The sequence below is a fragment of the Chiloscyllium plagiosum genome, unplaced genomic scaffold (assembly GCF_037043375.1).
Source record: "Chiloscyllium plagiosum isolate Xiang-an unplaced genomic scaffold, Cpla_swu_hap1 HiC_scaffold_20, whole genome shotgun sequence".
In the NCBI taxonomy this organism is placed as follows: Eukaryota; Metazoa; Chordata; class Chondrichthyes; order Orectolobiformes; family Hemiscylliidae; genus Chiloscyllium; species Chiloscyllium plagiosum.
In genome coordinates this window covers 45286271-45408166 of record NW_028270158.1, presented here as the reverse complement: position 1 = coordinate 45408166, position 121896 = coordinate 45286271, and the positions used below count along the sequence as shown (strand labels likewise).

Sequence of the window (121896 nt, the reverse complement as noted above, 5' to 3'; positions counted from 1 at the left end):
CAAGGGATAATGGGACTAACTGGATAGTTCTTCCACAATGGAAGAAGTGGCTCCCATTCATGCAAGACTTTCTCACCTGTTGATAGGTGTGTGCAAACAAAATGACATTTAAACTCTGGCTCGCAATTCACATCTTATCCAAGTTGCCAAAGGCATTCCTGATCCATTATAGACACTTCTGTTTAACAACCAGACAAAAGTGGCTAGTTAAAAATAGTAATACAAGAATGCAGATTTAATTGTAGCATTTTCAAGGGCAATGTAAGGAAACAGTAAAATGGAGAATCAAATTTTGCCTGTACATTTGAACTATTTATAATGGAGAAATTATAGTCATTTGCAGGCATTCAATTGTCATGCTTTTGTTTTTAAAGATCAAATCTCAATTTCTATCAAACTAAATCACAGAATGAAGGCAAGTCATCTGTAGTTTATACACAATGGCAGAGAATTTACAGTAAAAAATTTAAATTTGGCCACAGATAGGCTGGTCACTTTGATCCAGTTAACCGAAGCTGGCTCCACAGTTTGGGCATCTCCGTTGTCGCAGTGCCAAACAAAATAGGATCCCAATTGGAAAGAATAATATTGCACACAGCACACCCAAGCAAGTGAAGTCATCTTCCAGAACACCAACCCTGTTTAAAAGAAAACAATTAAATTAAAAATTGTCAACTCACTCCACATTCCCCATTTTTATTGCAGCCAAAATTATGCACATGCAGTTTCAGAGCAATACTGGTGATAATAGAACTAAATTCCAAGTACCAATTGGACACAGGTTGGCTTGTATTTCCTAAATTGAGATTAAAACAATTTAATGCCTTAGAGTGAACTATTTCCATCGGAAAGAAATCCAGAACAAATATGATCTTTAAAATTTGAACTGGACTATTTTATCTAATGCTATTAAAGGGAGGTGATGACCTAGTGGTTTTATCACTAAACTGTTAATCCAAAGACTCTGGTCTGAATCCTGCCATGTCAGATAATGGAATTTGAGTTCAATAAAAATCTGGAATCGAGTGTTCAATAATAACCACAAATCTGTCGTCGATCGTCTGATTCACTAATGTCCCTTGAGGAAGGAAACTGCCATCCTTACCTGGTCTGGCCTATATGCGACTCCAGACCCACAGCAATGTGACAGACTCTTAACTGCCCTCTGGGCAATAAATGCTGGCCTAGCCAATGATGCCGCCCTCCCATGAATGAATAAAAGAATGATAACAGGAAGCATTTACATATAGGGTAAGAAATCTGGAGATATTCACACAAGAAAATGAGAGGCTGGAGGCACAACTGAAAATGCCATAACAGATTTTTATTGCGAAAGGACATTGAGACATATGAAATCAAGATAACTAAATGCAGGAGACATCAATCAGATCCAACTGAAGAATTTCACAGCAGCTTTGGGTGCCTCACCCAAGTGAGGATCCTGTGCAAACGGAATAGATGTGTATGACTTCAGAAGGGATTGTAGCCAAACTGAATCATGTTCCTATCCTTTAACCACACAGTGTGGACCTGGCATGTGTCCCCAAATCCTGGAACTGGACTTGAAATCAACCTTCTGGCTCAGAAGAATGCACTTTCCAACTGAGCCAAGCAAATACCACAAGACTAATCATTGTACAAGACCAGATCTGTACTGCTCCAATTGTACAGAACTCATTTATGAGCCAGAAGAATTTGTACTTCATTTTCCTTAGTTGGCTGTTCACTAGAGTTTCAGGACAGCAGAAAATTGAAATTATTCAATTTCAAAATCAGGTTGGTAGATACTGTAAGTAGTTTAGTCTTAAAACTGATTCTATCCCATCCCTTTCGGCTCTCAGAAAAAGAAGAGAAGGCTGCAACCAAAGCAACCATCTCTGCAGTTTTGTGATGTACACAAAATTCCAAATCATTAAATTATAGGAGCAAGGGCAAAAAATGGTGATATGGTCAGTGTATGCTGCCATTGCAACCAGGAAAACTAGCACTAGCTTCTGGAGTCCACTTATGTGCAGTTAAAAATTAGGAAAAGCAAAGCCGCCGTCTAACTTTCTGCTCCTCCTTGGGAGCTGTCTGTATCCCATGTTATCTAACTGTACTAGTTAGTGCACCATGCAGAATCTTGTCAAACACTTCACTAAAGTCCACAAACAATATCTACTGCTCTGGTCGCAATAATTTTGGTTACTTCCTCAGAAAACTCAAGTTTGAGACATGATTTCCCCTCACGCAAAACCATGCTGACTATCCAGAAACATTCCTCGCCTCTCCAAATGCATGTAAATCCTATGTTTCAGAATCACCAACAAATTACTCACCAATGTCAAGCTCATAGATCTATAGTTCCCAAGCTTCTCCTTACAGCCTCTAAAGACATAAGGTTAGCCATCCTCCAATCCTCCAGCACCTCACCTGTAGTTGTAGGTGATATAACTATTTCTATTAGGGGTACCACAATTTCTTCCCCAACTTCCCACAGCGTCCTGGGATAGGCTTGATCAGGTCCAACATTTATCCTCCTCTTTGTATTCTAAGGCTCCCCAAACATTTCCTCTTCTGTAATGCAAACGGTTTACAAAACATCAATTTTCCCAAGTTCTCTAGCCTCTATTTCTTTCTCCACAGTAAATACTGAAAAATATTTAGTATCTCTTCCACTCCGGAGGTTCAACACTGATGATCCTCACGGATCCAAGAAGCCGTATTCTTTCTCTAGTTGCTCTTAATGTATTTGGAAAATCTAGGTTGGCTGGAAGGCCGACTTTCAATTCGGAGTGATGCCAACAGCATAGATGCAATTTCCACATGGGTTGAGGTCTCCGCAAAAAGACTATTTCTCAACCTCTTCTCACTTTAGAGATGGTGAATCTCAGATTAAACTATCACCAGTCATCTCCAATGAGAAGACATCCCAAGTCTAGTCATAATATGACAACTTCACCTTTATCTTGACCAGAAACTGAACTGGATCACTACATGAACATTGCCAGTAGCTGGAAATTATATAAATAACTTCTCCTGACTCAAGTACTTCCACTACATACAAGCCACAAATTCATGTGATGGAATACTCCCAACTTGCCTAATTCAGTGCAGCTTTGAGAATGAGTATTAACAACAGGGAGGACAAAACAGTCTGTTTGAACAGCCCATCCACCAGATTCAATATTCACTCCTACAGTGCAGCAACTGATCAAGGTTTCTTTGATAGAGGTATTGGGTTTAGAAGGTACTAAGGACAAGGACATCATGTATAGGAACACCACTTACAGATTCCTTACATATATTTCCAAGTCAGGATGGCAGATGTAATTTCTTGACTGTCACCTGGTCAAAATCCTGAAACTCCCTCCCCGAGATATTGGCTGTCCATAATATAGACTGCACTTGCAGAAAATGGCTTACCACTTTCTCAAGGGCAACAACAGAGTCAAGTCAGTCCTGGTTTGGCTTGTGACATCCCACCCTCCCAACCAAAAGCAGAAATTGCACTTTTACACTTGACCAAAAATGCAGTTTTTTAAAAAACATTATATGCCCTATGAACTTTTTTTTAAAAACATTTATATGCAGATCAACAAGTTTCCAATTAATAAGTTTCAAAAGTACAATTTTAAAAGTTTATTTAACTTTTAGTTCCCATTTGTTATATCTCAACCTTTGTTTACTTGAAATTTGAGTGAAATAATCTGTGCACTTCGCTTACTAAGATTGTTCACAAAGAACAAACCAATGTGATTGGTTGCTGAGTCTGAGTCTATTTGGTAGTTATCACTGCAATTGGATGACCGGGGATCCCTAACAACATTTGGAAAGGGAAAAATCTATTGCAATGATAGCGAGATCTCTACAGTTAACATGTCACTTTACCATTGGCTTGGACTATGTAGTCAATATACAAAATGAAAACAGGATCTCACATTAAACATAAAACTTTGATTGCTTGAATGCATTAAGTTCAGTTGTAACCCAGCATCAGCTACAGGCAGAATTTAAGCAACATTTTCTTCACTTTAGAGCAAAAAAGGTTAGAGTGAATAAAAATTGAATTACAAAATTATAAAGTTTAGCCAGATCAAGGGTCAGAGTACTTGACTGCAAAAATCAAACCTGGTGGTTTAGGAAGTTTCCTATCCTGGATGGGAGTCAAATGAAAAGGATTGGTTCAGTGGCAGATTAAAAATAATCCCTTTAGCCAAAGCATTAGAGAGAAGAGATAATTCATATTGGAACACTGGCATGGGCGACACAGCAAGAAAGAGAGCACAACAAAATTTGAAATTATTTCTAATATGAGGAAAGGGTAAATTATTTTAGATTTGTTTAAATCAAGAATAGTAGACAACTTCCCATTTTCCTCAGCCATAAAACTCAAAGCAAACAAACATTCAAATGCAGCTACAAAATGCTACACAAAGTGCTGATTAAACTTGACATGTTGATTTTAAGAGGTCCAGTAAAAGTAGCACTTGGAATATCATTCACAACCAGAGTGAATCATTGTAAAATGCCAGCAAACTAATTCCCTCCGTGACTTTAGGTTTCAATTTGAAGCACCATTTCCAAGAAGTCAGGTGACCAACAGGAAATTTTCTCTGTCTCCGTTTGAGATAGAGATAAAACAGTCATAGCACACGCTACGGCAGAGGGGGCACAAGGGAATGATGGGGGGGTGGGGGAGGGGGAGGATATGAAGGTAAAGAATGCACAATAATGCAAAAAAGAGAATGGGTTGGAACTACAGGAGGACAAAATGCAAGGGGTGGGGGAAGGCAAAGGCATAAGAAAGCTAGAATGAAAGGTTAGGCAAGGGAGAGTGCACAAGAAAGGGAAGGTCTGAGAGGAGGAATCAGGGAAAGCAGGGGAGGGTAACTGCACAAGTGCAATCTTTGGAAGAAACAGAAGGAAAGCAGGAACCAGTAAGAGCTAATGTTGAGACAAGAGAAAAGAGTGTAGAAGTGGTGGAGCACAGGAAGGACGCAGTGCAAGAGAGAGTGGAATCTGTCACATCCTTTTTGTCAGACGAGAGCGCAATTGAGACACCAAAAGAGATGGTGTTTGAGAGCAGCTGCACCGTGCAACAGCCAAAACAAAAGTGTGATGGAACAGAGTTTGGGAGGGTGTAGAGAGAAGCAGTGGCAGGGAACAAGTCAAAACAGGGAAGGAGTGGGGACCAGTTAAGGAGAGCAGGAGACAAGTGGGCAACAGAGGTCAAGGGACTATAGATAGCACCTGGGTGACAGAGGGTGTAAGAGAAAGAAAAATGCAAGAGAACAGGAGCCATGAGGAACGCAGATGCAGAAGCCCAGGAGAAGAGGAGGAATGCAAAACAGGAGTGAGAAACAAGGAAGGGAATTAGGGAACAAAGGGCAAGAAAGGATCCAAAGTAAAGGAAATGGAATGAGCAAACAAATAAAAAAGGGAAGACCATAGGGTCTGGGGAAAATAAAAGTCTCTGAACTGGAATCAGATTGTGCAGAAATTGAAAATAGACATTGTATAAACCTCTCCTAACAATTCATGATGACAGGAAAGCAGATCAATACAGGATAGAGGGAGAAAAACTAAACTGACATTTTCCAACATTCCTTTCCATCAGACCCTTTTCCTCAGGATACTAAGGTTCAGAAATAGACCCCGAATTCTGAAGGATATGCAGTCGTAGTTGGAACTTGACTACTCACTTTACAGAAGTGAGATTCCACGTGTGTAAAATATATTCTCAAAATTTACATGGAAGTCGACCATTACAGAAGCTTTAGAACGCCAGCTGTGTTTCAGTTCCCTACATGCCAAGTTTCACCAGATTGGATTCCAACAGGAAAATAATTTTAATTGCCAAAACTTGTTTTCCCACTTGAGAACAGTCACAACACACTAACCATGGCTCAGTGGATAACATGTGCCTTGGAATCAGAAGGTTGTAGGTTCACGTTGCACTCCATGAGATCTAGATAGAAGATCCAGTTTCAGACTTCAGTGTTATACTAATGGAGTGGTATGTTGCCAGAGGTAGAGACTTTGGGTGAGATTTTAAAAATCAAGGACACATTAGCTGTAAAAGATCCTGTGTAAAACAGCTGATATTTATCACTCAAAATCAATAAGTCACCAGACCCATAGGGCTGCTCACTGGTGGTGTGTAAAACTGAAATTAACCACACATCAAGCAAGGGGAAGGCCTTTATGGTCACCTCAGCCAATGTGAGAATTGAACTGCTGGCACTCACCACAGGAAACCCACTATTCAGCCAACTGACCTTCCAATCAATACTTCATTATCAATCATTATCTCACTACTGTTTGCAGGAGTTTGTGGTCTATAAATTGGCTACCATGTTTCTTACATTACAACTCCCTGCAGCTCAAAAGTTTTATTGGCTGTAAAGAATGTTGGATGCCATGCATTGTGAATGGCATGGAGTAAATGCAAGTGTTTATTCCATTGTACAGCAAGTGGACATATCAGGGAGCAAAGCATTACTAGATTTGGTAATTTAAAACTTGTTATTTGGTTAGCAGCTGAGGTCAGGAATCAAACCAGGAGCCTTCTGGCAGGCCTGTTTGTCTTCACACTTTTGTGGATTTAACCAAGATGCACAGCAACCAATTCACATTATCCCCAAACTGATCACAACTGAGGACCTACTCTGGGCCTTTCCTCATCTATGCAGCTCACCAGGTAAAAACTTGTTGAGGGTACCAGAGGAGTCTGGCCACTAATAGTTATGAATACAGAAACAATTGAAACTGGGACACCAGAGTTTTAGCAGTTGGAGGATTCCACCCAACTGCACCATGATCAATTAGGTAGAAAACAAAATTACAGGGCAACCTATCTTCAAAAGAACTGTGGATTAGAAGATGGTCATGATAATTGCATTTATGAAGAGTGAAGCCAAGAACAAGTTAACAAAAAAGCCAAATTGACAAAGCTGGAATCTGTACATGATGCCAGCTCAACAGGACCATCACTTAACTGCATTTCTATCCAAAAAAGAATGGGAAACTTCATTCTACCCAATGGAAATGTTTTATTTGTAAATAAAGTCCAAATGACTTGGACCAAGGGTTTTATTATAAGCAGTCAGTGGCCTCAAAAATGAATATTGTGTGTTAAATTAATAATATCATAGTTTTGATACAGTTGGGAAGAAATAATCAAAGCCTGCTCTGCTGCAGAGAGACTTTGCACTTCTATTAGCTTAATATGGTTTGAGGGAAGAGGACCTAAACTAAATTTCCCAGAATAATTGGAGTTTTCAGAGTCTATATAAATCAAGTTTCATGAAGAAATATTGCTATATCAAGCTGGCTTAGCACAACAGAACTTGAAGAGTCATTTTAGAAAAGAGCAACAAAACATATCAAACTGCCGGTCATTAAATTTAAATCTCAAACCAGGATTGCAAGCAAGTGTTCAAGTTGCCTTTCTTAAAAGAATGGAGGAAATAGTCCAAGCCAAAGGCTCCTACACCAGTCTGGAAAACACACCAACAAAACCACCCACTACTTCAGTTTTACATACAAGTGGAAACAAATTCAATGCAGGGTTTCTTTTAAAGACTAGCCAACGGTTCATTCCACTGAGTTTTTCTTCATAATGGGGTCAAATGGCATCATTGTACTGTGAAATTGTATGACGTACAATTAACAAAATAATATTTTGTTTGGTATAAAGTGAACAAGCTACATATCAATAGTAAAATTTCAAACTGAAGTTAGAGGACCAACCTAGAGGCAAGAAAAAAATTCTAATCCATTTTTACTGAAACACTAGTGGAGATGAGTTACAGGCCACTATTTTGTGCATCCGCTGAATAATCTCTAGATTTAAAAAAAAAACACAATATTAAGCATAAATTCTGATATTCCTCAGTGCATTGTGGATGTAATATTTAAATGTATCACTGGACTAGCCAGTGGCTGCTAGGTTTTTTACCTGACAACAGGTCACATAGAACAACTTCATGTGGCTGTACAGGCTGTTCTGCTATAACACGGTTTGTTAACACTTGACGAATTGGGGACACTTTCAAAAGCACAGTTTTAAAGCATGTATTGGTTTTAATGAGATTTCAGCCCCATTAGTTTAAAATGGTGCTGCTATATGATTTTCTTATAACATGTGATTGCACGAGAACAGAACTACCATTACAGTAGAACTGACTGTACAGCAGTTTAGTAAATTTGTGGTTGAGGACAATGAACAGTAAAGTTTTGATCCATATAACCCATAAGGGCCACTTGTGGTATAATCCTGACCCAGGATGCAGATTCAAATCCCACCTATTCCAGACATCTCTGAACAGCTTGCTTTCAAAACATGCAAACAATGTTACCCAAATATGAACAGTAAGAACAACTGTTGATAGAATACAGGACAATACATCACCAGTTAAGATCTGAAATTCACACAGGCCTCCACAAATCCCTGAAAGTTTGAGGTCAGGAGGTGATTCTGTAATGGACATGGCCACAGGTTTGTGGCACATCTGAATACTGCCAACATACAGCCTGGGGGTACAGTGGGGTGACATTTGAGGGGGTGGGGAATAGAGTTGAGTGGTGTTCAGCTCCACCACAACACCCAGCTTCCCCTCGCCCCTATTCCTGAGATAAATTCAAGGGGAATTGTGATATTCAAGGGTCCAGAATATGATCCCAGACTTGACATCCAGATAAGTGGGCCCATCTCCGTGGTAGATATGAAAAATGTTCAGGAACCATTGGACATAACCTGCTTTCATTGGGGATGCCCTGAGTCAATATGAAGTCCAAGGACAATGAAACACCTTAATTCACTTGTTTGAAGATGCCTGTAGTGCAGTGGTAGTGTCCCTACCTCAGATCCAGGTTCAAGCTCCATTTGCTTCAGAAGTGGTTGGTAACATTTTTGAACAGGTGGAGTAGAAAATAAAATTGCAGTCCAGAGCCTTTGCACAATGTACTGGGCAGTTTAGCCCAGGTTGGAGGATCTTCCATGACAAGGATGGGTAGGAAGCTGTTAATTTAAACTGTAGCAGGGGATTGGAGTGTGCAAGGTCGCAATTTTGCTACTTTGGAGTTTGCACAATTCTCCGTATCGGAGGGTTTCTGCCAGGTGCTCCAATTTCCTCCCATGGTCCAAAAAAGTGGTTAGGTGGACTGGCTAACTTAATTGCCTGTACTGTCTACAGGCACGTAATTTAGGTGGTTTAGCCAAGAGAAATGCAGGGTTACAAGGTTCAGGTGGAGAGCTGGGTCTAGGCAGCATGGTGTTTGGAGGGTCAGTGCACACTCAATGGGTCAAATAGCCTCTTTCCACACTGTAAGGAAACTATTCAATGATATTTGTTAACTCAAATGAAGCATACATGTTGTCATAAAACATTCCTAACCTTACCATGGCACTTCAAAATTGACAGCTTTCTGGAGGACACATTCTTCAAAATTGTAAGTTCATTCAGAAGCATAGCATTTTTTTAATAAAGTGCATCATTGTTACCTGCAAGCTGGACAGCCACCCACCACTACAACTGAAGCTGCAGCTGGCTGCTGAATAATGGTGTAAGTGTTTGAGTAGTTTGATCCTGGGCACACAGGGGGCTGGATACCTGCAGGGGCTGGAGGTACATAACCTGCAAAACAAAAAAAAAGTCAAAATCTGATTAAATTCCATAAAGTAATTACATCCCCTCTTCTCCCCACCCAAAAAACCCTTATCTTCATTTAAATAATCCCATATCAAAGCAATATCAATGTCAATAACAATATCAAAATAACTGACATTTAAGTTATAAAACAGACCTTAAAGAAAATGAATCCATACAGCAAGTTTAAGAACAGACCAGTTTCATCAATTAACTTAACAGTCAACCTTGTGACGCCCCCAGAATATTTAAAGTAATGTTGGCGCGTTTAAAACTCAAAATTAATTTCTGATTATTTGCGATTTTAAAGAATCAACTGATCACGACAAAACTAACAGTCTTGCCTACCCAGCCTCTCCAAACAATTACTGTTAAACTCTCAGCACTGAGGGGAAACGTGAAGAATATTTCTGGTCAGGTGATTTCGAAGTTTCAATGCAATTACATACACCCTGCCATTACTTTGCTGCGGCTCCAGTGGAGGATTAGATTGGCTATGCCTGTGTACACGATATAAATAAGAAATGGGTGGGCGCACCTGAAGCCGGGTAAGAGTATGGAGGGGGCTGGTATCCAGGCGGTGGGATGGTCCCGTAGGTCTGGCCGTAGTCGTAGCCCCTCTCCGGCACCGCAGCGTACGCGGGTGGCCTCTCCTGCAAGAGGGGCTTGTTATCCATGGGTGGAGAAGGAAAGCAAGAGCCGAGAGAAAGCGACAGTGGCGGCGGAACTCCAGTGGCAGCAGGCGTCGCTCAGCCCTGGAGCGAGGTTGTGGGCCAGGACAGAACGGGAACCCTCTCTGTACGGGAGGGTTTCCCAAGAGCTGGGGAGTGGGCAACAGCGAACCTCTACCACGGCCCGGGGAATCACCGCCCTGTCTCCCGGGGATTGTTACACCAGGTTCGGCATGCGCACTCCGGGGATTCCCCCCACCCCCAACTCGATACAAAATCACAAGATACCTGTCACGTGACGGCAGGCAATGTGACTTCCGCAACAGTCCTTAAAGGGACCCTGCTCTCTATTTTAGATTTTATTGAGTTAAACATTAAAACAGATCCTTTGGTCTAACCAGTCAGTGCCGACCATAACCCCAAACTAAACTTGTCCCCATTGCCTGTGGTTGGCCCATATCCCTCCAAACCATCCTTCTTCATGTACTTATCCAAATGTCTTTTAAATGTTGTAACTGTGCCTGCTTCCACCACTTCCTCTGGCAATTCATTCCACACACAAACACCCTAATTTAAAAAAGATATCCCTCATGTCCTTTTAAATCTCTTTCTCCACTCCCCTTAAAATAGCTCCCCAGTTTTGAATTTACCCACCTGAGGGAAAAGACCTTTGTCATTCACTTTATCTATGCTCCTCATGATTTTATAAACTTCAATAGGGTCACCCTCAACCACCTCCACTCCAGTGAAAAAAGTCCCAGCCTATTTTAATATCTCAAACTGAGCATTCCCAGCCACATTCTGTTTTAGATAAACAGCTCCCTTCCATCTCCCATCATTTCTTTGAGGGAGCCTACTGTGTCCAAGTTTGCAATATTTGGACCACATTAAATGTTAGACAACTATCATCTTCAAGAAAAAGGAACCCAACCATCTTCTCTTGACTTTTACCATCACTGACCACCCCACTAGCAACATCCTGGGAGTCAGATCATTGATCAGAAACTTATCTGAACCAGCCATGTAAGTGCTGTGGCTACAAAAGCAAGAGCAGGGGTAGGATAAACCATGGGAGAGTGGCAGCGTACTATATGAGTGGAGGACAGGGCAAAAACTTTCCATTTTAAACATACAGATCAATGAGTAGCCCAGATCCAGATAACTCAAGAGCTGTCCAGGACCCAATTTTGAAAGGTGACACACTACAAGGTACAAGACTACATGCTGGGGGATTCACAAAATTTGGGGTAGCCACTGCCAAGGCTTAATGAACGAAGGACACTGTTTAAGGCTCCCACTCTACTGTGTAAGGTGGGACTGGAATCTGAGGAAAACTCTTCATTGTATGTAGCAGAGTCATAGGGATGTACAGCATGGAAACAGACCCGTCGGTCCAACCCGTCCATGCTGACCAGATATCCCAACCCAATCTAGTCCCACCTGCCAGCACCCGGTCTATATCCCTCCAAACCCTTCCTATTCATATACCCATCCAAATGCCTCTTAAATGTTGCAATTGTACCAGCCTCCACCACATCGTCTGGCAGCTCACCCTCTGCATGAAAAAGTTGCCCCTTAGGTCTCTTTTATATCTTTCCCCTCTCACCCTAAACCTATGCCCTCTAGTTCTGGACTCCCTGACCCCAGAGAAAAGACTTTGTCTATTTATCCTATCCATGCCCCTCATGATTTTATAAATCTCTATAAGATCACCCCTCAGCCTCCGACACTCCAGGGAAAACAGCCCCAGCTTGTTCAGCCTCTCCCTGTAGCTCAGATCCTCCAACCCTGGCAACATCCTTGTAAATCTTTTCTGAACCCTTTCAAGTTTCACAACATCTTTCCGATAGAAAGGAGACTAGAATTGCACGTAATATTCCAACAGTGGTCTAACCAATGTCCTGTACAGCCGCAACATGACCTCCCAACGCCTGTACTCAATACTCTGATCAATAAAGGAAAGCATACCAAATGCCTACTTTACTATCCTATCTACCTGCGCCTCCACTTTCAAGGAGCTATGAACCCGCACTCCAAAGTCTCTTTGTTCAGCAACACTCCCTAGGACCTTACCATTAAGCATATAAGTCCTGCTAAGATTTGCTTTCCCAAAATGCAGAACCTCGCATTTATCTGAATTAAACTCCATCTGCCACTTCTCAGCCCATTTGCCCATCTGGTCCAGATCCTGTTGGAATCTGAGGTAACCCTCTTCCCTGTCCACTACACCTCCAATTTTGGTGTCATTTGTAAACTTACTAACTGTACCTCTTATGCTCACATCCAAATCATTTATGTAAATGACAAAAAGTAGAGGGCCCAGCACCGATCCTTGTGGCACTCCACTGGTCAAAGGCCTCCAGTCTGAAAAACAACCCTCCACCACCACCCTCTGTCTTCTACTTTTGAGCCAGTTCTGTATCCAAATGGCTAGTTCTCCCTGTATTCCATGAGATCTAAGCTTGCTAATCAGTCTCCCCTGGGAAACCTTGTCGAACGCCTTACTGAAGTCGATATAGATCACATCTACTGCTCTGCCCTCATCAATCTTCTTTGTTACTTCTTCAAAAAACTCAATCAAGTTTGTGAGACATGATTTCCCATGCACAAAGCCACGTTGACTATTCTGAATCAGTCCTTGCCTTTCCAAATACATTCTGGATTAACGGTGCTGGAAGAGCACAGCAGTTCAAGCAGCATCCAAGGAGCTTCGAAATTGAGGTTTCGGGCCAAAGCCCTTCATCAGGAAAAATGGCAGTGAGCCTGAAGCGTGGAGAGATAAGCTAGAGGAGGGTGGGGGTGGGGAGAAAGTAGCATAGAGTACAATGGGTGAGTGGGGGAGGGGATGAAGGTGATAGGTCAGGGAGGAGAGGGTGGAGTGGATAGGTGGAAAAGGAGATAGGCAGGTAGGACAAGTCCGGACAAGTCATGGGGACAGTGCTGAGCTGGAAGTTTGGAACTAGGGTGAGGTGGGGGAAGGGGAAATGAGGAAACTGATGAAGTCCATATTGATGCCCTGGGGTTGAACTGTTCCAAGGCGGAAGATGAGGCGTCCTTCCTCCAGGCGTCTGGTGGTGAGGGAGCGGCGGTGAAGGAGGCCCAGGACCATGTCCTGGACATGGAGGTCCTGGGCCTCCTTCACCACCGCTCCCTCACCACCAGACGCCTGGAGGAAGGACACCTCATCTTCCACCTTGGAACACTTCAACCCCAGGGCATCAACGTGGACTTCAACAGTTTCCTCATTTCCCCTTCCCCCACCTCACCCTAGTTCCAAACTTCCAGCTCATCACTGTCCCCATGACTTGTCCGGACTTGTCCTACCTGCCTATCTCCTTTTCCACCTATTCACTCCACCCTCTCCTCCCTGACCTATCACCTTCATCCCCTCCCCCACTCACCCATTGTACTCTATGCTACTTTCTCCCCACCCCCACCTTCCTCTAGCTTATCTCTCCACGCTTCAGGCTCACTGCCATTTTTCATGATGAAGGGCTTTGGCCCGAAACCTCAATTTCGAAGCTCCTTGGATGCTGCCTGAACTGCTGTGCTCTTCCAGCACTACTAATCCAGAATCTGGTTTCCAGCATCTGCAGTCATTGTTTTTACCTTTCCAAATACATGTACATCCTGTCCCTCAGGATTCCCTCCAACAACTTGCCCACCACCAAGGTCGGGCTCACCAGTCTATAGTTCCCTGGCTTGTCTTTACCGCCCTTCTTAAACAGTGGCACCACGTTTTCCAACCTTCAGTCTTCTGGCACCTCACCTGTGACTATCGATGATACAAATATCTCCGCAAAAGGCCCAGCAATCATTTCTCTAGCTTCTCACAGAGTTCTCAGGTACACCTGATCAGATCCTGGGGATTTATCCACTTTTAACCATTTCAAGACAGCCAATACTTCCTCCTCTGTAATCTGGACATTTTGCAAGATGTCGCCATTTATTTCCCTACAGTCTATATCTTCCATATCCTTTTCCACAGTAAATACTGATGCAAAATATTCATTTAGTATCTCCCCCATTTTCTGTGGCTCCACACAAAGGCCGCCTTGCTGATCTTTGAGGGGCCCTATTCTCTCTCCCTAGTTACCCTTTTGTCCTTAATATATTTGTAAAAACCCTTCAGATTCTCTTTATTCTATTTGCCAAAGCTATCTCATGTCCCCGTTTTGCCCTCCTGATTTCCCTCTTAAGTATACTCCTACTTTCTTTATACTCTAAGGATTCACTTGATCTATCCTGTCTATACCTGACATATGCTTCCTTCTTTTTCTTAACCAAACCCTCGATTTCTTTAGTCATCAGCATTCCCTATACCTACCAGCCTTCCCTTTCACCCCGACAGGAATATACTTTCTCTGGACTCTTGTTATCTCATTTCTGAAGGCTTTCCATTTTCCAGCTGTCCCTTTACCTGTGAACATCTGCCTCCAATCAGCTTTCGAAGGTTCTTGCCTAATACCGTCAAAATTGGCCTTTCTCCAATTTAGAACTACAACTTTTAGATCTGGTCTATCCTTTCCCATCACTATTTTAAATAGAATTATGGTCGCTGGCCCCAAAGTACTCCCCCACTGACACCCTCAGTCACCTGCCCTGCCTTATTTCCCAAGAGTAGGTCAAGTTTTGCACCTTCTCTAGTAGGTACATCCACATACTGAATCAGAAAATTGTCTTGTACACACTTAAGAAATCCTCTCCATCTAAACCTTTAACATTATGGCAGTCCTAGACAATGTTTGGAAAGTTAAAATCCCCTACCATAACTACCTTATTATTCTTACAGATAGCTGGAATGCTTTGATATGAAACATAAAAATACCATAAATATAATCTATAACTGTTAGAAAAGTAAGGCATGCTGTGTTGAAATAAAATTATACTGCACTATCAAATTTAAACTCTTTCATATTGAATCTGCAAATGTATTGAATGTGATGTGGAGGTGCCAGTGTCGGACTGGGATGAACAAAGTTAAAAATCTTACCAGATTATAGTTCAACTGGTTTATTTGAATTCACAAGCTTTTGGAGCAACGCTCCTTCGTCAGGTGTGTCTCTGAACGCTTGGGATTTCAAATAAATCTGTTGGACTATAACTTGGGTTCATGTGATTTTTGACTTTGTACATGAATATAGTACATCTAAAAGTCTCCAGCTTCCAGCACTTGATTTTGAATGTAACAAATGTAATTTACAGCAAATACATTTTTTAAAGTCTTAATTCTGCTGACAATTCCAAACCTGTTTTTAAGATCTAGGTTTTAAAATCTGAGACAAAAGCTCCATGTGTTTTTCTTTCACAGTAAGAAGAGTGTCTGTTATCAACCTACATAGCTAAGGATTAATTACAGCTTTAGTGTATCATGTGACCACAAAGCAGACTAGCAGCCTATCTCAGGTTCTTATTTACTAACAGACGAGCTCTGGAAACAAGAGACACAGTAACTGCAATTCCACATTTACATTGTGGCTAATGATGCGTGTCAACATAGTTAAAAAAATAAGGTTGCCCCGCAAAATTCACATGATTATCAAAAGGAAACCACAGCTTTTTCTGCAGCAAATACACTAGCATAGTCAAACTTCCATTAATATTTTAATATATCAGTTTTATTTCTATGTCTAAGGTACAGGAGAAACTGTTCAGTGGATAATAAGTAGCCCAAAGGAAGAGAGTTGTGGTTGAGACCAAGCAAATAAAATCAGCCCCCCAACATTGCAGGAGTCATGCCTGATGTTATTGTAACCTCAAATTAACATTCCCACCTACACCTCATAACCTTTCAACCCCTTACTTAATAAGAATTGTTCTCCCAAAATATAATTTAAAACCAAGTATTGTTGCCAGAGTTGAAGGGTTTAAGCTATTGGGAGAGGCTGAATAGGCTGAGGCAGTTTTCCCTAGAGCATTAGAGGCTGAGGGGTGATCTTATGGAGGTTTATAAAATCATGAGGGTCATGGATAGGGTAAAGAGACAAGGTATTTTCCCTGGGGTGGGTGAGTCCAGAACTAGAGGGCATAGGTTTAAGGTGGGAGGGGAAAGATTTAAAAGGGACCTAAGTGGCAATTTTTTCAAACAGAGGGTGGTACATGTATGGAATGAGCTGCCAGAGGAAGTGGTGGAGGTTGGTACAATTACAACATTTAAAAAGGCATCTGGATGGGTATATGAATAGAAAGGGTTTAGAAGGACATGGGACTAGATTGGGTTGGGATATCTGATCGGCATGGATGAGTTGGACCAAAGCATCTGTTTCCGTGCTGTACACCTCTAAACTGACTTTAATTGACAGGACTTATACAATGTTGAAAGTGTGTTGCTGGAAAAGCACAGCAGGTCAGGCAGCATCCAAGGAGCAGGAAAATCAACATTTCGGGCCAGAGCCCTTCATCAGGATTTACACAATCACATGTAGGACCCTGGGTAGTGTTGCAGAACAGGGAGACTAGGGGTTCAGGCACAATTCTTTGAAGTTTGCATCACATATAGACAGGGTGGTTAAGAAGGCATTTAGCATGCTTGCCTTCATTGCTCAGATCTTTTGAGTATAGGAGTTGGAATGTTATATTGAGGTTGTTCAGGATGTACGTGAGGCCTCTTCTGGAGTACGGTATCCAGTTCTGGTCACCTTGTTTTTGGAAGGATATTATTAAGCTGAAGAGGGTTCAGAAGAGATTTACCAGGACGTTCACAGGAATGGAGGGTTTGAGTTATAAGGAGAGGCTGACACGTTTTTACTGGAACGTAGGAGGTTGAGAAGTGACCTTTTCAATGTTTATAAAATCACGAGGGTTATAGATAAAATGCATTTCTGTCGCTTTTCCCTAGGATGGGAGATTTCAAGTCTAGTGGGGCAAATTTTCAAGGTGAGAGAGGAAAAATTAAAAAAAAGTCATGGAGGCATTTTTTTTTAAACCACAGTGGTTTCTGCGTGGAATGAACTTTTAGAGGGAGTGGTGGTTGTGGATACAGTTACAACATTTAAAAATCATTTAGATAAGTACATGAATAAAAAATATTTGATGGGATATGGACCAAGCACAGACAGGTGGAACTAGTTTAGTTTGGAGTTATGATTGGCATGGACTGCTTGGACCGAAGGATCTGTTTCCATGCTGCATGACCCTGACACATTCAACAGGGTATTAGATGATTTTTTAGATAGTGGTAATAATCCTACCTCTAAGACAGTAGACCTGGATTTAACTCCCACTTGCTCTAAAAGATGTGTAATAACATCTGTGCAAAGATATGTTAATTGGTAGTAGATAATGATGCTTAAAGAGCAGTTCAGTCACAATTGGCTCAATGGTCTTCTTCTGCACTTTATCAAATCCGTGAAGAATCAATCTACATCTGCCTTAAAAATATTCATGGACCTTGCTTCCACCACTTTTTCAGAAGAGTTCCAAATACTTACAACCCTCAGAAAAAAAAGCTGAATTTTTTGTCCCATATAGGCAACCTGTGATTTTAGGTTTATTCTGAATGCTGGATTCACATATATGAGGAAATGTCCACTCCACATCTACCTTTACATGATCCCTCAGGATTTTAAGTTCTTTTTATATTGTTAAGGTTTTCAATCTCTCTTTCAGAATATTTCTGTACCAAACTTTCACCCATCTTTCTTCAGTGCTCTAAGGTCCTTTTCCTTTAAGCTGAATGAGAAAGTATCTCAAAAATACCAAAGAATTGTGGACACTGTAAATTATGAACAAAAACAGAAATAGCTGGTAAACTCAGCAGTTCTGACAGCATCTGTGGAGAGAAAGCAGAGTACTGCATCTCCTTCACCACCAGCTGCTTAGGGGGCGGGCACGTCAAGTACGTAACAGCCACACCTGATTGACTTGTGGGTGCCCAATCGCAATCTTAGGGTCAAGGGAGCCGACCAATCAAGCGTATTGAGGGGTGGGATCTCAACGGCTCAACAGCGGTCGTCAAGGAAGAAGGTTCCGGAAGCCGAGTCCGGTTTGAATGGTGAGAATTTACCTTCGTCTGTCTGTTTGTTTATCAGGGTGCCGTTCAGAGTCGGCAGCGAGCGCCTGTTTTCCCTGGAGATTGGAGGGGCGAGGTGGAGTCATGTGCAAAGATGAGATCCGATTTATGGAAGATCCATTCACAAATGCGGGCTCTGACCCATTTAAAGGTGGTCCCCTCGAGAGTGGAGTGTGACCTATTTACAGGTGGCCCCCTCAAGGGTGGGGTGTGACCCATTTAAAGGAAGTTTTCCTCAAGAGTGGGTTCTGATCCATTTAAAGGTGGTCCCCTTGCGAGTGTGATTTGACCAATTTAAAGGTGGTCCCCTTGAGTGTGGACTATGAGCCATTTAACATTGGCTACCTCAAGAAGGATTTGATCTAATTAAAGGTGGTCCTTCGAAAGTGAACTTTGATCTATTTAAAGTTGGTCCCCTCAAGAGTGGGCTCTGATCCATTTAAAGGAGATCCCCTTAATTGAACTCTGATTCATCTTGAGAAAGTGGGTTCGGACCTGTTTAGGGACCCAACCCCAGAGAAATGGGTTACTCGGTCGGACTGTGACCTATTTGTTGATGAAGACATTTTTAAAAAATTATTCATGCAATGAGGGCATCGTTGGCTAGGCCAGTATTTATCTCCTGGTGATAGTTAAGAGTCAACCACATTGTCGTGAGTCTGGAGTGACATATAGGCCAGATCAGGATAGCAGTTTCTTTCCCTAAAGGCTGTTTGTGAATTAGAGTCGTAGTCATAGAGATGTACAGCACGGAAACAGCAATGGTTTCACAGTCTTCTCTGGATTCTTAATTCCTGATTTTAATTGACATGCCATAGCAAGGTTCAAATCAAAGTCCCAGAACACAATCTGGATCACTGGAATAACAGTCCTGCAATAATGCTACCAGGCCATTGCCTCCCCTATTATTTGTCCAGTGATTCATTTGTCTTCAGAAATCAGCCTTAAGTTGTCAAAGGTCTAAGGTCTGGAATTATTTCCTTAAACCTAATCATTTTTTTAAGATGGTCCTTAAAACTTAAATCTTTGACCTAGCTTTTGGTAAAAGCACAGCAGGTCAGGCAGCATCTGAGGAGCAGGAGAGCCCTTCATCAGGAAGTTTCTGGTAGCTCTAATATATCCTTAGGTGATTTAATGGTCATGTTTGATCAAAGATATCTCCGTGTGCCTTGGGGCCTTAAACTACATTAAATATTGATGTAAATTGTTTATATTAACAGCCAGCTGACTTCTGGGAAATTCTTTATAACTGTATGTTTTGTGTCATTCACACCTCATCTGACTGACAAATGCATATGAGCATATCTTGCTACCTTCAGGGATCTGTGGACATTCATTCCAAGGAAAACTGAAAAAACTGCAGATGTTGTAAATCAGAAACAAAAACAGAAATTGCTGGAAAAGTTCAGCATGTCTGGCAACATCTGTGGAGAAAAATGTTAATGTTTTGGGTCCAGTTATCCTTCCTGATGGTAGCAGGAAGAATTTGTTTTTTGTGGAGAAGATGGGTGGATGGGGAGGGGAGAGAGGGGGTAAGGGGTCGATGATAGGTGGATAGAGCCCAAAGAGAGAGACAGGAGTGGACAACGATCAGCCTGGGAGAATATATAGCTACTAATGGGGACAATTAGCAGCTAACAATGGCATAACATGTGATAACCAGGTGTGCAGAGTTTGGGGTATGGTTATGCCAAGGAACAAGGTGGTGTATTGAAGTGGCAGGCAACTGGAAGCTTAGGGTGTTTATTACAGGCAAAACATGGGTGCTCTGTGAAGCAGTCACCCAGTCTGCACTTTGTTTCTCCAATGTAGAAGAGACCACATTGTGAGCAGCAAATGCAGTAGACTGGAGGAATGGTGTATAGCTTCAGGTTTAATTTTAATTTTTATATTGTATATTTTAAGACATGGTTTTATTTTCATTTTTGAGTTTGAGAACTTTGATGCTAACATGTTTCAGGTTTGTTTGTATAATAATAATGAGGGCATTTGCAGACTTGGAGTAGAGCTGGGAGTTCCTAGTTTAAAATATTTTTAAAAAGTAAAGAAAATTAGGTTGTTGACTAAGGTATTCAGTGACATAGGGAGACAGACAAGCATCATTGAGTAAATCTGTGTCTGTGGGTACTAAAAAAATGGCAGCTGAAATAATAAGCTAGTAAGAAACTGGCCAGAATACTGCTGGGAGCTGAATATTTGGAAAACCCATGTGCTTGCTCTGAATGGACATTAAAAGTCAGTAAAATGAAAGCTCCAGAAATCAATTGCAAGAAGTTTTAGCTTGGAAATAAGGTTGACTTTAAGTTTTGGGTCCTTGTTGATGAAGGGCTTTTGTCTGAAACGTCGATTTTTTTTCTTTTCCTACTCCTTGGATGATGCCTGACCTGCTGAGCTTTTCCAGCACCACTCTAATCTTTACTTTAAGTTTTGAGTGCCTATATGTTTGTTGTTACGGACAAAACAGTTGAATTTTTCCTTCTGCTATTTGTAATGAACCCATTTCAAATTGTTCTTGTATGATGCAACATAGTTTATGTTTCTTTTTTTGTATAATAAAATTTGTTCTTTTGCTAAAAGTACATTGGCACTTTCATGAGAAACTGGTCAGTGAGTGACCTCTGCAATAAACAGAAAAAAGCAATTTATGGTCTATCAAGCCAGGTTTAATCTTGAGGTCTAATTTGTCCAGTTGAGATCAGCTGGGATCAAAACAAAGTCTGTGGGATCATAAATTTTTGAGTTTCAGCAGGGTCTATGAATTTTAAAAACACAAATGTGGAGGTACTGAGCATAAAAATAGGGATAGTTGTGAAGTATGTTACACATTGGAATTTCAAATTGGTTTTGACTGTTGCTAAGACTACTAGAATTAAAAGATGTAACAGTGGATTATTTCAATCTTTGACTAAGGCTAAACTGAGAAGGTTAGCAGATAAATTACAGCTGGAAGTAGGATCTCATAAGGATAAAATGCTTAAAGTAATTACCCAGTATTTAGAATTTTAAATGAGGAAATAATGTATCACTGCTCAAATTAACTAAAATAAATTAAGTTAAAAATTTAATAAAGTGTGAATTAGCCAATAAAGAAAGAGTAAGTTAAGAAGACAAGAAATAAAGGGAAATAGAAAGGAAACTAACGTTAAAATGTTTGAACTCCAAAGAGGCAGGGAAATAAGACATCGTGTAGGTGCAAATACTGCAGATGTTGGAATCTGTACTAAAAATTGCTGCAGATCACAGGATGAAGGGTCATCTAGACTGGAAACGTTAGCTTGCTTTCTCTCCATTTAAGCTGCCTGACCCGTTGTGATCGCCAGCACTTTTCAGTACACGTAAGACATCGTGTTTGGCCAGAGGAAAGCTTAAAGGAAAGGAAAAATGAAGAGGTAGTAGTTCAGAGAACAATTCTGTTTCTAATGAGTGATTTGATTTAATTACAAATCTGTATTTAGTACCTACATTTACAGATTATGGAATTGAAAGATCTGTCAGCTAATTTAAAAAGCTAGAGCTGTGAAGTTGAAGTTGCCAAAAGATGCTTGGACCTTAATGTTACAGAGTATCCTGATGGGTATACCAGTTTGTCAGAAGAGCAATCTGCAGACTATGGCGCTGTTATAAGGATGGTGGTTGGTTAGCTTAGTTGTCTGCACTTGCAAAGCATAGTGATGCCAACAGCATGTGTTCAATACTGGCTTAGGTCATTATTGAAGAACTTTCCTTATCAACCTGTTCCCTCATCTGAGATGTGGTGACCCTCAGGTTGTACCACCACTCGTCTCTCTCTCTCTCTCTCTCTCTAATGAGAGAGCTGCCCTATGTTCTCTGGGACAATGGTGACCTTACCTGACCTTATAAGGGCAATGCACTTCCCTGAACCTTCCCACTTAAAATTTAGAGGAATAAGAAAGAAACCTAGTCATAACTTTGTAGAATTTGCAAGAGAAGAAAAATGCTGTTGGATCAGTGGTTTTGTTTACTGACGTAAGTGAAACAAATTGAGAATAGAAAATAAATCATATTACTGAAGCGTATGTCAGCAATCTATAAGACTTATTTAGATGAGTGCCTCGCACCAAAGATCCAAGAAGCAGCAGTTGTATGGATACCTATGATATCTCAATTAAAAATCACACAACATTAGGTTATAGTCCAACAGGTTTATTTGGAAGCACTAGCTTTTGGAGCGCTGCTCCTTCATCAGGTGGTTGTGGGGTGTAAGATCGTAAGACACAGAATTTATAGCAAAAGTTTATAGTGTGATGTAACTGAAATTATGTACATGTATTGAAAACAAACTTGGATTGTTTCTTAAGTCTCTCATCTCTTAGAATGAACATGTTGGTTTCAGTTCTTTCACATGTAAATCGCAGAACATTTAAAAGTTCTTGAGAATGTAACTTTTAAATGTTCTGCAATTTACACACGAAAGAACTGAAATTAGTTCCATAGATTCACCACACTCTGGCTGAAGAAATTACTCTTCAGTTCTAAAGAGTCATCCCTTCAGTCTGAGGCTCTGTCCACGCATCCTAGTATTGCCTACTAGTATTCACATTTTCTCCACATCTGCTCTATCCAAGTCTCTCCTTATTCTGAAAGGAAAACTGAATGAATAGAAAATCTTGGAAAGGAAAATGTATGTTTTTTTTCTAGAGCAATAAAGGGAAAAAGACTAGGACCTAAAGATGATATTGAGAAAGTAACATGCTTCTATTGTGATAAGACTCGACACACTAAACGTAATTGCTGGGAGTTCCATCTGAGAATCATCATGAAATTTTACAAATAGCTCATGAAATTCCAATGATAAGGCACTAGGATTTCAGGAAACTGCAGGCTAAAATACTAAAATATACTGTATAAATTTGTAGTTAAATTTGCCAGGCATGCCATGCACATCAAGTAATTGGGGAAACCCCAACCATAAATTAAACCTGTGTCTTTATTCCAATATTAGCTCTAGAAGAACTATTTAACAGTGTCCTAATAAGATGTGTGGGACCTGTACCTAAAGCAAGAAGAGGGAATCAATATCTTTTAACAACTATGGATGCTTTGACAAGAATTCTTGAGGCAATGACTTTAGAGAAAATTATGGTGGAACAGTAGTACAAGGTCAGTTCAATTTTTTAAGGTATGCATAACCCAAAGAAATATAATCAGATCAAACTTCAAGTTTTATATCACAAATATTCAAAGAAATAATGAATAGTCTGGGAATGAAACAATTTGTGTCTTTAGCTTATCATTCATAATCGTAAGGAGCATATGAAAGATGGCACCAAATTTAAAGATCATGATTAGAACATATTGTCAAGAATGTGCTAAGGATTGGGACAAAGGAATTCCCTTGTCACTGCTGCCAATAAGAATGCTCATACTGGGTCCCTTTTGAACTGATATATAAGCATGTCTTAAGAGATTCCCTTAAATCAATAAAACCAAAAGTCATAACCTAAAGGTGAGAGTACCTTACTGACATATGCATCAAGTTTTAAGAAAAGCGAAGCAAAATATACACGGTTTGTGAAAAAAATTGAAAAGTGCTCACAAACAATGAAAACTAGAGCAACCAAAAAGGCCAAAGCTGGTGACAAAGTTTTAGTACAGTTACCTATCTCCAGGATCCATTAAAAGCTAAGCAAATTATTTAAAAGGTTAATCGTTAGAAGTTCACTTGATCTTAGCAATTCAAACAGGAACTCAATAATGTGAGTTTTCTGGTGAGTATCCCTGATGAGAGGCAAAAACATCAGTAAGTGTCATATTAATATGTTAAAATGATACTAAGACAAGGAGGATAGTCAGAACAAAAGTATATTTACAGTGGTGAACAAAGTAGAGAGTGAAATGAAAATATCAGTGATTTGAAAATCACTCTGGTATTGAAAATTCTAAAGCCAACCATCCAATAACCAAATTGGATAATACGAATAATGCAAGAGATGTTTAAAAAAAGGTGGAATAATATACTATCTTCCAGAAAATTATTGAGGCAACTTATAAAAGCTATTATAGACTCATAGGTCAGGGAAAATTCCTTTGGTCATATATGATGTTGATGTAGTTAGCGCATTACCAAGAAGGTAATATCCTTACGTACTGATACTCATGAGAAGTTAGCCCAAGTGAGGGAAGAGATCAAGATCATGATGGGAGTGACATTGTTGAACCTAATTGGAGCTCACCTATTATGATGATGCTGAAACCAGACAGAATTTTACAAAGCCAATTCATTAACAAAGGAGGTTCAATCCAATTCCATGATGTTAGGAATGTAAAGAGAGGACTGAATAAGCACAGTGCATTATACACATTGATTTTTTAAAGAGATATTTTTAAGTTTCGTTGACATCCAAAGAAATATCAGCTTTGTAACCCCCAATGGACTTTATCAAAATCATGACATTCAGAATGAAAATGCAACAGCAATTTTTTATATTAACCAACAAGGTCATTGAAAGATTGTGTTGTATATATAGACAGTTTGGTTTTGTTCAGCCAAACGCAAATATTTGCAACATTTGAACAAATTGATTTGTTACAAAGAACCAATTTAGTTAAAAAAAATTAGGTAAAATGAATTTGTCATAGTAAAAATAATTTATTTAAGCTACACTGTCAAACAAGGCCAAATAGCACCTTGAGAAGCAAAATTAAGGACTGTTTTTTAAAGTTTCCCATGCTTAAGAAATAACAAGAAATTTTGCAGTATATTGAATTTAATTGGAAGTTTGTTCTAAATTTCAGCACTCTGATAGCTCTTCCGTAAAATTTCTTCAAAAAAGACAAGAATTTGAACAGGCAAAGGAATGTCTGAGTACCTTTCACAGCTTGAAAGCTGTGTTGAATACCGTACTTCCTTGCTGCTTTTTTCAAAATATTGAATCAAGTTAGTTAAGCATCATCTTACTAAATTTGTTACTATCCTAAAATTAATTTGTGCCTTTCTAAGTGACAGTTTATTCTGACCCTCAGAATTGATTTCATTAATTTGCCCACCACTGAGGTGAGAGCAACTGGCCTGTAGCCATTGGTCTATCCCTTACTGTCTGATTAACCAAAGATAAAACATTATCGATCCTCACCAGTAAGGATTAAAAATGGTGAGATTAGATTAGGTTACCTACAGTGTGGAAACAGGCCCTTTGGCAAAAGTCCACACCAACCCTCCGAACGGTAACCCACCCAGATCCACTTCCTTCTGACTAATGCATCTAACGCTATGGGCAATTTAGCATGGCCAATTCACCTGACCTGCACATCTTTGGACTGTGGGAGGAAACCGGAGCACCCGGAGGAAACCCACTCTTCTGCTAATTTATCCCGGTTTCTTTTAATGGATTGGGGTACATTACATCTGCCTGTGGTTATTTATCCACTTTGAAGGATGCTAACCCCATTAGAACAGCCTCTTTTCCTACGTTTATAACTTTCAAAAATTCTCATTTCTTCTCTTTAACTGCAAAATCTCTGCCATCCCCATCTTTTGTGAAGAAAATACAAAGTATTCATTAAGAGCCATATCAACATCTGCTTTTACACTTAGGGTATCTTTCTGGTATTTTATGAGTCCTACTCTTTCCTTAGTTATCCTGTTATTCCTGATGTGTTGATAAAACATCCGTGGGTTAATGTTGATTTTGCTTGCCAATATTCTTTGCTTTATCAATTACCTTTTTGATTACATTCTCCACTTTCTATACTCTTGGTCTTCTGCAGTATTGAGTTCTTGGATTGCTTATCTTATCCTCTAAGCTCCTTGACATCAAGGAGGCTGTAGATTTGGCCATTCCCCCTTTACCACTGTTGAAACACTCTTCCTTTGAATTCTTGAATCTCCACTTTGAGTATTCCCCTTTGCCCTGACATTGATTTACAATCATTTAGCTGTTTCCACTCCAATTCTACTGAAACAAATCTTCAGCTTAGTACAATGGGCCATGCTTTAATTTAGAACTCTTAACTAATTGCTACCACTAAAATGCTCTACCACGGACACCTACCGGGCCAGCTTCTTTTCCTAAAATTAGGTACAGAGTTGTGCCCTCTCTTTTAGACTTGCTATGTATCGGTCATAAGTGAGCTACTGAACGCACCTCAAGAATTCTATTTCCTCAATTCCTTTCACACTAAAACTATTCCAGTTAATATGGGTGTGGTTTAAATTCCCTCCTATTTCTAATCTATTGTTTTGCAATTCTCAGAGATTTGCTTATGTGCTTGCTTTCCTAACATTTTTAGATTAGATTGCTTCCAGTGTGGAAACAGGCCCTTCAGCCCAACAAATCCACACCAACCCTCCGAAGAGCAACCCACCCAGACCCATTCCCCTACATTTACCCCTTCACCTAACACTACGGGCAATTTAGTATGGCCGATTCACCTAACCTGCACATTTTTGGATTGTGGGAGGAAACCGGAGCACCCAGAGGAAACCCAGGCAGACACAGGCAGAATGTGCAAATTCCACACAGACAGTTGCCGGAGGTGGGAATTGAACCTGGGTCTTTAGCACTGTGAGGCAGCAGTGTTAACCACTGTGCCACCGTGCAGCCAACTCTGTTTGGGGGTCTGCAGTACACTCCCAGCAATGAGATTAACCTCTTTTCTTGTTCTTTAACTCAATTCATATAACTTAATTTGATGATCCTTGTAATATATCTTTTTCATGAGGTTCTTACACACTTGATGCAACTGCAGATGCCAACTTCTGTGAACAAGCAAAATTTTATTTGACAAGTACAGCTCATGTTTTCTAGAGGAACCCTTTAACACACTTCACAATGCTTGCAAGGCCAAGTCAAGGGATCTCTCCCTGAACAAAGAAAACAGTCCGTTCTTTATACAAGATCTTTACATCACAGTCAGTAATGCCCACAAGACACCCCCAACCATTCCCCCGCCCCATAGTCACATGCCACTCAAGACACAATGCAGTGACCTGATCATCTCCAGAAACAGTGTAATGTAAATCATCCCTTAATGGTCAAATCTGTTGTGAATAGTTTTTTTTTTAACTGCAGGGAATAGTCAGAATTTTAATGGCAATGTTCTTATTGATTTCTGAATAGGAGATGATAATGTAATTCTTTTACTTTGAATAACTAGGAAATGGCCATGCAATTGATTCTGAATGGCAAGGGATGGGAATGTAAATTCCCTACATTCTACCTGTAAGACAGAGACATCTCACCCTAGCCTCAGGACATCCAATTTCTTTCAGGTCAACAAAGCAAATTAACCCTTTAATATCTCATTTTATATCATTCCTCCTTGCAGCTATAATTGTTTCTTTGACCAAAATGATTAGCCCCCTCCCCACTCCTTTTTATGTCCCTCTTATCCGAAAACACTGCAACCTGGAATGTTGTACTGCCATTTCTGTCTCTCCTTAAGCCATCTTTATTTGCTGCCACATTTCTATCTGTGCTGTCAGCTGCCTCCTGATTAATTTAACTTATAAAAATTGGACTAGTATAGAGAAAAGTTATAGAACTAACAGGGATAGCTGTGGATCAGATTGAAAATAGGAGCAGTGACTAAATGTGCTTTATTGTTTATAAGCAGTTCCTAAGTGAAAGCCATCAAATAAACCTACTAACAAGATTCCCTGTGATAAAAACTTTGTACCATGAACTCACATTAATCCTCTACTAACTACTAATAAAGCCCAATGTTAGCAGGATTTTTTTCTGGATTTCTCCAAATGCATCAGAAGATTATTCAATAGCAGACATTTCAAAATCAAAGCTGCATTGGCAACCACAGAAATTTCAGAATCACTTCAAGTACTGTTCTAGTTGAGAATTGTTCCCAGTTTGTTCCTACTTAGTATGGCTTCAACAGATTATTATCAATTCTGCCAGATTACAGAAGATTGTTCAGGGTTACTCAATGTTTCTGGCCTGTGCTTTCATAAGTTATTGCTTGGGAAATTGTTTGGGGAGAAACATGACGATTGATTGATAGGAGGTGATCAGTAGCAGACCGTCAAATTTACTAATGGAATTCACTCCTCCTTAATAGAAGCTGGCATGCCTAGTTCCCTTCTATGGGCTGTGGATGTACATGGAAGAGTTTATAGCCTCTCTACAGCTGGACAGTACTGGGAGTTGTGCAAAGATGAAAGCTTACAATTTAAGAGATTGGCAGCTGTTAAGCAGTGCTGCTGGGGAATTGCATGCGACCATCAGATCTATGTCTACGTCCATTCAAGTGAAGTCCCAATCCATTACCAAGAAGAGACCTATGAAAATCAGGTATGGACACTTAAAATTAGATAGCCTTTTGTTCATGCTGATAATTTATATTGTTATTTGTTTTACCCTTTTACGACACAGGGCACTTGTCTTGCCTCCTGAATGCCCTCAGTGCTACTCATTGGCTGAGATGAAGCCAAATGCACAACATTGTACCAAGACACACATTTAGAGTCATAGAGATGTACAGCATGGAAACAGACCCTTCAGTCCAACTCGTCCATGCCGAGCAGATATCCCAACCCAATCTAGTCCCATCTGCTAGCACCTGGCCTATATTCCTCCAGACCCTTCCTATTCATCTCTCCATCCAGATGCCTTTTAAATATTGCAATTGTACTAGCCTCCACCATTTCCTCTGGCAGCTCATTCCATGCACATACCACCCTCTGTGTGAAAAAGTTGCCCCTTAGGTCTCTTTTATATCTTTCCCCTCTCACACTTAACCTATGCCCTCTAGTTCTGGATTCCCCACCCCTGGGAAAAGATTTTGTCTATTTATCCTATCCATGCCCCTCATGATAAACCTCTATAAGGTCACCCCTCAGCCTGTGATGCTCCAGGGAAAAATATTTCTGAAATGTCACAAACCTTTTCAAATGTAATAACTTGTTTTGAAGTACATTTACAGTTATAGTTGTTTCTTTTTCACACAGCAAAATCCCATAACAGCAATGAGTTTTGAGATTAGTTCATCAGTTTTATATTTGATAATGTCAGTGGCAGAAGGAAAATTGGTCAGGACTTTGTGGAGTTCATTTAAAGTTCTATTCTCATTTTAAAATCCAAATCTGATATTTGATAGTGCTATTGACTGCATGAGTTCTAGTCATTTAGAGTTGACTGTTCTGTAACAATATAACAGTGCCTTCACATTTAAATACCAACTGAGACCAAATTCAATATTGTGCCCTCTGAACAGAATAAATTTCTTATGTAGATACTTATAGCCATAGCTACCAATAACTACAAAAGTAGATATGATCAAGCGAGAAGGTGAAATATGAATAAAATAGCATTTATTGTCATGTGATTTTACAAAAGAAATATAGTGAAACGTTTTATCTGTCATCTGTGGCTGTGCTGTGTAACAATTGAAGTAAAATTCTATGACTAGACTTGCTAAAAGTGTGTCGTGTCTATGCATATTATGCCTGTGAGCTATGTTTTGTTAATCTCAATGTAGCGATGGAATCCTGTGGATGGTTTCAGTGACCGCCTTCTACCCAGTGACCGCTGGCAATGGAGTGATGTTACAGGTTTGATCCATCAACCACTAAATGAGTTTAAACTTGCTTCACCGCAATGGGAGTGGGAATCTGACTGGTACGTGGATGAAAATATTGGAGGAGAGCCAACAGAAAAAGGGGTAAGAAGGTACAAGTGTTTGTGGTTATGATAAACATGAGTGAATGGTATTCCAAGCAAGCAGACAGCGGTGTGTTGAGGTTGCCTATATCCTCTTTTGATTTTCCATCTTTCCAAATCAGAATTTTACATAGCAAGGTTACAAAGATTTAAGATCTGTTCTGGAAGGACAAATTGTAAGTTTTTTTTTCATGAATTGGTTAAGAATTTATAAAAAGGAAAATATAGTTTCAGTTAATAATGTAGAGTCATGGCAGATCAGATGTGCAAGAGCTGAAAATGTGTTGCTTGTAAAGCGCAACAGGTCAGGCAGCATCCAAGGAACAGGAGAATCGACGTTTCGGGCATAAGCCCTTCTTCAGGAATGAGGAAAGTGTGTCCAGCAGGCTAAGATAAAAGGTAGGGAGGAGGGACTTGGGGGAGGGGCGTTGGAAATGCGATAGGTGGAAGGAGGTCAAGGTGAGGGTGATAGGCCGGAATGGGGTGGGGGCGGAGAGGTCAGGATGAAGATTGCAGGTTAGGAAGGCGGTGCTGAGTTCGAGGGATTTGACTGAGACAGATGTGCAAGATGATTTCCTGCTGTGGTGTAATTCTGTGTGATTCTATGTGCTCCTCTCGAGTTCACCTCTAGATTGTCTGTTTAATTAATACTTTGTATCTTTTCTCATGAACCCCAGCATTTGTTTATTTTTCACACTACCTGGAAGCACTGGACTAGTGACGTTTCACCTGTACTATCTTACAATGGCTTAACGCTGTATCATAAAGGCATTGAAAAATGTTGGGAATTAGCACTAGAAAAATTCCGTTATGTTTTTCTGTTTAGCGTATTGTCTTTGGATGATTGATAATGTCACACGCTGTAGCACAATGTAGTTAAAGCTTTTCTGTAGTTTTCTGTTGCAGTGAAAATATGCTACAGCATCTCCTATGGTCTTTGTGATTTCAGCTAGGAAAGCTTTTAGGTGAATAGGTAGGCATTCGTTAGACCCCTCAGTGTTATTGGACTCTTTGGTTGAAGAATGTTCTGATCTGTGATTGCCTTATCTGTTCATTTCATTGTACAGTGTATGAGATTATCCCGTCTCATCAAAGGTTTCCATTCTTATCTGTACTGGAGACAGAGGATGGTGGCGGAGGGTTGTTTTTCAGACTGTAGACCTGTGAGCAATGGTGTTCCACAGAGATTGGTGTGGGAACACTTTTGTTTATCATTTGTATAAGCAATTTGGATAAAAATTTAGAAAGCATGGTTAGTAAATTTGTGGATGACACCAAAATTGGTGGTATAGTTGACAGTGAAGAAGGTTATCTAAGATTACAAAGGGATCTTGATCAATTGGACCAATAGGATGAGGAGTTGGAGATGGAGTTTAATTTGGATAAATGCGAGGTTTTGCAATTTGCTAACAAACAAGGCCAGGACTTATACAGTTAATGGTAGAGCCCTGAGGAGTGTTGTCAATCAGGAATACGTAGGGGTTCAGGTACATATTTCTTTGAAAGTTGCATCACAAGTAGACAGTGTGGTAAAGAAGGCGTTTGACTTTTTAGATTAGATTAGATTCCCTACAGTGTGGAAACAGGTCCTTCGGCCCAACCAGTCCACACCGACCCTCCGAAGAGTAACCCACCCAGACCCATTTCCCTCTTGCTTGCCTTCATTGTTCAAACCATTGAGTATAGGAGTTGGGATGTCATGTTGCGGTTGTACAGGACGTTGGTGAGGTCACTTTTGGAGTAGTGTATACAGTTCTGATCACCCTGCTATAGGAAGGATATTATTAAACTGGAGAGGGGGCAGAAAAGATGTTACCAGGACTAGAGGTTTGAGTTATAAAGAGAAGCTGAATAGGCTGGGACTTTTCTCACTGCAGTATAGGAGGCTTTATAGATAACCTTTATAGAGGCTTATAAAATCATGAGGGGTATAGATAAGGTAAATAACAAAGGTCTTTTCCCTAAGGTGGGGGAGTTCAAAACTAGAGGGCATTTTTTTAAGATGAGAGAAGAAAGCTTTAAAAAGGACCTGAAGGGCAACTTTTTAAAACAGAGAGTGATCCATAGGCGGAATGAACTGCCAGAGGAAGAAGTAGATGCTGGTACAGTTACAACATTTAAAAGACGTCTGGACAGGTAAATGAATAGGAGAAAGTGAGGACAACACATGCTGGAGATCAGAGTCTAAAAGTGTGGTGCTGGAAAAGCACAGTTGGTCAGGCAGCATCCGAGGAGTGGGAGAGCCGAAGTTTCAAGCATAAGCTCTTCATCAGAAATGAGGGGGTGGCCCAAGGGGCCTGAGAGATAAATGGGAGGTTGGTGGGGCTCAGGGGAAGGTAGTTGGGAATGCAATAGGTAGATAGAGGTGGGGGGTGCTGGTGATAGGTCAGAAAGGAGGGTGGAGTGGATGGGTGGGAAGGAAGATGAACAGGTAAACATTTCAAGAGGGCAGTGCTGAGTTGAAAAGTTGTTTTTGAGATAAGGTTGGGGGGGTGGGGGCAGGGAGGACGGGGAGTGAGCGAGGAAATGAAGAAACTGGTGAAATCTACATTGATCCCATGTGGTTGGAGGGTCCCAAGGCGGAAGATGAGGCATTCTTCCTCCAGGCATTGGGTGGCTAGAGTTTGGTGGTGGAAGCGGCCTAGGACTTGTATGTCCTTGGTGGAGTGGGAGGGAGAGTTGAAGTATTCAGCCACAGGGCAGTGGGGTTTTGAAGTGCATGTATCCCAGACTTTCTCTGAAATGTTCCGCAAGTTGGCATCTTGTCTCCCCAATGTAGAGGAGATCATACTGAGAGCAACAGACACAGTAGATGATGTGCGTGGAAGTACAGGTAAATCTCTGTCGAATGTGGAAGGATCCTTTGGGGCCTTGGATGGTGGTGAGTAGGGAGGTGTGGGCACAGGTTTTGCACTTCTTGCAGTGGCAAGGAAAGGTACTGGGAATGGAGTGTGGGTTGGTGGGGCCGTGGACCTCACGAGAGTTGAAGAGGGAATGGTCTCTGTGGAAGGTAGATAGGGGTTGGGAGGGAAATATATCCCAGGTGGTGGGGTCTGTTTGTAGGAGGCGGAAATGGCAGAGGATGATGTATGGTATCCAGAGGTTAGTGGGGTGGAAGGTGTGGACAGGGCGTTCTGGCCTTGTTGTGATTGGAGGGGTGGGGTTCAAGGATGGAGATGCTCTGGAAGGCGTTGTCGACCATGTGGGAGGGGAAATTGCGGTCGTTGAAGAAGGAGGCCATCTGCGATGTTCTATAGTGGAATTGGTCCTCTTGGGAGCAGATGAGACGGAGGCGGAGGAATTGTGAGTAGGGGATAGCGATTTTACAGGAGGCAGAGTGGGAGGAGGTGTAGTCTAGGTAGCTGTGGGAGTCAGTGGGTTTGAAGTAGAAGTCTGTGTTGAGTCTGTCGCAGGAAATAGAGATGGAGAGGTCCAGGAAGGGGAGGGAGATGTCCGAGATGGTCCAGTTGAATTTGAGGTCAGGGTGGAAGATATTGGTGAAGTTTATGAACTGTTCAACCTCCTCGCGGGAGCACAAGGTGGCACCGATACCATCATCGATATAGCGGAGGAAAAGGTGGGGAATGGTGCCAGTGTAGCTGTGGAAGATGGACTGTTCCAGGTACCCGACGAAGAGGTAAGCATAGCTGGGGCCCATGCAGGTGCCCATGGCTACCCGTTTTGTTTGGAGCAAGTGAGAGGATTCGAAGGAAACATTGTTGAGGGTAGGAAGGGTTTAGAGGGATTCGGACTGAAAGCAGGCAAATGGGACTAGTTTAGTTTGGGAAATTTGATCGATATGGACGAGTTGGATCGAAGGGTCTGTTTCTGTGCTCTATGACTCCACTGGAATATCCATGCTGGCCTCCTGTAGGCGAGTGAAAAGAGCCTTGTCATTGGACTGGTTGGCCTTACACTGCTCCTCCTCTTTCTCAGTGTCTTGTGTGTATTTGTGTCACTATTTTCCAGGTCTTCTTCATTAACTTGATTTTTAGAGCATTTGAGTTGGGCTTCTGCTTCTTATCAATGATCATGACAACATGAAAAATCAGTTACCTTTGGAATGAGTTTTTAGGTTCCTAATCAGCCCTAAATCATTGGCTCGTGCTTGGTCACCGTAAGACCAAGCTTGCTTTGTTTGATACATTTTGACCAGTTTTCTGATCCATGCCTCAAAAATGCTGGAATTCAACCAAGCAGTTTTGTTAACTTGAGCTGCAAAGTAATATAGCTTCTTTGATTTGCTTATCATCAGTAGCAGCAACCTTTCAGTGCCATGGTCTGCATCAGCATAATGGCAGTGATTTGTCTTGATTTCACCTTCCACAGTTGCACATTTCATCATTAAGTATTAAAGAGCAATCTGGTTAATGATGTTGAAATTATATGGTTTCATCCACATTAAAAATGTCTCTTGGCATATACCCTTTCAGAATGTGGGCATGACCATTTTGCAATCATGTCATTGATTGTATAACTGTTGCACCATCACTGTTTTTTAAGCAGAAGACTAGGTCATGCATTATCTTGAATTAGTCTAACCATCCATTACTGCACGCTTGTGACCCAGCCCCTTTGCCAGAGTGAGCTTCCTTTCCTGTAGAATTGGACCAGAGATGGGAATGTTCTGTTCTCGAGCCTTCTGGATCCACATTTGCATAGCTTCTTCAGCAACAGGAAAAGCAGCAATTCTCATTCTCTCCCTTGCTTGGTCAAACTGACTTTCATCTTGTGCTTCAGAATTGTTTACCGAATCTTGATAATGGAAAATCCCAATCATTAATGATATCTGATTTTTGTTTTGTACTAATTTTCCTCTTGTTTTATCAACTTTGCTTCCAATTGATAGCATTTTAATGTTCTCATAGGTTTAGCCATACTTGCATGGTTTAAGGATTCCATAGGCTTTAGAGCAAAGAAAGAGGCTACTTAGTCCAATGGTCTTTGCATTACCCAAAGCTGTTTGTGTTTCCTATTTTAGGGTTGGACATATGCCATTGATTTTCCTGCCACTTACACAAAAGACAAGCGGTGGAATTCTTGTGTGCGTAGACGGCGATGGATCCGATACAGAAGATACAATGCATGTGACATGTGGGCAAAGGTTTGTAGACTAGCCTATCGTCCAGAATGGATTTTTCTTTGAATTTTCAGAGTTAGCCTTTTAAATGAAAGACTCATGATAGGAATATGTGGACTAATTCGTGAATAAATTACTCTGTTGTACATTGAATGAATTTTCCCTGTTTTTGCATTCAGTATCCTGCAAATGCCCATTCTTGCTGCTTTTTGTAGGATTATAAACCTACAATGTGGTTGGACCTAGTTAGAAAATACTATACAGACAGTATTGCAAGAGTTACCTTTGGTGTGTCTAGTGGGTAATGTGTGCTGATTTCTTTGTCAATTAAGCAATGTTAATTTAATTTTAGCAAAACATATTATTAACCTTTCTTCAAGGTGGAAAACCAACAGGTAAGGTGGAAAAGAATGAATCTGATTTTATGTGAATTTTGTTCTGCTATGGAGCATAGTAAGCACAAAAAGTTTAAAATTGACTACTTGATCTCTCATGTAGTTAATTACACAACATAACTAACCAGGACAGGTATGATATGTCACATGGGCTACTTCCATGCTGTATTATTTTTTGATTCAGCCGAAAGAAAAGTGTTACGCGTTTTGGGTATTTTTACATCAACTAAGTTGTGTACAAGCAAAACCACTTCCAATAGTTTAGAGCGTTTCTACCTTCTTCTCACATCATGTTGTAGACTATCCTATAAGCACTATAGTCTCTCATATGGCTTAACATCAAACTTTCCATGACCGTCACCCCTCTAAAATGCCTTAAGAGGGACACTTATGAAAATTAATATAGTAGATGATCAATTGCAAGAGTACAGGGAATGATGACTACACAATGGCATTCTGGGCAGCCAGTTGTGGACCAATAAACTGGAGGCAGGTGAACATGTGATAAAATCTTCAAGAATAAACTTGTCCAGAATTGGCAACCAGCCAGTGATGGTATGAAGAATCTCATAATTGTGACAGTGTAGAAGGAGGCCATTCGGCCCATCATGTCTGTACCAGCTATCCAGCAAGCTTTATGATTTCAAGGCATATTTTCCTGTCTTTTCCCCATGTCGTTGTGCATTGTTACTATTCAAATAATCGCCCTCTTGAATGCCTCAATTGAACCTATCTCCACCACACTTTCATGCTGTGCATTCTAGACCTGTGTGGAGGAGTTCTTTCTCCACATCATCATTTTTCTGTTTTGCAATCTCTTCAAATTAGTGCCCTCTCATTCTTAATGCTTTTTACAAGCAGGAACAGTTTCTCCCTATCTACTTTATCCAGATTTCTCCTGATTTTTGAAAACGTCAACAAAATCTCCTCTTAACCTTCTCATTTCCCAGAAAAACAATCCCAACTTCTCCAATCTATCCTCATAACAGTAGTTTCACATTCTTGGAACCTTTCTTGTAAACCTCTTCTGCAATCTGTGCAATGCATCACATTTTTTCTAACATATGGTGCCTAGAATTCAGCACAATATTCTAGCTGAGGTCTAGTATCTTATACAGGTTGAGTATAACATCCCTACTCGTGTTCTCTATGTCCTTATTAATAAACCCTAGGATACTGTATACTTTGTTAACTGCTATCTCCACCTGACCTTCCTTCAATAATTTATACACATGTACACCCAGGTCTCTCTACTCTTGCACAACCTTTAGACCGGTATCATCTTTACTCTCCCTGCATGCTTTTTTTTAACAAAATGTATGATTAGATTAGATTACATTACAGTGTGGAAACAGGCCCTTCGGCCCAACAAGTCCACACCGACCCGCCGAAGCGAAACCCACCCATACCTCTACATTTACCCCCTACCTAACACTACGGGCAATTTAGCATGGCCAATTCACCTGACCCTGCACATCTTTTTTTGGACTGTGGGAGGAAACCGGAGCACCCGGAGGAAACCCACGCAGACACGGAGAGAACGTGCAAACTCCACACAGTCAGTCGCCTGAGGCGGGAATTGAACCCAGGTCTCAGGCGCTGTGAGGCAGCAGTGCTAACCACTGTGCCACCGTGCCACCGACCTTCAAATACATTTGTACTTCTTTAAATTGAACTTCATCTGCCACCTGTCCATCCACTCCACTACTTGTTGATGCTATTTTGAAGTTTTCCAGTCCTCCTCATAGCTTACAGTGCTTCCATGTTTTGTACTGTCCACAATCTTTGAAATTGACCCTCTATTCCAAGATCTAGATTGTTAATATAAATCAAGAAAAACAAGGGTCCCAATACCAACTTTGGAGTACTCCACTGCAAATGTTCCTCCAACTGAAAAATATCCATAATTCACGACTATTTCCTGTCACTCAGCCAATTTTATCTCAGCTTTACTACTGACATCCTATTTCATGAACTAGAAATTTTCTCCATTATGTGGTTCAGTATTGACCAATTTTTGAAGTCCATATACATGTCATAAAGTGCATTACCATTATCAACCTTCTCTATTCCATCTTCAGATAACTCCAGCATGTTATTTAAACATGAATTTCTCTGAATAAATCCATTCTGGCTTTTCTTAAGTAGCTCACATTGTCCATATGACAATTAATTCTATCCCAGACATTTCCCCACTACCAAAGTTAAATCGACTGTTCTGTAATTGTTGATCCTATCATTGCAGCCTTTTCGGACCAAGAGTATAAAGTTTGCAGTTCTCCAGTCCTCTGGCATCCATTCTAATTCAGGGAAGGCTGAAGAATTTAGCCGGTCCCTCTGCATTTTCCACTTATAGTTCTTTCAATATCCTTGATACCTACCATCTGGTCCTAGGTTTTTGTCAAGTCTAAAAATCAATAGTTTATCTAATATCTCTTCTTTCTCAATTTTGAAGCTTTATAGTGGCTAAGTTACCTCCTTTGCCACAATGGGCTGGATAATATCTGTTTTCTTGGTAAAGGAAGATGCAAAGTATGAAGTTAATACCTCAGCCATTTCCCCTTGCCTTCACGTATAAGTCTCCTTTTTTGGTCCATAAGTAGCCCTACTCTTTTTACCACCCTTTATTATTTATATGCCCATTGATATGATAGCTGCTAGTCTATTTTCATACTTCTTCTTTGCTTCTCTGATTTACTTTTGTACCTCCTTTCTGAAAATTCTAAGTTTAACTTGGTTCTCAGTTGTATTTTCTATTTGACACTTATTACTCCAACTTCAATTTCCATTTTCATCCAGGAATCTCTGGATTTACTTGCCCTCCTTTTTCTGTTTTGAAGGAATGTACCATGACTGTAGCTGAATCATTTCTTGAAGGAAGTACATTGCTCAAGTATAGTTTATCCCACCAACCTTTGACTCCAGTCTATCTAACCCAGTTCCATTCTTGCCCCGCTATTCTGTCCCGGTTAATTATCCATACTCCAGATTATCCATTGTCCTTTTTCTACTTTAATCATAAATTTTCTGATACAATGGTCACTACAAATTATTACTGTCACATAAATATTCTCTCAATGACACTTAACCGACTTGGCCCATTTCATTTTCAAGGTCCAGCTATGGCAGTGCTGCCTTTCTTGTTGGATTTGATCTATACTGTTGTAAAACAATTGTCCTGAATATCTTCAAAGAATGCTTGCTCCTCAGTCCTTAACACTACCACTGTCCCAGTGTATATTTAGGTAATTGAAGTCTCCCATTATAAATACTTTGTAATACTTGGACCTCTCTATGATTTCCTTGCAGATTTGTTCCTCAACATTCTACCCACAAGCTAGTGGTCTGTAGGCTATGCTGAGCAATGTAGTTACACCTTTTTAGATTCTTACCTTTAACCATATCAATTTTGACCTTGAACCTTTTGATACATCCTGTTAATCAAAGCTAGCATCCCTAATCCTTTTCTTCCTAACCTAACTTCCCTGAACACCTTCTAACCAAATAAATTGAAGATGCCGAAACCAGGAATATCTAACACCCAGACCTGCCCATCCTTCAGCCAGGTCTCTCTCAATATTATAACATTATACTGTGTGTGGCAATCTGTGTCTGTGACTTACCAATCTTATTTTCTATTCTCTGCAATTCTCATAAATGCAGTGTGATCCTTACTCAATGTTTTTATTCTCTTTATTCCAACTCCATCTATGAACTTACTACTCTCTATTCCAGCATTTGGTGGATCCTGGTATTGTATCTCTCCTGGTTCCACACATGTGAAGAGCAATTTTGAAGCCTGCTCCACCACTAGCAAAACACTCCATCCCCTGGAACTCAGCCTCAGCTCTATTACATATACAGCCATAAAACACCAATCTGTTCCCATAATTAATGTATGCCCTATCACTAATATTCTTCCACTCTCTTTCCTTCTGTACAGTTGGCCCACCAATGGTGCCACAAGCTTAGTGCTTGTTGCATTCTCTGAGGAACCATCACCTTCATCGTATCCAGAATGGAAAGCTGATTCTTGAACTAGACCTCAAGGAACTGTTACACAATTGCCTAGTTCTCTTGAACTGCCAGGCGGTCACTGATTCCCTAACTGCCTGCAAGCCCCTAATCTGCAGTGTGACCACTGTATGTTTTATCCATGTAACTAAACCTGGCAGATGCACCATAGTAACTCCAAAAATTCCAAGTTCCAAAAACCCAATGCTCAAGTTACTGCAGCTGGTGATACATCCTGTACATTGGGTTTCCCTTCTGCTAACACTATCTCTTGACTGTGCTGAAATTCCTGATATTATAGAAACGCAATCTGACTTGGAACCTGAGAGTTCAGTAACATAAACCAAAAGAACCACAATTGTTAATGATGTGAAAAAAGTCATAAGATTTTGATCCCATGATGTACTTTTACAGTAATGTCAATGCAAGTATGCCTTGTAATTCATATAGTGAATGTGAAGTGTTTTGTTTTAAATTTAAATGCTTTTAAATTAATCAACTTGGAATGAAACAGCAAAGTAGAAGCTTGTTACATGTTTTTAACTGAGATTTTTTAAAATCAGATTCCTTTACAAGAGACTGGACCACTGCCAGATCCCTTTAATGATATTGCAGTAGGAGGATGGGAAATCACTGATGAACCTTTAGGACATCTTTCAGTCTGGGCAGTAACAGTACAAGGAAAGGTACAGTAAATTCAAAGAGGTATTGTCATGGAAATGTTTAATCTGAAAATATCTGCAGAAGCAACATGACCAAAACTATGCAGATTCAATTCCACCTGAAGTGACTGGCTAGCAATCAAGAATGTGAATGCCTTCCCCTTCTTCTGCAGTAGTCACCACAGGCTACATTGAAGGCAGTGTTCCTACCCTGGTGTTGAAACCATGAATCATATCCCTTTTCTATCACTTTTTAAAAAGAATGTGTATACTTGCCAGTCTTTGCAATTTAACAACAAATGTACAACAGACGTGACACTAGGCTGAACCTCCTGCTGTAGGGGATCTTGTCTGCTGATGGGAGACTGCTACTCCCTTTTCTTGGGTACAACTGCTGGCCAATCAGAGACCAGCAGCTCGTGCGCTCAGCATCCTGCCATCAGTTTCAGGATCATGGAGGACCTAGGCCAGGATGGGAGTCATTAAATGCCCTTCCTACTTCCAAGCTTGTCACTTGAGAGAGCAAAATGTTTTGCCCATAATTTCAGTACATGTTCGTGTTTCTCTACAAATTTTGTGGCAAGTGCAATAGTTAAACGTTGAATCCAGAAGAATACTTTAAGACTGTTTTAAGACATACAGGTCTTTTGAAAGGACAAATGTTTTCCTCAGAACAAAAGGTCTTAACCTGAACCAGTGTGGTGTATAACTTAGCATTTGGTTTCTTTCAGGTATTCTATAGAGAAAATATAAATGACCAGAATCCTGAAGGTTCTATGTGGACTGAAATCCAGACTCCTGGGGAAGTAGTTCAGATAACTTGTGGACCGGGAGATCTTTTGTGTGCTGTATTATGGGAAGGTCAGCTGATTGTGAGGGATGGAATAAACAGAGAGAATCCTAAAGGTATACAATTTTAGTTTAGCATGAATGCACTCATAATTATTGTTAATATGTTGATATAGAACATCAAAGTTAGGAATCTCATTGAATACGCAGGCAAGAAAGTGTCTACCTAAAATTGCAAATAAGTATAAAGTGCAGAAAGAGCTCATTCAGCAAATGGTCTTTGTGCATTTAAATTTAGATTTTTGTGTTGTAGATGTTGTGAATCAGGAACACTAAGGCATACACGCTATTTAGATATAACCCAAATGACATTATTACTTTCTGCAATGTTCCATCAAGCAACATCATGCTTCCAAATGTCATCCTGATGAGGCAGAGCTGGAGCACAGAAGGAAAGAAAAGGAAGAAATTCCCTCACACCAGATCCCATTACCCCATGAGTCATTCTATGCCATGTGCCCAAAGACCTGTTCAGCCGATTCAGTCCCACAAAGACCCAGAACAGAAATTTGTGACCCAAAATAGACATCACTCTCAAATCAAGGGACAGCTGCAATGCCTGTCACTGCTTGGAGCAGCAAAAGGTTCCACCCAATAATGGAAACCTCTTTGACACAAAGATAGTAATATGATCCTCTCAGTGTGGTTGAAAGCTGTAAGCTAGTAAAAGAAGTATGAGACATGGTCGCTAAATTAATCAATGCAGTCAGCCACTGACCTCATATTTGATGACAAATGAGGAAGTCATGTTTTGGGTATGTGAATATTGCAGCGGTCCAGGAGGATGGATTTACAACTTAGGGCTGGAGTTCAACTGTTAGTCATGTTTGGAAACAGCCAGATTAAGTAATTTAAAATTATGAAAAAATCTGGACAACGAGAGGCCAGAGCTTTACTGTTCAGTGTGGCATGTCAAGGCATTTCTGATAAAATTATATTTCTTCAGACTTAATTTTCACAAAGTCTTTATGAATAGATGAAAAGCCTTGTCTTCTCATTTATTTATTCATAAATTAAAGTGCTGCATCTTGGCCAAATAATAGCCCAAGACACTGCAGTTTTCCACTGGGTGTCATGTTACGGATGCTATAAATGTGTTCTCTGTTACTTGATCTATAGGGAGTTCTTGGAAGATTGTTGAACCACCAAACTCTGAAAATGGTCTTGTTCAGGTATCAGTGGGCGTTAATGTACTATGGGCTATCACACGGGACAGAAGAGTAAGTACACAAACTGCAGGTAGTCTATACAATATTATTGTTAGCGAGGTTTTGGATGTAGGTTTGCTCACTGAGCTGGAAGGTTCGTTTCCAGACATTTTGTCACCCTACTAGGTAACATCTTCAGTGGGCCTCAGGTGAAGTACTGCTGAAAACTCCTGCTTTCTATTTATATGTTTGGGTTTCTTTGGGATGGTGTTGTCATTTCCTGTGGTGAAGTCACTTCCTGTTCCTTTTGTCAAGGGTGGTAGATGGGGTCTAACTCGATGTATTTGTTGATAGAGTTAGACCCCATCTACCACCCCCTGAGAAAAGGAACAGGAAGTGACTTCACTACAGGAAATGACATCACCAACCCAAAGAAACCCAAACATATAAAGCAGGAATTTTCAGCAGTGCTTCACCTAAGGCCCACTGAAGATGTTACCTAGTAGGGTGACGAAACGTCTGGAAATGAACCTTCCAGCTCAGCGAGCAAACCTACATCCACAATATTATTGTAAATAATATATGCATTGGTTTGGAGTTCCTCAGCTGAGACCAGGAAATAAATCATAAACCACAATTTTAAACATGGACCCTTTGTTTTCTGCACAGTCACTGCTGTACTAGAAGATGTAATAATAGTGAGCTCTTAGAGGATGGTTAGTGGTGGGCGGCATTGTGAACCAGCTGTGGGCTTTCTCAAATTATATCTGCTTTCTAAAGCCAAACAATATTTTAAATAGTGCAGCTCTTTAAGTTGACAAGAGGTGTGTGTATGCAAAGGAGACAAATAGTCATAGAGACATACAGCACAGAAACAGACCCTTCAGTCCAACTCGTCCATGCCAACCAGATATCCTAAACTAATCTAGTCCCATTTCCCAGCACTTGGCCCATATCCCTCCAAACTCTTCCTATTCATATACCCATCCAAATGCCTTTTAAATGTTGTAATTATAATGAGAGAAAAACCATGGTCTGTCCCTTGTGCTCAGGATCTAACAGAATGATTCCATTCCCTTCCTGTCAATGGCTGCTGGATGATAGCTGATTGTTCATGACCGGGTTCACTCCTCCTTCATGGAGGACAGTGACTTCAATATTTGCCTGGGACTAGAGACCTCCATCAGCATAAGGAAGCAGGTGGTCTCTTGCTTCTGAGGGTTGTATCATGACTGCATGGATAACTGCTCTGTCGTCCGAGTTCTTATAGAGTATAGGAGTTGGAAGGTCATGTGGCAGCAGTAGTACATTGCATAGGCCAATATTGGGATACTGCGCACAGTTCTGGTCTCCCTGCTATAGAAAGGATGTTGTGAAACTTGTAAATCTTTTTTGAACCCTTACAAGGATGTTGCCAAGGTTGAAGGGTTTGGGCTATAGGGAGAGCATGAATAGACTGGGGCTATTTTCCCTGGAGCATTGTAGGCTGAGGGGTGACCTTAGAGGTTTATAAAATCATGAGGGGCATGGATAGATTGAAGAGCCAAGGTCTTTTCCGTGGGGAAAGGGATTCCAAAACTAGAGGACACAGGTTTAAGGTGAGAGGGGAAAGATATAAAAGGGACGTAAGGGGCAACATTTTCACGCAGAGATGGTGCGTGCATGCAATGAGCTGCCAGAGGAAATTGTGGAGGCTGGTACAATTGCAACATTTTAAAGGCATCTGGATAGTCAAATGAATAAGAAGAGTTTGGAGTGATATGGGCCAACTGCTAGCAAATGGGAGTAGATTTTTTAGGATATCTAGTTGGCATGGACAAGTTGGACTGAAAGGTTTGTTTCCATTCTGTACATCTCTATGGTTCTAAGAGTGTGTATGTGTGAGAGAGCAAGTTTGTGTAAGAGATAGAGATAAGAGCATGTGTGTGTGCATGAGAGAGTACAAGATAGTGTGTGAATGAGAGAGTAACTGCATGTTACTCTCTCATTCATGAAGGAATGCAAGAATGTGTGTGTTTATGTGAATGAGCGAGAGAACAAGAGTGTGTGTGAGAGAGGGATGTCTGAGTGTGTAAGAGACGCCGTGTGAAAGTGTGTGTCTATGTGTGCATATGTGCGTGAGGGTGACACTGTATGCATGTGTAAGAGAGGGAAGTGTGAGCGTGTGAGAGAGGCACTGAGTGTGAAAGAGAGACAGACAGACAGACATTGAGTGAAAGCAAGAGAAAGTGTCTGTGAGCAAGAGAGACCTGTGTTTGTGTTTAAGTGTGAAAGAGAGAATTGTGCACACTTCCAGCTGTTCACCTTTCCCTACTCTTCCACAAATGCCTGTCCACACACAGGCCTCAGAGAGGAAGAAACCCCAGGCTGAATGGCAACGCACTCTGTCCCCCAATCTGCATGAATTTTGCCCTCGTGAGCTTCAAGTGTACATCATTAGAGGTAAACACAAGATTTAAATCAACTCTTTGGCTTGGCCCTAATCTCCATCCCTTTCCCTGGTGACCAGGATTTGACCTCCCTCTATATGCTCCTTAAGCAAGAGTACTCTTATCCATCTGCCTCCATTCTATTTTTCATAATTTTGAAATTTTCCAAAATTATGCCACACTGCGTCTTAATTTTCATGAGTCCCCTCTCACCCGTCACCCCTTGCATCAGGACTCAATTTAGTAACACTTTGATTTCAAAATTTTAAATCTAAAGCTTATATAAAATAGAATGTGGGCAGATGGCAGATAGAGTACAATGGAATACTAAAGTCTACTGAAAATAAATTCATGGATTGGGGTCTTAGTAAATGAGCTATGGCAGAAGCAAAGTTGGGTAATTTTACAGAGGTGGAAATAGGCAGTCTTCATCGTGACATTGATACGAGGTCAAATATCACTTTTGAGTTTAAATGTGACCCTGAGGTAGCATTTTGACAGCACTTACAAGGAAACAGAGCTTGTGTATGGACTAAAGACAATTACTTTGGTCTTCAACATATATTTATGTGGCCCCATATATTGACGAAAGCAGAGTAATATTTATACCATACAAATGCCAGACAATGATCATCTCCAATAAGAGACAATCTGACTCCCATCCCTTGACATTCAATGGTTTCATTATCACTGAATCCCCCACTATCAGCATTCTGGCGGTTAACATTGACTTGAAACTCAATAAGACTTACCACCTAAACACAGTGGCTAGAAGAGCAGGTGAAATGCTAGTAATACTGAGGTGAGTAATCTATCTCCTGAGTCCACAAAGCCTGTCCAACATTTACAAGGTCCAAGTCAGGAGTGTGATGGAATACTCCCCACTTGCCTAGATGGTTGCAGCTCAAACAACACTCCAGAAACTTGACACTATCCAGGACAAAGCAGCCCACTTGATTGGAACCACATCCATAAACCTTGGTTTTAAAATTTTCAACTTGTTTTTCAAGTCCCTCCCTGGCTTCATCTTCCCTATGTCTGTTTAGATCCAGCCTTTCAATCCTCTGACATATCTGTGTTCTATAAATTAAGATCTCCGTACATTTCCCAAGTTTAATCTCTCTACTGTTGGTGGCTGTACCTTCAACTGCCTAGAATTGAAGCTCTAAATTCTCTCCTATACCCATCTTACCCTCTTTACTTTTAAGATTGGAGATGTAGTGGACAGCAAAGAAGGTTACCTCCGATTACAATGGGATCTTGATCAGATGGACCGATGGGCTGAGAAGTGGCAGATGGAGTTTAATTCAGATAAATGTGAGGTGCTGCATTTTGGGAAGGCAAATCTTAGCAGGACCTATACACTTAATGGGAAGGTCCTAGGGAGTGTTGCTGAACAAAGAGACCTTGGAGTGCAGGTTCATAGCTCCTTGAAAGTGAAATTGCAAGTAGATGGGATAGTGAAGAAGGTGTTTGGTATGCTTTCCTTTATTGGTCAGAGTTTTGAGTGCAGGAGTTGGGAGGTCATGTTGTGGCTGTACAGGACATTGGTTAGGCCACTATTGGAATATTGCCTGCAATTCTGGTCTCCTTCCTATCGGAAAGATGTTGTGAAACTTAAAAGGGTTCAGAAAAGATTTACAAGGATGTTGCCAGGGTTGGAGGATTTGAGCTACAGGAGAGGCTGAACAGTATGGGGCTGTTTTCCCTGGAGCATCAGAGACTGAGGGGTGACCTTATAGAGGTTTACAAAATCATGACGGGCATGGATAGGATAAATAGACAGGTCTTTTCCCTGGGGTGGGGGAGTCCAGAACTAGAGGGCATAGGTTTAGGGTGAGAGGGGAAAGATATAAAAGAGACCTAAGGGGCAACATTTTCACGCAGAGGGTGGTACATATATGGAAAGAGCTGCCAGAGGAAGTGAGCTAGTACAAATGCAACATTTAAAAGGGATTTGGATGGGTATATAAATAGGAAGGATTTGGTGGGATATAGACCAGGTGCTGGCAGGTGGGACTAGATTGGGTTGGGATATCTGGTCGGGTTGGGATATCTGGTCGGCATGGACAGGTGGATTGAAAGGTCTGTTTCATCTCCACGACTCTGATTCTATGCTACATTAAAACCAATCCTTTGACCAAGTTTTCTGATATCTGCTTGAATCTCCTTAAGAGTAAAATTTTGCTTTATAACACACCTGTGTGAACCTCCTTGTGATTGTTTAAGGGCACCTATATAAATACATGTTGCAAACCATCACTTTTGAAATTTCTATTCTTTGTCTGTCTTAATATTTTGCTTTGTTCATCAGATGCAATCCAAGCAAATAATTCATCTATTTGTTCTAATTCCATGTTGCCCTCTCTTCTAAAGTCACTTTCAGTTGTCCTCTTTCTGTATCTCATTAACTCAGTTTTTATTCTTTGTTCAAAACTTGTCTGATCACCTCCCAAATACCTTTTGGAATCTCTCTCCACTCTGTTGCCCTCCTGGTACTTTGTCAATTTCCCATTGTTCTAGAATGAAGCTTACATGTAGTAATAAACCAATGTTGAAGAAAATGTTTTCAATAAATTACTTGAAGACTAATAAAAGGATATAAACCTCAAAGTAGAACTATTGAACAGCCGAGGAAAGAACCCAGAATACTTTTGATATAGTCAGATAACAATGTATCTAGTTTACTGCTCCAAGTATGATCCTATTATTGTGGAATTTCAGTCTGTTCTCAGGCATTGCACATTTCAATTTGTCTGTAAGTGCAGCGTATTTTACTCTCATTGATTGTAGCAACCTGTATTCTAAATCACACAATTCCTCTTCATCCATCTTCATTGTAATTGCAACTTGACACCCCATCCAGTGACATTTTAATTTTGAAATTTTCATTTCCGTGGCCTTGGCACTCACTCACTCTCTGTTATCTCTTCCAGCCCCACAACTCCACAAGATATCTGTGCTGCTCCAATCCTGGCCCCTTGTGAATCCTTGATTTTATTGCCCTAACGATGGAAGCCATGCCCTCAGCTGCTTAGGTCTTGAAGTTTTGAAACTTGAATCTCCACGCTTCTCTATTCTCCCTTAAGATGCTTATTAAGACCTGTTTCTTCGTACAAGCTGTTGTTTGCTTGCTGAGCCATCTCCTTATGTGGCTCAGTCTCAAATTTTGTTTCATATTTAGATTTGAGTCCTTGTGACTCGGTAGTCTGTAGCCATCAAGATTCAACATTGAGTGCAGTAATTTTAGATCACTACCTTAACCTCCATTTTGGTTCATGTTCGTGTTCCTCTTGGTTCGTTCTTTACTCATTCACTTTGCATTTGGACAGGTGCTAGCTAACCCCAGAGTTCAATTTGTTTCTTATAACTGTCCATTACTTTTCGCTTTGGCTTTGTAATTTGAAACCTTTTACCAATTAACCTCTTCTGCCCACCACCATATCATAGGCTTTCCCTTTATCCTCCTGTTCGCCCCACCCACCCCCCGACACCTTACTTGCAAAATCCTGTTAAATTTCTAACTTGCAGTTCTGATTAAGGGATTATTGATTATGAATCAGATTCTCTCTACAGATCCTGCCTTCATCACTGAGTACATACAGCATTTTTTGTTTTTATTTTACTAAATCCAGTTTCCTCCAGGAACTCCGGTTTCCTCCCACAATTCAAAGATGTGCAAGTCAGGTCAATTGGCCATGCTAAATTGCCAATAGTGTTTGGTGCATTAGTCAGAGGTAAACATAGGAATGGGTCTGGGTGGGTTACTCTTCAGAAGATCGCTGGACTTATGGGCCAAATGGCCTGTTTCTGTACTGTAGGGAATCTAATCTAATTTTTTAAAATGCATCATGCCTGTACAATCTCTTTTGAAAGAGCACTCTCATTCTACTCCTGTGTCCTTTTTTCTGTTTTTTTTTATTTTTCAACTATATCTCCAATTCCCTTTTGAAAGTTAATATTGATTCTGCTCGCACCATCTTTGCAGAAGATGCTTTCCAGATCACTAGGTTTTAAAGAAGTCCTCCTCATCTCTCTCTTTTCTTTTGCAAGTAAACTTAAATCTGGTTACTGATTCCCCTGCCCTTGAAATAGTTTATCTCTGTCTCCTCTTTCAAAAAGTGTTGAACACTTTAAAAATGTATGTATCATTTTGCAAGCAGTGTTTCTCTGTCACTAGGTCTGGTTTCGAAGAGGTGTCTGCTCTGAGAACCCTGTAGGAACAGGCTGGATTTGTATGAATATAGAGATGGTAATGGTGAATGTGGGATTAAATGATCAGGTATGAATAATTTTTTATTTCCTTCTTTGACAGTTCTCGTGCTTTTTAAGACCAGTTGGATGTAACTGGCACAAAGTTTTATTGCATTGTTTCAAATCAAATGTGTCTACATAATGCAATTTGTTTTCATGTTTAATCTTCCCAGTTTTATTTATACCTGAATTTAATTATTCTACTTTGTTCCTAAATCTTTTCAAAATTATCTTCAAAACAATTTTGATCAATTTATTTCAGTGGGTTGTTGTGGGTGATGCTCAAGGCTGTAATTATAGTAACTAAGTTTAGCTTTGAAATTCCTCTATCAATATGTTATTATACGCAAACACTTTGTTTTGCCAGCTGGCTTAAATTAAATTGGACAGCAGGCTGCACTGTGCCACTTACACAATTTTATTTTTTGTTCTAATCCAAGGTTTGGGGAATTGGTTATGAAGATCGTAATATTTATTTCCGTCATGGAGTGACACCAACTGAATACAGTGGAAAAGCTTGGAAAATAATAGTAGCTAGCAGAGAGCATGACCGAGCTTCTCGTACAGGCAGTGCTACCAGTCTTGCAAGGTACAGTAACCCATCAAAGACACAAGGATTTGCAACATACACATACAAATGTTGAGATAAATGGTAATCATTTGTAGGAAGGAACAGTATTAGAAAGAGGCTAGTCAGCTCCTCAAACATGTTCCATCATTCACTTTAATAAGCAGCGACCAATATCGTAGCTCCATTCACCTGCCTTTGTTCCACTGATACCCAACAAAAATCTATTCGTCTGTTTTTGAAATTTTCAATTGATTTCCAATCTTAATGTAATTTAGAGACAGAATTCCATATTTCCAGTACTCTTTATAAGAAGGACTATATCCTGCCATCACCACTAAATGTCGTAGCTCAAATTTTCAAATTAATACTCCCTTGTTCTGGAATTCCTCATTCCAGGGGAAATAATTTCTCCCCATATTTATCTTACTGAATCTTTAAACAGCAACTTATAATTCTGATCATCCAACGGAATTAAGCGTTTGTAACACCCCATCAGTAGTGGCATATTAACCATTGATACACTAACTAGTTGTTACTCGTCCCATTGTCCACCAAAGTCTACACGCACAGAGTCTACTGTGTTTATTTTGATTTTTGTGTAAGATTGGTTAATAATGGATGCAATTATTTCTGGTAAAGTTCTGCATTATACATCAGGATTACATATCTTCCAAATTGTCCATTAAATTCAGTTGTTTCTCTCGACAAAAAGTGCAAAAAATACTAAATTTGCAGTACACTCAAGAAACTTCTGCCTACTGAAATAATTCCATTCCCTCCACTGATTACAATTTACTCTGACAAACTGCAAGCCTTCCTTTGTAATTATAATAGTCATGTGGTCAGGTTTTCTTAGACTCTTGATTGCTTGTAGCTGATGTCTAAGTTGGAGTACTATCAGCTATTTCAGTCTACTGAGAGTCAGCCATTTTCTAGTGACAAGTGTCTATTTTAAACTCAGCCACTTTAATGAAATGTAAAGAGAGTCCCTGTTTCTCACAATGAGGCTTAACTTAGCAAATTCCTGCGCTGAAAATTCCTTTCCATGTTCATTGAATATTCGCTGATACAACATAATATGTCACAGAATCTTGAATTTTGTTCATCCATGAGGTTTGTGGAATAGAATTTATTGCCCATGCATAGTACCCTTGAGATGGTGATAATGAGCTGCCATCTTGAACCTGTTTGGTCAAGGTAAATTCAGTACTGTTAGGCAAAGAGCTAGACAGAAACATTTGGATCTAGGGAAGTGAAGCAACTGATATATTTTCAAGTAGGATTATAAAGAACTGTGGACTGAAATGAAAAGGTACTGTTTTAAATTTTTCTGAAACACTAGCTATATGTTTTGGAAAGTGAGAAACCTGATTCCCATCAGGTATCATAAATATAGTCAGTTCTGCTATAACATGCTAGTTACATTCTCGTGCAATCCTGCCTAATAAGAAAAGCGCATAACAGGAGCACCATTTAAATTATTGGGTTTGGATTTGCGATATAACCAATATACGCTTGTTTTAGAAACAGTGTCCTCAATGAATCAATGACATTATAGCGAATTTGCATTAATGAAATGTGCATTATAAGCAGAATGACCTGTAATTACTTGCAGTTGAAGTGATTGCACATGAGGAGGAGCTGAGGACTTGTGTACAGATGCAGCTGGTTACAGATGTTGATTGGTCTATGGGCTAATGCATAGTTGTTAATGACAAGGATCTTTTTTTTGCCAACAACCCTGTGACTGGTTCTTAGCTAACTGAACAGCTTGGAGCTGGAGCAAGATAGAGAAGGATTTTGGTCTGCCTCAGCTCAAGGGCTATCTCTTGGTTTTCAGCAGTCAAAACTCACTTTAAACTTGAAGAAAACCAATGAATCTTTCCCCAGCAGTTGCTGCAAGCTGTGGACTTTTAATTGATAAATCAGAGAAATTTTACCATGCTTCTTGGAAATAGTGGAAGCATTCAGAAAAGGGAAGCCAAAAAGAAACTTTCATATCAGCAAAAACGAACCCAACAGATCTTGTGGACAAATATTACTGAATTATCTGTCCAGTTTTCCCCTTCCATCCATGTGTTTTTTTGCCCTATACATACATCTATCTGTCTGTGTGTTGGGAGTGGGATGGGGTGGGGTTTTAAGGAAGTCCGAGTTTTAATTAGTAGCATTTTATGTCAATGGTTTACAACTGTTTACTTGTGACTAGAATCTAATTACTCGTAATAAATAGAAATTCTTGTTTAGTACAAAAATCTGGTCCATGCTTTCTGTCAACCTAGGACTGAAAATCAGGCATATTGGGAAATTTTGTATAAGCCCCAATGCTTTTTATAAGCATATTAAGAGCAGGAGGATTGCAAGCGAAAAGAGTGGGACCTGTTAGAGACCAAAGTGACAACCTGTGCATGGAGCCATTGGATATGGGTGAGGTCTTAAATGAACACTTCTCATCTGTATTCACAGAGGAGAAAGGCATTGTAGCCAGGGATTTCATTTAGGATGGTGAAGTTCTAGAACACGTAAAGACTAATAAAGGAGAAGTTCATAGAATTATACAGCACAGAAACAGACCCTTCAGTCCAACCAGTCCATTCCAAACATAATCTAACTGAGGGTTCAAAATTATGAGAGGCCTAGACAGAGTAGATTGTGAGAATCTCATGCCAGATGTGTCTTAGACCAGGGGGAATATGTTTAAGGTAATGAACAAATGGTTTAGAGGAGATCCAAGAAATATTTTTTTACTCAGAGGGCTGTAGGTATATGTTGTGCTGCCTGAGAGGGTGGTGGAGGCAAGTATTCTCGCAACATTTAAGAAGCTTCTGGATGAGTACTTAAAGTGTTAGGGCACAGTAAGCAATGGACCAAGTATAAATAAATAGGATTAGTGTAGTTTGGTGTTTTACGGTCAGCATAGACATGATGGTGGGCCAGATGTTTTGTTACCATGCGGAATGACTCTAGTTTAAAACCTTTAACTTTTATGATGGCACTGGGAATAATGGAATTTGGTTTCCAGTGGGCTGCCCCTGTGAATCAAGTTATGCTGGTGAGTGGCTTGCAGGTGGTGATGCTACCATCCCTCTGATGCCCTTGTCCTACGTGATAGCAGTAGTTGTAAGTTTAAAAGGTTCAGTCCTTAGAAGAGAAAGTGAGGTCTGCAGATGCTGGAGATCAGAGATGGAAATGTGTTGCTGGAAAAGCGCAGCAGGTCAGGCAGCATCTAGGGAACAGGAGAATCGACGTTTTGGGCATTAGCCCTTCTTCAGGAATTCTCCTGTTCCCTAGATGCTGCCTGACCTGCTGCGCTTTTCCAGCAACACATTTCCATCTCAGTCCTTAGAAGCCTTGGTGAATTTCTGCAATGTGGTTGTATGTGGCAGACACCCCTGCTTCTGTACTTTCAATGGTGGAGGGCGATAATGTTTATGGACCTATTGCCAATCAACAGGACTGCTTTTTCCTAGATAGTGTCAAGTTTCCTGAGTGTTATTGGAGCTGTACTTATCCAGACAAATGGAGAATATTCCATCACACCTCTGACATGTGACTTGTAGATAATAAATTTTGGGGAGTCAGGAGATGAGTTACTTACTGCAGGATTCCTAGCCTCTGACCTGCTATTATAGCCACACTATCTATAAGGCTAGTGCAGTTCAGTTTCTGGTCACTGACAGCCCTTAGGATGTTGATAGGAGTGGATTAAATGATGGTATTGCAACTTAATGTGTTGGGGATGTAGTTAGATTCTCTCTTGTTGCGGATGATCATTGCTTGATATTGGTGTGGCATGAATGTTATTTGCCTTGTGTCAGCCTAAACCTGGATATTGCCCATGCCTTGCAGCATTTGGCTATGGTTTGTTTCACTGTCTGAAGAGTTGTAAGTTGTGGAGAAGAGTATCTGTGTCTGCTGGTATATGGTAATCAGCAGGAGGTCCTGACATTGGAATAGGTCATACTCCGGCATGGTGGTGGTGTTGCCATAGTGGAATTCAAACCCAGGTCCCCAAAGCATAATCTCGGTCTCTGGATTAGTAGTCCAGCGATAATTCCATGATACCATTGCCTCCCTGCTTATAGCAGAGAACAAAATCATTTAGCCCATTGTGCCTATGTTGATGTTTTGAAAGAGCTAACTAATTAGATTCATTTTCTTGTTCTTTGTGCAGAGCTGTGCAATTTTTTCAAGCATTTATCCAATTCCCTTTAGAAATTCATTTTTCAATGTTTCTGTGAACTTTCAGGTACTATGTTCCAGATCTGATAACTTACTGTATGAATAGGTTTCTCCTCATTTTGCCAATTACTCTTAAGTACTTACAACTTTGATTTGCTCTTTATTTTAGTGCTGGCTGTTTCTTTGGTGATGAAGTTAGGTTGCCATCACAAGTGTCCATTAGTAGCGAAGTCGATTTCTCCTCAGAAATGGACAAACTGGCAAAGAAAACTGAAAACATTCTCGAAACAATTGGTGAGCGTGCAAGATGTCCCCATGCCAGTGGAGATGGAGATGGAGATGGAGATGGAGATGTTGCTTCCAGTCCTGACATTGAGAAAAAATGTGCTGATGTTGCAAATGTATTTGAGACCATCCCTTTAATGGGAGCATCTTCAGAAAAATGGGTGCAACCTGTTGCTAAACCATCTGTTTCCCAAGCTCCATATTTGACGGACCAAGGGGGACCTTTGCAGGATGGTGCTGAATTGATTATTGCTCATTCAATCTCAAACACAATGAGCTCAGACCCGGCTGAAACATCCAGTGTTTCTTCTGTAGGCACCTATCCTTTTGGAATTGAAGAGCACTACGTGTCTGATGAGCACCCACTCTGGGCCTGGCTCAGTGGAGGAGGTTGTGAAGTAGAAGCTCACACCCAGCTGAACTGGTTCACTGCCCAGTCAGGTAGTCAGTCTCTTACATTCTTATTGTTATACTACTCCTGAGCAATACAGCTGATAATGATAGTGTTAATGCACCAATGAAAATTACATCTGTCCCTAGAGTCACTGTCCTGAACATGTTTTATTAATTGAAAGCAGTCTCAACTAAGTTTCCATTCTTTCTTCATTTGCTAAACCCCTCACTTGTATTTTTATTGCCTCAGGAGTTGGATTTTCCAGCCTCCCACCTTACATCCTCTTAAACTTTAACTCATCAAAGGGGAAACACACCCACAATGGCTCAGTGGTCAGCACTGCTCCCTCACAGTGCCAGGAGTACTGGTTCAAATCCAACCGTGGGTGACAGTCTATGTGAAGTTTGCACGTTCTCCCCATGTCTGCATGGGTTTCTGCCTAGTGTTCCGGTTTCCCCTCTCAGTCCAATGATGTGCAGATTAGGTGGATTGATCATGCTAAATTTGCCCCAACAGTTTCCAGAATGTGCAGGATAGGAGGATTAGCTAGGGTAAATGTGGGGCAATGGAGATGGGGTGGCAGAGTTGGTCTGAGTGGGATGCTCTTTGGAGGGTTGGCACAGATTCGATGGGCTGAATGGCCTCTGTCTTCACTATAAGAATTCTATAAAAATAATTCTGCTAACCCACTTTCTAACCCAAACCGGGTCGAGTTTACCTGTCAGCCCCCTGTAACCATCAAATCTGCTCGATCTGGCAATTCTCTGAAAAATAGCTTCAAACTAAGCTGTGAATAGAATGAAAGGAAATACTGATTGAAACAATTGCAAAGTTAAATCAGGTCATGTAATAGAAGTAAAATCTCTGAAATTATTTCATTAACTATTAAACACCATATTGGACTAAACAGCCATAGCCTAAAATCTAAGGCCAGGCACTTCGGTAATGAAGTTAAGACTCAAAATAGTGATAGAAGGTTGGAAATCTGTTCCAAAAAACACCTTTGATGCTGACTCAACCAGTAGTTTTAAATCAAAGAATGGTGATTTTCATTAACTGAAAGTATCACAGGATATGGGGCAAATGTAACTACATCAAGTAAGGTCACAGGACAGGAATAGCTCTGAATTTTACAAGGGTCATGCTACTCTGAGGAAATACCTTTTTCAAAATGATAAACTTTTAAAAAGCTTGCCCACACAGAGGTAGCACATGGGGATGACTTTAAAAATCTGGTGATTTGTATATGGAGGGTAAGAGGCCCACATGGGGTGACCAAGAGGATGGAGTGTGTTGGAGGCGGGAGAGGGGGTCCTCGGAGGGTGGGTGGAAGTCACGATTGAAGGGTTTATGCCTGAAATATCAACTCTTCTGCTTCTCGGATGCCGTCTGACCTACTGTGCTTTTCAAGTGCCACATGTTTTGACTCTGACTCTCTAGCATCTGCAGTCCTCAGTTTCTCCCTGATGGTTGGTATATGTCCTGCTCTTGAGAGCTGCCAGCCAATGTGATTGACTAGCAGTCCGGGCACAGTCACAGTTATAGAGTCATACAGCATGGAAACAGACCCTCTGATCCAACTTGTCCATGCTTACCAAGTTTGCCAAACTAAACTAGTCCCACTTGTGCATTTGACCCAAATCCTTCTAAACCCTTCCTATAGATGTACCTGTACAAATGTTTTCTAAATGTTGTAACTGGACCTGCGTCCACCACTTCCTCTGGCAGTTCATTCCTCATACAAACCACCCTCTGTATGAAGAAGTTGCCCCTCAGGTGCTTTGTAAATCTTTCTTCTCTCACCTTATTAATAATTTTGAACTCCCCTACCTGAGGGGAAAATACCTTTACTATTCACTTTATCTATGCCCCTCGTGATTTGATAAACCTCTTGTAGGGCCACCCTTCAACCTCCTATGCTCTAGTGAAAAAAGTCCCACCCTCTCCTTATAACTCAGTGAACACAGTAGTGGGCGCAACTAGGACTGCAAGGAAGCCCTCCGAGATTGTGGCTGACATTGGAACCCAGGGAAGCTCTCTGCTTTCAGGTTGGGTAGGGATCAAGCATCCTTTTTGGAGGCTAGGTGGGAAGAACAAAGTGGTTTGAGAGATGTGATGGAGGAGTGGGAAATGCCCCATAGGCTCAATTAAGTGGTTTGCTGCCCCTTATTTCTCATTCTGAAAAACTGGCCTTTCTACTCACCACCTGCTGCTGCCAGGATTTTACGGCAATAGAGAAAAATCTAGACTACAATTTCTTTGAACAGTGATATAGATCCGAGAGGGCAAGTGGCCATTGACTATCATTGTGTTCCTTTAGTGGTGATTGCAGTCTTTTTGAATGGATGAGTTAAAATTTGAGATTAAAAGCATTGTTGTGAGAAAAAATTTTCAGTTTTAAATTTTCTTTTGGTATTGCACATCACAAATGTGTTATCTTCAAACTGGTTGCTTATATTGTTTCCCGTCAGATTTAGGTCACAGGAATGTCAAAACGACCCTTTTTTAAAATCTTAAATAAAAAAAGAGAGTGACTTGTTCCACCATATGCTATTTCCGTGGTTTTGCAGGACAGCCATTTTCTCAGCTGTCATTCTCAATGCCTATTAGCTGCACCCAGCAGACAGTTTGGCGGAAACAGATAATTCATCAGTTAACTGAACGGTCCAAACGGGAGCTGGAGGATTTTAAACATTATGAGCAAGCAGTTGAACAGGTAAGGTGGTTCTAACATCTTAAAAGACTCGTGTTTATGTTCCTTTTCCATGATATCCCAAGCATTTTATAGTCAATGAAGCATTTGTTGAAATGCAGTCACTGTTGTAATGCAGCATATATTGCACCAATTTGCACAGTGTACTCCCACAAGCAGTAATGTGATGCTGACAGGATCTCAGTTTAATATTTAATAATCCTAGTGTGTGACTTTCCTTTTGTACATCTAGCCTAAATGGGTACTTAAGCCTCTGAAATAAGTATGGGAGTAAAGTGGGAACAGGGAACTGAGTTGGGTGATCAGCCATTATCATATTGAATGAAACAACAGGCTCAAAGGGCTGAATGGCCTCCTGCTGTTCCATTCAGTATGATCATTCCTGCTCCTATTTTCTATGTTTCTAATTCAGATTCAGAGACAATACCTACAGATCGCCAGCTGGCGCAGGATAAATTGAATATTTAGATTATGATATCATAATGTTTCTCACAGATATGTTTTTAATCTTTGCTTAATTTATAAGAGATGTTTTGCCAGGGGATTAAACGTCAAGTCATTTTTGTAATGCAGAGCTATTCTTGTTGTGTTGTAATATGTCAAAGTAACCATCATTTAAGGAGCTGCATATTTCAATTTGTTTAACATGTGATTTTCTATCCTTGTGAGCTAGGATTTTTAACTGGGAGAGTGTTGCTTATTATTTATAGTTGGATAAACATGTTTCCAGTGATCCATAATTTTTCTTTTCCCTCTTATACCATGCTGTTATGCCTAGTCCATATGGATAAAAAAAGGAGCAATGCAGTGGTGGAGAGATGGAAAGCCATACAAATGGATAGACGTCAGGGTAGCACTGGAACAGTTTACAGGGAATGATGGAAAACGGGATGGGATCTTTTTCATTTACTACACATTCAATGATGAGAAGAAGGTGAGTACTGTTTGTAGATTCTGCAGTCCAGCTATCTTTATGTCAGAAACAGAACTGAATGGTAGGAGTTAGAAACTAGAGTCTTTGTCAAATGTACTTTGCTGCTTCAAGGGGAATTCATTTATTCCACTACATAATTCAGTCTTATGGATTGGAATTTGAGATATTTGGAGAACAGTTTTAATCATGCTGTTTAAATAAGCTAAAATGTATGAAAACATCAAAATGGATAACAATCATGATTTGAATTCTTTGTGCTTGTAGGTGAGGTCTATCCTTGTAACAATCTAAGTATTATGTAAGTTAAATACTGTAGTGCTTCTGTGTAATTATTTTTAGTTGTAAATAAATGTAATCATTAGTATTAGCCTGATCACTACAATTTGGAAGAGTCATAGAGATGTACAGCATATCATCAGGTCGGTCCAACTTGTCCATGCCCACTAGCTGTCCTAAATTAATCTAGTTCTAATTGACCATATCCATCTAAACCCTTCCTATTCATATACCCATCCTGATGCCTTTTAAATGTTGTAAGTGTACTAGCGTACACTACCTTCTCTGGTAGCTTATTCCATACATGCACCAACTCTTGAAAAGAAAACAGAAATCGCTGACGAAACTCAGTAGGTCTGGCAGCATCTGTGGGAAGAAAGCAGCCTTAACATATTGAGTCCGATAACTCCTCAACAGAACTGATAGCAGCTAGGAAACTACTGCTGAGCTTTGCCAACAATTTCTGTTTCTGTTTCAGATCTCCAACATCCACAGTTCTTGTTTTATTATCGTATAGGTTTCTTGTTTGTCTTGGTCAAAAACATAAATGTTTATTCCTGTGACACTCAGTCCTATTCATTACATATTAAACAAAAAGCAGGTTAGTTCAAAGGAGATACAGTTTCTACCCAAATAGAATACCAAAGTAGTTGGGTATCTGTAGTACATGAAATAAACTTTGGGATGGTGCCTATGTTTGTCATCTTATTCACAGTCTTTCCAACATTTTGCTTCTGCACTGCACTTTGATGCTTTCCCAAAAGAACTTGATGAAGCATATCATAAACTTAGTTGGAGGTGAGTTAGCCTAATTCTATGAACAATTTATGCATTTGGACTTCTGAATGAAATAAAAGACTAAGCACACCTTCTTTGTCAAGAATGAGGATTTCTGATTATGAATTATGTATACATTCTCAACTTCTGGCACATTTTATGTTGAACTATTACTTGTATTATACTTCCAGTGTTGATCCTCCTACACCATGTATCTTCACATCTGCAGGCTGTAACTTTTGTTTCTTTAGCCATGGTTTTTGATCTGATAGGACAGTCATTCATCCTGTTGAAATGTGCAATTCTCAGTTGGATTCAGGTCAACTGAAAATTTTAAAACAAAAATTGATAAATTCTTGTTGAATACGGAGCCTTAAAAGTTCAGGAGCCAAGATACTAGTAAAGTTAAAATACAGATCAGTTCTGCTCTAATTGAATAGCAGAACAAGTTAGAGGGGTTAAATTGCTTCCTTATTTGCTGGTGTTCAAGAGAGTAACAAATGAAAGAACATAATGGAAGGATAGTTTGGAGTACGGATGTTCATCCTGCCCCTCCCATTTCCCACAAGATTTGAAAGTTGTCAATTACATAGCAGCAAGAGTAGGCTATTCAGCCCTTTGATCCTGGTCTAGCATTCAATGAGATCATGGCTGATTTGTGGCCTAACTCCATAGATCTGCCTTTTGGCTCATATCCCTAAAATATTTTGCTTAAGAAAAAAATGTATCTATCTTAGAACTAAAATTAAAAGCTGATCTAGCAAGAAGTGTTGTTTGTGGAAGAGAGTTCAGTTTCAATCATCTCATTGTTAGGAATGCATAGCAGTTTTTTGGTCAAATCGCACCAGTATATCTTGCATCACCTGGCTCAGTAGAGCCTAGCTTGGAGAGTTAGCTCTCAAGTGCCCTGGGCGACTTGTGATTATAGAAAAGTGTGCCTTAATACTCAAGAGAAGTTACAAAGCCAATTAAAAAGTTCTCCCTGTGAGTGGACAGGCGGTAATCCGCCTACAGTTGTGTTCTCCCAGCAGTATTTCACAGTGATAAAGTCTCAAATTGGTGGCTCATTGGATGTTGCACCAACCTAGCCTGAGGTATTGAGCCCTAAGTTATTTAACAAACATATGTTCATGGAGAATAAGAGTACATGAAGCACAAAGATAAAAGATGCCTTTTTTATGAACACTGTTGATTTTTCTGAAATAATCACTCTTTGAGTGTTCTTTGTAGATATCTAACATTTTACTATTCTTTCATATGTCAGATGTATTTTTTTTAATTTTACAGTACCTTCACATGTTTTCAAATGAAATTACAATTTTGGTTCCGATTGCTAATGAAACAAAACACTCATTTGCTATTTATACTCCTGAGCGGACAAAGCAGAGATGGCCAATCAGGTTGGCAACAACTACAGAGCAAGAAATGTATGACTGGGTAAGTGATCGAAGGAGAAATCATTCAGTATCCTAACCATTTCCTGGAGGTCAGTGTGTTTTCTGGCACAGAATCACTACCTATATAAGCCTTTGTGATGGTGCAATCGCATGTTGACAGATTCCTGCTGTCTGAATTCAACAGTTGAAAAACAGCTTGCTGTTAAATTGGGAAAGATAAAAGCCATTTGATATGTGAACAAGGACATTGGATTCAGGTGAAATTACTTAATACAGAAAGTGGTTAGAATGTAGAACTTGTTATCACAAGGAGCAGTTGAAGCAAAATAGCATAGTTCCATTGAAGGGAAAACCAGAAAATGAGGTAAAAAGAATTAGTGAAGTACTAATAGGGTGCATTGAAACAGCCACAAGTGGACCATACCAAATAGCCTGCAAATACTTTGCAATACCTTGCAATAACTGGGATCAGAATTGTATGTCACTGCCAGCATGGCTGGTATCAGTCAGCTCTGTACATTTTCTGTTCTGAAGAAGGGTCACTGGATATGAAGCATTGAGTCTGCATTCTCTATGTAGATGCTGTCAGATCTGCTGAGTTTCTCTAGCAATTTCTGGTTTTGTTTTAGCATGTACCTATTGATGCCTTGACTTCAGGGGTACGAGTCCAACAAGCCCTCAAAGTAGGTTCTGAAGAACTCATGTCGGACTCAAACCTTTAACTCTGTTTCTCTGGCCATAGATACTGCCAGACATGCTGATTTTCTTCAGAAGTTTCTACTTTTGTTTCATGTCGTCAAAGCTAATGTCCATAGCTGGGAATATTATTCATTTCCAAATTCTTCAGTGGCTGCAATGCTATTCTCACAGATACTTTATAAGTGGAAGGGAGTAATGCAACATTAAAACAAGAATATAAAGATTCTGTGTTAGTTCTTAAGAAAGGAAAGCTATTAGGATTGTAAAAGCAAAATACTGCAAATATTGGAAATCTGAAATAAAAACGGAATGTGCTGAAAAGATTCAGCAGGTCTGGCAGTATTTGTGAAGAAAGATACAAAGTTAATATTTCGAGTTGAATACACTACTTCTTCAGGACTGAAGGAATAGATGAAGAACATACAGATGTCAGAGATAAGCATTTCCACCTTTGTTCAGCAATTTAAATGGTGCCTTTCACAATCTCAGGATGTCCAAAATTATTTCTTAGTCAATGTAGTAATTTTGAAGTTTAATCCACATTATGATGAATGGTACAGCAGCCAATTTATAAATAGCAAAGTCCCTAAGCAATTGGATAAGTGACAAGTTAATGTGTTTCAATCTGATATAAATATTGGACAAATCTTCTGGATGAACTCTCCTGCTTTTCTCAACCAGAAAACAGCAGTTCCAACAAAGCCGTGTTCCCTCTGCTTTAGTACCAGGAGTGTCAGCCTATATTTTGTGCCTGTCAGAGCTGGTTCAGGCTGTCTATGTTTGAACATCCTGCATAGTTCACTGAAAAGTGATCTGTAACAAAAGCTCTGCTGGATTTTTATTTTTTCTTTTGGCCAGCGAATGTGGTATTCTAAGATCCCATTGCCTATGAAGGAGAATTGTAGCCAACTAAATGTAAACGAAGAATTGAAGCTGGGAAATTCTTGCTCATCGTCATCTACATATTCACTGAACCATCCTGGGAGTCTGTGATGTGATATGAATTTTAGATGCGAGCCAGGGAACTTGTCTGTGATATAACTTCTTATTTGCCTTTTTTTTTCCAATATCTCTGCAGAACAGAACTGTATAGTATAAGTGAGAACCAAATCATTGTGCAGTGGTCATGTTCAATCAAATGACCAGACAAAGGCAGCTTTGAGGCTTAGCACATAACTTGTTTTGTCACAGACTTTGTAGGACATGGCCCTGCATCGTGCTTCTTCACTAGACTCAGAAAAGTCTAGGAGCAAATGCTTCGCTATAAAGGGAGGTATATCAATTCTAGAAAGAATAATTGTACAAGAAAAGCTATATCTGAAATAAGTAATTTGATTTGATAACCCCTTTCCACAACTTAATTTTTTGCTCATCCTCTCCTGAAAACACTGAGATTGACAATATGTGTTGGTATTCTATTTGGCTATGAAAAGGGGTGTGCTAGATTCACAAGGAACATCTGATATCCATAGACATTCTTTTCAAATTTGGGTATCACACTTTATGAAGGATGCAAAGACATTGAGAGCAAAGAAGAGATTCACAAGAATAGTGTTTGGAGTGATGAATTTCAGTTATGAAGCTTGTTTGGAGAAGTTAGGACTGTTTTCATTGGACGTAGGACTGAGATCAGATTTGGTAAGATTTTAAAAATCTTGAGAGTTCTGCACAGAGTGGATATGATGAAACTGTTCCAGCTCAACATAGGACTGAGAATGAGAGCGCACAGAATTGCTAAAGAAACAAAAAGGACATGTAGAAAAGCTTTTTCTTGCACTTAATGGTTACCGGAATGCATTGTAAAAAGAGTGGTTGAGTCAGTATCGATTGAATCATTCAAAAGGGAGTTAGACTGTAATTTGAAAAGGGAGAATGTCCAGGGTTACAGGGAAAAGGGCAGGAAAATTACCTAAGTAAGTTATTTATTTAAGAAAGCCAGTGCTGATACAATAAGCTAAATGACTTCATTTTGTGCTGTCACAACTCAGCAATTCTGTAGTTGCTGATAATATTATATCAGCATCAGGCGCACAATAGATTCTCTCCTTTTTTTATATCACCTTATTCACAAAACAATGAAGTATGAAAACGAACCTCGTGCTTGAAATTTAAAACCAGTGAAATTTATAAAAGGCACTGTAGTGTTATACTAACTGAGCATTTTTTAAAATTTCTTAATCCACCAAATTAAGTAGTTTTTGATTGGCATAGTCAGCCCAAAATCTTTCAAGATCTCTGGTTATCTCCAAGTCTGGCTTCTTTTGCATCCAAGTCTTAATTTCCCCTGATTGGCAGCCATGTGCATATCTACCTGGACCCTAAACTCTGAAATTCCCTCCATAAACACCTTGGCCTCTCTCTCCTTCTTTTAAGGCACTCCTTAAACACCACCTCTTTGGTACTTATGGTCACCCATCCTATTGTTTCCATTTGTGGTTCAGAATTGAGTTTGTTTGATAGCACTCCAAAGAAATTACATTCCAAGGACAATATATAGATGCAAATTGTTATTTGCGATGGTCAGGTGGAAAAATGCATGCTGTTAGTAGCCATCTACAAGACGCAATTTTATTCAAAAAAAATCACTTGTCTTATATATATATTTTGTACTATAGTATCATGTGTTTTGCTACAGCTCGCTGTCCTGAGTTTAGCATGCTGTGACAGTAGAGATCTCCATGGACCCCCGTCTAACCAGGCCCTTTGGTCTGTCACATGTAAAGGAGATATCTTCGTCAGTGAGCCAACCCCGAATTTGGAAGCAGCACAACATCCTTTGCCAAGTGATCAATTGTAAGTCCTCTTGCCTTTGTTGGAATGCCCAGGTCTAAACAATAATGCAGCATCTTTTACAATAATAAAGCTAGTATAGCTTGTAACTAAACAGAATGCAGAAAAAAAGAGTACAAAGCTGTTGGATTGTTATTAAAAACATAATTTGGTTTGGTAATGTCCTCCAGGAAGGAAACTTGCCTCACTTAACCTGCCTTAATGTAATTTCAATACCACACTGTCATGGATTACCTTTCATTGCCTTCTGAAGTGGCCTAATATAAAACCAAACCAGCAGTTCAAGAAGCCTATCCAACACGACCACCTTCCAACGGAAACTACGGATCTACCGTGAATCCTTCTCAGCGACATCAGTAATATTTTGAAGGCGCAGAATGGACAGTAATGGTTCATTAGACATTGATCTGAGTTCCTTTCCACATGGATAGAAGGAGAGAGACTTTAGTGCATAGTGCTGATATCAGTGTGTATGTTTAAATCCTGCAGAGTGAAATTTGAAAAGCCCACACCTTGAAATATTTCCACTTGCAATTCACCATCTGCTAAACTTTTCAGAAGTCTACAGATGTTTCCAAAACCGACAGAAGTTAAGCTTTCATTAAAAGCATTCTCCTGTACATAAAGGCAACATCTTTGGATTCCATCTCTCAGACTCCGAAGTGAGAATGTTCAAATGCAGCAAGATCTGGATAATATCCAGGCTTGGGCTGACAAGTGGCAAGTAACATTTGCATCACACAATTGCCAGGCAATGACCTTTTCCAATAAGAGACAATCTAACAATTGCCCACTGATATTCAATGGTGTTACCATCACTGAATCCCTCACTATCAATATCTTGGAGGTTACCATTGACCAGAAACTTAACTGGATTCACCACATAAACACAGTGTCTACAAGAATAGGCCAGAGGCTACAAATACAGTGGCAGGGAACTCAACCCTGACTCCCCACTTGCCTGGATGGCTGCAGCTGGTACAACACTCAAGAAACTTGATGTTATTCAGGACAAAGCAATCTGCTTGATTGGCACCACATCCACAAGCATTCACTCCTTCCACCACTGATGCTTAGTGTGTAATATATTCAAGATGCACTGAAGAAATACACCAAAGATCTTGAGATTGCACCTAAACCCATAAACACTTCCGCTTAGAAGGACAAGGGTATTAGATACCTGGGAACACCACCAGCTGTAAATTCCCCTCCAAGACGCTCACCATCCTGACTTGGAAATATATCTCCATTTGTTCTCTTGTCACTGGGTCAAAGTTCTGGAATTCCCTCCTTAAGAACATTGTGGGTCAACATGTGGACTACAGCGGTTCAGGAAGATAGCTCATCACCACCTTCTCAAAGGCAGCTAGGGGCAAGCAATAAATGCTTGCCATCCAGGGATGCCTACATCTCATGGATGAATAAAATAAAATTGTGTATTGTTTTATACTAAAACACTGCCTGAGAGCACATGAAGTAAAGTCTGTGCTTATTTTCATAAGAAAATTGAGTAATCGCTTTAAAAATTAAATATGTGCATATTAAGAGTGGAGGAATGGGAATAATTGGATAGTTTCATCAGAGAGTTGATGCAGGCACAATGAGTCAAATGGCCTCCTGCCAAACTGCAATTCTAAAATTGTCTTCCATAGGTATTGGCGTCAGATTGGAGGACATCTCCGTATCATTGAATCCAACAGCCAAGGAATTGTATGGGGCATTGGATATGATCACACAGCCTGGGTTTACACTGGTGGATATGGAGGTGGCTTTTTTCAAGGTGATTTATCTTAATTCTTTTCCTTTCGTTTTGTTAATTTTATTTTATAAACAATCCTCACTACCCCAGAGCTATGGTCAATGAGCTCATTACTTCTGTGTTGAATTATCTTATGAATATACTTCCAGGTTGCCTGCCCAAGTATTTCTGTAGTTGTCAACTAAGTGGTGTCATGGATCACAGTATGTATCCTCTATAAATTTCTGCTTTGCATCTTCCCATTTAATATAGCTTGCATCAGGAAATTAAGCAGAAATTCTCCTTTTATTCTGGAGATACTGTGAGCTCTTCATCAGATTCCCTACAGTATGGAAACAGGCCCTTCAGCCCAACAAGTCCACACCGACCCTCCAAAGAGTAACCTACCCAGACCCATTCCCCTACCTCTGACTAATGCACCTAACACTATTGGCAATTTAGCATGACCAATTCACCAACCTGCACATCTTTGGATTGTGGGAGGAATTCGGAGCACCGGGAGGAAACCCGCGCATACACGCGGGGAGAATGTGCAAACACAGACAGTCACCTGAGGCAGGAATCGAACACCTGGTGCTGTAAGGCAGCAGTGCTAACCACTGAACCACCGTGCCACCCCACAGTTCATTCTTCATCAGTGGTTCACTTGTGCCTTATCCAAAGATTCTGGAATTTGTAATAATTGAAAGAGCTTCAATCCTGCCCAGATGAAGGCAGTAATGTGGGAAAGAAGGTGATAGGTGTGCAAAATAACACATTTAAAGGAATGCAGAGTTCTCAAGAGAGCGGTAGAGCTGGGGAGATGAGCTTCAAAACTTTCCATCACTCCTTTTTTTGTCCTTTTTTAAAACGCTGCTTAAAACTGATCTCAGTTTTACTTTTAAATCAGCTAACATAATATTTCCTCCTCTGTGTGTCAAAACATTTTTAATAATTGCTGCTGTGAAAGACTTTGTGATATCTTAAGGATTTTGTATTAGTGCATGTTGCGTTATCGTAATTGAAAATTGACCCACCGCTGGGCAAAAAAGAAAGATCTTTTCATTTATCAATTGTTGAAAATTTATACTTGACACCATGCAAATGATCTAACTGTTGAATATCGCTGTTTTGTTTCTCTAATGTTCATTTATGCCAAGTGTCTGAAAGTCGATGAATGTGAAAGTGTAACAAACTGATTTTTTTGTTGCAAAACTACTTTTTTGATACGCCATTTTGTTTTCAGGTCTGGCTAGCAGTACAGATAATATTTATACACAAGCAGATGTGATGTGTGTTTACGTCTACGAAAACCAGCGTTGGAATCCTGTTACTGGATACAGTAGTCGGTATGAAATGAATTTCAAATGTGTCAGCAGAAAGCTTTTGTACTGAATTCCTGTTAGAATGTTGACTCTTAACAAAGATTTATTTAAAACTTAAGCTTTATTACCAACTGACTCTCCTTTATCTAACTTGCTTGTTACCTCCTCAAAGAATTCAGACAGATTTGTCTGGCATGACCTCCCTATGAACGTTGTTATGCTGACTCAGCCCATTTTATCATGGACTTCCAAGAATTCCGCAGTTTCATCCGTAATAATGGACTTCAAATCTTACCAATGACGAAAGTCAGGCTAATCAGCCTATAGTTTCCCTCTCTTCTTTAACAGAGGTGTGACATTAGCCATTTTCCAGTCCTCTGGGACCCTCCCTGAGTCCACGGATTCCTGAAAGATTCCTTGGATTCCTCCACAATCCTCCACAATCTCAGCTATCTCCTTCAAAACCATGTCCAGGTGATTGATCTATCCACCTTTCAAACCCCAATGCCTTCACCTCTGCCTCTGACTCTTGAAGTTCTGGTATGCTACTAGTGTCTCCCACTGTGAAGGCTGATGCAAAGGACTGACTCAGTTTCTTGCCTAGTTCTTTGTTCCCCATTACTACTTCTCCAGTCTCATTTTCCAGCGATCCGATGTCATATATCTAAAAATACTCTTGCAATCTTCATTTATATTATTAACTAGCTTACCCTCTTATTTTATCTTCTTCCCGAATTTCTTCATCTGCCCCTTTATTGCTTTTTTAATTGTCCTCTGCTGGTTTTTAAAGGCTTCTCAATCATCTGGCTTCACAGTAATCTTTACCACACTGTATTCTTTTTCTTTTGCTTGTATGCTGTGCCTGACTTCCCTTGTCAGTGATTGTTGCCTCATCTGCCCTTAGTATGTTTCTTCTTTCTTGAGAGGAATTTTTGCTGTGCCTCCCGAATTACGTCCATAACTTCCTGCAATTTGCTTCTTCACCATCTTCCCTGTTGTGTTCACCTTCCAATCAACTCTGGCCAGCTCCTCACTCATGTATTTGTATTTACCTTTACTCAATTGTAATGCCATTACATTGAATCTGACAAGTACCAGACAGGAAACTGCTAAATAAGGTAAGAGCTCATGGTGTTAGAGAAAAGGCACTGACATGGATAAAAGATTAGCTGACTGTCAGAAGGCAGGGAGTGGGGATAATGGGGTCTTTTTCAGGATGGCAGCTGGTGATAAGTGGAGTTCCACAGGCTCCGTTGTTTGGACCACAACCATTCACGCCATACATTAATAATCTGGACAAAGAAACTGAGGGCAGTGTTGCTGAGTTTGTCGATGAGACAAAGATAAGTGGAGGAACAGGTTATGTTGAGGAGATGGGAGGCTGCAGAAGTACTTGGACAAGCTAGGAGAGTGGGCACAGAAGTGACAGATAGAATACAATATGCACTTTGATAGGAAGGATAGAGGTGTGGACAATTTCCTTAGTGGGGAAAGGCTTCAGAAATATGATGCACAGTAGGATTTATGCCAAATGGCTTAATTTTGCTGCTATATCTTGTGGTCTTATGGATTTGGAAAATCTTTTCACCATATCAAGCATTCCCAAAATGCATTGCAGCTAATTCAGTAATTAATAGTATTATTGTAGTATAGGAAATGTTGCAGCCAATTTGTGCACAGCTAAGACTCATAAGCAAAAATGCAATAACGACTAGATAACTAGTTTTAGTTATGGTTTGAATGTTGGTCAGGCCACTAGAAACATGTCTCTGCTCTAATCAAAATGGTAGCAGTGGGACAGTGTGTATAAATTACCAGAACTGTATTACAATGTGTGTTTTTGAGCTGAAAATATGTTGAACAGTAAACAAAGTAATCTGGAAAGATTGAACAGGCTCTAGTAAAATGTAGACCGAGGGTTGACCTGATAGAGTACTTGAATATTATGAAAGATTTTGACAGCGTAACCATTGAGAGGATATTTTAATGTATCGGGGAGACCAGAAGAACAAAATATAAATATGAGGTAATCTAAACAAACCTTTTAAGGAATTCAGGTGAAACTTGTTCATCTAGGGTATGGTGAGAATTTGGAAGTCACTACAACAGGGAATATTTGACTTGAATAGTATGTCTGCATTTAGCTTGAGTAAAAGGAACACAAGGGACAAAGGAATGGAAGGATATCCTAATAAGGTGAGTGGAGGCTTGTGTGCTCCATAAACAGCTGGAACATAATACAGAAGATTATTGTCAGGTGGCAGGAAAACAACCACTTATTCTGATTTTCACATCATGACAGGCTCACTTACAATTAAGGATGGCAGCAGGCTCTTGAAAGGAATGGTGAGTGAGGGGCTTTCCATCTTGAGAGAAGCAATAGGCCTCTCTGTAACTTCACATTTAAACTTAAAAATTTAAAGAAAGTGAGGAGCTATTGTACAGACTTTCCTATGTCTACATCTGTATGCAGGAAGGTCTCATGGTCTACCTGGAGCATTGTCCCCACCCAACAAGCCTGCTGCCTGGAGCCCACCTCCAGAGACCTAAACTGGTTCTACTGCTGTTGGAACCTAGACACCAAGTGGAAAATCCCAGCAGGCCTCCTTTAATTGCACGTAACCAATTTAGCCCACTAAAAGTCACTTAGTTGGCTTGCTGCTCCCTGATCCTGTCACCTCCAAAAATATCCTGAGGTCGTTTGGAACCTAAGAACTATAATGAAAACCAGTGGGGCACTCTCCTTAGCTCTTTTTTGACTCCTATTCAGGATTCAGTGGAGATTGAAAATTCAGCCTCATTTATAATTCTGTATAATCGTTAATGTCTTAATTAAGTTGCTGTGACAGAAGGATGTGCACTACTATCAGTGGTACTAAGACTTCTCTCTCACAGGGGACTGCCAACCGATAGGTACATGTGGAGCGATGCATCAGGTCTGCAAGAATGTACCAAAGCACACACCAAACCTCCTTCACAGTGGACTTGGGTATGTAGATTTCTCTTCATATCTTAAAACCTATTCTACACTTTTCCTGTTGTTTTACGTCTTATACGGAGGGGAGGAAGAAAGACTGTCATTCATATACTTTCCTTTCTTGACTTCAGGAGGTTCCAACATACATTACAGCCAATGCAGTTACTGCTAATGTAAGAAACATGGCTGTCAGTTGGTTCACATTAACAGCTCATAAATAGTTTTGACATATTGATTATTTGTATTAGTAATGTTGTTTGACAGATGAAGATTGGTCAGAACTCAGAATAACTTTCTTGCTGTTCTTTGAAATAGAAGTCATAAAAACTTTACTTCCAACTAAGAAGGCCACTTATTCTACACTTTCCACATACCTAATCTATGTTTGTAACACGTACCTTTATAATCTGTACTCAGGTTAATTAACATGCTTCATTCACAATAACTGTAAGCACTTTGTATCACTTGTGTTTATTTTCAGGAATGTGCAGATTTTTTTTGTTGTCGAAAACCTTTAAATCATTGTGAATTTTTAAGCAGTGATTAGAAGACACGGACCACTATAAAATTCTGCCATCAGGCGTTTTATTTTTCTTCCTTCACTTTCAACTGTTCATCTTAGCTGTGAGATGTTGTCATTCGCTAAATATTGATTCCCACTCACATCTACTGGGCCAGCTGTTTCAACCATACTCAACCACTAGCGTTGAGAGGACAGCGGTTAATAGCCTGTCGCTTCTTCTATAAATTTGAATAAACCAATTTACAAAGTATGTAATAAAGCACAATTTTTAAATCCTGCTAATAATGAATGTTGATAATTTATCCCATTTGACATAAAGTCCAGTTATGTGAAACATTTGGCTTTGCAATGAGCACATGCTCTTTCGAAGCAATTAAGCAGGACTGACAGCATCTGTGGAGAGAGATACAGAGTTAACTCCAGTCCTGAAGAAGAGTCATACTTAACTCAAAATGCTAACTCTATTTTGCTCTCCACAGATGCTGCCAGACCTACTCAGTTTCTCCAGCATTCTCTGGGCTTGTTTCAGATTTCCAGCATCTGCAGTATTTTACCTTTTATTTCACACAGTTTAGAGTAATTTAGCAGGAATTTCAAAACCATGATTCAACAAAAAATGTTCTGTCGGGATTTTGCCTGCAATGATTTCCCTATCTCTATAACCTCTTCCAGTTCTATCGCCCTTCATGATTTCCGTACTGCTGCAGTTCTGGCCTCTTGCATAACTGAGTTAATTCTGTAATTGCTGACAGCTATCAGATGGTGGCAGCAGAAACCAGCACAGCAGAAGAAGAATATGGAGAAACCTCCCATGCTGTTAGATTTTAAGTTTGAATTCATTTTTTTCATGTTACCTGCTAAAAGATTAAATCTCATCCGTTGAGAGAAGCTCCAGACACACATACGCTGTGTGGATACCTTTTTCTTTGAAATCGTGTAGAAAAAATACATTTGTTTCTTCACTGGCAGGTTTCTGATTGGTATATTGATTTCAATGCTCCAGGAGGGACTGATCGGGAAGGATGGCAATATGCAGCTGACTTTCCTGCGTAAGTACTTAAAAGCAGTAATGATTACAATTGCATCTTACTTATGGTTTTGGTGATTTCTTAACTTTCGCAGTGTCTGCTGTTGAAGTACGGTGGGGTGAGTCTCCTGTCTGAATGTAACTCTCTGTTGCTTGAGAAAATGCTGAAAATTCATAAACTTCGCTTCCAGTTTCTATCCCTCCATCATTTTCACCTGGTCCATCTCCAACACTTGCCTTCCTTTCCTTGACCTTTCTGTCTACACTTCCAGCAATAGTGTGTCCACTAATATCCATTACAAGCCCACTGACTCCCACAGCTATCTGGACTACAGCTCTTCTCACCCCACGTCCTGTAAGGACTCTATCCCTTTCTCTCAGCTCCTTCGCCTCGGCCACATTTGTTCCGATGAAGCCACTTTCCAAAGTGGTGCTCTTAATATGTGCTCCTTCTTCTTCAACTGTGGCTTCCCACTTACAGTTGTTGACAGGGTTCTCGACAGCGTGCAGTCCATCTCCTGCGCCACGACCCTCACCCCCTCCCTCCCCTCCCAGAACAAGGATAGGGTCCCTCTTGTTCTCACCTTTCACCCCACCAGCCTTGACATGCAAAGAATAGTCCTCCGCCATTTTTGCCAACTCCAACATGACGCCACCACTAAACACATCTTCCCTTCCCTCCCCCTGTCTGCATTCCGCAGAGATCGTTCCATCTGGGACAACCTAGTCCACTCCTCCATCACACCTAACACCTCTCCCATCACACATGGCACTCTCCCCTCACACCTAATACCTCTCCCATCTCATACGGCACCTTCCCATCACACCTAACACCTCTCCATCACACACGGCACCTTCCCATCACACCTAACACCTCTCCCATCACACACAGCACCCTCCCATCACACCTAACACCTCTCCCATCACACACGGCACCTTCCCATCACATCCATCACCTCTCCCATCACACACGGCACCTTCCCATGCAATCGCAGAAGGTGCAACACCTGCCCCTTCACCTCTTCCATGCTCACCATCCAAGGCCCCAGACACTCATTTCAGATTAACCAGCATTTCACTTGTACCTCTTTCAATTTGGATTAGTGGTGCTGGAAGAGCACAGCAGTTCAGGCAGCATCCAAGGAGCTTCGAAATCGACGTTTTGGGCAAAAGCCCTTCATCAGGAATAAAGGCAGTGAGCCTGAAGCGTGGAGAGATAAGCTAGAGGAGGGTGGGGTTGGGGAGAAAGTAGCATAGAGTACAATGGGTGAGTGGGGGAGGGGATGAAGGTGATAGGTCAGGGAGGCAGGGCAGAGGAAATGACCTGGGAGTTGCAGTGGGAGAGGGACTCCCTGAGATTCTTGTAGAGAGAGGAGGAAAACTTCTTCAAGGCAGGCATCCTTGCAAGAGGATTCGTACTAGGGTTAAAATTTGGTCTATTGCATTCGTTGCTCCCAATGTGGTCTCCTCTATATCGGAGAGACAAAACGCCAACTGGGTGATCGCTTTCCTGAGCACCTTCGGTCTGTACGCAGTCAGGTCCCGGACCTTCCTGTGGCTTGCTACTTCAACACACAATCCTGCTCCCATGCCCACATGTCTGTCCTTGGCCTGCTGCAATGTTCCAGTGAAGCTCAACGCAAACTGGAGGAACAGCATCTCATCTTCCGACTAGGCCCGTTACTACCTGCCGGTCTCAACATTGAATTCAACAATTTCAGATCATTTTTATTTCATTTATTTTATGTATTTTTTAATATATTTTTTTCACTGTTCTGTACCTCTTATTTCTTGATTGTCTGTTTGTCTGTCTGTCTCTCCTCTTCTCCCTTTGCTACCCTTCTCCCCTGTTTTCCATTTTGCCTCTGCTTCACCCCTCCCGCCGCCCCCCCCCCCCCCCCCCCTCCAATCCCCCACATATTTTTTTACACAGCACTGGCTTCAGCCCTGGTCATTCACAGCTCCTAATCTCCCTATAATCTCTCTACGCACTGTCATTATCACCTCTTTATTGCTACCTTTGCTTCTGGAGCCATGACTCTCTCAGCCTCGTATAAATACCTCCTATTTCTCCCCTTTTTTTTCGCTTTGACAAAGGGTCAGTTAGACTCGAAACGTCAGCTTTTTTCTCTCCTTACAGATGCTGCCAGACCTGCTGAGATTTTCTAGCATTTTCTCTTTTGGTTTCAGATTCCAGCATCCGCAGTAATTTGCTTTTATCTCTGTTGCTTGCACTTGGTGGACAGGCAACCCCAAGTGAAAATGCCTAAAGTTTAGAGTGAGTTACCATGACATGTCACAGTAGCTAGAGCATAAGACGATCACTCCACCCCCTTTCAAACCCCCAAACAGACTTCAAACTAGAGCACTATGTATAGTTCTGAGCATTGTATGTATGCACTAACCTTGGAAGGGTTGTAATGTCAAGTCACAAGAGTATTACCAGAGCCTGAGGAGTTAAATAAGCCTTGCTTATATTCCCTAAAAGATAAAGGATTCAATTGTGAAATTTATAGAATTTGAAAGGAATTGTTACATTGTTCAATTGGTGAGAGAGTCAAGGATAAGAGACATAGCCTTAGAAACATAGATTCTAGAAGCAGGAGTAGACCATTTGGCCCTTCGAACATGCTACACTATTCAATATGATTATGGTATGATCTTCTATCTTCAGGCCATATTCTTTCTTAGATGTTATCAATATTTTTCTTGAATATATTCAGTGACTTGGCCTCTACAGCCTTCTGTGATGGGGTATTCTGCATTTTACTACCCTTTGACTGAAACAACTTTTCCTCAATTCAATTCTAAATCGTCTACCCCCATATCCTGAGGCTGTGTACCCCAGCTCTAGAATAACAAGGGAAAACATCCTCCCTGCAACTAGTCTGTTCCAGCCCTGTTAGAATTTTATATATTTTAATCAGGTCCCCTTCCACCCTTTTAAACTTGAATAAATACAGGTCCAGTTGAACTAATTTCTCCTCATAGGACAATTCTGTCATCCTTGCTATCAGCCTAGTAATCCTCTGCTACACTCCCACATGACAAGATGAACCATTCTTAGGTAGAGAGATCAAAATTTCATGCAGTACTCCAAATGTTATCTCACCAAGGCCCTGTATATTTGGAGCAAGACGTTCTTACTCCTGAAATCAAATCCTCTTAAAATGAATGCCAATTTACCCTACCTTTTTAACTGGTTGCAGTGACTAGCGTTCAAGGACATTCAGAAGCCTTTGTACATCCACACTTTCCAATATATCATCATTTAAATAATACCCTTCTTTTCTGTTTTTCACAATCTGTGTATAACTTCATACTGAGCCACATTATACTGCATCTGCTCTATGTTTGCCTACTCACTCAACTTGAAGCTTCCTTGCATCCTCCTCCCAACTGTCAAAGCTGCCCAATTTTGTGCCATCAGCAAACTTGGAAATATTGCATTTGGTTCCTTCGTACAGGTCAGTTTTATATATATTGTAAATAGCACAGTCCCAAGCACTGATCATGTGGCAACCCATTAGTTACTGTTTGCCACTTAGGAAAAGACCCATTTATTCCCACTCTCTGGTTCCTCTGAAAACCCACATTTATTCCAAGTGCTTTAGCTTTGTCTACTAATCTCTAATGGGGGACTTTGTCAAAAGCCTTCTGAAAATCTAAATATGTCACATCCACTGGCACTCCCTCATCAATTATATTAGTTACATCCTGGAAAAATCTCCAAAGAATCCCACACAATATTGTTAATTAATCCTTTCTCGTTGTACAGTACCCAGTCTAGAATAGCCTGTTCTCTGATTAGTTCATCAATGTGTTGGTCTAAAAAACCATCAGGTACACACTGCAGGAAATCCTCCTCGACAATAGCATTTCTAGTTTATTTGTCCAATCTATATGTAAATTAAAGTCATCCATGATTATGCATGCATTTCTGAATTCTTGTTTGATGTCCTCCCTTACATGTTCATCACTTATTGGGGATTATTAATAACTTTCAATAACATTTTCTGGCCTTTGTGTTTCTTAACTCCACACATCCAATTCCATATCATGATTTTTCTGAGCCAATAATCACTTCAATACTGGATTGCTTTTTTTTCCCTTTACTAACAACACTCCCCAATCTGCTTTCCCTTTTTATCTATCTTTCCTAAATATTGAATACTACTGGATGTTTAATTTCCATCCTTGATAACCCAGCAGTCATGTCTCTGAAAGCACAATTGTATTGTAGCCATTTATGTCTATTTATGTTACTAATTCATCTACTTTTATTGTGCAGACTTTATGTGTTAAGACACAAAGCCTTTAAACTTAACTTTTTAACCTTGTTGGTCATCTTAGCTTTATTTTGCACTCTGGCCAATTTGTTAGCTGCCTTTTCTTTTTGCCTTCCAATTTTTATTCTGACCTATGTGCCTTCTGTTCCTAATCTGTTTCAGTCTCCTTAGGTTCCCATCCACCTGCCATTCTCATTTCAACTCTTCATGATACCACTAGCAAGCATCACCTGAGGACTTGCGGGCGGCACAATGGCTCAGTGGTTAGCATTGCTACCTCCACAGCACCAGGGACCCGGGTTCGATTCCAGCCTCGGTCAACTGTCTGTGTGGAGTTTGCACATTCTCCCCGTATCTGCGTGGATTTCCTCTGGGTGCTCCGGTTTCCTCCCACAATCCAAAGATGAGCAGGTTAGGTGAATTGGCCATGCTAAATTGCCCATAGAGTTAGGTGCATTAGTTAGGGGGAATGGGTCTGGGTGGGTTACTCTTCGGAGGGTCGGTGTGGACAAGTGGGGCTGAAGGGCCTGTTTCCCTTCCTCACTGTAGAGAATCTTAAAAAAAAGACTTTTGCCTAAGAATCAAAGCCAGGCCATTTTGGAGAGAAATTAGGAAGTATTTCTCTGCACAAAGAAGATGATAGAAATTTAGAAGGCTTACCTACTAAAAGTACTGACTCTCATATTAATTTCAAATCTATGATCAATAGATTTCTTTCAAGCAAAGGGTATTGAACTAAAGTGGATGGAAGTAAATTAACTATGAATGGTGGAACAGGTTCAAGATTCTAAACACTTCATTCTTGTACTGAATAGATTTAATAACACAGCACAATCATCAGGTCATCACACTTCATCGAAGGAAATTTACACTCAATCAGAACCATGCTCTGAATCACCTTGTATTGCTTAATGCCATAACTGGCAGGACAAAGTAGAGAAATATTCTTCAGCAATGACATGCCTCACTTGACAGAATTCACGCAATGCAATGAGAATTGGATTTTCAAATAGTTGTTTGTGCTGACGTAATTCTCATTGAAAATTAAACTTCTATAAAGTTTATTTTTCATTTTTAAATTTTACTGTGAGATGTAGTGCATGAATGCAGGGGACTAATTAAATGTGGTCCAGTTGCAAAATGTATGTATCTTGTTCAAAATCTGGGTGTGTAGCTGGGTCCTAAGCATGAAGGATAATTGCCAGTGAAAGTTTTGATTTCTGATGCCAACATATAAAAACACCTTTTCATTTATTTTAGGGATGCTTTGATCATTTTTTAAGTACAGTTTTACAACATGTAAGTTTCATCTGTAAGATTTTTCAAGATTTCAAGTGTGAAATGAGTTTTTAACTGTGAGATGTGATGTCTTTTCAGCTCTTACCATGGTTATAAAACGATAAAAGATTTTGTGCGACGCAGACGATGGGCAAGGTAAAGATTGTAATTGAAAGGCTTTTTTTACATTAATGTTGTAATTATTTTATTTGGAAAGAAATGATGTTGTCTTGACCTGATTGAACTTTTCTATTGGAAAGTATGACCTGTACTTTTTGTTCTTTTCTTTTCTGTAGAAAATGCAAAATAGTTACGACAGGTCCCTGGTTTGAGGTTGGACCTGTTGCACTCCGGGACATTTCACTGATTCCATGTGTATCTCAGAAGGCAGATGATGCATCAGCATTGTGGGCCATTAGCAGCAAAGGAGACGTCTTGTGTAGACTGGGAATAACTAAGCAAAATGCACTAGTAAGAAAATGCATTTTGGCCTACAGTTCGTAACAAGCAAATCTCTTGTTTATCACAGTACAGTTTCTTTAAAATTTGCCTTCAACCAATAATCTAGTATACATGGGAACACAGAAACAGGAGTAGGTCATTCAACCAGTCAAGTCTTCTCTGCCATTTAATACAATCATAGCTGATCAAACTCTTCAATGCCTTTTATCTACAGTATTCCCATAAGCTTTTTGCCATTGATAATCAAAATGTATCACTTCTACTTTAAGTATACTCAAAGAATGAGCTTCCACATCCCTCTGGGATAAAACATTCCAAAGACTGTCCACCTTGAGGAAAAAGATTAGTCTTCCTCTTCATTCTTATTTTTAACTCTGTCACCTATTTCTACCAAGGAAAACACCTTACTTGAGTCTATACTGTCTATCCCTTAAAGTATTTTGTAAGAAATCAATGAGATTACATCTCATTCTTCAAAACTCTAAAGAGTACAGCATCAGTTTGCCCAATCTTTCTTCATAGAATAATCCTGCCATTCCAGGAACAAGTCTGGTGAACGTTTGTTGTATTCCCTCAGTAGCAGTAATACCCGTCCTGAGATAAGGAGACCAAAACTGTACACCGTACTCCTAAGAACATTCTACACAAACTCCTACACAATTGAAGAAAGACCTATTTACTCATTTAGTCAAATCCTCTTGCAACAAAGGCTAATATTCCATTAAACCTTCCTTATAGCTTTCTGCACTTGAATGTTAGCCTTAAGTAACTTACTGACAATGACACATAAATACCTTTGCACATCTATACTTTCCAACCTCTCATTATTTAAGAAAAACTTTACATATCTGTTCTTCCTACCAAAATGAATAACCTTCTAATTTTCTACATTATCTTCCTTCATATAGCTTTAAATCATCTGCAAATTTGGAAGTATTACATTTGATCCCCATGTCCAAATCATATTGTGAAAAAATGGGGTCCCAGTTACTGACATTGTGTGCCAATGCAAGAATGACCTGTTTATTCTTCTCTTTCCTATCTAAAGATAATTCTTAATTCATGTGAGTACATTACCTATTGTACCATGTTCTTAAATTTTGCAAATCAACCTTCCTTGGAGCCTTTTCTAAAAAGCTTTGTTAAAATCCAAATGTAATACATTCTTCAATTCCCTTTATCAATTTCATTTGAAACAACCTCAAAAATCAACAGATTTGTCAAATACAATTTCCTATTCCCCAAGTCCATGTTTTCTATGCCCAATCAGATTATATTTAACCATGTGTCCATTTATCACATCCATTATGCGATATTGGAGCATCTTCCCCACTACCAACATAAGCCTGAGGGGTCTGTAAGTTAACTGGTTTATCCCCTTGCTTCTTTCTTAAATAATGGGGTGACATTTGAAAACTTCTAATCTGCAGGAATCATTCCAGAACCTATAGAATTTTGGATGATGATTACCAAAATATCAATATCTTTATCCCACCTCCAGAGTATCAGGTGCCACAGATTTACTCATTTTTAGCCCCATTAATTTCTCCAGTGCACCCTTCTTACTAATAACTAATTGCTTTTCTTTCGTCATTCTCTCTAGTCACTTGGATCAATAATTCTGGGTGATTTATTTCATCTTTCTCAGCGAAAATAGACACAAAGTAATCATTCAATCTGTCATTTCTCTACTATCTATTATAAATTCTCCTGAATCTGCTTTTAATTTGCTCTTGCCAAGCATTTCCTTTTTACAAACAGAAACAGAAATCATTGGATTACTTCAGCAGGTTTGACAGCATCTGTGGAGAGAAAGCTGAGCCAACATTTTAGCTCTGCTTTCTCTCCACACATGCTGCCAAACCTACGGAGTTTTTTCCAGCAATTTCTGTTTTTGTTTCTGATTTCCAAAATCCACAGTTCTCTCAGTTTTTTGTTCAGTGTTTCCTTTTTACTTCCCTTTAGCAAGTTTTTACAGTCCATTCTTATGTTATTTTCTAGATTGTATTCATATTCTATTCTTCCTTTCCTTACCAATTTCTTGTCTTCTTTTGCTGTATTCTAAAATCTTCCCAATTCACAGATTTATTACCAATTCTGGCGACTTTAAAAACCGTTTCTTTTAATCTGAGACAATCCTTAATTTCCTTTCTCAGCCACAGTTCACTGACCTCTTTTGAGTTTTTGCACCTTTAGTGAATACCTATTTGAAATTCTTAAATGACTTACTTTGATCATCTTCAAAAGAAGAAGCAAATGTGGAAGTATTAAGGCCAATGTGCCTTTTCTGCCCTGGACCGTTGAATCCACTATAATGTGGATCTTGCCCACAATGACATTTCATCATCAGAGACAAGAACTTGGAAATTACTGTTCTTCATCTCCCACAAAAAGTAACATTAGCTGAACTGTGGAGAATTTAATCCTGTGTCCTGTATTGCTCATGCCAACCACTTATCTTCCTTAACACGAGCCTCTCAAATAAATAAACCAAAACACTGCAATAACACATTTGATCATTGCTACATGTACATCCATGAGTTTTAATCCCATTGCAGATTTGTTATTCAACAAGCAATTAATTTTTTTAAATATGCCATTTAAAGCATTTTAACTGAAGATTATTCCATTTAACTGCTGCTCTTTGTATGGGGATGCACTTTCCCTTTGCATTTATAAAATATTGGATTGTGAGTTTCAAGACAGCTCAAAGGGATTCATGCACAAAATTTCTTTTAAAAGTATAATCATTGCTAAAATATAGGCAAATGCAATAGCCATTTTTGCAGGCTAAACTCCCACAAACAGCAATGTGCTCAACTGTTTTTGGTCATGCTGGTATATAAAGAAAGTCATCTTGAAGTCAGGACATCCCAAAGTGTTTTTACACAGCCAATGATCCACTTTTAAAGTGCAGTCATTTTTGTTGGAAACAGAGCAAGCTCCTATAAATAGCAATATGACAATAACCAGATAAACTGGATGTAGGTTTGCTCGCTGAGCTGGAAGGTTCATGTTCAGACATTTCATCACCATACTAGGTAACATCTTCAGTGAGCCTCTGGACGAAGCATTGCTGATGATTCCTGCTTTCTATTTATAGGTTTGGGTTTCTTCTCAAAAACTCGCTAACCAGATAAACTGTTTTAATGACATTGGTTAAGCAATAAATATCTGCCAGATCATATGAGATCACACCATCTCTTTATATTGTACCATGGGAGCTTATACAACTATTGAGTTAACAAGTTTAACATCTCTTCTGAAAGGGGGCACATGCGCTAATGCAGCAGTCTCTAAGCACTGTATGGTCATGATAGTCAGCCTAGACTTTGTACTCCAACCTGCTCAGGAGGATTGAGAAGGTACAGGGGGATGGAGGAGGAGAAATAATGAAGAAGAGCTGGAGGAGGGTACAACTAAGTATAGCTCAGTCTCAGCGATCACAAAATCATCTTCTCCCGCACTGTTCCACTTTCCCTACTTCCCTGGCTTCTGACCTGGATATAAGTGCTCCTGATGTTACTTGCCTAGCCATTCACTTATTGAATGAATTAGGAGCAGCTATCTGTATGTGGCATTGTACAAAGCAATTAATTGAATATCATAGTAATTAACTTTCTTTTCAGGGTTTATCATGGCTGCACATTGGTACAGATCAACCATTTGCATCAGTGTCTATCGGTGGCTATTACCAGGTTTGGGCCATTGCCAGGGATGGAGCAGCTTTTTACCGTGGTTCTGTCTCTCCACAAAATCCTACAGGTAAATTCATACCTCAGAGGCTGAAATCCTACAAAGTGGTCATTCTTTTTTGAGTAATTTTAGATTTATTGCATCTGGATTCCTGATACAGTCAGATTTATTTTAAAGAACTTGACAGTCTTTTTTTTAAACTTATTCATAACTAAGTTTGTGTTTGAGATAACAAAGTAATTGAAACCTACTATAATCCTGATTTTTTGGAATTCTGTTGATAAGTAGTGTAATACCCTTTTTCTTGATTTCAACAATAGTTTAGTGAGTATCACTTTGAGTCAGAACATTGTGGATTTAAGGCCCACTTTGATGACTTGAACACAGCTACCGGTGGGTGTGCTGTGTTGGCAGAGGTTCTATCTTTCAGATGAGATGCTATTCTGAAACTCCATCTGCCCTCATGATCCCACATCCACTGTTTTGAAGGAGAACAAAGGAGTTCATCATGGTGTGCAGGAGGGCCAATATTTATCTTCCAAAGACCTACCAAAAGAGATTATCTGTTCATTGTCAAATTGTGGAAGTTTGCATAAATTGATTGCCACACTTCCTGCATTGCATAGTGGCTGAACACAGAATATTTAATTGACTATACAGTGCTTTTGGAAAATCTGAGACTGTGAAAAATAATATATTAGTGCAAGTCTTTCTGTCTAGGGGATTGTTGGTACCACATTCCACCCCCTTCCAAACAGAAGCTGATACAAGTGTCTGTGGGCCAGACATCTGTTTATACAGTGGATGAAAATGGTAAGTTGCCTTGCTTTGTACGAACTTTCACTCTAATGAAAGGGCAATAGCAATAAAGCTATTATTTTGTGTTTGTTTAGTAACATGATTAGTATGTAGACATTTGGAATGTGAATCTGCTGATCTTGGATGTACAAGGCAGAGGTCAAGTTCAAATCCCATCATGTGAAATAGCAATGTTTTTCTAAACAGTCTGATATATTGCTATAAAAAAGAGAGTTCGAGAAATACTCTGCAGAGCTGCCAGTGTTAGTGGAAAGAGGAATAGGATTAATATTTTGGGTCAATTACATTATATCAGAATTGAGAAAAGTTGGAAATCAACATTATGCCAGTAGAGGAATGACCAATTGGAGATAAGGAGGCATGAGTTCTTAAATGATGAAGTGAATTAAAGATAATGTAAATCCAACGGGTGTGATACTGGCACAAGTAAAGAACAAAAAATGATTCCAGAAAAGGCATAAATGGTAATAACAGAATCATTAGCAATACCTGCTATCCAAAAAAAATGGAGCAGTGATTATGACCTTAAATTAGCAAACTCAATAATGAGTTTATAAAATACCTGATCAAAACATTAAGTGCTATCCCTCAATATTGCATTGAGCTGATACATTAATAAACTAGCATCTTTGAAAACTATTGGTAAAACCCAGTCAAATGTCCTAGTCACTTATGTCGTTCAGGAAATGAGTCTGCCATCTTGTCCCAGGTCTGACCCATAAGTGATTTCAGTCCTGTGCATTGGTTAGAGAACTTCCATTCAGCAACATCTTGCATTTATTTAGCACCTTTAACATAGTTAAATGATTCAAGGTACATCTAAGAAATAGTGTCAGACAAAGTATGAAACCATGACAGACAAGAAAATATTAGGATAGGTGACCAAGCATTTGAGAAGAAATGGGTTGTTTCATATCTTCGAGAGTGTGGTGTTGGAAAAACGCAGCCGGTCAGGCAGCATCTGAGGAGCAGGAGAATCAACGTTTCAGGCATAAGCCCCTTCATCAGGAATTATTTAAAAGCCTTATCCAATTATTTTCACTCCCCTATCTTTCTCCATGGACATGCAAATTATTCCCTTCAAATATTTATCCATTTCCCTTTTGAATGTTACTGAATCTGTTTCCACTACCTTTCTCGGCAGTAACATAAATAATTTTCTTTAAGTTAAAGAAAATTAAAAAGGGCTCAGTAGAAAATATTTTTAATTTTGGTTTATTTACAAGACGAAGATTTTACTGAACATGATTATTCTACATGATTAAGAGTTGAGTATTGCTAAATTATTGCTGCTCTTTCTTTAGGTAATTTGTGGTTTCGCCAAGGTATTTCTCCAAGTTATCCTCAAGGATCGTGCTGGCAGCATGTTTCTACTAATGTTCGCAAAGTGTCTGTAGGTCCTCTTGATCAGGTTAGTGCTTGGTTATGTGTCAACCTCAGTTGACATTGTTTATATTCCATACCAGAAGCAGAATTCATTTAACCTCCAGAAAATGCTGGAAAACATTCCATAGGTCAGACAGGAGAGAAAAACAAAGTTAACTTTTCAAGTTGATGTCCTTTCATTGGATCTGAGTGAAATGTTCTGATGAAAGATCTTGAAATTGAACTGTTTACATCGAATTATATTGTTGTTTATAGCACAGAAATTGGCCTATCATTCCAATTGGTCTATGACTGTGTTTATGGTTTACCAAAGCCTCCTGCCACCCCACTATGACTTGTCCAAGAGGCAGTCCTTGGGGCACACCATGAAGGGTTCTATCCAGCCAACCACCAGGATTCAAAATTCAGGAAACAGAGCTTAAAGATTCTCCAAGGAGATGCGCCTCCAATCAGATGCTGTTTATCGCTTGCATTTGCTGATGGTAGGTTAATTTACAAGCAGTAAATGGGGAAGACATACAACCTCTAATTGGAAGAGCGAGTGCTGTGAAGAAAGGAGTCACTAAGGTTAGGCTGAGGCCTACACAACATGAATGACATCAGCATTAGCAGAGGTCTGCTTGAGGGGGAGGACAGAGTCCAAAGGTGGGACATCTGTCAGACGAGTGTGCATAAAATGACTCTCCTAGATGTGCGCAGGAAGTGAGGTTCCGAGTCAGCAAGCGAGTCAAAGAAGAAGATGATTCAGTCCTTCCCATGCAAGTACCTGGACACCTGAAGGATCTCACTGAAGGTGTTGGAATGGGCCTGCAAACCTATGAGCTTTGCAACTGAAAAAGAGAGGGAGAGAATGAGTGAGGTGGGGAAGAATCATATGCAACTGAAGGAGGGAGAGGGAATGATTGAGAGAAGCTGAAGGAGGAACAATTGTGGGAAGCGAAGAGAGGGGGTTCAGTCAAGAGCGAGAAAGAGAGAGGTGCAGGTGAAGGCAAAAGGGAAGTGTGGAGCCAGGGAAGGAGGGAAAGTGGAACAGTGCAGGAGAAGATGATTTTGTGATCCCTGAGACTTAGCTATACTTAGTCCTACCCTCCTCCTTCATTATTTCTCCTTCTCCATCCCCCGTACCTTCTTATTCCTCCTCCTCTTCTTGCTCGTTTGTCAAAAGCACCTGCATAAAGCAGGCTGGAGGGTTGCTTCCCACACCCATATTTGCATGAATTCTGAGGCCAATTCAAAGTATGCACCATAAGGCATGAGAGCAAGATCAGTATTCATTAAGCTTTAGCTAGTCACCTATTCTTTCCTCTTCTCCTTCCCTGGTGAATAAGACTTTGGACATAATCTGCCTCTCATTTAGCTCTGCTTCTTAAACATGAAGGCAAAACAATTAGTTGGCTCTGCATAATAGCACGTTTTAAAGGCCAATTTAACTAATTACTCATTTTAAATTGTCAAATTATTGATTGGAATTTTATTCTGAAATTCGTATTTACTTTTGTACCTTTAGTCACTGGCCCCCAGAGTGAGAGAAAAATTAAAATATGTCTACCCTCACCATGCAAAAAAGGTTTGACAAGCCTGATCTAACCTCCTCAGCATACCTTTCTCCGTTGTTTTCATTTAGCTTCTCCTCAAATTCACTTTTGCTATTCACTTCCCCCACTCCATGTTTGTAGTAAGTTCCACATTCACACCATTCTGTGGCTATAAAGGTGTCTCCTAAATTGTGTGCAGTTTTGGTCGCCATACTATAGGAAGGACGTGGAGGCACTGGAACGGGTGCAGAGGAGGTTTACCAGGATGTTGCCTGGTATGGAAGGAAGATCGTATGAGGAAAGACTGAGACACTTGGGGCTGTTTTCATTAGAGAAAAGACGGTTTAGGGGTGACTTGATTGAGGTGTACAAGATGATTAGGGGGTTAGATAGGGTTGACAGTGTGAACCTTTTCCCGCGTATGGAGTCGGGTATTACAAGGGGGCATAGCTTTAAATTAAGGGGGGGTAGATATAGGACTGAAGTTAGGGGTAGGTTCTTCACTCAGCGAGTCGTAAGTTCATGGAATGCCCTGCCAGTAGCAGTGGTGGACTCTCCCTCTTTATGGGCATTTAAGCGGGCATTGGATAGGTATATGGAGGATAGTGGGTTAGTATAGGTTAGGTGGGCTTGGATCGGTGCAACATCGAGGGCCAAAGGGCCTGTACTGCGCTGTATTCTTCTATGTTCTATGTTCTAAATTCCCTGTTGGATTATCAGTTTTCTGTTTATAGCCTCAAATTTTGATCTCCTCCATAGGTGAAAATAATTTATCTATATTTCTTCTAGCAAAATGATAAAACTTCAAATAGGTCACCCCTCAGTCATTTCTTTCTGGTGAAAAGAGCTATAAAATGTTCAGTCATTCCTGGTTGTTGTAAGCTCACCACTCTGGCATCGGACTTCAACAGTTTTTTTGTACTTTCTCCAGTGCTTCTTTCTTCTTTTTGTAATGTGGAGACCACATTGAAGTTAGCTGTGTTTCTTTGTACACAGTTGCTGTTGACGTGTTGTGTTTTTCCAGTATTTTCTGTTTAAATCAGATTTGGTATCTAGCATATTTTACTTCTTTCTTTGCTTCCCATTGTTGCAAACATTTTGACTGCAAGGTGGAGAATTTCAGTCACATTTTTGACAATGTTCCAAAGTTCCTGACACTGCTATGATTGTTTCTAACAACTCTAAATTGTTAGCTTTACATCAGCCAGAATATAAACCGTTTTTCACCTCCAGTGCAACAATGCTAAAGTATGTTCAGAGGCATGCAACTCTTTTTGTGCTTTCAGAGGATAATGAGTAAGGTCCTTTTGCTGACAGCTCTGAACCTCTGCATCAGTAGACATAAATAGAATTGTGAAGAAAAAAAATCTCTAAGACTTTTCTGTGTCACAATTATCTGTTTTCTAGGGATACTGAGTTTAGCCCAGGTGTACAAGATGGATAAGGCATTATATTTTGACTTCTATACCTTGCTAAAACCACTTTCTCAGCACGACAGAACTCATTGCTAACCAGGGGATCTTATGAGTAAACATTCTACAAGTTCAGTTCTCTCTGCATTGTTTCTGTGATCTCCTCCTGCTATGCACCTCTCCAACATATCTCAGAACCTTCAATTCTGATCTGTTGCACATTGGGTTTCTTTCCTATTAATAATTGGACATCAGTTATCTCACTTGACTGGAATCATGGTTTCTGATACAGAGTGATGCCAACAGCCCAGGTTCAGTTGCCATACCAGCTGAGGTCGCTATGAAGGTCTCACCTTGGTTGAGGTGTGGTTGACCCTCAGATTAAAGCACCAGCAGTCATCTCTGTAATGAGAATTAACCCCTATGGTCAACTGGGACAATGGTGACCTTACCTGTCTTAATATATCTCTGTGATTTTCTGACAAACTTTGTTTGATGTGCCAGGGATATTTTGCTGCATTAAAGATGCTATATAAATACAAGTTGTTGTTGCCTGGATTTTAACATGGACTGCAGAATGGATAAACCTGATCCACTGTTTGATTAAGTAATTCCAGTGCCATATTTTCAAGGTCATCATACCCTCTCTCCAGCATTGCTGTCCTGAAATGTTGAATGAATGATTAATCTATTCAATATTTTAAATTTGGACTTTCAAACATTTCCCAAGTTGCTCAGTATACTGTATGATCTTTAAATTATGTCAAATTAAACAGATCCTATTTCTCCAGATATTTAGCACTCCCGAAACAATTTTTAGCAGTAATTCTTGAGAATGTAGGCCTTCTTGGTATTTCTATTTACTCTCAAAAAGGATGGTAAGATGCCTTCTTGAACCAAACAACTTAATGGCAATTGTAGATTATAGACCAGTGTAAATGATAGATGAGAATCAAGCACACTGAGGACCAGAGTCCGATATAGGTCCAGACCTGGGTAAAGACAGCAAGTTTCCTTAAGGACTTAAGGAATTCTTATAACTTATGCAGGTCTATTTTTATACATCTGATTTTCATTTCCTATACTTTAAGGAATGTTCTGGTCATCGGGATCAGTATATGGAGTATTATCACCGGTTACTAAGAATAGATTCTCATAGTAAAACTCCTTGTGTCCAGATCACCAGGTCACCACTTGACCTTTTGAATCTTCTATCAGTTGCCTTATAATGACTCAAGAACTAATCAGAAGAACGTTTCTCAGACATAATCTCCTCATATCCCTGAGAATCTTAAAGAATGGCCACCTGAATTCCCTTCACCACCTGAATTCCTAAGATAGCAAAAGCACAGAAACCTTTTTCTGTGAGTATCATCTGGATTCTTAGGAAGCTGTTGATTGGAAAAGATGTAAAATCAAAGATCATCTTAACCTGCACCAAGTCTCAAAAACACAGTGACTTCACAAGATTAATGTCATCCTCAGGAGAAAACTAAATAGGGATTTTAATTGATGAATTAAAAGTTATATGGAACCTATTTTAATTCATTCAAAACCAATTCATTTAGGCAGAGTTAAAATTGGTTCATATGCTTATGAAACAAATAATACTTCAATTGCAGGTATACAGCATGCACTGATACTGAGTAATGAGAATGATGATGTCACTGTGTGGTTTGTTATTATTCTGTTCCATCAGGTCTTTTTAAATCTGCTAGCGATGTATAGAATAAATATCCAATATTATTTAATATTCATATTCTGCATTTAAAACTTCAATGAATAGAATCTTATTTAACACTTTCTGCCAGAAAGACATGAGCATAAGTATATCGAATTTACTTAACTTTTCCATTAACAGAATATACATTTGACCCCAATTCAGTATCATCTCAATTTTAAAATTCTCTTTCTTGCTCTTTTCAAATCCTTCTATCGTCTCACTCCTGCCATTGTCTCACCTTCCTCCATATTTTTGCAACTGCCTAAAGTATCTCTACACTCTTCCAATTCTGACCTCTTGAACATACTTGATTTTAATTCATCTGTCTAGTTCTCAGCTCTTAAATACCATCCTCAAATTCCTTTTTCTTCTATTAAGATAACTCTTTAACCTGTATCTTTCAACCAAACATTTGATCACTTAGCCTAATATCTTTGTAGTTTGCAACAGATTTTCTTTGTTGATCATTCCTGTGTAACCATGGGATAGATTCCCATCAAGGTGCTGTTTAACTGCAAATTGTTATTGATGTGCTACTGAAGAGTGTTACAACACAACGGTGAACCCCTCTGCTAATTAAACCAACTACCCAGAAAAGCTCACCTCTCCTCGTAATCTGTTAAAATATGAGTGACAGAAACACCCAAATTCCACTATTTAAAGAAAAAATATCAATTTATTGTTTAAATCTAAAAGTAAACATTAAACAACAACTATTTACAACTCTAAGCCTCCTTTCTCCTAACTGCTTGTTATCTGCCTCCAACTCTATAACAATATACTGTTCCAATAATCACCCGTATTAAAATTACATCAACTTAATTTAAAAACCAGACAGCATCTATCTTCTCCAGTGTCGTCCTTCCTCTGGCTGTAGATCTCCCTGGGTCATCTTCAGTCTTCTGCTGCAAAAATATTTCATATGAAAAAAGGTACTTTTAATAAAGAGTGTTTTCCTGGCTGGTATTCTAGCAATGGCAGTTGGTCGCTGTTTCTCTCTGGCTAACTCTCAAAATGTCTGCTTATTTATACCCCAAACATCAGACTGTCTCATTGGTTTGATGTGGCAAAACATAAAATTCAAATTTGATTGAGTTTTAGTATCTTGGGGCATAATGTAAACTGATTAGTTCAATTCAAACTGTTGTGAAAACATAGTAACCAAAACTCAGGTATTTGTTTCACAGCCACATGTTACATATTTTCAATTTTCTTGTATACTCTGAGCCTGCTAGGCAGTCACATGACAGATGCTTGTAAGTTCTCAGTGCAAAATAGCTTCCACTCTCTCTTAAAGGTACAGTACATGCCTTCAACTTCATAACAATGCTGCTGACCGTTAATTCAGATTAATGTAACCAACAGTACATATACTATTGTGTCTGATACAGGTTTGGATAGTTGCTGATAAAGTTCAGGGCAGCCAGAGCTTGAGTTGTGGCACGGTGTGTCATCGAATGGGTGTCCAGCCACGAGAGCCCATCGGTAGCGGTTGGGACTATGGTATTGGAGTAAGTGAACAAGTTGTAAATGTCATAGGAGTAATTTACATATAATCATCATAAATATGATATATATCTGGAACATTTCCTTTTAACATGATGTTTAATTAAATGTACAAGTTTCTAATATTCAGTTCAGAAATACACGAGAAGCTTTGAGGTCCATGATATAATTTCTATTAGTTTTTCAGTGGTTTAAGCAGTTGAGATCTATTATTAAAGTCACTTCCACAAATCTCGTATGAAAATTGTTAAAGCATCTCTTTACCCATTTATCATAATTTTCTAAATTCTTTTTAAATGTTAGATTACTTCTTTTCTAAAATCTCCTCTAGAATTTATCTACCTATCAGCAATCACTTTACTGTAAACCATGCACCTCATTTCTTCATAGTTGCCTCATGCTATTGTTCAAAAAGAGCTTGGCAGAACTTTGAGAACTGAAATTGAGCTCATTAACATTCTGCCTTTCCCTACTCCGATTATTTGAATTGTTGAATTTTAGTATTGTTAACAATTTTTTTAAAATTGGTCCCCTTGGATTACAAGAATTTATTTGGAAAGATGTGGGCCTCTTTCTGATTTCCCCTTTCACTTTTTGACAACAAAGCTCTTACTTTAAAAGTAAAACATTTACAAAGAAGCAAAAAGGAGATTGATAAATACTTGAAAAGGTTTTGCGGACATCTGGGGAAGAGGTAGAGGTTGGAGACTGGAAGTATTGAAATAGCTCTTTCAACAAAGAACCAGCAAAGGCATGATGACCCAAATGGCCTGTTTCTCTAAGGGTCTGTTTAAAATGTTTGAAAACACCACAATTTTAATTCATCAACAGAATAAAACAACTTTAATTATCCTTAACTACATGCGATTTAAGTTTGAATGTCATACTGTAAGGTATGTTCCACTAAGTTAACATGAAATTCTCTTTTTAAAGGGTGGCTGGGACCATATTACAATCAGAGCAAACTCCATGGAAACTTCTCATAATCCTGTTTCTATGGCATCTGATAATGCACCAATGAATTTGCCTAACCAAGATGGAACTGTTGGTGATAATTCCAGAGGCAATTTAATAGTCAGTGAACAATAGGAACTTAATGGACATGCTGTTAACTGCTGACAATTTGTACTTTAATTGTTGTGTATTCTATTTGGCGGTGTTATCAGTTTGGTACTGATCTTCTGTAAATCATCTGAGACTGTTTCCTATCGTAAATAAGTAGAATATTCTTGTAATGTTTCTCCATTAGTAGTGCTTCGCTGTCACTCCAGTTGTACTGCACTTTTCACAGAGAAAAGGTTCTCACTTTGTGGGAAATTGAGCACCTGTGCAGTTACTTCAAACTGTGCAATGCTTAAATGTTCGCAATCCAACTCAATATGTTGCATTCCATACCAATTTCATGTTAATCAGACTGTGTTACATGTGTAATTCAGTCTTTTTCCAGGACTGAAAGCCCAACAATGCATTAATCTAAATAATTTAAGGACAGTGTCTCCTACTGGATCAGACAGTGGTTCTGTTAACATCATCACACTGACATGTATGGGACAACTGGCATACCGCCTGTAAATCTGTAAAAATTAATTGCCATGCATTGTCTTGATCCCTGATTAGCAATTTTTTTTCTGATCCAGTAGATTCTTACATTGTTCCTGAACTAACTGAGAACCAGTGCCACCTTTAAATATTTGATTGAACCCAAAACCATTAGTTGTAAAATCCAGTTGTCTTGATACTAACTAGCAGGGAGATGATGGGGTGATGATTGGATTATGATAGAAAGTTTCACAGAAAAATCACTGTTGTTACAATGAGAGATTGGTAGATTTATACTCAAATATTATCTTCATCTTTACATGGAATGAATAGCACAGAATGAGCCATTCAGAATTACTGGTCTATGCACTACCCAAGAACCACCTCCTGTCCCACTTCATCTCAACCTCTATTCCTTTATTTACTCTAAATGCATCTGTTATCTGGCTCCATGTTGCAGGTTCCACATTCTCAGCATTCTCTGGGGAAAGAAATTTATTTGAAATTCCCTATTAGATTTATGGGTGACTTTTTTCTGCATTTTCTCTTCCAATAACGGACTCCCCTGAAGGTTATTAAAACTTGTTGACTTATAGTTTCATATTTATATTTGTATTTTATTTATATAAATTTGCCTGAATTACTCTGTGCCCAATTTTTACACCCTGCTTCATTTACAACAGCCACTAATTCTCCCCTCCCCATTAAACGCCCCTATATTTAACAACCACAACCATTAACACCCTACTCTAATTTACACCACCATCCACTTCTAGATACCTACTATAATATCCCAAATTTATATCCTCCACCAACTTTTGCCCCCATTTGCCTCCTATTTTAAAGCTCTCTATTTACAACTTCATTATCCATTTATATCTGCTTCTCTAATTACAACTGGCCCAATTTTGCTTTCCAGTGACTTCAGTTCAATGCAACCAGCTGCCACATATTAAAATCACACCTTTACTCTTTGAGCTTACATGTAAAATTTTTCTAGAGTCAGGATTGGAGACTTGCTGCAGGAAAGTGTGCTCCAGGAGTAGATGGCAAAGCAACAGCAACTGGGAATGGTAGATGTGATATTGCTGCTAAATCACAAGTTTGTTCACACAGGATGTTTTATTAATAGTTGGAGGATATTTTACAATGGTTCATCTTGTGGCATTGAAATGCCTAAGCACTGTATGTTAAAAAGGATGAGATCAGTGCGGTAGGAACAACCTGTCCTTTTGAACTACTGACCCATAAACTCTACATTACAAACCCAGTTTGGAAAATAACATGCAACACACATTGGAAACCTTGAACATTTCAGCTCACAAAGAAATTAAACCTTGTTAAAACATACTGAAAACAGGACAGATAAAAGGAACAGTTGCATAGTTACAGGGAACTATGCAAATGATACAAAGATAGGTAGAGGGACAGGTAGCATTGAGGAAGTGGGGAGGCTGCAGAAGGATGTGGACAGGTTAGGAGACTGGGCAAAGAATTGGCACATGGAGTACAATGTGGACAAGTGAGATCGTGCACTTTGGTGGGGCAAATAGAGGCATGGACTATTTTCTAAATGGGGTGAAAATTCGGAAGTCTGAAGTCCAAAGAGACTTAGGGGTTTTAGTCTAGAATTCTCTCAAAGTAAACTTGCAGATTGAGTCAGTAGTTAGGAAGGGAAATGCAATGATGGCAATTATTTTAAGAGGACTTGAATGTAAAAGCAGGGATGTACTTCTGAGGCTCTAATGGTCAGACTACATTTGGAGTATGTGCACAGTTTTGGGCCCCATATCTCAGGAAGGAGGTACTGGCCCTCTGAGAGACTAGGACCCAAGGGCACAGCTTTAGAGTAAAGGGAAGACTTTTTAGAACAGAGATAAGGAGAAAATCTTTTCAGCCAGAGAGTGGTGGATCTATTGAATTCATTACCAAAGAAGGCTGTGGAAGCCAGGTCACTGAGTATATTTAAGATTGCAATAGATAGGGTTACTGGGAGAAAGCGGGAGAATTGGGTTGAGAAACTTATCAGCCATGATTGAATGGCGGAGCAGACTCTGGCTGAATGGCCTAATTTCTGCTCCAATGTCATATGGTCTTATAGAATGTCTGCTATGGTACATACCACCTGTGTTTGGGAATGTATTAGTGGAAAAGCCACATTCCATTCAGTACTGCAGTATGGCATGTGTCACAATTTGAATCTTTAATGAATAATCTACATTAACTTCTGCTGTACTGAATGTCTTTGCCACGTTAACTCAGGAGCAATGCACTGCTTTGCTAATATACTTCAACTCCAATCAGATGTTATTTTAATTTAGTTTCTCAGTGTAACTATTCTCTATCTCGTTCGTGACAAGGCTTTTTTTATTGTTTTTATGGATTTTCACATGTAAAGCTGCAGGTTAGGCTGCTGTCACACCTTCAATAATAATTCTGGTTCTACCAAAACCCTAATGCTTTTCTTTAAAATGTATGAGTTCCTTTGAAAAGAAAATAGATTACAATTCTTAATCGGCAACCTCTGCACATCACTTAGACAATTTCACAGTGCCAAGGAGAGACATGAATTCTTCAAATCAGAGATCAAATTAAGGCCTTGTCTGTCCTCTACCAATATTAAAGGCTCCAAATCCACTAACTCAAAACAAAGTAGGGGTGTTTTTGTACTATTCTGGCTAATATTTATGCTTCATTGGTAGATGTACAAATGATAAGGAGGAAACTCCTCAATTCTTACATTGAAGAAAATAAACTGTATAATATTAGCTTCTAATGCATGAATCCAGAATTTTCACCAAGTAATTGATACTTGCGATGACAGCACTGACATCTGAGGAGAGATTGAGTCGGTTAGGATTGGATTCACTGGAGTTTAGAAGAATGAGGGAGGATCTCATCGAGACCTATAAAATTCTAACAGGACTAGACAGGTTAGATGCAGGAAGGATGCTCCCAATGGTGGGGGAATTCAGAACCAGGGGTAGTAGTTTAAGAATGAGAGGTAAACCTTTTAGGACGGAGATGAGACATTTCTTCATGCAGAGTGTGGGTGAGCCAGTGGAAGGCACTACCACATGAAGTAGTTGAGGCCAAAACATTTTGTTTTCAAGGAGGAGGTAAACATAGCTCTTGTGGCTAAAGGGATCAAAGGGTATGGGAGGAGGATGGGATTAGGGTTTTGAGCTCACCAGTCAGCTGTGATCATAATGAATGGCAGAGCAGGCTCGAGGGATCAAATGGCCTACTCCTGCTCATATCCTCCCTTTCTCAGAGTATCTCCATCCACTTGGAAATAGTGAGAACTGCAGGTGCTGGAAAGTCAGAGTTGATAACATGTAGAGGTGGAAAAAGCACAGCAGATCAAACAGCTTCAGAGGATCAGGGAAGTCCTCAGATTGGAACCTTTCATCCTGATTAGCAACCCTATCCAACATTTGATGATGTAGGATAACGTGCTTTGTCAGAGGCTATTCTTGTGAACAAGTATTGTTACTTTTCATTCATTAGGTGGGACAGTGTTCTTTACCCATAATTGGCTGTGAAAGGACCGTCTCTGAAATTCAGTCAGTAAGATCACACACTGGAGAGATGTATTAGATCAGTTGGACAAATATAGTATCTAACACCTGCTCGTTCATCCAGCAAGTCTGTTTGTTGGATGAATGTGAGCTGACAGATTTTATTCTCTGCTGTTGTGGTACCAGGGTTCAGAGTCGGTAGTAGTGAATTTAATGGTTAAACATTGTTTCTATCTGTTCTTTTTAGTGAAAGATGGCTACATAGAGCCAACTATAGAAAATATAATAGTACACTTCTTGGTTAGACGTCTCTTTGACAGAATGCTGTTTAACTGATTCCAATAATATATGGAACATGTTAACGAAGAACATGGTTATTACTTACAAAGTCACTTGCATGATTACTTAAAGTTGCATTCCTTGGAAGCTAGAAGCTTGAGGGAAGATTTGATAGAGGTTTTCAAGATATTAAAAGGGCTACACACAAACTATTTTCATTGTTTGGGGAAGTCTCACACTGGAAGATGTAGCCTTAAAAGTTAAAGCCAAACACTTAGAAGTAAAAATCTGCTTTTTGCACAAGTTGGGGTAAAAGTTTGGAACTGACGTTTTCAAATATCACTTGTTTTGGTGTAATTACAAATTTTAACTGAGATTGATAGATTTTTTTCCAACCAAAAGTATTAAGACATTCGGGGCTAAGTCATAGAACAGCTATGATCTAATTGTATAACAGAATAGATTCAAGGAGCTGAGTGTCTTCTTCTGTTCTCATGTTCATTTCAAAGAGCAGGTGTTCTCTGCAGGTGTTGTATACAGTTAAGTGCTGATTATTGCTCAGAATATATTTGCCACTGTGTTAGTTGTTGTTCTCTGCGTGTCCAGAAGAAAGGTATAATGTCCAGATAGAACACTTATTTTACACTATTAAAGGAAAGGTCACAGGACCCAACCTTTAACGAGTTTTTAGGAGCTGTTGCCTTTGACATTCTTCTTGTTGGCATCTCTAGTTTATCCAAGTTTTCCGTGCAGGATATACTTGATGATTGAAAGCATAAGTGTATTTAAAGGAAAACTAGATAAGAATAGGAACTGAATAATCTTGATAAACTGGTCTAATAGCTGGTTTCTTTACTATAACTTCTACAGTAAGGCAAACCATTGGGAAGTTAGTGATCTTTAAATATCTGAGAGCTAGAAGAATTAACCAGTATTAGGATCTATTACCATTCATACAGGATGTTTGAAGATCATGTTATTAGGTTTTGATAACTGTGATGTTTGATTAATGTTCTAGATTAAGACTTGACTTTACACAGGTTCTCTGACCTTCACTAACAAAGGTATCTTTTATGTTATGTCTTATTTTATGATGTACAGCTGCATTATCTTTACCACATGTTGTAAAAGATGTGTCTTAAGAATAATGTGAAATAGCAGGACCAATTCATTTTCTGAACATGAATTAATTGCATGCATTTTCTCTAATCAGCATCATAATTGTTTAATATTGTATCTCTACATGCTTTTGGTGATTTGTTTGTGTTTGAAAACATTTGATTGGCCTACGGTCATTTTGTGAAAAAAATGCATTCATAACCCAAAAGCAGAATGTCAGCTGGACAGTTTTGTCCATTGGGTGTATTTCAGTGGATATAATCAGCCATAACACAAACCCTATTTGATTTTCAATCTTGAGAACACCATTTTAATGGCAAATTCATTCTCTTTCCTGAGCCATGTAAATAAATCAAATGCAAGAGAAAGTTTGAAAAAAATCAGTTGTTACCGAGGTTATACGGGTCTTGATGGTTTTAAATATTTGTATTAAATTATGTGAAACAATTTAAATTTGCTACAAAGTTCAGTTTTGTGTTGTCTATATTTTGAAGTGATTCTAAGTTCCTTGTGATGTAAGTGGATACTTTTTCTGTCAAAGACATGGTGTAAATGTGTTACTCAACATATTGAATGTAATGCAGTGTTACAGAGCTTTACCAAAACATAATATAATGTACCAATTTCCTGCTGTGTGTACTAATACGGTGTCATTTGTTTAACCATTGTTCACAGAAAAAATCTGACACATCCAATCACAGGAAGTGTTCATGCAAATTCATTCCATTCCTAAATGCTTTATGGAATTTCATGCATTCAGCAAAATAACTGTGAAGGTGCTCATTAACCATGCAATGTAGCCCTAAATTTGAATTCAAACAAAAAGCAATAATCCTGTGCTTTTCTTTTCCCCTAAGTATCTAATGGAAATGTGCTTCAGCAAGAAACCTGACTTGAAGAGCTATTGTGACAGGACGTTTATACATCTTGATTATTTGCTTAGATGAGTGCATTGTGACTGAAAGGTCAGAATAGGAAAACATTGGCTATTAAAATTCATTCATGTGAATGTCATTGGCAAGTCTAGAATTTATTGGCCATCCCAATTGCCCAAGAAAGTCATGGTTAGCCGATTTCTTGATTTGCTGTCGTCAGTGTAGTATACGTACACTCAGTACTTACCTCAGTCTTTTTTGGCACAACTGTGGGGCTTGCTGGACCATTTCAGGATATAGTTAAGAATCAACCCCATTGCTTTTAGTTTAGAGTCACAAATTGTCCAGATTTTCTCCCTGGCGGACTTCAGGTAATATCATGATCATACTGACAATTAATCAATTTGGAATAAAATGTTAAACTTTATTAAATTGAAATTCTCTCAGCTATGATGGTGGAATTTGAACTCCTGTCTCTAGGTTATTAGTTCAATACTATTGCCATTGTGCAACTGCTGTCCCAATAAAATCAGAATGATGACAAATTTATTGATAATTTCATTCTTATAATGGCAATGAGTTTGCAAGAGGTCTTGTACATACTCATGTATGTTCAGTTCATTTGTGTGCAACTTATAATATAGTGCCATTGAAATAAGACTTTGGAATAAGGGGAAAGTGTATTTCTGCCAGACACAAATGAAGCATCACTAATGGAAAACATTCCAATCCAGACTTTGCAGACAGTTTAGCTTGCCCCTACCCCCCACCATACATATCACCTCTGGGGAGATAATAGGCTAATGGTATTACCTGGGTCTCTGGATTAGCAGTCCAGCAAGTAATGTTCTGAGGACCCAAGTTTGAATCCTGCCAAGGCAGACGTTGGAATTTAAATTCAATAAAAATCTAGAATTAAAGAGTTTGATCACTATAAAACCATTGGCAATTGTTAGGAAAAACGCATCTGGTTCATATCCTTTAGGGAAGGAAACTGCAATCCTTACATGATCTTTATTACATGTGACTCCAGACCCAAAGCAATATGGTTGACTCCTAAGTGCCATCTGGGCAATTAGGGATGGCAATAAATGCTGGCCTAGACAATGACACCCTCATTCTGTGAATTAATTTAGAAAAGAGAGCAGGAATATGTTAAATCAGGTAGTGTACAAAGCATGTACACTAGAGAACTGCTGCAAGTCCTGTGGCACAATCCATACATTCTTGCAACTATCTTCCCTTTAACACAATAGGCTAGTTAGACAAAAATAAAATACTGCAGATACAGAAAATTTGAAAACACAATGCTGGAAATACTCAGCAGGTCAGGAGGCAGCTTCTGTGCCGAAAGAAATGGAGCTAATGTTTGGATTAATTTTTCATTAGAACAAGGAAGAATTAGATACTGTATATAGCAGGATTTAAAGCAAGTCAGTGAAGTTTGGTGGAGGTTGCAAAAAAAAACAAATGTAGGATCTGTAATAGGAGAGCAGAAGCGATCAAATGACAAGTGTTGATTTTACAAACCAAAAGAAAAGAGCAATGAGACAAGCAAAGAAACAAAGATTGTGTGTGTTGAGGTGTCACTGGCAAAGAGATGAACAGCTGTCAGTCAGAAGGTGAAAAGTTGAAAAATGTGGCACTCCACAACTTATGTATTTCAACATTGAGTTCAATAATTTGAGATCATAAACTCTACCTCTATTTCCTTTCACTTTGCCAGGCTTTGGTTTTATTGTTGTATTTCACTTTCTTGCTTTGATTTTTAAGCGACAATTATTCATCCTTATAGCATTCATACTACCCCTTAGTTTAGCCCTGCAAAAACAACACATTTGTCACTTAATCACTTGTCTTCCACTCTGTCACTCCATCCTTTGTTCTATTTCTGAATTTTCCCCATCTCCCACTCTACAGCCTTTTACTTTTTTAAAGCCTTGGAATAACTTAAATGTTCATTCCTTTTCTCTAGTTCTACATATGTTGTCTGATCTGCTGAGTATTTCCAACATTGATTGGAATCTGTTTCTCAGGATCTTGAAAGCTAAGACAATGCAGCTAAAATGCAAATCAAGATCAATACCAGTAAGTATGTTGTTTATGTGTTTGTGGGTTTCTTCTAATCTGTTGCGTTTCACGATGACAAAGGTGTCATCCACATTGCAGACCCAAAACTTGGGCTGGATTGTGGGGAAGGCTGTTTGTTCTACCCTCTGTGTAACTGCTTCTGTTAAGAGTCCTGATATTGGTGAACCCTTAGGCGATTTGTTTGTCTCACACCCTACAAGCTAGAAGAACAGCCGCAGGATTCTACAAGAAATAATAAATGATGCCCACAACCAACTCCACACATACAAACAAGAAATTTCGCGCCAATAAACTCTGTACACTAATGCAACTGACCATGAATGGACAAGTATGCTAGAACGAGCCATCAACGCTAAACAACAGTGGGCCAAGACAAAGAAAAGACAAGCCTTACAAGAAAAACTGGCCAAGCAAATGCACAGCAATAACAGTGGCAGTTCAGACACTTGGATAAAGAACCTGTTGGACCGATCATTTTTAGATATGGAAAATGCCATCCTTGTACGAGGGATGAACTTCAACCACAGGGACGCAAACAAAAGGACTTCCCAACAGCACTGGAATACACCCTGAAAGACAGCTGACTTACATAAGAAATCCAGCAGGTCATCAGACAGACAGTAGCACCAACACTAAGCAGAAAGAAAGAAGGGAAACACCCTCAACACACTGGAAAGGAAAGTTCTAGAAAGACTCAGAAAAGACAGAAATATCGTCATCCTACCGGCAGACAAAGGGTGCATGATTGTCATCCTGAACAGAACACAATATGTCGAAAAAGCAAACACACTATTTGCAGATACTGACACCTACCAACAGGTGACGATAGAACCAATTCCACAGTGAGAAAACTGTATTACAGCATCCCTGAGGAAACTTAACAAGTCAGGTGAAATTAACAAGACAGACATACAAAGAACGAAACCTGAAGGATCCAACACACCAAGTTTCCATGGATTATCAAAATTACATTAAAAAGGGGACCCCCTCAGATCCATAGTCTCACTTCCAGATACCGTCATACAAGCTAGCAAAGGAACTGCAACACAAACTGAAACACCTAGAAGGAGACTCAAGCCACTCCATCCACTCCACCCACGAATTCTTTGACATCATCAAAGATACCAAGGTAGAGGATGTTAGGTTATGGTTTCCTTCGATGTGACAGCCCTACTCACATCAATAAATATCACCCTAGCCAAAGGAATACTGGCCTCACTGCTAGATGAACCAAGGACACAAACACCTGACAGCACCAAACCCATCAGCAAAGACAGCATTCTCAAACTAGTAGAGCTGTGCCTTATAACCCACTTCACCGTCAACAACAAGACCTACAAACAAATCAATGGGACGCCTAAGGAATCACCAATATCAGGACTCTTAACAGAAGCAGTTACACAGAGGTTAGAACGAACAGCCTGCCCCACAATCCAGCTCAAGTTTTGGATCTGCTATATGGATGACACCTTTGTCATCACGAAAAGCAACAGATTAGAAGAAACCCACAAACACACAAACAATATCCTTACAACATATTCCTGCTCTCTTTTCTAAATTAATTCACAGAATGAGGGTGTCACTGTCTAGGCCAGCATTTATTGCCATCCCTAATTGCCCAGATGGCACTTAGGAGTCAACCATATTGCTTTGGGTCTGGAGTCACATGTAATAAAGATCATGTAAGGATTGCAGTTTCCTTCCCTAAAGGATATGAACCAGATGCGTTTTTCCTAACAATTGCCAATGGTTTTATAGTGATCAAACTCTTTAATAAGGTTTGCCAAAGAGGAAGAGAACAACAACAAGACTCCATTCCTGGACATCACGGTAGAATGCAAAGCCAATGGAGAGCTACAGACCAGCGTTTACAAGAAAGCCACATACACTGACCAGATATTCAACTAAAGGAGTAATCATCCCAACACCCACAAATGGAACTGCATCAGGACATTATTTAAATGAGCCACAACACACTGCAGCACCCAGGAACTAAGAGAAGCCAAGGAAAACACCTGTGCAACATATTCAGGAACAATGGGTACCCGATAAGCACAGTCTGCCAATTCCTATACAACAGACCTAAACAAGAAGATACGACATGCCCAGAAACTCTAGCCATCCTGCCATACATTAAGGACATCTCAGAGATGATGACCACATTACTCTGTTCTCTAGACATCATGGTAGCCCACAATCCTACCACCACACTGAACGAACTCCTGATGAATTTAAAGGACCCCGTACCAACAACCAGTGGAATGAACGTCAAATACAAAATACCCTGCAAGCACTGCAATAAACATTACATTGGCCAGACAGGCAGGAAACTAGCCACCCGGATACATGAGCACCAACAAGCCACTAAAAGACATGACCAGCTATCACTAGTATCCATACACAGACGAAAAGGGACACCAGTTCAACTGGAACAATATACAGTTTAAACAAAGACAAGCTTCTGGAATTCCCAGAGGCCTGGCACTCAAACTGGAACTCCATTAACAAACATATTGATTTGGAACCCATTTACCAACCTCTCAGAAAAAGAACCAGAAATGATATCACCCACCTCAACAGATCAAGACAGATAACTAGCAAGCAGGACAGAATACCAGCACTTCATTGGAGGCTAACTGATGATGTTACCTAGCATGGTGATGAAATGTCTAAGAACAAATCTACCAGCTCAACAAGCAAACTTATAACCTGATCCACAACAAATCTTCTCCAAAATCTTATGTTACAATATTGAAAAATCAATCTGGGACTGCCAATTTTGCAATATTTCTATGCCACATTTTAAACAAACAATCTTGTTCAGATGTTCTTGTCAGCAGACATTGGTAAAAGTTGCTCCATGAGCTGAAGGAAAGGCCTTTCCATATACACATTGCTTGTTCCAGCTATCCTGGAGGTTTAAGTTGCATCAATACTATGATCATACTATTATTATTCAACCTTAATATCCCAGTGACACTAAATACAACAGTTTTAGGAACATGTTCAGTTATGACAGAGGCATCCAAGGATAGTTGCAGGAACTGCTACCAGACATTTGGGTGGCAAAAGGGCAAAGATCCACACACATTTGGTAAAACACAGACATGGATCCCAATTTTATTCGCTTTTGTTCATAGGTGAAACCAGTGTCAGTACCTCAATAGTGAATTGGAAACAAAATCTAGCCTCACACTCTGATGCAATATTGAGTGAGTGCTGCACTGCCAGAGGAGCTGTATGGAGGGAACACTGCATCGCCAGACAGTCATTACTGAGGCAGTGCTGAAGCAACAGGAGGTGCTACCTTTCACTTAAGTTGAACTAAAGTTTTGCAGGAGTCATTATATTGTAGTTAAGACTACCTATACACAAGTATTTTTACAATGATCTTTTTTCTATAATATACAGTATATGTATCAAGATGTAGAGTGCAATTCTCCCTCCCTGGAGGTGGTGAGAAGGGCAAATAATTGGGCAGGTTAGACCAGGAGAGAAGGGGTAATGATTGGGGGAGTTGGACAGAGATCTATGCTTGCCCCCTTCTTGTCACTTCTGCAATTAAGTGCTAGTTGAGAAGATCTTTGGGTTCCTTGATGCCACCAATTAAGAACCTTCAATGGTCAAATAACAGCTTCAATTTGCCACTGGTCTGAAGCACAAAAACTGACCTGCCTGTCAAGCTGCTGGGACTTCTACCATTTGTTGGGGCAGGCATTAGGTGACTACTAAAAGCTAACCTATCTTTGCCTCTGAACCCTTTTGTCCCAAGGACCTCTTTCCTGAAACACCTCCCCCCACCCACCACATCAAAAAAATCACTTCCCTTCTTGGCATTTTAGCCCCACTTGGCCTCCGTCAATGAACTCTGGGATGCAGAAGTTGCTGGGCTGAAGCCATCCGCACAGGCATGTGTTCTGCTAGATTATTTTATGGGTATGGTAAGGGCAAATCTCCAAAGCTGTAGTCATATCGTAATCTGCATCAGGTCTCAGGTCACTATGATCTGGATGAATCTACTGAGGTCATCGCTGCTAAGTTTGCAAATGGCACAAAGATAGGTGGAGGGACATGTTGTGTTGAGGAAGAGGGGAGGCTGCAGAAGCCTCGAAGAGTGGGCAAAGAAATGGAAGTTGAAATAGGGTGGGAAAGTGTGAGGTTGGGCACTTTGGTGGGAAGAATAAAGTCATCAACTATTTTCTAAATGGGGAAGGCTTTGGGAACCTGAAGCACAAAGGGATTTGGGAGTTCTAGTTCAGGATTCTCTTAATGTCGACATGCCAGTTCATTGGCAGTTAGGAAGGCAAATGCAATGTTAGCATTCATTTCAACAGGGCTAGAAAACACGAGCAGTGATGTGCTTCTGAATAGGAGCAAATTACTGCCGATTCTGGAATCTGAACTGAAAACAAAAAATGCTGGAGATTTCAGCAGGTCAGGCAGCATCCATGGATGATAGTCCGAGTTTAGATTACTTCATCAGGGCTGAATTGAAGTGTGGAGGGGACAACATTTATGTGATAGTAGGGTTGTGGGGGGGTTATGGTTAGGGAGTGCTGGAAGAGAAAGGATATTGATAGTTCAGATTGAGTGATCAGAATGTGACAATGGACTTGAGGCTGTATAAGGCTCTAGCCAGTTTGTATTTGGAATATTGTGAGTAGTTTTGAGCCTCATATCAAAGAAAGGATGAGCTGGTTTTGTGAAGGGTACAGATTTATAAGAATGATCTCAGGGATGAAGAGCTTATATGAGGAGTAGTTGAGGACTCTTGGTCCGTACTCAATAGAGTTTAGAAGAATGAAGGGGGGGGCAGATTGAAACTTCCAGAATATTGAAAGGTTTCAATGTGGAGAAAATGCTTCCAATAGAAGAGACTATGATCCAGGAGCAACGCCTCAGGGTGAAGGGACAACATTTTAGAACTGAGATGAGGAGGAATTTCTTCAGCCACAGGGTTGAAACTCTGTGGAATTCATTGCCACAGAGGGCTGTGGAGGCCAAGTCATTGAGTGTACTTAAGACAAAGATAGATAGGTTCTTGGTTAGTATGGGGATCAAGGGTCACATGAAGAAGGCAGAAGAATGGGATTGAGAAACAGATCAGTCAAGCTTGAATGGCTGAGTGGACTTGATGGGCTGAATGGCCTAATTCTATTCCTATATCTTAGGGTTTTATTACCCCGTACTTGCTGTCTTACTTTGCCCAGTAACATCTCAAATTTAAAATTCTTATCCTCATTTCAAGCCAATTTCTCTAATGTTCCTTCAGTCCTCAGATTTCTCAACTCATTAATTCTGACTTTTGCACATCCCAATTTTCATTGTTGCAACAATGAGGACCATGTTTCAGCTACCAAGGCCATGAATACTGAAATTTCTCCCCAAACCTCAGGCCTCTCTCATCCTTCAAACCATTCTTCAGAAACCTAGCTCTATAATCTGTCCTACTTCCAAATGGCTCAAATTTTCTCTCAAACTGCTGGCAAGCGACTTGGGACATTGTAACATATAGCCCTAATAAAGTTGTACAAGAAGGAGGTGTGTTGTTTTGGCTCCTTGCTAAGGTGTAGGCTCACTGGACTGAATTTTAGAGAGGGAGACAAGATTACTCCTCCACTTCCAAATCCCACACAGAAGGAATGAAGACCAGGAGCCTTAACATATTATAGGGAGGCTAAACAGGCAGAGAGAGGGACTTTACTCTTCATTGTAAAAACACTCAGAAGAAAATGTCATTTTGGACTCAACATTAACTCTTTCTCCCTGCTCTGCCAGAGCTGCTGTGTTTCTCCAGCAGTTTGTTTTTATTTCAGATTTCCAGTATCAACAATATTTTGTTTTCGTATTTGTGCTTAGAAATGGTTAAATTGTATCTTACAGTATAACAGTTGTAATCTCATCTACTGTTCCTAAATATTTGCAAGATTTTTTGTTCCTGCACTCCTGGCTTACTTTAACACTGATAATAATAACTTTAACATAATAGCTTAGTGAACCAAACTTCTGTGCTGCATTACATAAAGAAATCTCAAATCTTCCAGTGTTTTCAAAACAAAGTTTCTTGGTCCGATAGTATCATTCTGTTTTTATTATTCATTATCATATCAATCATTATCCCACTGACTGCTCTGCAGAGTAATTGAATAATTAATTAACTGAAATAGTTTCATGGCAGTGCAGAAATTGAATATCGTGTATCAAACCAATACTTCAAATGGATAGGAAATTGTAATCTCAATTTTTAAACCTCTGCCAAACCAGGAGAGAGAATATTAATTCTAATTCAGAAACACTAAATACGACTGTTGTCCCCTTCCATTACGATTTTCCTCAAGGTTCTGCACCCTGTGTTTAAGAAGAATCTATGCCCCTCAGTAAATGGAAGAGATGTTTTAATTACTAATTAGAATTTGAAAAGCCTATTGACTGCCAGTGGATTCGCAACTCTGCCAGCCTGTTTGAGCTTCTGAGTTGAATCTCCAACCAAACCATAACCCCTCTGTTCCAATCTCATTTCACAGGGAATGCTGATTAAAGGTAACAGGTGCAATTGTTACTTCAATATATCTGCACAGATAGGACCAGGTAGCTTACTGGCATTGGTGTAGGTTAATCATTTTCCATTCTCTCCTTAATCATGAAGTTTTAACCTGTCTTGAGATTTTCATTACCCTCCCTTGAGATTTTCATTACCCTCCCTCATCCACCCTCCCCACCCTTACCATCTACACCACCTACACTAATTCCACTCTGACTTGCTGCCAATGACAATCTGCTTCCTGAGTAACAGGCATTTGCTCTGGATTATTTTCTGCACCCATTTCATGCAAGGAAGTGTTTGTCTCCTCTTGGTATCTTCTACTAATAGGGTGACTGTTATGATCCCAGCTAATGTTTTTATTGGATAATTCAGATCCCAACCCCCATGCCAGACTGAATTTTTTTTATTTAATAATGTGGTCTTTCACTGAAATACTGGTCCACAATGCTGCAGATCTGGTTTTAACAATAACAATTTTTTTATGCGAAGGAAACAAGATAAAATAGAATAAACCAAACTATTTATAAATAACAATATGATTTTGAAACAGCAAAAATACAACATTCCATCTATCTCAATAGCATCCCTTTCCGGTATCAAATGCCAACAAGCATTTGCTTCTCTATCATATTTATAATTATAACTTATCTGTTTTTTTCAGTTCCTCATCATGAGAGACTGATAGCCTCTTCCTTGAGTATTCACATATATAACTGAATTGAGACTCCCTGAGCTTTGAATAACACCTTCAGGATTCTAATCAAACACTTCTATCCTAGAACATTCAACTTAAAACTGGTAAACAGATGTGACCTTTTTCTTAAATTTTCTGAACTAACTTCTTTCTCCAGGAAAAACAGTTTCATACATTTTACTTCAAAGACTTCTACAAACTGAAACCAAACGCTTTACAAGTTGTGAGTATTTTCCATAAGCACAAAGGGGAAAAAAAACACTCGTTGTAAGCAGCCTAATGCTTTTTAGTAAAAAGAGAAGACGGCAGATGCTTGAAATCTGAAGCAAAATCAATTGGAAATTGGAGGAAAAACTCAGCAGATTTCGCAACATCTCTGAAGAGAAAGCAAAATTAACATTTTAAGTCCAGTGACTGTACTGAAGAAGATGCTCTTTAGTATTTACTCTGCCCATACAAAACATTCTCCCAATTCAAACACGTTCCCTTATCATTCCAAAAAGTCTTTTTTCTTAAAAAAAAGAGCAAGTTTCAGACATACATGATAACCATTAAATTCCATTGTGCCCATATGCCACAAGTTCAAAATTGAATCTCTAAACATATTTTAACATATGTAAATCATGCACCTTATGTCACAGGAGGCAAAGTCTTGGAAATCTGCCATGAAGAGGAATATATGACAAACATGTATCATGCTGCTCCCTGATGTATTATGTAAATACTATTTTGACACAATATCATCTTTCAATTTGAGTGATTTGTTTGTTACTTGTATTCTTTACAATTTATTCACTGAATTATTGCTCTGTTCACCAAAAGAATAATACCAAATTCCACCTTCAAAGCGCAAGTCTGAACGATAAACTGTACCACCCATCACTCAATGGGTTGCACAGTCAACTCTTGAATCAGAAGGCTCTGGGTTCAGATTTCACTGCAGAGACTCAAAAATAAAAATCCAGGCTGACAGGCCGATTAGTACTTTTGGCTGCTATGTTATCCATGCCTGCTCCCTCAGGTGGGCATTATATATTTGTGGCAGTATTTTAAAGATGATCAGTAGGGTTTTGTCCTGCCTGGTGACCAATATGCATCCCTTAACCAACATTACTTAGAAAGATTGCCTGGTCATTGCCAAATTGCTTTTTGTAGGCAAACTCCATACTCAAATGTGTTGCCACATTTCCTACATTCCAACAATGACAATGCTTCACACATGCATTTCATGGGCTGGAAAATTATTTCTTTCAGTTAATGTTAGAGATTGCAAATTGGTAGGCATTATGAAGGTGAATATCAATTTCACTGGTCATAAAGTCAATGAGAGATTTAACAGCATAGGTAAGGAGAAATTGTTTCCACTGGTTGAAGGATCAATAAACAGAAACCACAGATTTAGAAGCAAATTCAATGTTAACTTCAATAGGGAATTTGGTAAATACTTTTGAGGAATGAAAAAATGCACAGTTAGATGGAAAGAGTAGGAAGCAAGTCCAAGGGATACCTCTTTCAAACAGCTGGCAGACATGATATACCAAGTGACCTCCTTCTATAATAAAGTGTGACTGCAAATGATTAAAGCTATTTTGAGCATATTTACGGAGTAATCTGGAAAATGTTTCAGTAATTACTATTGACTATTATGGATCAGACCAGACCCCCTCAAAATATATTAAAAAGGTAGCCTAGATCCTAACTTTTTCTTAATTTTAAAGGCAAATGTAAAGTGCTGTGTCCCAGATGCAATTCAATTAGTCAAACCACTCAGTGTTAAGCAAACACAATTTATTAAAATACTATAGTTTAAATACAACAAAAGAAAGAAGAATTTAAAATAATTTAACTCTATTGGAAAACTTAAAATAATAGGTACAGTAACGATTACTAATTATTTGTTCCAATATAGTAACATTCCATAAACATACCCCTTAGCAAAAAGGCAAATTCAGACATCAGATTTTCTCACATGCAACACCTGCAGTAGGAAGAGAAACCCTGGCTTCTTGCTGTAACCGAGAGAGAAGAAAAAGTAGTTTCTACTTCTTCAAAACTCCAGTAGCTTCTGTCCAATCTAAAAGCTAAAAAAAAACTTAGAAATCCTGGTCTGTGAGCGCTGACCATACCCATCCAGGCTGCTTCTATTGTTCCACCTTTTTTAAAATAAAAAAAAGTGCCTCACAGCTGTTGACATTTCCACAGACTGCTCAGTGCCTCTCGTTCAGTCTGTCTCAAACGAAACCAGGACAAAAATACACCTCTTAAAGCCATTGTCACAACTATGACACAAATCAGTTTAACTTCTTTAATCTAGAACCATGCCAAAAAACCATTTATAAGCCATAGAACAAAATTATTGAATAGTTCTTGTTTTAAATCACAACTGACTTATGGAAATGCAAAAAAAACACTTAAATATTTAGTTTTAAAATGTACATGGTGTAAAAGGAAATTATTGTACCAAATACCATTCACTAATCTACAGAAATTAAACCTTAAAAAGTCACACAAAAGCCATTGCATTTTAAAAATTAAAATGCATCATACACATTAAAGAAAGCATTACAGTATGCAAAGAATTCACATTCACAAGATCACTTGCACAAAATAACTTCATGATTTGCTCTTCCCCTCTTGCTCCTTTCCTCACTAATAAAATAAACAGATCATAAACTTCATGTACCTTGCATATTAATAGATGTGCAAAAGGTAGCATTTGGAAAGAGAGAGAACTCTGATCTGAAATGTTAATCGTTTTTTTCTCTCCACAGTTATTGCTTTTTGGATTTCCTGCATCCACAGTATTTTGCTTTCCAAGAAAGGCTGCAGCAAGTCATTGAGAAGATCCCCCGTGCTAGGCTATTGCACAAAATACAGACGCATGGGATTTAGGGTGATTTAGCAGTTTAGGTCAGAAATTGGCTAGCTGAAAGAAGATTGGGGGGTGGGTGAGGTTGATGGGAAATATTCATCCCGGAGTTCAGTTACTCATGGTATACTGCATGGACCTGTTTTGGGTCCACTGCTGCTTGTCATTTTTATATATGTCCTGGATGAGGGCATAGAAGGATGGGTTAGTAAATTTGCAGATGACACTAAGATCGGTAGAGTTGTGGATAGTGATGAAGGACATTGTAGATTACAGAGAGACATAGATAAGCTGCAGAACTGGCAGAGAGATGGCAAATGGAGTTTAATACGGAAAAGTGTGAGGTGATTCACTTTGGAAAGAGTAACAGGAATAGAGAGTACTGGGCTAATGGTAAGATTCTTGGTAGGGTAGATGAGCAGAGACCTCTCGATATCCATGTACATAGATCCTTGAAAGTTGCCACCCAGGTTGTTAAGAAGGCATATGGTGTGTTAGCTTTTATTGGTAGAGGGATTGAGTTTCGGAACTATGAGGCCATGCTGCAGCTGTACAAAACTCTGGTGCGGCCGCACTTGGAGTATTGCGTACAGTTTTGGTCACTGCATTATAGGAAGGACATGGAAGCTTTGGAAAGGGATCAGATGAGATTTAGTAGGATGTTGCCTGGTATGGAGGGAAGGTCTTACAAGGAAAGGCTGAGGGACTTGAGACTGTTTTCGTTAGAGAGAAGAAGGTTGAGAGGTGACTTAATTGAGACATATAAAATAATCAGAGGGTTAGATAGGGTGGACAATAAGAGCCTTTTTCCTCAGATGGGGATGGTTAGCACTTTAATTAAGGGGTGATCAATGTAGGATAGATGTCAGAGTGTAGCAGGGGTGTGGAATGCACTGTCTGCAACAATAGTAGACTCACCAACTTTAAGAGCATTTAAATAGTCATTGGATAGGCATATGGACAAGAATGGAATAGTGTCGGTTAAATGGGCTTCAGATTGATTTCACAGATCGGTGCAACATTGAAGGCCGAAGGGCCTGTATAGCGCTGCAATGTTCTATGTTCTAAGTCAGTTTATTTGACATTAACTTACAAAGATATTGTAATTGGAAAAGGAAAATAGTATCCCTTTACAAGTTAGCAACATGTACAGACAGTGTGCAAAGTATTAGTAATCCATATTAACTGGTCCATGTTAATGGTGCGCTATTACCCCTCAGTGCTGTTAAAATTTTATGTTTTTATATTCTTCCATGTTCTTGCCCCCTCACTATCTCTGCAACATACTCCAATGCTACAACTCTCCATTTTCAAATGCGCCTGCACTCATGGGTTAAAAGAAATCAAATTGTCCAAACCAGTTTCTGAGATGTGCTGGAGTTCTAACCTCATGAGAGTAACACAGCATTAATAGCTCCAATCCCAAAGGAGAGATATTCCAGGGAGTCTGAAATAACACCTCCTCTCAGATTGTCCCTCCCTCCTGCTGGAAGATGTAAGCAACAACTTTGCCTCACTCTCACCTCAGTGTCGGAAATTTAGGGCAGGGTTTGAGTCTCATTTCAGATAGTTGAACACAAAATCCAGGCTCACAATACCCACAGCATTGAGGAAATTCTGCACAGTTTGCAGGTGTTGTCGTTCCATTATACTGAAGACCCTGTTTGCCTCCTTGTATGCCTGATGCTATTTCAAAAGTGCTTTCCTTGTTTTCCTAGACAATATTTATTGTTCAATCAAGCCTTTAAATAATCAGATTTTCTAACTTTCTGTTTAACTGTTGCCGTTTGTGGGACCCTGGTGTGCTTTAAACTGGTTGCCATGTTTTCTAAACACTTTATAACCATTCAGGTCTTTTTCAAAGTGCTTGGGACATCCTGAGGTAATGAATGGCGTTATATAAATACAAGCTGTTTATTTTCTACTGGTCAGGCTGGGAACAGTACTGGAATTTACAGGCACCCTCTTAGTACTTCTGTATGCCACCATAATGTTCAATACTACCACAATAAGCTCAGCTATTACCCCTCATTTTTAAGGACACTAGTTAAATGTGTAATCTTGAATACTGGTGTAGCTTGTTGATTAATACTCTCTATCAGTTTTACATTAAGTGAGGAAAGTATTGTCCTTGGGCATACTGTCAAATTCTGTTATTATAGAAACTGATGATTTTCTTTAATCATTTAAGAAAACCTGTTTGATTACTACCTCTAATTCAGCATTGTTTTAACATTTTGAATGACTGATGTCAGCAATTTGAAGTTCTACATCTATGAGGTAGAAAGCGGCTATTACCTGTGTTTGTGAATGACTATACTCAATCCAGCATAACACTGGCAGCTATTCTCTTTCCCAGAACAGAGCAGTCCCACCATTCATCCATCTTGCTACTCCTGGTTATTTCCAGCAGAATGAGAACACCCAGTTTTATTGACCAGTTCCCAAATTCAACAAGAAGTGGTAAAGGAGGCATTTCTAGAATCTGCTGACTGATTGTGGGCAGCAGCATGAATGGCAGTACTTACAAGTCATGGCAGTACTTACAAGGTCACGCCAGCTGCCAGATTCAACTACAACACAACCCCTCCCATAAATCCTTAAGTACTCCTCAGTGCTGATAATCACCTTACTGATCCAAATTAGCTCTGGTGTGGCAGTTTGCTGCAGAGATTACATTTCAAAAGTAGTTCATTATCAATAAATTGCTTAGGGGGATTCCAAAGTTGTGAAAGCCATCATAGAAATCTATATACATATTCTCTTTCTTTTAATTCTTTTACTCCTAACACGTGTATGCAATTCTGTTCAATGTTCCCCTGAAGTCTCAATGAACCTGACTGACCTATCCAAATCTGCAGCACTAGTTTCCATGTTTGTTGAACTGTAATAAGGTACTAACTTGCATTATTTAGATTGCATCTTTAAATGTAGAAAAGGCCATAAATTAGGAATGTAAGAACAAGTGGACGCTATTCAGATGCTAAAATCTGTTCCATTTTTCAATTACATGACGGTTGCTTTGTAGTTAGCTTGATTTATCTATTTTTGCTACTTATCCCCCCTATCAATGAAAGTTCCAATTGACACACATCATTTTGGGGAAAGTGAGTTCCACATCGCTACTTCTTGTTTGAAGAGAGGTTCCCCCTAAATGGCCTCCTATCAATTGTAAGATTGTGTCCCTTGGATCTAGATTCCCCACTGGTGAAAACACTTTATCCATTAGTACCCGAATCAAATTTATTACTTCAAATACTTTGGTTAGATGACCCTTTAATTTTCTAAACTCAAGGAATAACAGGACAAGTTAATGCAACGGTCTTCATGTCCTGGAATTTTATTCTGGTGAATCCGAGGGAAATGGGATTGAAGGATTTCACGGTAAGAGAGTGGATTTTAAATTTGATGTGTTGGAAGACAGAAATATAGTGAGTCAGCAGGACTGAATGCAGGTCAGCACAGGGACAATTAAGCTTTTTGAACATGCAGGGTAGAAAGTCAGAGATCAGCAACAGGACGTATTACAGCATACCAAGGTTGAATGGAAGAAAAGCTGAAAAAAAAGGAACAGGAATCTAAAAATTACAGGCTGTAAAGAGATGGATTCAAAAAATGAGGAGAAGGAACAGTTTATACAGGGAGCACTTCATCAATTCTGTGTTACTAAATTCTTGATGACAGGCACAATCTGAATATCTTGCTCAGGAAACATTTTCAAAAAGATTATAAAGTGAGATATTATGGAGTTATGGTATGCCAGTCTATCCGTAAAATTTGAGCTACTAATTTCAACTAGGGATAGTAAGCAAATAGAAGCAATGTTTACCCTACTAGAAGCAAAGGTGGGAAAATATAGGATTAAAGTTTCAAGTTATTTAGATTCTTTCATGCTTAAGTATGGAATCCTGGATAAGCTGAATCTCAATATTATCCCCCTTGAATTTATTCCATTGTAAAGTGAAGAGAGAACTTTTAATCTCAGCTCTGTCCACCTCTGAGATCCAATATAGAGTAGGGCACTGAGTTGGATGATCAGCCATCATCATATGGAACATTGGAGTAGGCTTGAAGACCAAATGGTCTACTCTTGCTCCTTTTTTCTTATGTTTACAAGAGGACACATAAAAACTCATGAAGTCATATATGAATGGGAAGGGGATTGTTTCAGGCTTCTTAAGCTATGTAAAAGGTAGCACTAATGTAGGCTCTTCTTAAAATGTCCATTGGTTTTTGACACAAAAATTGTATTGCATTTCCAATGTCATATTGACAATAGCACAAAAAATATACACACAAAAAAATCTTAAATTCTATAATCTATATTTTTGGAAAAATTACTGTACTTTACCTTCCACCACCAATGCCCTTGCCCAAGTGTTCAAGTAAAAAGTATTAAACAGCAATACCTTAAAGTTTATGTTTCAATTTTATTTTACCCATCGCACAACACTTAACAGACAAAGTTGGTGTGAAGCACCACATTATTTCATGTAAGTGCTACTGCATTTTCTGGAACTATACAGTTCCTATTTCCTGCACAATCTTTGGAATATCACTGGCTGGGAGAAAAATAATTGTGGCTCTATTGACTGCAGCCTCAGGGATGCTCAGCATGAAAAGCCCATTTTGTGAAGGTGTTCAAAATAAAATGGAGATTCTGCTATTGCCTCATAACTTACATTGTAAGCTTGGAACTGCAATACTTTTTCCAAAAAACGTAGCATAGACAAACTTAGAATCTTTGCTCATTAACTTTTTAAAATATAATTATGGAATAGATCTATTCTAGACCAGAGCCACATTGCGCAGCACCTGGGCACAGGTTGTCTTGGGGCAGTCTACTTGGTATGTGTAACTTGGCTTGCAATTTCCAAATGGCCATGGGAAATTAAAAGCACAGTTACAGTTGGAAATTACTGGCTACTCAGGGGGCGCAGGGTTCTTGATAAAATCCTAAACACTTCAAATGGTGATCTTAACTCAAGCTGTTAGTTTCATTCCTGACACGATAAATGCCTGTTAACACCTAGCCTTCACAATTAAAAGATAAATGCTGAGTGATAATCTCTCGACCATTTCCAAAAAATAACCCAGGCACGGGAAGCCTCTACTTCATTTGGCAAAAGTCAAAATTGTTCAGAGTATTAGTAAATTCAATCTGAAGGTTTGATTATGCATATCAATCTGTATAAATAAAATTTTGGAATTACTGCAAGATGGAACAACAAAACAGCATTGGGCTCTGTTGTATAAACAAGATATTTCAGAGAGATGTTCTTAAAGATGTTGCCATTCATCCATGGTATACGTGAACTCATATTTATTAAAACAAAGTGAGACTAAATTTTGGTCAGTTTTGCCTTATCAATAATGCACACTGATAGTGAATACACTCTCCAAGTCTACCTAACTGCAGAAGGCAGATGCAGCAACCCAGTGGAACCATATACAGTACAGGTATTCTGTGCCTGTGGGAGCTGTTCTTGATCAGACTTAGAAACAGATCACTGAGAAAGTCTCACTACTTGTTCACTCTCATAGCTAACACATCATAGTGAGAGAAATCAAAGCTTACAGCTAAAGAGGAGTCTGTTTAAATAACAACCTTTCAGGTAAATTGTGATAAATGGTTTGCTCCAGGCTGTAGAAACTAAGTGGCTGTTGTGTACTTTAAACTGATTTTTTTGATCTACAATCATTTAAAATGCCCTGAGCTGACCAATTTAGGATCTCACCTGCAATTTCACACCCACTGCAGCCTAATTGAGCAAGGAGCTATAGTTTTCCTCGTGACATTTTTTTCAAAAGTGGTTTTGTCAGAAATTGTAGCTTCTCATGTTTATTGTGTTGTTGACTCAGTAAACAGAAGAAGGCTCACCAGTTTGTATGAAGTGGGATACAGGATGATCCATGAACAGGAAATGCACCATAATGAGTAATGTGCTTGGGTTCAATCTTGTAGGGATTAAAAAGTTTGGGCTATTTAACTTCCTAGACTAGTTGCAGGGAAGTTATTTACCAAACGACTGTGATAATGAGATGGCATTGCATCCCTTAAATTAGAAAACTCAAACTACTGCTCTGAATATTCAATTAAAATACAAATTTAAAAATTCATACTGAAACATCTCATTCATTAAAAAAAACAGACTTGTTGTCTAATCTTCCAAGTGAACTGACACAAGCATTGGTCCCTGAAACCCTCCTGGCTATTAATAGTTCCAGTTCTGGATAAAACCCTTCACATTATTGTCCATGGGCTGATTTTAAGTCCACAATTACAATTGTATGCCTCTATCGTGTCCATCAAAGTGACAGACCAGGTGCTATACAACTTCCCTTCAGATTAAACATTGCTCTTTGTAAAATCATTGTCTCAAGTCCCAATCAGAACATTTTCTGAAGGTCCAAGAAGGCACTGCATATGTTCCTTTCAATTCAATAATTGGCACAAGATGAGTAGAAGATTCAGGTTACCTCTTCTGGTTCAAAGGCCCTCCCATGGATCAACTATTGGATTCATACTGGCAATATGGAAAAACATGGCAAAAAATAAATTATCCTTCCTTGAGAAGATTAAAGCAACTAAACTCCCAACGATAGAGTCAATTCTCAGTGGTCTGCTTGGAAGGCATGGAGTTGATGAATTGAGAGATTGTGGAATCCCTAGTTTGGGGTCTTCTAGCTTCATGCCCAGATGGATTCATCCTTGGGGGAATACGATGTTGGCGATGGCGAAGAGAGCGCAAGGGTGGGCTTGAGCCGTTGGGTTCACCCTGGCTGTCAGGAGGTTGTGGCATGGGCACCACTGGGTGTTCCTTGGTCATGCACAGGATGGTGGAGGTGAGGGACTTGATGTAGTTCTTGGCCAAGGTGAGGGTCTCAATCTTGGAGAGCTTCCTGTCTGCCTCCACATGGGGGATGACCTCCCTCAGCGCCTGGAAAGCATTGTTCAGGTTGTGCATGCGCTGGCGCTCGCGCTCGTTGCTCTCGATGCGGCGCAGGTTGCGCTCGCGCGCACTCGGTCCACCTCCCCTGCGCGGGCTGCCCGTGTCCCCGCCGTTGGCTCCACTCACCGCGCGGCCGCCGCGCCCGCGCATCCCGCGGGGCCGCGGCCGCTGGCTCCGCCCCTGGCAGCAGCTGTCTCCCTTGCTGCAGGTAGCCTGGGTCCCCAGGTGCAGCTCCATCTCCGGGCAGTCTCCTCCTCCTCTTGCAGCCGCGCCGAACCTGTCCTTCAGGCCGGAGGAGGATGCAGGAGACGGGAAAGGCAGCTTGGATTTCATCCTCTCACTCCCTGCTCCTTTGCGCCGTTTCTGGGCTGAAGATGCATCTTGTGGCTGCGGGAAACGCAGAACCTGTCGCAAAACTAAAAACAAGGTGCAGTTTGGAAAAGTTAAACATTTTAATTGTAAAATCTCTAGTCACCTGGTTTTCTCCAGGCGAGATAGAAAAAACAGACCATTTCAGAATCAATGCGCTGATAAATGCATTTTAAATAATTAAAATGTTATTTCTTAACTCCATCCTTCTGCATTGCGCTCCGTTGTTAAAATCTTATTCTAAATTTTAAAAATACATTGTTGTAATAATTGCCTCGGATGCAAAACCAAATGGGCAACGCATATCATCACTTAAATCCAACATACAAGTATTTAAAATACAATTCTATTCTTGTTCCAATAAGGAACAGCAACGTTTAACGCAGAGTTTAAAAAGTTCAAACCAAATTACAGACAGGTGCAAAAACAAGAACTCTGCAACAATAATCGAAAAGCTCTGGTCCTAAATGCATCTTTAATAGAATGTAGATAGTTGAATTTCTTTAACATACCTGCGGCAGAGATGAGGAATATCCAGATGAAAGATAGCGAGAAATAATAAAACAAAATGTGAATGGACTGAGATCGTTTAACAACTGTCTGCCTCCACTGGCTCTGGTTTGTACACGTACACGTTTAAGTCTGCCAATGGAAAAGCTGAGGGGTGGATTCTCACTGAACAAACAGGATCTGAGTTCCTCCTGGAGAAGCCTGTGCCGTGATTCCAGTCCAGCTTTCCCTTATCTCGGCCCTCACTCCAGTTATTTCCTCAGTTTAACGGTCAGCCTTGGCTCACTAATGAATCCAAGTTCTTGTGTGATCCATGTTGTTGACATAATTCACCTGTCACTTCAGAGCAAGTTTAACTCAGGTGTTAAAACTAGCTCTGCCCACTCAGGTGGACATGTCAGATCCCCCAACAACCCTCTCTCTGAAACTCGAGGGCTCTACATACAATCTACACAAATTGGTTTTCACGTCACAAGGACTTCAGTTCATGCTATCAACATATTCTTCTACTCTTCTTCCTCATGTAGTGTTGGTCCTCGTGAAATAGGTCCATTAGATACTCTATAAATGTATCCTTGTCATTCTCCTCAATTATAGTGTCATAGAGATGTATAGCACGGAAACAGACCCTTCGCTCCAACTTGTCCATGCTGACCAGATATCTCAACCCAATCGAGTCCCACCTGCCAACACCAGCCCATATCCCTCCAAACCCTTCCTATTTATATACCCATCCAGATGCCTTTTAAATGTTGCAATTAAACCAACCTCCACCACATCCTCTGGCAGCTCATTCCATACACATACCACCCTCTGCATGAAAACATTGCCCTTAGGTCTCTTTTATATCTTTCCCCTCTCACCCTAAACCTATGCTCTCTAGTTCTGGACTCTCCCACCCCAGGGAAGAGACTTTATCTATTTATCCTATCCATGCCCCTCATGATTTTATAAACTTCTATAAGTTCACCCCTCAGCTTCCGACGCTCCAGGGAAAACAGTCCCAGCCTGTTCAGCCTCTCCCTATAGCTCAAATCCTCCAACCCTGGCAACATCCTTGTAAATCTTTTCTAAACTCTTTCAAGTTTCACATCTTTCCGATAGGAAGGAGACCAGAATTGCAGGCAATATTCCAGAAGTGGCCTAACCAATGTTTTGTACAGCCACAACATGACCTCCCAACTCCTGTACTCAATACTCTAACCAATAAAGGAAAGCATACCAAATGCCTTCTTCACTATCCTATCTTCCTGCAACTCCACTTTCAAGGAGCTATGAACCTGCACTCCAAGGTCTCTTTGTTCAGCAACACTCCCTAGGACCTTTCCATTAAGTGTATAAGTCCTGCTAAGATTTGCTTTCCCAAAATGCAGCACCTCACATTTATCTAAATTAAGCTCCATCTGCCACTTCACAGCCCATTGCCCATCTGATCAAGATGCCATTGTAATATGAGGTAACCTTCTTCGCTGTCCAGTACACCTCCAATTTTGGTGTCACCTGCAAACTACTAACGACACATCCAAATCATTTATATAAATGATGACAAGTAGTGGACCCAGCACCGATTCTTGTGGCACTTCACTGGTTACAGGCCTCCAATCTGAAAAACAACCCTCCACCACCACCTTCTGACTTCTACCTTTGAACCAGTTCTATTCTCTCTATTCCGAGTGATCTAAACTTGCTAACCAGTCTTCCATGGGGAACCTTGTCGAATGCCTTACTGAGATCCATATAGATCATGTCTACCGCTCTGCCCTCATCAATCCTCTTTGTTACTTCTTCAAAAAACTCAACCAAGTTTGTGAGACATACATAAAGCCATGTTGACTATCCGTAATCAGTCCTTGCCTTTCCAAATATGTGTACATCCTGTCCCTCAGGATTCACTCCAACAACTTGCCCACCACCGATGTCAGACTCACTGGCCTATAATTCCCTGACTTGTCCTTACCACCTTTCTTAAACTGTGGCTCCTGTCTCCTGGCACCTCACCTGTGACTATCGATGATACAAATATGTCAGCAAAGGGCCCAGCAATCACTTCTCTAGCTTCCCACAGAGTTCTAGGGTATACCTGAAAAGGTCCTGGGGAGTTATCCATTTTTATGCATTTCAAGATATCCAGCACTTCCTCCTCTGTAATATGGACATTTTCAAGATGTCACCATCTGTTTCCCTATATTCTTTATCTTCCATGTCCTTGTCCACACTAAAATCCCAGTAGCCATATCCACATACTCTTCATTTGGAGTCCTTCGAATTACTTATTTGATTTATTAGTCACTATTTTTAGCCTTAGTTTTGATCTCTCATTTATCATTTTGAAATTTTAAAATTATATCAGGTTACCCATTATACTGTTCAGCTCTTCCTCATATAGCCTCTAAATCTTGATTGTTTACAACAGCTCTGGTGTCTCTCTGTATGAAGATTCAGGTGAGCTACCAGTGTTCATAGCTACTGTTAGGTCAGTCTGGCAAGGAGATCAACTAGATCTAATAAGCAAGGCTTTAGCATTACAAGTAGAATCTTGTTAGGGCCCATAGCCTTTTATTTTGTCAAAGTGCATGCACCCACTTCATTAGTAAAGACCAAATCGGAGAGACTGACCCTGGTCGAATAAGGAGTGTAGAAAGACTTTGCAAGAAGCAACAGGTTCACAGCGGCTCAGATACCAACATCATGAATGTGGTTCTCAATCAAAAGATCAGCTTCATGTCCCACTCCAGTGGCAAGAACATCTAGATCAATTCTCCAGTGTACTACTGAGACGGAGGTGCACAGTCAGAAATCACATTTTGCGGGTGAGATGTTAAATAAGCCTCAATTTGTACCTTGGGTAAACACAGCATACATCGCATGGCAATATTTGAAGAGGGCGAAAGTGAGTACTGCAGAATCAGAGATTAGTGTGATGCTGGAAAAGCACAGCTGGTCAGGCAGCATCTGAGGAGCAGGAAAGTTGATGTTTTGGGCTAAAATGCCCTCATTTCTGATGAAGGGCTTTTGCCTGAAACATTGATTTTCCTGGTCCTTGGATGCTGCCTGACCTCCTGTGCTTTTCCAGCACCACTCTAATCCAATATTTGAAGAGGCACAGGGAATTCTCTGCTGTGTTCTGTGAGCCAATATTTACCATTTAAACAGATTATCAAGTCATTTATTTGAGTTTTGGAGGATACACACTGCTACTACTGAGCACTGGAAGTGAAGGTCCAAATGTTTGTGGATGTGATGCCAACCAAGTGGGCTGCTTTGTCCTGGGTAGTGTCAAGTTTCTTGAGTATGGTTGGAGCTGCACTCATCCAGGCAAGTGGGGAGTATTCCAAGGCACTCCTGTCTTGGGCTTTGTAGATGCCAGACATGTTTTGGGGAGTTAAGAAATGAGTTACTTGCCACAAGATTCCTCACCCCTGACCTGCTCTGTAGACACGTTACTTCCATGACGAGTCAATGACAACCCCCATGATGTAGATACTGGAGGATTCAGTGACGGAGATACCATTGAATGCCAAGGGGTGATGGTTGGGTTTTCTCAAGTTAGGAATGTTCATTGTCTGGCAACTGTGTGGTGCAAATGTCACTTGTCACCTGTCATCCCAAACTTGGATATTGTCCAGATTTGATTCCATTGGGCATGGGCTGCTTCAGTAGCTACATGAATAGTACTGAACATCATGTAATACATCAGTGAACATCCCCATTTCTGACCTTATAATGGAAGGAAGGTAATTGTTAAAGCATTGTTCCACATGGTAGACTAATTAGTAAAGTTACATCACATGGAATTCAGGGCGAGCTTGCCGATTGGATACAAAATTGGCTTTATGTACAAGAAATTGGTAGGAAAAAGAGAGTGGTGGTGCAGGCCTGTTTTCCGGACTGGAGGTCTATAACTAGTGGTGTTCCTTAGGGATTGGTACTGGGCCCACTTGTTTGTCATTTATATAAATTATTTGGATGAGAATATAGGAGGCATGGTTAATAGTTTACAGATGACACCGAAATTGGGGATATAGTGACAATGAAGAAGGTTACCTAAGCTTACAAAGAGATCTTGATCAATTGGGTCAAAGGGCTGAGGAGTGGCAGATGAAGTTTAATTTGGGTAAATGTGAGGTGTGACATTTTGGTAAACACAAACAAGGACAGGTCTAATACAATTAATGAGAGGGCCTTGGGTAATGTTGTAGCACAGAGAGACCAAGGGGTTCAGGTCCATAATTCTTTAAAATTTGCAGCACAGGTAGACAGGGTGGTTAAGAAGGTGTTTAACATGCTTGCCTTCATTGCTCAGACCTTGAATATGTTGAGGTTGCACAGAACATTGCTGGGGCTTCTTCTAGAGTACCGTGTATAGTCTGGTCGCCTTGTTATAGGAAGGATATTATTAAACTGGACAGGGTTCAGAAAAGATTTACCAGAATGATGCCAGGAATAGGGGGTATGAAATATAAAAATAAACTGGGACCTTTTTCGCTGGAGTATAGGAGGCTGAGGGCTAACCTTATTGATGTTTATAAACCCACGACAGGCATAGATAAGGTGAATGACAAGGGTTTTTTGTTAGGATGGGGGAGTTTAAAACAAGGGGATATATTTTAAGATGAGAGAAAAGAGATTTAAAAGGGACATGAGGGGCCACCTTTTTACACAGAGAGTGGTTCATATGTGGAATGAACTGTCAGAGAAAGTTGTGGATGCAGGTACAGTTGCAATGTCTAACAAACATTTGGATAAGTTCATGAATAGGTAAGGTTTGGAGGGAATGGGCCAAGTGTAGCTGCTTGGGACTAGTTTGTTTGGGAATATGATTGGCATGGACTGGTTGGACTGAAGGTTCTGTTTCTGTGCTGTATGACTGTCTGATTGGGCCAAGGACATAACTCTGTGGGACTCCTGCAGAGATGGCCTGAAGATGACCTGGCTAACGCCCAACAATCACAAACCTCTGCCTTTGTGCTAGGTATGTCTCCCACCAGCAGAGAGGTTTCTCCTAATTCCCACTGACTTCACTCCTAGTGTTCCTTGA

At 39.8% G+C, this 121896-nt stretch overlaps 3 protein-coding genes across 3 annotated transcripts; 1 reads left to right on the top strand and 2 right to left on the bottom strand.

The window, feature by feature from the left end:
* Positions 1-220: 220 nt before the first annotated feature.
* bri3 (brain protein I3) lies at positions 221-10559 on the bottom strand. The gene is made up of 3 exons (XM_043711358.2): positions 10171-10559; positions 9488-9620; positions 221-638 (listed from the first exon to the last, which is right to left on the bottom strand). Exons 1-3 carry the CDS (start codon positions 10307-10309, stop codon positions 506-508), a joined length of 405 nt encoding a protein of 134 aa, XP_043567293.1. The 5' UTR covers positions 10310-10559; the 3' UTR covers positions 221-505.
* Positions 10560-23287: 12728 nt separating this feature from the next.
* On the top strand, positions 23288-96584 carry tecpr1a (tectonin beta-propeller repeat containing 1a). The gene is made up of 25 exons (XM_043711360.2): positions 23288-23435; positions 28350-28582; positions 29769-29951; positions 34932-35054; positions 40003-40125; positions 40833-41007; positions 42070-42170; positions 48708-48809; positions 49222-49370; positions 53704-54260; positions 56784-56929; positions 57705-57860; positions 60201-60350; positions 63645-63802; positions 65452-65579; positions 66784-66886; positions 69758-69851; positions 71332-71411; positions 77056-77112; positions 77253-77427; positions 81048-81183; positions 81835-81927; positions 83238-83344; positions 89381-89500; positions 90429-96584. Exons 2-25 carry the CDS (start codon positions 28358-28360, stop codon positions 90582-90584), a joined length of 3597 nt encoding a protein of 1198 aa, XP_043567295.2. The 5' UTR covers positions 23288-23435; positions 28350-28357; the 3' UTR covers positions 90585-96584.
* Positions 96585-108091: 11507 nt separating this feature from the next.
* Positions 108092-116469, bottom strand: bhlha15 (basic helix-loop-helix family, member a15). The gene has a single exon (XM_087997906.1). The coding sequence runs from the start codon at positions 116310-116312 to the stop codon at positions 115635-115637; it is 678 nt and encodes a 225-aa protein (XP_087854032.1). The 5' UTR covers positions 116313-116469; the 3' UTR covers positions 108092-115634.
* Between the last annotated feature and the right edge of the window lie 5427 nt (positions 116470-121896).

What these genes read in the sequence shown, in the direction of transcription:
- tecpr1a (XM_043711360.2), top strand. Translation starts at nt 28,358, where the DNA reads ATGCCTAGTTCCCTTCTATGGGCTGTGGATGTACATGGAAGAGTTTAT. An exon ending in ATGTGGGATTAAATGATCAG is followed by an intron (nt 48,810 to 49,221) that starts GTATGAATAATT and finishes TTCTAATCCAAG; the next exon opens with GTTTGGGGAATTGGTTATGA. An exon ending in AGTGCTACCAGTCTTGCAAG is followed by an intron (nt 49,371 to 53,703) that starts GTACAGTAACCC and finishes TCTTTATTTTAG; the next exon opens with TGCTGGCTGTTTCTTTGGTG.
- bri3 (XM_043711358.2), bottom strand. Translation starts at nt 10,309, where the DNA reads ATGGATAACAAGCCCCTCTTGCAGGAGAGGCCACCCGCGTACGCTGCG. An exon ending in ATACTCTTACCCGGCTTCAG is followed by an intron (nt 9,621 to 10,170) that starts GTGCGCCCACCC and finishes TTTGTTTTGCAG; the next exon opens with GTTATGTACCTCCAGCCCCT. An exon ending in GGTGGCTGTCCAGCTTGCAG is followed by an intron (nt 639 to 9,487) that starts GTAACAATGATG and finishes TCTTTTAAACAG; the next exon opens with GGTTGGTGTTCTGGAAGATG.
- bhlha15 (XM_087997906.1), bottom strand. Translation starts at nt 116,312, where the DNA reads ATGAAATCCAAGCTGCCTTTCCCGTCTCCTGCATCCTCCTCCGGCCTG.